This window comes from Pantherophis guttatus, chromosome 1 (genome assembly GCF_059756535.1).
Source record: "Pantherophis guttatus breed Tessera chromosome 1, ASM5975653v1, whole genome shotgun sequence".
Taxonomy (NCBI): Eukaryota; Metazoa; Chordata; class Lepidosauria; order Squamata; family Colubridae; genus Pantherophis; species Pantherophis guttatus.
Window position 1 is genome coordinate 68,372,566 of NC_142063.1, and position 118,146 is coordinate 68,490,711.

Genomic DNA, 118,146 nt, shown 5'->3' on the forward strand with positions numbered 1-118,146 from the left:
GTACTTAATCTGCCTATTCTCTGTGTAGTTTCTCCTTTGATTGTAATTCTCTTGATAGCTCTTAATTTTTGACTGCAGATCAGTTTCATTGAAACATTAATACTATTCTTGATGAAAGACTCCATAGAGCTTGCATTTCATCCGTCAATATTTTAGTACTTTTAAAAATATTTTAATCAGCACCTACTCTCTAAATTTTATGGTGAAATCCCTCTTAATATAGACTTCCCTTTGGATTTTTAAATTTTCCTTTATTTTGCACTTTGAAAAACAATAAATCATGTAAGAATTCAAGCACAATATTGACACAAAGGTGCCAGAAAATAGCTCTCAAAAACAGGCTTTTGGAATACAGATTGCAAGTAGTTCTTTGATGGTTCAGTCAAGATCTAGAGAAGCTAAGATGAATTGAGGTTTTGCATTCAGTTTGTATGATTGGGATGGGTTACAAGAGAAGCCCATACATAGAGAGAGAAGCAGGGAATTTAACTGTTCCAGAAATGTGGAAAAATGATAGCTATGCATAGTGCATAGATTTATACAAAGATTGCTGGAATAAATACATTGGTGTATCTCTTAATAAAGGGGAATAAAAGTACACTTATGCATGGGTTTATTATTGAATCTGAAAATGATTAGAGAAAGAATGCATGTTGGTGATGGGAGGATTAGGGTGACTGTTTCTTGCATTCTAGAAAAGAAAGCTATTTGTTCAGAGAGGAACTGAGTTCATTCTAGGAACATGGGAAATGAATGATGGAGGCTTTGAATGTGAGCACTTCCTAGCTGGTTTTAGATGGAATTTCCAAGTTTTCCAAGTCACAGCACAAAAAATATTCCATAAAGTGTAGTATTTCTTAAGGACTGGATATTGCAATTCTTTTCTTTTCCGTGCAGGTGAAGACAGATAAGGTTACAAAGCTATCAGAATGGAATACTTGTGTGGGAAAAACCACTGGCACAAGCACATAGACTCACAAACCGTCTTTTTTTAGAGATAGTATTCTAATTATGCATGATTAAAATGTATAGTGTTATAGCTATTATCAGTAAATTGATATATGCATTTATACATTATGAAGCAATAGGAACCAATATACCAATAGCTTGAATTTACTGCTTTGATTCTCAGTTTTTTTAGACAACATGCTGCCTCTTTAGTAAAGGGGCAAAATGTACAAAGAAGGGACGAAGCATGACGCCAAAACTGTGTATTAGAAAAAGGAATCAGTAGAATGAACCCTTTTAGTCTCTTACCAAGTTCATAGCAGCTCATGAGCCTACATGATATGAACATGGTTAATGGCAATTTGGGTTTCTTGGTTGCTGCAGTTGTACAAACAAAAAAAGGTGCAGAGTTTCAGAGCACAGAAAAGGGAATATGTAAATCCCAAATGGGGCAATAAAAATGATCTAAGCAGTTTAGGGTTTGTGGTTATTTTTAAGTAGAGATAGTAAATTTAGCCAGAGCAGTTAGTTAGTTGCAGCTAAAAAACAATGAGTAATTAAAATGAGTAAGCTGTCCATACTTTTCAGGTATTAATTTTTCTAAGACAGATGTAGCTTTTCAGTTTCCCACCACCACCACCTTTGGCAGCTGGATTAAAATGAACTGGTTTCAAACCAGCAATAACTTACATTATGAAAATTAGAGATATTTAAGTATTCGTTCAAGCTGTATTTAAATAGGATGTAGCTTTTTTGATCATCTAGAGCAGGGGTGTCACTCAAGGCCTGCGGGCTGGATGCAGCCCGTGGGGTGCTTAGATTTGGCCTGCGGGGCCGGCCTGGAAACACCAGAGGACTAGCCCGGAGTGCCTCTCCAAGCAAAAACGCCCTGTTTTTGGCCACAATGGCCTGCAGCCCTCTGCCAGAAAAAACAGCTCTGGGAGCTGCGCCCACCCGTGCCCTCACCCTCCAAGGTCAAACAACCCTAATGCGGCGCTCAATGAAATCAAGTTTGACACCCCTGATCTAGAGGATTGATAAGACTCAATTTTGAAAAATTGGTGCAGTAAAACGTGTAGATAACTAGAAATATTATAGCAGCATAGCTGTTGCAGCAAAGTCTGTGTTGGCACATACTTTTCCTATTAAGATGTGTGAAAAAGATCTCAAGTTTGAATCTTTAGATTGCACTAGTTTGCAAAAAGGCTTATCTAAGTACTAGTGTATCAAAGTTTGACCTTTTTTCTAGGTGTGAATATTTGTTAAGGCATAATTGTGCATTTTTGGTTTTGTAACTTTCCCAGTTATACACATTTCCAACCATATTTTCGCACAACCATTGGCAGTAATCAGTAATTTCATATTATTACCGGTAGACCTATTGAAGTTGTGATTGAAGTCTTGCAAACCATTTTAACAAGTGAAATAAAGTTTCTCATTTCTAAATTTTTCCTTCCAAAATTGACTTCAATAGTACATTGTTTGAAGGTGTTTCAACTATAAAGAGTAAAATTTAAGACTGGGCTACTGAATGGATATACTTTTTTTCCAAAATAAAATGTTATTCTGGTGTTTGAAAACTGGGAAGAATTGGTAGCAAAAGTTAAGTCTTGAAGATAATCTACAAAATGATTGGCAGATAGGTATGCCTTTTACTAACAGATAAAGTCATCTGGATAAGAGTATAATCTACTCCCTTATATACATTATCAATGTGAACAGTTTGTCTATGTATATACCTAATATTTTCCAGATGGCAGCTTGCTTTTATATCTATGCATATTTGGGGAAGGGAAAGAATGTGTTAAATGTATTCTTTTGACACTGTAAACAATAATTGCTCAAAAATGAGCTTTGAAACTCTGCACCTGTGTATAATTTTTTAGCAATAAAGCAGCATGAGCTGAGAATGCACTAAAATGTCTGTGTCATTTCTTTCTAGAAAGTTAAATGTACAAAATTCTCTTGTACCATTTCACTTTGCCTTCAGTATATAAGGGAATGTGTTTATGTTAAAAAATCATTGAGTTGTATATTTTAAAACTTGGTCAGATGTTTTTGTGTGTATTCTCTGCACAAGTACAGAAATGTTATTCCTAGTGTGTATATACTAACCTGAAGTAAAGACTGATGAATATCAAAAGCATGAACAGCTACAGAGTGCTGTTCATGAGAGACAAGCTTCTGGATGTTCACAAAAAGGAAATGGCCAAGAGTTTGTTACCAAAAATTGAATATCTAAAAATATGTATGTAAAGGTACTCGTTGGAATTCTTGCATGTAATCATTACAATTAATCAGAGTTCCTATATTCTTGTTCATTGGAAAGTGAAACTTGTTCAGTTTCTACTTCCAAACTAGGCAGCAAGAAGTAATTACCTCAGGGTAATTGCAGAAAAACTTAGCATTTGCTTCTACTGACTAGATTGATTGATACTGACCAGTTTGACTAAAAAAACATTTTTTAATATTTTATGGATATAAATCCTATGCATACTTGCTGAAAAAAAAACATACTACATCCACTGCTGCCTATATTTCAATCTTGAAAGTACAATAACCAGGAAATTGAGTTTTTTGGCTGTAAGCCTTCTGACAAAAGGAAAACCTAACAAACACATTACAATGCACATTAGTGATTTCATAATGGTTTCCTCATAATTAAAAAGTGTTATTTCCTCAAACGTCATTACTTTTGGTAATTTGGCAATAATTTAAAATGTTTCTGGTAAAATGTTACTCTAGTATTTAAAATGTTTCACTTTTTGACCAATTTTAATGTTACTAAATACAATTTATAGCTGAGTCCTGAGAACATATCTCTCTCAAATGTAAAAAAACAAGATAACCTCTAAAAGAATGTACAAAGTAAATGTTTATTTCTTTCAGCTAGACTATCCAGTTTCCAATATGTTCACAATGCAATCTTAGGGCAGTTTTGCACTATTTAAAGGTTTTTGTTAGAGTATATAGAAATATTTGCATGTAGGAGTTAAATGATTTGGGATAGCTATTCAGGCTCAAACACTATATGCCCTTGAGCTGTGCTAGAAAAGGAAACAATTTTGTATCACCAATTTGCCAGTCTAAAGCCATATTAATTTACATTCAGTTACAAACACAAGTTATTATAAAACAATTAGTTGAGGTACGCAACTCTAAAAAGTTAACTGTTCAGCTTTCTATTTGTGTATCCATATGGTTTTCCTTTACAGCTCTCCTTCTCGTATGTAATCCTTTGTTGATTGAATTCTTCTAGTTTCTTAATTAGCAATTCCACACGCGTATGAACTTGTACAAGACTCTCTTTTAACTACAAATAAAGAACTAAGTGTAAGTGTAAAAAGAATGTAGTACAGAATATTAAGCAAATTGACTTTTTTACAAATACTTTTAAAATGACCAATGTTATATTGTAACTTAAAAACATTCATATAAGCAGTACTGCAGAAATTGAATTCTTTCTTTTAATACCTTCAGTATTCAACTGCATAATATAATAATATGAGAATTTTAGTGTCAAAGACTAATTTGTTAAACTGAAGCATGGCTGATCAACATCTGAGGGAAATGCAATTCAGTCATCTACTTTTCTAGGGTCACTCACTGAAGTAATGTTACTAGAAAAGGCATGTTTGTCCTGCTGAAGTATTAACCATTGGGAAAGGAAGTGAGAGTTCTTCATTCTTATTTCCACCCTTAATCCATTGGAACCAGTCTTTAATTTGGGGAAGAGGTGGGAGACAATAAACTCTGCCACTATTTGGTAAAAAATTGTCATAACACTTCAACTGACAGAAGAAAAATGGGCCTTTATGTTCTTTCCAATCCTGAACTAACATCATGATTCATATTATAGTTATACAAGAATCTTTAATTTAGATAGTGGACATTGTATGGAAAAGTAAACAGTTATATATTAGAATCTGCCATGAAGTCACAATTAGCTAGATAAGCCTGGTCTGTTTCAACATGATCCATGCCATTTGCGATGCACTGTAGCACAATCTTTTCCCACCCTATTTTTTATGGGTGGGGTGGGGGTGGGGGAGTAATGCTGACATATCTACACATGGAACAATTTCTGGTCTATTATTGCTTGTGGCAAAACCCGAAGAAACTAAATAGAGGACAGAGTACCTAATATGTTTTCTACTATAATCTTTTTTCATTCCTTATAGTATAAATATAAATCATATAAATATAAAGGATAGCATAAATATAAATCAAATAAATACAAATACATTCCAATTTCTACAGATATAGATTTTAAAAAACTAAAGCCAGAAAACACTTACTTTCTCTACATGTTCCTTTAGGCTCACAACAGGACAGGTTACTTTTGAAGCTTCTACTGTAGCAGTAGTTTGTAGCAAATAACTAAACCAATGTTAAAAATATTTTAATGACTCATTAAAAAGAAAATGAACAGTTTACAGTGCTTAACTCAGGGAATTTTTTCTCCACAAAATTAGACTTCAAGAAATGTTTATATATATAAACATTTCATCTAGATTAAAAAACGCTATAAAATATGAAAGTTAAAAAGATCTATATTCAGATACCCATGTCTAGGCTATCTAATCATTGAAGTGCAGCATCGTTTATAGGAAAAAATCAAATACCAGTATACACCCTCAGCTTATGGCTGGTTTAGCAAAATATACAGTATTATTATGGCTACCACTACTCAGGTCTTCACCAATACAGCAATACTTTGTCGACATAATAGTTTTATTATACCCATATAAATGTATTAACATTATTACAATATATTCTGACAGATTTCACTTTAAATGAACGTATACTGCATTTTAAATCCTAATTATTTATATCTCACCTTGATGCTAAGGGAAACAAAAACCCTGCGTTTGAAATTGCTGCCCAGTGGTTAAGTTCTTGAGATGATTCTGGACTTACAACTACTACAGTAACTATTACTGTAATACCACTTAAGGGAAGGTTCATACCAGATTCCCAGAGGGACTTTTTTGGATAAAATGGGAATAAAAATAGAATGAATTTAGCTTCAAGAAGCAACAAAACAATACAAAACAAAAGTTTACGGTATCTTCTAATTATATATAAAATAAAAGTTAATGGTTTTCCCAATTTAAATTTAGTTTAAAAAATTAAGACATAGAAAGATGGCTATGGTTAAAAGTGCTATCCATTAATCCCTGAGCCAGAAGAGAAATACATTGGCAAAAGATTTTCTGACTGCTGAGCCATTTTCTATCACAGTAAGGAGCTGGCAACTGATGCAGTCCTGTTTTAAGAATAGTGTTTGGTAAATTCTCCAAGTTTTTACTGCCCCTTGTAGCAAGAACCCACTGCTATCAGAGAAATCAGCAGTTGCCATCCTTAAAATGTGGAGAAGGGTTAGGTGACCATAGGGAATTCTTGAAATGGCACATTCAGTTATCTGATTAACAAGCTGCAGGTACTTAGGTGCTCTGACTTTGTGACCTGTTAATGCAGACTAATTAATCCTGAATGTAAATCTAGTGCTTTTTTTGAGAGAACACTTAGCTAACAGGTTGCAGACATGAAGTAGGGACACAAGGTAAAGTAGAAACGAGTACCGTAATTGGCAACAAGTGAGCTCTATCTTTACTAGCACTATAAGGAAATGGAAAGCCTAGCAACAAGTCCAATTGTGAATGGTGGCACATGGAAATAGCCTATGAAGCCATAAAGCCAAAATGGCACTGCCCCAATTCAAAGTAATAAAAGCAGAAGTGCAATCACATGAACCTCCCTGTTAATAAAAGAAAAAAAATGATGTAAGGCAAAGGTGTCAAACTCAAGGCCCGCAGGCCAGATGTGGCCCCCGGGTTGCTTAAATCTGGCCCACGGAGCCGGCCCATTATCAAAGGACCGGCCCATTTTCAGCCTTCATGGCCTCCTGAAGCACTCTCCTGGCTGAAAATGGGCTGCATGGAGGCCCAAACGGCCCCCACATGGCCCGCTTTTGGCCTCCAGCAGCACTCTGCTGACCTGGAAATATCAAAGGACCGGCCTGTGGTGCCTCCCGCAGCCCATTTTCAGCCTCCTCGGCCTCCTGCAGCACTCTGCCAGCTGAAAATGGGCTGTGCAGAGGCCCCACAAGGCCCATTTTTGGCCTCCAGTAGCACTCTGTTGGCCAAAAACAGGCCATACATTTTCAGCCTCCATGGCCTTCAGCAGCATGGCCCGTTTTCGCCCAGCAGAGTGCTGCAGGAGGCCAAAAATGGAACGCATGGCCCATTTTTAGAGGATTGGGTTGGATTGGATTACAATTATGTGGCCTCAAGTAAGTGCCTGATCTGAACAGAAAAAAAGCAACATCCTATGTTAATACTACAGTTTAATGCCATATTTTACATACTGTAGGTGTCAGGTTCCAACCAATGCTTCAATTCAATGGTTCAAATCCCTAGTACAGGTCTCCTGCGTGAGCAGGGGGTTGGACTAGATGACCTCCAAGGTCCCTTCCAACTCTGTTACTGTTATATACTCCCCAACGAAGCAATTTCACGGGTTGTAGAAGTCACTCCCTCTGGCCACTGTGGGCCCCCATGGAGATGACCTTGACGTTGCCACTAGAATGTGCTTTGTTTTGACTGAAATGAAAGTTCCTCGATGCAGCTGCAAGGCTCAGTTTTCCCATCCCCCTACCTATGGCAACTTGAGAGCAGGTCAGGAATGCTTTACGAGTTGACAGGTCCATTTAATCTACAATCAATCTATAATTGACAGCCATTTTTATTTACTATCCTGGAAATTTACCTGTGCTGTTTTATCATGTTATTTATCTATTGTATTTTTATTATTAGTTGAATAATAAAAATACAATAGTATAAATAGCTTTTCTGCCTGGAAAAGCAATTTACTATTAAACGATGAGGTATAAATTTAGAAATAAAATGTTTAGTGGACTATGAAGAATAAGTAATAAATGTTTGCCAGTAATATCTAGTAGAAGAGAGAGGAAAATAGTTATAGTAAAGAACTGTGGAAAGAAAGAAGGGAAAAAAAGCATCTTAAGCCTGTGGTCAAATGCCCACCATTCCCACGCCCACCCCTGGCCATGCCCATGCCCACCTCTGGCCACACACTATCACCACCCCGGCCCTCCAAGGTCAAACACAACCTTGATGCGACCCTCAATGAAATCAAGTTTGACACCCCTGATGTAAGGTATCCAGTGATGGTTTAAATTACACAGTACAGGAACAGAACTTTAAGAGAATGCTACTCCTATTTCTAGACAAATGTCTATCACTACAGGCTGGTGCCTCTGTCTTTCCTGCAGCCATATGGCCAGAGCAGAACCAGAGCAGAAATATATCCATAGCTGATTAAAGTAACCCAGTTCTATTCATATTAGCAACCATATTGTCAATGAAGTATGCTAGATAAGATCTATTGTAAAATCTGAATCTGTGCAAAATATAACTTTAAAATTTGAACAGCTAAAGACAACTCTTATATAAGTCTGTTTTGGGTTGGATATGAAATGAGGACAACTTTCTAAGCACATGACATCAAAAAATTATTACCAGCTAAGGATGAACTATTGGTGAGATGAACATCGAAAAAAAAAATTGGTACAATATAACTAAATATTTTTATATAACAGCCAAAGACTGCATATACAAGATACTAACAGCCAACATACCAACATAATTCAATATGCATTTGAAGAACACTAACCATGTGATGTTGTCCTTAAAAAGGCAAAAGAGGCCTCGCAGGTAAGCCAGTGACTTTGAACTATAGAGGATAAAGCCAATGTCTAGTTGACAGGACTGACAACGCAATGTGTTGTAGGTGCTGGAAGAAAAAGAGAACATGAAATCAGTTAAACATTCCAGATTATGTTCCATAAATCTTTACAGTCTGTATATCTTTAAATCTATCTATCTATCTATCTATCTATCTATCTATCTATCTATCTATCTATCTATCTATCTATCTATGAATATATATCAATATAAATACATGAACATGATAGTATTGATATTATTTGTTATTTAGATCATGCTTATATAATTATGTTATTATACGTATTTGTGATAAAATATAGGCCTTCATTATTTAGTTGTTCAACATTTTAGTGTCCCATTCCAATAACAATATCATTAAAACATAGTGTCACCATTAGCCCTGGGTCAAGCAGGAGAGCCACTGCTCTCCACAACCTGCAGGGCACCCCTCCACTCTTTGTCACCTCTGCAGGGTGCCTGTTTTCCCCAAAATAAGACATCCCCTGATAATAAGCCCAATTGGGCTTTTGAGCACATGGCAATAAGGCCAAGCAGTTATTTCAGGGTTCAAAAAAACATAAGACAGGGTCTTATTTTCAGGGGAACACAGTATATACATATTGGGCTTTTTCTGCCAAATCCATGAGTATGGGTTGATGTCCGTGAGTACATTCCAGGCACTGACCAAGATTTCTATTGAACTGCCCATCATGTTATTGCAAAAAACCAATTTCCATGAGGACCCCAACAGAAATAGTAAACAGTTCAAGAATTATAGACATATTCTAAGCTTACATAACTTTAGAACACTAAGCCTATGTTTATAAGGAGCTGACACTTGGCAAGTGCTTCAGAAAGCAGTGATGCAGGCCACTGTCTCCTGCAGCTATATTGACCACGGAGGGCACATTTCAACACCAGAGCAAAGGGAGAATGTCCATAAATGATTAATGTAAACCAGATTATCCCCTATTTGTTTGTTTATTTATTTATTTCTTAATTTATAAAATTTATCAGTCACTCGCCCATCTTACCTCAAGATAACTTTGAGCGACTTACAATGGTAAAAAAAAACTATATAAACTAAAAACATAAATAAGTTAATATAAAATTTAGAATACCACAATCCAATTAAAAGATGGGGGCGGGGGATCTGTTGTTAATCAATCAACCACCTCCACAGTGATACTCACCCACTGGGGTCCTAAGTTAAATGGCAGAGCAAAGTTTTAAGGTTCTTTCAGTCAGGAGGGTCAGAGCCCACCTCACACCAGGGGCAAGATGTTCCACAGGGCAGGTGAAACGGAAGAAAAGGCCATTTTCCTGGATCCCTCCTGAAATAATCAGGCTGACAGGGGTCCACAGCATTTATTTATTTATTTATTAGATTTTTATACCGCCCCCTCTCCCGAAGGACTCGGGGCGGTGCACAGCCAAAGTTAAAAACATACAATATAAACAATTAAAATACGTTTAAAACAGAATTAAATCTAAGATGGCTCCCCAATTTAAAATGCCTTACCCATACCCCTATAAAAAGACGAATTTAAAATTTAAAAATTTAAAATTTCCACATTTAAAAAGGGGGAAGATTTAGGCCAGGCCAGCTTGATAAAATAGAAAAGTCTTAAGTGCGCGGCGGAAGGTGCGCAGATCCGGGATCCTACGTATCTCCGGGGGGAGCTCGTTCCAAATCGTAGGTGCCCCCACAGAGAAGGCTCTCCCCCTAGGGGCCGACAGCCGACATTGTTTGGCCGACGGCACCCGGAGGAGCCCCTCTCTATGGGAGCGTACTGGCCGGTGGGAGGCTATTGGTGGTAGCAGGCGGTCCCGTAAATAACCAGGTCCTAAGCCATGGAGCGCTTTAAAGGTGATAACCAGAACCTTGAAGCGCACTCGGAAGACCACCGGGAGCCAGTGCAGCTCGCGCAGGAGAGGTGTCACATGGGAACTCCATGTCGCTCCCATCACCACCCGCGCGGCCGCACTCTGCGCCAGTTGGAGCCTCCGAGTGCACCTCAAGGGGAGCCCCATGTAGAGAGCATTGCAGTAATCCAGACGAGAAGTAACGAGGGCATGAGTGACTGTGTGTAGGGAGTCCCGATCTAGATAGGGACGCAACTGGCGGATCAGGCGAACCTGATGAAAAATCCTCCCGGACACGGCCGTCACATGCTCTTCTAACGACAGCCGTGAATCCAGGAGGACGCCCAAGTTGCGAGCCCTATCCGTGGGGGCCAATGATTCGCCCCCAATAGTCAGCGATGGCATTAGCTGACTATATCGGGACGTCGGAAACCACAGCCACTCGGTCTTGGATGGGTTGAGCCTGAGCCTGTTCCTCCCCATCCAGATCCGTACGGCCTCCAGGCACTGGGACATCACTTCAAGGGCATCGTTGGGGTGATCCGGGGTGGAGATGTACAGCTGGGTGTCGTCAGCGTACTGATGGTACTCCACCCCAAAACCACGGATGATCTCGCCCAGTGGCTTTACATAAATGTTGAACAAAAGGGGCGAGAGGACCGATCCCTGCGGCACCCCACATATGAGGGGCCTCGGGGTCGACCTCTGCCCCCCTGTCAACACAGACTGCGACCGGTCGGAGAGAAAGGAGGAGAACCACCTTAGTACGGTGCCTCCCACCCCCAACTCTTCCAACCGGTGCAGCATGATACCATGGTCGATGGTATCAAAAGCCGCTGAGAGATCTAACAGGACCAGGACAGAGGAACAACCCCTGTCCCGAGCCCTCCAGAGATCATCAACCAACGCGACCAATGCCGTTTCCGTGCTGTATCCAGGCCTGAAACCCGACTGGAACGGATCCAGATACGACGCTTCATCCAGGTACTGGGGAAGCTGTCCCGCAACCACACTCTCAACAACCTTCGCCACAAAACGAAGGTTGGAGACTGGAATGCCTCTTCTGCTGGCACGGATGGGGCAGGTCAATCCCTTTGAGATGAGACGGTCCCTCAAGTAACCTGGACCTATGCCATGAAGGGCTTTAAAGGTGATTACCAACAGCCAATGCAGCTCATGGAGCAGTGGTGTTACCTTAAGAATGTTAGCCCCGCTGTGAATCGGTAATTAAGGTAAGTAGAACCCACCCCTGCAGTAAGTATGATAGTAAGATCTATGGCAAAATTTGTGTCTGAAGATGTAAAATATGACTTTAAAAGTGGAATAGATGAAGTCAATGTTCATATACGGCCGTTTTTGGCTGGATATGAGACAGACAATTTCATGAAGATATATCAAAAAATGGTTACCAGGTAAGGATGAACTCTAGAGGAGATGAGCATTCAAAAAAACTAAGAATATTAGCAATCACAAATGTCAATGAAATATGATACATAAGATCTATGGCAAAAACTTTATATGTAAAATCAGATAGAGCATTTGAAATTTAAGCATGTTATTTTAAATCTGATAAAGGTAGAAAATTTCTAGAGTAAAGGCAAAAATGCTTTCCTTCTCTTAGCATATTTGGGTTGGGGTTTTTTTGGTTAAAAAAATCTGCATGTGTTTTAAGGTTATGTTGTTGTCTTACAGGCATTCAAAACACTTAACTAAATCACAAGTAAACGTTGGAAAGGTTTTCAAAAAGATACCCACCAGCCAATGAGGTCTCCTTCAACACAGACCATCAAGTCGTCTTCCACAATAACATCTTTTGTGACCTCTGCAGAAAATAAGGGCAGCACTGGAATATCAGCAATACAAACCAGGGTGGATAAAAATCAATGATTTTTTTTAAAAAATCAAAAAAATCAGATTTTTTTGATTTAAATCAGATTTTTTTTTATTTTTATCAAATTTATTTTAATAAAAAACTTTTGGGATAAAAATCTATCGTAAGATAGTTTTCTATTTAAGATACATAAATAATTTAATTTATTCAGCATGAAATGGAGCTTAGTTATGTAGCATGAGGCTGTATATTCTGCAACACTGGGACTATCAAGTGAGTCAACAGTGGGTCAAAGGAGTAGCAGAGATGACAGTTGCTCTTTAAAAATTATGATTTAAATCGAGTTGATTTAAATGAAGCCTTTTTACTAGTGATTTAAATCATGATTTAAATTGTGATTTAAATCAACTCGATTTAAATCAAATCCACCCTGATACAAACTTTTTTTTTTCGTCTTAGTGGTTTCCCACAAGTGGAGAATCCACTTTTTGGGATCATTTTTGTAACAAGAATTGACCAACCTTGTCTTGATACTAGCAATAAAAGGTTCCCAAAACAATTACTTTTTAGTTTAGGCAACTATACTTTTTAATTTTGCAAAAAAAAACCCAAAACAAAATCCCATCAAACAAAACAGCCCACAATCTTTCTAGCCTCTTGGGTTGCAAGAAGAGAGACAGCTATTGGTAGATGACACACACGCATCACCTGACCTTTGGATGTCATACACTGTCCCTAGGCAACGTGCAACATGTTCATACCGGTATAATATGATATTATATCCATATGTATATGGGAATGTGTGCTAGTTATTATTTATTTGGGTATAGGGATTTCTTTTTCTTTTATTTATTGAGTTATTGAGATGTAGTCTGTGTTTCGGGGGGACTGCACCAAGGGATGCTCGTTCAAATCTCATTATACACATGTTGTGCATTGACAATAAAGGTTTGATTTGATTTGATTTATTCTGAATAAACTTTCCATTCCAAATGTATTGAAAGGCCTTTCTCTCAATAAAAAATAAAGTGAGAGTAACCACAAAGAAAAGGTACTGTGTTTCCCCGAAAATAAGACCCTGTCTTATATTTTTTTTAAACCTTGAAATAAGCAGTTAGCCTTATTGCCATGCACTCAAAAGTCTGGTTGGGCTTATTATCAGGGGATGTCTTATTTTGGGGAAAATAGGGTTGTCTAAAAAACCCAATCTGCAATTTCTATTGCGCTCTAAACAAAATAGCCTGCTCTTATTTATTACAGTAATTTATATGCTACTTGTACATCGGACACCACATGGGTGCTTGGGCCTTCCGGTGCCAAGGTTTTTCCACATCTGGTCCTAGATGAGGTAGCATTGCCTCAAGACTGACTTGGGAATCAATCTGAGGGGCTCCTCTTGTACTCTTGGCTTCTCCTAGAAGAGCAGGTGATAGCCGTGGTTAAGAGGACCTTTGCACACCTTCGGGTTGTGCATCAATTGTGCTCATTCCTGAACTGGGAGGCTCTGCTCACTGTCATTCATATTCTCATGACTTCCCTTTGAATTAGTACACTCTACACAGAGCTGCCCCTAAATAACATTTAAAAACTTCAGCTGGTACAGAATGCAGCTGCACAAGTTGTAAATAACGTCAGCTATTTGGTACTTATAACCATATTGCTTTATGAGCTGCATTAGTTGCCAGTGGGTGTCTGGGTACTATTCAAGGCGATAGAATCATACAGCTAGAAGAGACTTCTGAGGCCTTCTAGTCCAATCCCCTGCCAAGGCAGGAGTCCTTATACCATCCCAAATGGTTCTCCAATCTTTTCTTGAAACCTCCAGTAATGAGGCACCCATAGTTCCAGGAAGCAAGCCATTGATTAATCATTCTCACTGTCAGGAAATTCCTTATTTCTCGGTAGGATCTCCCTGACAAGCTTCCAGCCATTGCTTCTTGTCCTGCCCTCAGGTGCTATGAAGAATAAATTGGCCCCCTCCTCTGTGACAGCCCTTCAAGTATTCAAGTGAAGACTGCTGCAAGGTTTCCATTAAGCCTTCGCTTTGTTAGGCTAAACATATGTAGTTCTCTTAGCTGTTCATGGCACAGTTTAGCTCCAGACCCCTTATCTTTGTTGCTCTTCTCTCCACTCTTTCTAGGCCTGCGGCATCTTTTTTAGCATCATAATGACCAGAACTGGACATGGTATTCCAAATGTGGCCTCACTACAGTAGTGCAGTAGAGCAGTACTATTACTTCTCGTAATCTTGATGCTATCTCTCTGTTGATGCAGCCTAGGATTGTAATGGCTTTTATGGCAGCTGCAGTACTCTGATGACTCATACTTAAGCGGTGGTCCACCAGGACACCTAGAGCTCTCTCACAGGCACAACAGTTGAGCCAGGTATTGTCTATCCTGTGCACCTGGTTTTTCCTAAGTGAGGACCTTGCTTTTTTCACTCCTGAAATGCATTATGTTGAATAGGGCCCAATACTCAAATCTGTCAAGATCCTTCCAAATCTTGAGTCTATCTTCCAAAGTGTTAGCCACTCCCCCCAAGCTTAGTGTCATCCACAATTTGATGAGCACCCTTTCAATTCCCTCATCTAGGTCTTTTATGAAGCTATTGGGCCCAAGACAGGGGTACCCCACTGCATGTTTCTCTCCTTGTAGATGTAATTCCATTGAGGACTACATACTGAGTGTGGTTGGTCAGCCTACCGCAACTCCGTCCGCTGGTGATACTGTCTATCCCACATTGTTCTAGCTTACCAAGTAGGCTCTGGTCCATTTTATCAAATGCTTTACTGAAGTCGATACAGTATTTCCTTGGTCTACTAATTTAGTCAGTTTATCAAAGAAGGCAATAAGGTTTATTTGGTATGACCTGTTTTTAACAAACCCACGCAGATTTTTAGTAATTTCTAGGTGCTCACAAAACTGCTTGCTTATCTTTTCCAGGATTTTCCCAGGTATTGATAGCAAGCCAATTGGTCTGTAGCTTCCTGGAACCTCTTTTTTCCCTTTTTGAAAATTGAAACCACAACTCTTTCCCAATCCTTTGGTAGTTCCCCTGGGCTCCAGGAGCTCTGAAAGATTTTGTACAGTGGTTCCGAGATCTCATCTACCAGATGGTTGTCACCTTTAAAGCCCTTCATAGCTTGGGACTAGGTTACCTGAGGGACTATTTTCTCCCAGTTGTTTCTACCTATTCAATCCAGTCCATCTATACATTTATTTGGTCCAGCAGAATGAACATGCTCCAGATTCTGTCAGCCAAATGTCAGCTGGTGGGAAATAGGAGGTATAAATTTTCTCTGGTAACACTTGCCCTCTGTAACATACTTCTTCCTGAGATTAGGATGGCCTGAATTTACTGGCCTTTTGGAAGACCTTGAAACCTGGTTTGGAGCCTGGGGTCCTGAGTGTGTGGAGGGTCCTGTTTTCTTGTTATGTTGATACCTATGAATTATCATATCTTTTGGGCATTACTGTTTCTTTTTATTTTTATATTGTGTTTAACTGGTTAAGTATTTTGATTCATTGCCCACTCAGAAATGAGCAGCTATACAAACTGAATAAATAAATATATAATGGATCATGTATCAAGCTAAAATCAAAATATACGTTACAAATACTAAGTTGTATAACCAGTGCAGTTACACGTTACCCAACTAATCTCCCTGAATTATTGTAAGGATCTCCTTCAGAATAAGCATGTGTATGAAATAAAACATGCATGCCTATCTATCTAAAGAGAAAAAGATTCGTTTTAGAATCCTTTGTTAAATTTAGGGATGCCCAAAATTTAAATGTCTAAATAATTAAAGCAGGGTAGCAAGACTGTTTGTCCCTCATCCATAAAGTGTTCAAAATACAAGTATTAGTATTTAGTACTTATAATTTATGGGAGCAATATTATCACGTTAAGGACCTATTGGTTTGATCCGAAGGAGACAATCAGTCTCATTATTCTGACACAAGAAGTTATACAGTTGAAATTCCACGATTCCTGTCATTTACATTGACGGTGAAATGGTCAAGTCGTTAAACAAGCACTTTGGAATGCCTAGCATTGCTTTTAGATCAGACGCTTATTTGGCTACGAGTATGTCACATTTATTTATTTATTTATTGGTTCGATTTATATGCCACCCTTTTCCGGAGACTCCGGGCGGCTTACAATGCGTTAAGCAATAGCCTTCATGCTTAGTAGGGCTTTTGCCCCCCACCTCCAAAGCGGTGTTCTTTTTTATACAAAGTCAGCTTATTGCCCCCACAAACCGGGTCCTCATTTTACCTATCTTGAAAGGATGGAAGGCTGAGTCAATCCTGAGCTGGTGAGATTTGAACTTGCAGTAATTGCAGGCACCTGGTGTTACTTAAAGTGCTTTAGTCTGCTGCACCACCAAGGCTCATATCTATCATATCTATCACATATCCGTTCACATTACTGAATATAACTATCACAATAGTTTCTGAGAAAATCAGTTTCAAGGCTCAGTCATTAATGACGCTTATCCAAATTCTACAGGGGGAAAAGTGACGAACAAATCACTATGCTAATTAGTTAGAGGAAAACGCATCTAAAATTTAGATTCCGAATCAAGGTCGATGTTTTGCTCTTACTCACACCCGCACACATACACACACACACACCCTCCACTTTCTGGAGACAAATGGCCGCGGACCGTTTCACACTTAATAAGCACAACACGTGTATGTCTTGGGCCAGCGAGAGCCTCATAAGCATCCTTGGTGCAGACCGACTCGCATTTTCCTACTGCCTTACTAAGTTTCGGTGCCCCTCGAAACTTCGCCGATTCGCACCTCCTGGGAGTTCGACTTTAGTGTGTTCATTCTGCGTGGCAAAACACCCGATCAACTCACTGAAACAAACAAAAAGGCGGAGTTTCTCCTCCTGCGCGCACAAGTGGAGCGAGTCTCCCAATACGACCCGGCAGCGCCGGCACTGATAGACCACGCAGTCCTCCAGCCTGAGTCCCCGAGCGCCCGGGACTCGCTCCCCGCGGCTTTCCCGCTTCGTTGAGCTTTGCTGAGCTTGGCAACCGGGCCTCGTCCCGGGTTCTGCCCGTTCTACCGTGATTGTGCCGCCCACCTGGGGCTCCTCAAACAGAAGCCGCAGTTTCTTCCGTATGGACATGACAGCCTCCCGCCAAAGATTCAAACTTAGCTCCCGTCTTCCTACTGCGCTGATTGGCACCCCCCCCCCCCGTTGAGCTCGTGTCTGGGTGGTTAGCAAGGACCGGGACCCCCCCTCTCTCTCCCCGCTCATTGGAGAAGACGCCTGTTCGTCTTTCGCTTTTACCTAATCGAGTTGCGAGAATTCGAGCACTGAAGCTTTCGGGCAGGTTTCTGGGAAAACAAAACCGCCCCGTTTTCATCCTGGGATCTGATTGGCTTTTTACCAGCAAGGGCTCCGCAGAGACGTTCGCCACGATTGGGAGGTTTGAAAATAGAGGCGGGACCGAAGAGGCGCTCGTGGTTGAACCTTAGCGTCTGTGTGAAGAGGGAATTGACTGTTGGGAGTTTAAGTGCCAGTCATGGAGGCGCTCTCTTCGGGTCAATTGGAGGCGCTCAAATACAGCGAATTGCAGTGCCTGGCCAAGTCGGTGGGGTTAAAGGCTAACCTCAAGGTGAGCCCTGGGCTGGCCAGGCGGGTGGGGAAGCAAAAACACTGGGCTGAGATGCGTAGAAAGTAGCGAGCCGGGACAGCTGGTGCCCGACCAGCCCTTTTGAGCAAGGGACGTCTCGATAGGTTCCCGCCTCGAACTAAACTTGGAAATGGACGTAATGCGAGTCGTGGATCCTGCCGTTGCAGGATTGTGACTTCGGTATAGACTGCTTGGATTTTATTACGCGAGTAGTCCGTTCACCAAAGCTGAACAAGTCCGATGTAGTACAGGTAGTCCTCGACTTGCAAAAGTTCGCTTAATAACCGTTCAAAGTTACAGCGGCACTGAAAAAGGTGACTTATGACCATTTTTCACACGGACCGTTGCAGCATCCCTGTGGTCATGTGATTTACATTCGGATGCTTGACAACTGACTCACTTTTATGACGGTTGCAGTGTCCTGGAGTCATGTGATCACCTTTTGCAATCTTCTGACAAGCCAAGTCAATGGGGGGGGGGGAGGGAAACCAGATTCACTTAAAGACTGTTACTAATTTAACAGCTGCAGTGAATCGCTTAACAAATGTGGCAAGAAATGTCATAAAATGGGTCAAAACCCGCTTAACAAATTTCTAAGTTAGCTACATAAATTTTGGGCTCCATTGTGGTCGTAAGACTGCATGTATTGTATTTTTCAAACTTGGCAACAATAAGTTATGTGGACTTCAATTCCCTGAATTCCCCAACCAGCATGGAGAATATCCATGCTGCTTAACCCTTGCCAAGTTTGAAAAACATTGATTTAATGTAATCTGATTCCTTCTCTGTCATAATAAATGATGGAAATCTGGATGTGATGGTGGATGGGATTTCACTTGTCCAATTAAAATGCATAGTCATCTCCCTAGCCTAGCCGATAGGGTTTGTTTTTTCAAAGAGTTTCCCAAGGCCTGGTCCAACTGTGATCCCTACACCTTTTGTAGAAGGCCACAGATGCTGCTGGAATTAGAGATTCTGTGCCTTCAGCTGATGAGAATCAAGAGCTACAATTGGGAGAATTGTGATTGGAAGATAAGCTCAGCTAAGAAGCACCTAAAAGAGATACTGAAAGGCAGCTGAAGTGGAGGCAAATGTGTTACAGGTTTTTACACCTAGCTGCAGTAACTTGATTTATAACAACTCTTTTTGATAATTGCTCTCAAATGATTTTCTCTTAGGCAGCCAAGCTATTAAATGCATTAAAGAAGCACTTCTGTGAAGAAAATGAAAATACGGTAAGGGCACAACAATTTGACAATTTCATTAGCATTATATCTAGCAATGGTATCTTAAAATAGAGTAACTCTTGTTCCTTTGATATAATGAAATCACATTATTTAGCTGTCTGGCTATGGATCTGGTAGAAGTAATTTCATGTCTACTGGTATGTTCATCTGATTTTCTTTAGCATAAAAGTTTTGGGGGCATAAACTACTATGAACAAGCAGTTTATAGGCTGTTGCTAACTGAATAATACCTTACAGTTTGTCACTGAAATAAATAATATGAAGATGATCATAAAATGGCTTTCTTTTGTGTAGGGTATCAAAAAGACATCCCCATGTACAGCTATTGAGGAACAGAATGGCAGTCAAATTTCCATAAATCCATCCACAATCACCAAAAGGAATAGAAAACGGACAGAAGATAACGCCCAGCAAACCTCACAAGAAAATCTTAATAAAGAAAAAATGGAACTGGATTCAGAGAAAGAGGTGATACTATTTATATGAAATTGTAAAATGCATAAAAGTTCTTAGTTTTTTAGTTTGGTTGATTTATTGTGAATATCAAGAGCTGGCAGAAGAGTGTAAAATAGAAATATAATATATCTCATAGTAATTTATGAAGTTAGTAGACTTTTTTGACTTTATTACATTAGTAATTTATTCACTAAAGCCGGGCTGAACAAGTGTGATTTAGTATTGCGTGTTTCAAACTTGGCAACGTTAAGATGTATGGATTTCAGTTCCACACATTAATTGTTTAACGGAGCATAACGTTTGAAATGCCATATAATTTATTTTGCAACGTTTATTCCATTAATTGCCAGAAAGTTGAAGTTTCTATATATGCTTCTGAAACTTTTCTCTAGCCTTATTAACAGTGTCCCTTTTCTGTCAGTAGATTTATATATTTTATGGAACAGTGTACTCAATGGAATAGAAATTGTATATGAATACACATTGCCTGTGTGAGAAAATTGAAGTGAAACTCCATTATATACTTCCAATAATAATTCTGGTTATATTTGATAAGCACAAACAAAGCATTTCAATTTTAGGTTTTGTTCTAGTATATGGTTTCCTGAATATATTTGAATATATGGGTAATATTAAGTTATGATGGCAGTTGGGCCTGGGAATGCCATCACAAAGCAATGTGTTTAAAGCATGACTGCATTGCTTAGGGACACCTGTCCCGGATCATTAAATGGGAAGACCGAATTTCAGGCAACAAATGTGAAGTGTGGGTGTTGGAGGGAGCTATCACAGTCTGCATGTATGTATGTAAGATTCCATTTACCATTTTATGCTTATATAAAATTCCACTTGGATTAAATGAACCATCAACAGATCTATTTGTATTTAATTAAGCATTTATAGTGGAAGGGAGAGACAATTTGACCTATATTTTTGAACTGCAGGTTCCAATATTGCTAAATTCTGAAGGGAATCCGGATGCAGGGTTTGAAAAGATACTGAAGATAAACCAAAATGATGAATCAGAAAGCAGTGGAACATCAGGAAACTTAGAAGACTTTGTCACTCCAAGTCAGCGAAAAGAAAGAAATTCTACTAGGCAAAAAGGAGTTGAAAGTAATTTGCATTTATAAGTGGAATACTTGTTTTGCTTTGTCATTTAGGACAAGTGTGTGGCCAGCTTTTCTGATCTTTGTCACTCGCTTTTGTCATCTGTAAACCACATAGAATTTTCAGAAACTGAACATAGTTTGAAAGGAACAAAATCTGAGAGCAACAGTATTCAGTGTTGCCCTGTCTAACAATCCAGCCCTAAACAATGTGATGGAAGCTTGAATACTATAAATGGGCAGTATTTTGTGGTATGTTTTAGCTCCAACTAGATAATCCATATTTCAAGCAGGATAGCACCTACTACAAGTAGTCCTCACTTAACTGTTAGTTCAGTGATTTTGAAATTATGACTGTGGCTGAACGAATGTTTTGACCAATCCTCGAAATTATGGCCATTGCTGTACCCCCATCATCACATGATCAAAATTTGGATGCTTGGCAGCTTCTCCATTTAGTACCTCAACATGTGCTTCAAGTCCCCCCACTCGACTATTGCCAGTGCTTCCTATCCCCACTGCTTCCAGATGTCCTTTATTTTCCTCCCATGCTGACAAGGTGTGCCCAGCTAAGGCAGCTACTGACTTCCCAAGGCCAGAGATGTGTACAGTGTTTGACTAATGACTCAACTGGAACCGTTGTTGCCAAGTGGTCCTTTCACGTGACGTTTCACCTAATGACTGCTTTGTTTAGTGATAGAAATTTCAGTCCCACTTAGGGTCGTTAAACAAGGACTTCTTGTATAATAACAAACTGCTTAAAAGAAAACGTGGTTTTGTATCCTCTACCTTTTAATTTAGCAACTTGAGCGAAATAATCTAACTTAAAGCTTAAACACATGAACTGTGATGATTGATGGAAATATGCAAAACGAAGTTTGACCAACTTACAACTTAAGAAGTTTATGAATCTTTTTTATTTCATATGTTTACTGCAGGTAAAAGTTTACTGGATTCTCTTTCTGGAAAGAAAACTACTAATGCAGGAAGCAAGTCTAAATTGGGAAGAAAAGGAATAAATTCTACCACCCCAGGTATGTATGTTAATATAATCACTGTAAAACTAAGATTGCCAGGAGAAATAACAACTTCAGGTATGCAGATGATACCACTCTAATGGCTGAAAGTGAAGAGGAATTAAAGAGCCTCTTGATGCGGGTGAAGAAGAAGAGTGCAAAAGTTGGCTTGAAACTCATTAAGAAAACTAAGATCATGGCATCCGCCCCTCTCAATTCCTAGATGAGGAAGAAATGGAGGTAGTGACAGATTTTATTTTCCTGGGCTCCAAGATCACTGCAGATGGGGATGCAGCCAAGAAATTAAAAGACGCTTGCTCCTGGGGAGGAAAGCTATGGCAAATCTAGAAAGCATACTACACAGCAGAGACATCACACTGCCAACAAAAGTGTGTATAGTCAAGGCTATGGTTTTCCCAGTTGCAATGTATGGCTGTGAAAGTTGGACCATAAGGAAGGTTGAGTGCCAAAGAATTGAGGCCTTTGAACTATGGTGCTGGAGAAGACTCCTGTTAGTCCCTTGGACTGCAAGGTGAACAAACAAGTCAGTCCTAGAGGAGATCAACCCTGACTGCTCTTTAGAAGGCCAGGTCCTGAAGATGAAACTCAAATACTTTGGCCACCTAATGAGAAGGAAGGACTCACTGGAGAAGAGCCTAATGCTGGGAAAGATTGAGGGCAAAAGAAGAAGGGGACGACAGAGAACAAGGTGACTGGATGGAGTCACTGAAGCAGCAGGCGTGAGCTTAAATGGACTCCAGAGGATGGTAGAGGACACGAAGGCCTGGAGGAACGTTGTCCATGGGGTCACGATGGGTCGGACACGGCTTCGCAACTAATAACAACAAACGCACAGAATGCTTACTTGTTTATAAATCAAAAGACTGGAGAGAAATGGGAAAATGGAAACTTTTCAGCAATAGTGAGGAACACCCCCCCCCAATATTAAAACAATAGTTACTTTATTCTGTAGGCATTTTTAATCAGTGTTCTGTTTAAAAATAGATCATATGCATATAATATATAAATGCATATGATTGCACATTACCCTCTATCCTTCCTTTGGTGACAGCAAAAAAGAATAAAACAGTATGTAGATAGAGTGAGCTGAAGAAAAAGATGTTGAGACTGCAGAGAAGAGCAACAAATATGATTAAGGGACTAGAGGCTAAAGCATGAAGAATGGTTCTAATAAATATGTATGTCTAGAGAAGGACTATGGGTGATATAGCAGTCTTCCAAAGTCTAAGGGGCTATTGCAAAAAAGAGGGGATCAACCTATTCTCAACGGATCTGAGGGCAGGACAAGAAATAACAAATGAAAACTTATCAGAGAGAGATCCAACCTAGATCTAAGGAGAAATTTCTTGACAGAACAATTAATCAGTGGAATGGCTTTCCTCCAGGAGTTTGTGGGTGCTCTATCAGGAGGTTTTTAAGAAGAGACAATCATTTATCTAAAATGGTATAAGGTCTGCTTGAGCAGGGGGTTGGACTAGAAGACTTTCAAGGTCTCTCCCAACTCTTATTCTGTTATTTCATAGCGAAAAAAGGGAAAGAATACTGGGTGTGTATTAGAGGAAGAAAAGAACTGAATTTAGAGGGAAAGAAAATATATATTGAATCTTGACAATATATAGGGTATATCAAAGTTAGGGCCCACAGGCAATGTATTGTCTAAATTACATTAAACGTTCAAATTGGATGCCACTTTGTTCTAAATGCTTTCTTATTCATTTCACACATGACACTTGAATATTCCAAAGTATAGCTTTTTGTAAAAAGTTAATGAAATATGATTGGTCTATGGTAACAGCCCCCAACCTTTCAGCTGCCAAGGACCGATTCCATGGAGGGCGGGTTTGTCTGTGGACTGGGGGAGGCTGGATTTGCGTGCAGCCTAGATCCTGCACATGCGCGGATGGGGCTTTGCTTACTTCCACAGACTAGTTCCGGGCATGCTATAGACTGGTATCAGTCTGCTGACTAGGGGTATGGGACTCCACTTTTGGTATGCCTTATATATTATAGCATTATTTAAATTGGAATCAGTAAGAGAGCTGAAATAAACATTATTCCAAAATAAATGTACTCCTTTGTTTTAAAAAAACAATTTGCTGCTTTGTATGTCTTCTTTGGGTGTGTCTTAAAACATTTGCCCATGAACCTATTACTTTAAAAAAAATAGCTGACTTTTCTTATTTCAGTTTCAGGTAAATATTTAATCTTAATGTTAAGCTGCATATTACAATGAATTGGCAATAATGATAAGAAAAATCTGAATAATAAACTTTTCAATATTGTAGATTTTAAGAAACTTCATGAGGCTCAGTTCAAGAAAATGTTATCTATTGATGAATACATTGAAAGGAAAAATAAAATGATGTGTAATTTCAGCAATGCAGTTAATGAGATCAAGGTAAGTGATATTTCTCCTACCCCAATTACATGAAGATTAAATTGAATGAAATTACGGTATGTCCCTCATTCAGTCTTATTTAGAAGAACAGGTGTATGTCTTATTTAAAAAATTAGCCTATCTTCTCTTTGGAGGTAGTCTTACCAATTTGTTTTATCAGCCCCTCAAAAAATAGGGATAGTTATGTCATGGTCAAGCTTCCCATTTACTGGAAATATTGAAACCCTGGCCAATTTAATCAACTTCCATCCTTCAAAGGTTCAATGATTCTTTTAAGAGATTGCTTGATTTGTTCATAGTTCTGGAAGACCTGTTCTCCAATAATAACAATATGACAAACAATATTTTTGCCTAACTAGCAAATGCAAAGTGGTGTGTCCTGCTTACATATATAACAAACAGGGAGAAAGCCCTGAGATTGTGTTGTGTTGCATAGGACACCTTGCTGTGGAAATATAAAATTCCCCCTCACCTGTAGGTTTAGGGGAAAGCCATTATTGTGTTCAAAATTGCAACTCAAGCAGTTAGGATGAAGGATGATGAATAAGAAGGAATAGCAATTTCACTTCTCCAAACATATAAGTTGGTCCAGAAATTAAGGACTGTTCAGAATTGTGGCAAACATCGTTTAACATTTCAACTTGTGATTCCCCATATGATCAGACATTCAATGAGCTAGGTAGGATAGTAATTATGTCCTGGTTATCTTACTCAGTTTAGTGGATACTCTTCTAGCTGTCCTCTATCACTAACTAACCATTTGTGGAGATCCTGTTATGAAAATGTCTGACAGAAATAATCCTAACTATACTGAGAGCTTCTGTATTTTCTTGGCTTCAGACATGAGTAGATGGAATAAGAGAAGGATGTTTTCAATCAAGGCACGAAAGCTTAAAAATGTCTTTGGGTAAAAGATATCTATCATAACCTGTCTGATTTTCAGCAGGAAGTGAAAACGTATCCATATACACTTTTTGGTTAGAGTACTGATTTTTTTTTTCTTTATCATTTTCCCGCAAGTGAGGGATCTGCTTTTTTGTTTCTGATCTACTGAGTGTTGATTTATTGGTTGTGACAGGAAATGACTCGTTGGTTTGTTGCCCAAGCCTGATGTTGTGGGCTGAGAAAGAATAAAAGAATGACTGACCTACAGTCACCTAATTGGCTTTAATGCCGAAAGGCTAGAACATACAATCTCCTGATTTCTAGACTAAATCAAACTGGCTCTCTAGTTAGAATATTGATATGAAACAGCTTTTTAACGTTGAGGGGTCATTGGTGCTCTCTGAGTTGGTTGTTTTCTTGCAGATGTTTACCCAAAATAGGTAACATCATTAGTGCTGCTAATGACTGCAGTTTGCTCTCAGTTTATATTTTACTGGCTTGCCTATCAGTGTTGCTGGGCCTGGAGCTTTGATTGGGCTGTTAAATTATTGTTTGGCAGTTTCTTGATTGGGTATTCTTTGCTTGATTGTTCTGGTGTTAATCTATGCTCATCTGGGTGTTGATTGCTGGTGGGGATCTTTTTTGCACAGTATGTAGATACTGTTTATGTCTAGGTATCTATTGTCGGCCAATTTATCAGAGGCCATGTTCCGAGGAATTCCATAGTGTTTTTGGACTTGGCTGGGTCTAGGACAGGGGTGTCAAACTCAAGTCCTGGGGGCCGGATCTGGCCCACAGGGTGCTTATCTGGCCTGGGGGGCTGCCCTGGAAACAGTGAAGGACTGCTCCCGCGGTGCTTCTGCTAGCAAAAATGGAGTTTGGGAAGGCCGCACGTGGCCCTCCTGAGCTCCGTTTTCACTGGCAAAGGGTTGCAGGAGGCTGTCGCAGCCGAAAACGAAGCTCAGGAGCTCATTTTCTCTGGCTGAGCACTCAGGCCACCACATAGGCACCCCTGACACGAGTGACATTGAGCTGGCCACACACACCCTGGCCACGCCCACCCTTCCCCCACCCCCAAGGTCAGACACAACCCTGATGTGGCCCTCAATGAAATAGTTTGACATCTCTGATCTAAGATAATCCGTTTCTCAGTTGAAACTATGATTAAATCTGCCCACATTTTGTGAAATTAAAGTTTACATCATATTTTCTGACTGCTACTTGATGTTCTGCTAGTCTTCTGCCTGTTTGTCCTACATAATGGCTGTTGCAATCTTTACATTGTATGTGGTAGTAGATGAATCCTGTTTTTTCTTCTGGGACTCCTGGGTCTTTTGGTTTACATAGGATGTTTTGGAGGGCTGTAATTGGTTTGTGTGCTACGCACGTTCCATGTGGTCATAATAGTCTGTTGGTGGTTTCTGGATGTTTTTGTTATATGGCAGTGTTATCCTTGGGTAATGCAACATTTTCAAGAAAAGGAGCCAAGCTCAGAGATTACCAAGAACCTCATATATTAACTCTCGGCTACAAGTACTACTTAAAAAATTCACAAACCTTCCCAATGACTATATTTAGTTCAGACTGAACATCACAAGAAACCCATGGCTTAAAACAAATATATAAGTTCCTAATTTAAGTTTCCATTGTTTTTCGTGGTGAGAGAGGAGCTGGAGCAAAGAAGAAAAGCAGTACTATTTTTTAACAGATTTTGCTTCTGTTTGACAATTTGTTTATCTCCATGCCTAGCATTGGTTTTTAAAAGCATCGTGGTATTTTATTATGAGCAATTGATAAGAGGAAAAAAAATCCTAGGTCTCTAATTGCAGATCCTGACTAAGAAGAATAAGTCTCTGAAGACTTCTCAGAAAGAAAATCTAAATACCAATTCAAAGGTAAGGATAATTTTTTTGCTAAGAACTTCTTTTAAATTTCCTTTAACCAAACCATATGCTAAAATGTGGAAATCTCCCTCATCTTAGCAGGTACATTCCAGTACCAGAGGGCTTTTATTAAGTCCCCCTTCTCAAAAGAATAGACTTTCTGCCACAGGCACTCCACTAAAACTGCGACGTTCAATACGCAATTCCCCTGGCACTGCAAATAAAAGTATTCGGTCTCAAAAATCATCCTTCAGTTCAACCAGCCTTTCTACAACTAAAAATGTCAGGTGAGACTATGTGTGGCATTAAATAAAAATAGCGTACATCTGGAAATGTGTGAATTACCAAATTTAAAGTCATAGAATCTAAATATCTATTTTCATAAACAAAAATATTTAAAATTGTTTTGATTTAGTCTTTTTTTTTTGCATTTTCTCAGTGTAAAAATGATGTATACATTTGAGAGAACGATTAAATGTAGAATCTACAAAAAGTTTTAAACACAAAGTTCTGAGTTAATTCCAATGTTTTCTCTGACATGATATTCAAATGTTTTATTATTTTTATATGCTCCTGGTTATTTGGAAAAAGTATATAAAATTATGAGCCATTAAATACTATAAATCTATGTTTTTATTAGGTTCTCTGAATCTACAAAAGACAATGAAGAGAAGCGTTCCCTTATCAAGACTCCATCTAGGAAATCTTGGTTTCTGAAAAATTGCACTCCAGATAATCAGAAAAGCAGTGAATGTATAACTAGCAAAGACTTCAAAGGAGGAGCAACGAATTGTCAGACAACAGAAACTTCAACGAATTCTGGTAACTTTATAATTATAATTAATAACATGCAGTTCATTTACATGTGATTGTTATGGAGGACATTGATGCATAATCTTTACACAGTCAAGATGACGTTCCTTTTGTTTCCAGTGTGTAATTTTATACTATACTAATTGGGACCAACGGTATAAAAAGGCTGTATTCAAGTGTTATTTCCCATTTCAAACTCAAAAGTTAAATGATTAATAAGTTTGGTCTTGTGCTTATTATCAATATATTGATTTTCTCCTTATAGCTGTCACTCCTTTCAAGATTATAAATCAGACTGTGGAACCAACAAGCACCAAGAAACCAGTATTTGATCTACAAGCAAGTCTATCAAAACCACTTACATATCAGCCACACAAAGGTAGCCAGTTTTAAAAATAACTCAGTGTAAAAGAGCATGAAAACATCAGCAGTTGCAAACAAATTGAGAATTTAGTCACACACTGCCTGCAACTTGCCTTGATTTTTCCAAAGGTAATTTATACATATTAATGTATATCATTAAGGTAAAGGTAAAGGTTCCCCTCGCACATATATGCTAGTCGTTCCCAACTCTAGGGGGCGATGTTCATCTCCGTTTCAAAGCTGAAGAGCCAGCACTGTCCGAAGACGTCTCCGTGGTCATGTGGCCGGCATGACTAAACGCCAAAGGCGCACGGAATGCTGTTACCTTCCCACCAAAGGTGGTCCCTATTTTTATAGTTGCATTTTTTACGTAGTTTCGGACTGCTAGGTTGGCAGAAGCTGGGACAAGTAACGGGAGCTCACCCCATTACGTGGCACTAGGGATTCGAACCGCTGAACTGCCGACCTTTCGATCGACAAGCTCAGCGTGTTAGCCACTGAGCCACCGCGTCACCCGTCACCGTGTCACTAATGATGTATATCATTAGTCTCAAATTAATCATATATCATAATCTACATATTAATCTAATATGTAATTTGGCATATTAATGGAAACTAAATTAAAGCAAGCTATTCCTTGTTTTTTGAGTTTGTTCTTATCTCAGACAAGTATATTTTTGGCTGGTCTACTGCTAATAAAGTATTTTGTTTCTTGGCTATGTATTAACTTGCCTCACAAGCAAAATCTCACAAAAGAAACATGGAAAATATTTGCTATTTGTGTTACCTGATGCAGCAGATGAGAACCAGAAAGAGACAAGTAACACATTTTCCTTACATCAATATAGGAAAACTGAAACCATGGGGCAAGCCTGGCGAGAATCACCAGAGACTATATTCCCACAAGAAATGCTACAAAGAGCCACCTCTTCAAACCAGGCAAGTATTATATTAATTCATTATATGACTCTTCTTTTATTAGTTTTGTTTTTATATGAGGTTTCATATTCTGTAAGCCGCCTTGAGTTGCCATGTGTGAATAGGTGGCAATATAAATTCCCTAAATAAATAAAGTCAGTTCTTAGAAGTCCCTGTCAAGTGCTGTCATTATTCTGTCATCCTCTGCCTTCATTAAATTAACATTTGGATAACTTTGAAGTTTATACCTTTTTTTTAAGAGTCCTAGAAATTTGATCAAATGCAGAGCCTTTCTTAAAATTCTATATAGTATATTCCTTAAAAGAAGTTTGATGGCCCTGTGCCAAAAATTAGATCACACAGAGAAAAAGGCAAGGATTTCTGCTAAGTAGCTAGAAAACGTACTGCATGAAGTTTTGAATAGTTGAATTAAGTTTGCCTTCATTTTACTTGTGCATTAATGCTGACATTGTTTTGTCATCTTTTTCTTTAACAGAGATGAGAGACGGGAGAAACACATACAACAAAGAAAACAAAGAAAAGACCAAAAGCTTAGCACAGTGAGGCGGCTAACTGTTGCTTAAAGCTGACTTTTAAATTGTTCTGTAGATAATCTTACTATTGAAAATCTTTACTTTCTTGTAAATAATTGTTGTGTCTGCACTGAAATGCTTAAGCTATCTAGACTGAGTAATCTTATTTTAATATGAACATAGAACCTTGGCACTATTACATTCAGTTATCCAGTAGCTAATGCTATTGTGTTAGAAGGCTTAGAAATCTTTTCAAAAGGGCAGCTATCTTTTCTTCTCTCAAATCAGCTTTAGTATATGCCTTAACTATATTCTAAATTGTCTGGAAACATTTCTCAACAACTGGATCGAAGTTTATTGTATCAAACAATTCAATCTTCTGGACATATAGCAAATTTTAAATTCATTTAATGAGAATTTTTTTAAAAAAATGTCTTAATGTACTCCTAATTAAAATAATTGTGTTTATAGATAAAAGTTCATTTTAATTTTACTATTATACAGCTTTGTCCTATTTTATCAACTTTTGTCAGTCAACTTTTTTCATTGTACATATATTCTGATGACTAGATTTTTCTTTTTAGAGTAGAATTGTTAATTTAATTAGCATGTCAAAAAGAAAAGCTACCGCAACCAAGTCTATGAAAAATAAAAACCTATCTTCTATTCTATTTTCCCCAATTGGAGTATAGTATATATTGAGATTATTTAAATTTAAAATATTGGTATTTCTTATTCAAAATAGATCAATTTCTTAGCTACTAAGCCAGCTCCTAAACTGGTAAAAAGGTTTCTAAACTGATTTCAAAACATACAGTTATCCTAAACTTTTTTTCCTTATACAGTCGGGATTAAAACATGAACCTATTTGGATTTTCGATGTTTCTGTATAAACATCACCTAATATGTGATATATTTTCCATACCATTCCAAACAATAAATTAAACAAATTAGCCAGAAACATTATCCCTGTTCATTTATTTATTGAAGCAGCACCACTGTAAATTAAATGCTGCTAAGTTCTTGTACCATAATCATAAAACAATATTTTCCTAAAGTAATTTATCCACATTACTGATGTTTGTGATTTTTTAATTTATTTTTTATTTTATATCAAATTTATATACCGCCCTTCTCCCTGAGGACTCAGGGTGGCGTACAGCCAAATAAAACATAAACTACAAATATTAAAATACTATTAAAAAGATATATATAAATTTGGCCCCGTAATTAAAAAACAATGACAACCAGTTAAAAACATTTAAAAGTGTTAAGCCAGCCCGGCTTGCTGAAAAAAGAAAGTTTTAAGGGCACGGCGGAAGGCACCGAGGCCTTAGATTCTCTTTAGCTCTGGGGGCAGTTGGTTCCAGAGGGTGGGTGCCCCCACAGAGAAGGCCCTCTGTGATAATGGATTACGTAGTTTATTCAGTTGTACTTTTTCTAATCCTTTGTATTCTAGCACACATCTGGAGCAAATCATTAGGAAAGGAGCTGAAGTCACTTATACAACAGAGGTTAAGGTGAAATTTTGGAGAGTTGTATCAAGCAGTAATCTTTTAATTGGTTGCTCATACCCAGTTTCTTCAGTGGCATTATCTAAATCAAAGTTCCTGTTCATATTAAACTCTACCTTTAAAAAATATTGGACATCAACTAACTTGATGAAAAGAATTGCCTTTTGCATTTATAGGTTTTTTTCTCCAAACATTGTGGAAATCTTTTGAAAACATAGTTTTCTCACCTTTCTGCCTCTGCTACAAAAATGTCTTCAGTTATCACACAAAGGGTTGTTTTATTTAAATGTTAATTTAATGGGAACATATCATTTTGGTATTTGAACTCCAGGTGCAACCAACGTGTTGGCTGTAGTTATAACTTCAGAAATGCTATAATATTGTTGGAGGAAAAAACATAAATAACCTGTGCTATGTTGATGACACTACCCTAATAGCCAAAAATGCAAAGGATCTGCAAGGGCTAGTAATAACAGTTGAGAAAAGTGGGATTAAAGTTAAATATAAATACGACAAACTACAGGTATTCCTTGTGTAACAACCATTTATTCAGCAATTTCCCCAACAAATAGTATTTACGTCAGGTGCTTGAAGTTAATGTCAATGCAGGAGTCATGTCATAATTTGGGCACTTACAAGCCATCATTTTTCTTACGCTGCAGGAGTGCTTCAATTCCCTCCACCTGCCTAACTCGACTCCCTCCACATTTCTGCCTGTTTGGCTGCCCAGGCTTCCAAATGATCTTAAGAGTGGCATGATTGATTTGGAGAAAAGCAGGTGTGAAGGCATTAGACGCTTTCTGAAGCTTCCTACAGCATTGTGAGAACAGCATTTGCAATTTGGAGACCGTAGATGTGGCATTATCACAAAGTTTCAGAAGACCTCAGAAACCTGATACCTAAATACAACACATAATTGGAGAATGGCACAAACACCTTTGAGGAAAAGGCCCGATGCGGCAAGCAACTGCCTTAAATAAGATAAGGCTGGGCATACTTCACTAGTGAAACATTGGAAGTCAACTTGGGTATGGCAGGGCCTACAGGGATGCTGGGGCTTTGCACTGTGGTATTAAGGTGGCTGGCCACAGTGTAGGGTTTGAGGTGGCAATCTTTGGGTCCGGTGACACAAGCTGAAGCCGAGAGGCAGTAGGCCGAAACTAAGTCCGCAGGCCTTTACTTTTGCCACCACTGCCACTGAGGACTGCTACTGTGCAGGGCAGCCATAGGTAGGTGTGAATTGAAAATGAGGCAATCCCTTTCTTTACCAAACCTTGGGGCTGGGAGAGGGAACCATGTTGGGAATGGGTTGGATTAAGTCGAGTCCTTGTCCAAGCACCAGTGAGATTTATTTATTATTCCAATTTATATACCGCCCTTCTCCCGAAGGACTCGGCGGTGTACAGCCAAAAGTAAAAGCACACAAATATAAAATTTAAAAACGATTTAAAAGCATATTAAATAATTTGGCCCAGTTATTCAAATAAAACACCTTTTGTAAAATTTTAAAAAATTAAAAAAAAATTAGGCCAGCCCGGCTTGTTGGAATAAAAACGTTTTGAGGGCACGGCGAAAGGTGCACAAGTCGGGAATCCTCCATATCCTGGGGGGCAGTTCGTTCCAGAGGGGAGGTGCCCCCACAGAGAAGGCTCTCCCTCTGGGGGTCGCCAGTCGACATTGTTTGATCGACGGCACCCGGAGGAGCCCCTCTGTGGGAGTGTACTGGCCGGTGGAAGGCTATTGGTAGCAGCAGGCAGTTTTGTAAGTACCCAGGTCCTAAGCCATGGAGCGCTCTGAAGATGGTAACCAGCACCTTGAATTGCACCCGGAAGACCACCGGAAGCCAGTGCAGCTCACGCAGGAGAGGTGTTAAATGGGAGCACCATGTCGCTCCCACAATCACCCACGCGGCCGCATTCTGGACCAGTTGGAGCCTCCGGGTGCTCTTCAAGGGGAGCCCCATGTAGAGAGCATTACAGTAGTCCAGGCGGGAAGTGATGAGGGCATGAGTGACCGTGCGCAAGGAGTCCCGGTCCAGAAAGGGACGCAACTGGCGAATCAGGCGAACCTGATAGAAGGCCCCCCCTGGCCACAGCCGTCAAATTTGATTACCAAATGGGAACAGTTCAATTCCAAGTGATGCTGTTATATGAAGTCACGCTTTTAAACTTTAGACTCGAGAATGTGGATAGACAAAGAAATAATAATGATCAATGGATCCCAAAACAAATCAGCCCAGAGTTCTTACCGGAGTCACAAATGAAGAGGCTTAAATTATCCTACTTCAGACATGTCTGAAAACCTAGCTTTCTGGAAAAGGCTCTAATGCTGGAAAAAGTGAAAGATAGGAAAATGATGAACAGCAAGGTGGATGGACTTAGTGGTAATGGATACAATTTTGGAAGATCTAAAATAGGTTAGGGATAGATCATGGAGAATATCTAGTTGCTAGACATCAAACAATTTGAGGGCAATCAATTTATTATGTACAACATTTTGATATCCATAAAATAAATTCATTTCTCCTTCAGCTAAAAGGAATTCAGTCGTTTTCTTTTGGTCAATGTAAGTCAGAAAACTACATGTTAAAAGTAGGATAGCTCAGTTCTTTTACAGATGTTCTTTATTAATTGGGGGATGGGGAGCATGTGCATATTAGTTATACTTCCCATCACCATTTAAATCCAGGTGATGGCTAAAAGGCTGCATGCTAGATGGCACTATCATAGAGTCCTTATTTTACTATGTTGATTTTTGTTGTTTTTCCATAACTGCTTATGTAGCTTGTATTCACTGATAAGTCCAGTATTCAACTGTAGCTTACTACTGAATGGCATGCAATTACAGAAATATTCTAAACTGAAAGGAACAACTGTCCTCCACTTGTTCTATTTCTTGGGATTTCTTTCATAGAGTTCATAGGCAAAATTCTCTGTATGCGATTTGTCACTGAACAATCCAATGAAGTCTATATCCAGCTGGAATGGACCATCTACTTTATCAGCCAGAGTAAGTCCCAATGTGCTGATCTGTTAAAAAAAATCACTTTGTATTATTCTCACAAAAATATTGCTAAAGTCATGCGATATTTATTTATCTCATGTCTATTAAGCCTAAATTGATGTTTTTACAACAATTTATTCAGCTACGTAGTTCTTGATTAGCAATATTCAAAACTTATTTAATTCAAGAACAGAATTCCTAGAGAACTCCAAATCCTCTTCCTCCTTTACTACCCAGATTCAGCAGTCTTTCTCCCATCAAAAATCTATGCACCTTCAAGGCTAAAAGCTCTGAAATAATGAAATAGTATAGACAGATGTGACCCAGGGAATCCAAATAATTCAGCAGGGCTGTTTTTTGTAAGCAGTAAGGCACTGCTACTTATTAAATATATCCCTGGATTCAAGCTTTGTTTTTTGTTTAATTTCCAGATAACTGTTTCATGTTATACATTAATGCATTTATAAGTCCTGGTTTGATGCAAGCTCAAAGAAGTATTTAAAACCCTTTTTACCTTACCTGCTAAAAGAAACCTCAACAAACATCTGAATAAACTTGGGTCACTTTTTAAACATGTATATTGCTTTAATCATTAAAAAATCTTAAACTTTGTGGAAATGGATTTAAGACATATAACAGTTTATAACTAAATTAGAGCAGTGTCTGCAAGAAAGCCTATCCAAATCTGGACTGCAATCCGTTAAGGACTTAGTAGAGTAAATCTCACTGAATTCAATTTACTAAATAGATTATGCATTTCATATTCATTCTTTTTTTTTTTTACATTATAGAAGAACTTTTCTTTTAGTCAAACGTGAGTTCTGGTGTAAACAGAGCAAAATCCTTTATTTACGTAAGCCATGTTTTTGGAAGTTTCCTATTGCTTTCATCCTGGGAATATCAGAGAATGCCTGGCCCAAGGTAACCCAACTGGTATCTTAACCAGGACTAGAACTCAGATTTTCCACTCTTAGTCCAACACTTAAACCATTAAATCAAACTGACTAGAATGGATTATCATATGATACATACTGCTAAGCCTTGTTGCCTTTAAACAATCAATTACACTTTATTAATTGCAAAGATCTGTCATAATTGTTACAGTAGAGAATATTATGTACTGTAGTTCAGCGTGTTTGCTGAGCTTGTTTTCCCATACCGCACTGATTTTAGGCTATGCCCTAGGTTAATAATGGAATATCTTCAGGAAAACCACAAAGAGAACACCAAGAATCCAACTATCATACTTGCTTTTAATGTTCTAGTTCAAAACACAATGAAGAATTTGATTCGCTTTCTGTCCCTGTGTTACACCAAGTATGAACAGTCAGAACGAAGCCAGAGATCGTCAGAAAAATGACAATCAGGTAATATCTTTTCACTTTAGGAGTGTTTCAATATTTAGAGCCAGTTTAATTTCATACTAGGGTACTGAAGGGACTAGCTGACTGTCTGATACATATTATACTTGATATATATCATATTTAATAAATTATGAAGAACTAATGAAGTGCCAAATGACCAGAAAGATGCAAATGTCCCTCGCAAAATAGGAAAAGAGAAGATCTAGCATTTGAACTGTAGTTCTGAAAATCTGTAATTCAAACAGTCTGACACACCTGGGAATATTCCAGAAAAAGTGATAAAGAGTTTCATTTGTAAGCACTTTGGTACTTACTAAATTAGATGAAGTTGTCAAGAACCAACCTGGTCTAACTTATTTTGTTCTTTGAGAATGCTACAGACATAAGAAACCTTGGCTTCAGCAAAATATACGATAAAAATCCTCATGATGTTGATTAACAAGCTAGTTAAGTGTGAACAGTATAATTTGTGCACAGCTGACTTGAGAAGTCTACTCAAATTGTGGTTCCTCATCAAACTGGCAAGAGTATCAAATAGAGTGTCACATGGATTATTCCTGGATAATGTATTCTTCGGTGTTTTTTGTAATGAGGTGGATGAAGAGGAAATGCTTATTACATTTCCAGACAACAAGATATTGGGTGGATACACCCTCCTGAAACTATTTAGGAAATGAATAAACACACATTTCTTCCCCAAGTGGATAATCTTCCTGGAATTGATAGAGTGAGTATAATCATTCATATATATTATTTTATTTAGTTTTTAACACTGCTTTTTTATTATAGTTAGTGTAGTCCAGTTAGTCTAGTTTAATTAGCTACCTTGATTCCTACCAGAGCAAAAAGGCAGGATATAAATCAAATTCAGTGAATAAAATAATTAAGAACTTTGATCACAGATCTTAGATGTGCATTTTCAAATAGCAAGTTTAAAAACCACTTACCCTATCTGGCCAGATTTCATACTGGCCATCCTGGATTCTCCCATGGCTTGTAAAAAAGAACTTAGAAAATGGAACCTGTTATAAAGAATTTACAGATCAGCTGAAAAATGTGAGTATTTGAATATTTCTTGCAATACATTCATTTTTCTTTCATACAGTTGTGCTCATAAGTTTACATACCCTGGCAGAATTTATGATTTCCTGGCCATTTTTCAGAGAATATGAATGATAACACGAAAACCTTTCTTTCACTCATGGTTAGTGTTTGGCTGAAGCCATTTATTATCAATCAACGGTGTTTACTCTTTTTCAATCATAATGACAACAGAAACTACCCAAATGATCCCGATCAAAAGTTTACATATCCTGGTGATTGTGGCCTGATAACATGCACACAGGTTGACACAAAGGGCTGTGAATGACTATTAAAGGTAACCATCCTCACCTGTGATCTGTTTGCATGTAATTAGTGTGTGTGTATAAAAGGTCAATGAGTTTCTGGCCTCCTGACAGACCCTTGCATCCTTCATCCAGTGCTGCACTGACGTTTCTGGATTCTGAGTCATGGGGAAAGCAAAAGAATTATCAAAGGACCTGTGGGAAAAGGTGGTTGAACTGTATAAAACGAAAGAGATATAAAAAGATATCCAAGGAATTGAGAATGCCAATCAGCAGTGTTCAAACTCTAATCAAGAAGTGGAAAATGAGGGGTTCTGTTGAAACCAAACCACAGTCAGGTAGACCAACTAAACTTTCAGCCACAACTGCCAGGAAAATTGTTCAGGATGCAAAGAAAAACCCACAAATAACTTCAGGCGAAATACAGGACTCTCTGAAAATATGTGGTGTGGCTGTTGCACGATGCACAATAAGAAGGCACTGGAAGAAAGATGGGGTGCATGGTCGAGTCGCCAGAAGAAAGCCATTACTACGCAAATGCCACAAAGTATCCCGCTTATAATACATCAAACAGCACAGACACAAGCCTCAAACTTTCTGGCACAAAGTCATTTGGAGTGATGAGACCAAAATTGAGCTTTTTGGCCACAACCATAAACGCTACATTTGGAGAGAAGTCAACAAGGCCTATGATGAAAAGTACACCATTCCTATTGTGAAACACAGAGGTGAATTGCTGATGTTTTGGGTATATGTGAGCTACAAAGGCACAGGTAATTTTGTCAGAATTGATGGCACAATGAATGCAGTATGTTATCAAAAGATGCTGGAGGACAATTTGCATTCATCAGCCCGGAAGCTGCGCATGGAACGTACTTGAACATTCCAGCATGACAATGATCCTAAACACAAGGCCAAGTCGACCTGTCATTGGCTACAGCAGAATAAAGTGAAGATTCTGGAGTGGCCATCTCAGTCTCCTGACCTCAATGTCATTGAGCCACTTTAGGGAGATCTCAAACATGCAGTTCATGCAAGATAGCCCAAGAATTTACAGGACCAGGCGGCTTTTTGCCAGGAAGAATGGGCAGCTTTACCATCTGAGAAGATAAAGAGCCTCATCCACCTATACCACAAAAGACTTCAAGCTGTCATTGATGTTAAAGGGGGCAATACACCATATTAAGAACTGGGGTATGTAAACTTGTGATCAAGGTCATTTGGGTAGTTTCTGTTGTCATTATGATTGAAAAAGAGTAAACAGTTGATTGATAATAAATGGCTTCAGCCAAACACTAACCATGAGTGAAAGAAAAGTTTTCATGTTATCATTCATATTCTCTGAAAAATGGCCAAGAAATCATAAATTCTGCCAGGGTATGTATACTTATGAACACAACTGTACATTTTACATTGTTGTTGTTTTTTGACAAAACCACAATATACTATGTATCGTTATGAACACTGACATTTCTATTCAATATACATTCATTAACATTCTTTTCTAGACTGTTTTACCACACACATTTCTTAAGTAACCCATCTCTATAACATTTAACCCATTTTTAAAAGTTTTTCCTGATATAACCAATTCTCACTTTCTTACATACAACCTTTTCACTATTTTTTGTATAGTAAATTGTCTCAATTGATTATAGTTGCAGAGGCAATTGTATGCTAGTTTTTTTAATAAAGAAAAATATTTTCAATCCAAAAGTATTACAGCATCTGGAGTAATAGAACTCTATGGGTAAGTGGCAATTTGCCATTCTCAAACTTGTACAAAAAATCCAAGTTAGGGGAAAAAAATCACATAAGAAAACAATCCTTTTTTCATGTTTCAAAAATTTAAATTCAAAGATTCTTGTTTGCCTATTTTTTCAAATATCGGAAGCTATACTTTCTATAATAGTATCAAAAAAGTCATAATTGTTACCTCGATTTCCTCCCAATATGGCCCCCCTCGAGGGAATATGAAGTAGTTATAACCATCCTTCACTGAAGTAAAGTCGTATTTGTTTGGATTGATGTTTAACATCCACGGTCTACCATCACCACGGACACGCAGATATAGACTATTAAAATTTGACCAGTCATGTAACTTTGTCCGATGAAAAGCAAGCTGCCAAAATATATACATTTACTTTTAATATTCCACCAATTATTACACTTGGCAAATTTCCCTTCTCCTTTATATGTGGCTTTCTTAATATTCTACTGTTCACTGCTGAGGTGTTTTTTTGTTCTATTAATCTGCTCTATCCTTTTCACATAACTGTCATGACAAGTGGATTTTGTCATAAACATTATTTTTTCTCAAAAAATTATTATGTAATAAGCAACTGAACAGAACCACACACACACACACCACTGCACTGACACAATTTGTATCCTCACCACCCTCGTTGAGAAAACTGTTTTCAATTATTTTTGGACAAGATACCAGAAACTATCCAAATTTCCAGGCTAATAAAATTGTGATTACAGTGCCAATTTCCACACACACTTAGACCAATATGCCTTGCTTATAGGTGACACTTGAGGATAACAGAATGCAACATTAATTCAGCAGACAGAAAAATTCTGGGGACATCTGTTCCCCAAACATCTACAGCAAGTTTGACATGTTACACTGTACAACTACTTCACAACAGATGGTAACTGAGTCTAATTTTACAAGCCGTGTCAATTTGCTTATTAATCACTATTACTGAGAAAGCAAACAAATTATCTGCACACCCCCAATGCAGTTGAAGGGTAGATAAAATGGCTACGAAGTGGGCTTTTAAAAACAAGTTAAACATTTGGGGAAAAAAACCTTTTAAAAATGTATGCTGCTCAATGAACTGTTCCTTAACATTACAGATAAAGGCAAAATTTCTCTCAAGACAAACCTGAATCCTGATGACTATTTGGGCATATTTGTAAATTTTTTCTTGGCAACAATGGGGAACTGGACTGCTGTGGGAATTTTTTTAACTTTTTTTTTTTAGATAAATTTTTTTTAAACAAAAAAAAAAATCATAAAACACATCTTTTCAAAACGAAGCTTTTGCTCTGGTCACAAATTAAAACAAATCATTAACAAATCTTATTTTCAATTAACACAACTCAATATTTTAAACAAATATTTCCCGCAAATCTATCTATATAACTATGCCATTATCCCCAAAAACCCGTTACTTAAATCTTAAATCCTAACCAATTATCAATTCATTTTTCTCTTAGATGGAGATTTTAACAATATAAATCATACAATTATATTAAACAGATTAAACATTATTATTAAACCTAACTTATGCATTTTATCTTAACTATCACTCTCAATATACACCACCTCATTTTAATTATCCCACCTTTTTTATTATCTTTGATGTTAAACCAATCATTTCTATTTCTTGACTGTTAATCACAGCATAACCCTTTGTTTTGACTGTTGAATACAGCGTATTTTTATTTTTTAGCCATTACCCAGCATGCCCTTTGTTTGGCTGTTAAACACAGCACATTGATTTTGTTTTTTTGGCCATTACACGGCATCTTCAGGTTTGTTTGGCTGTTGAACACAGCATCTCTATTTTTGTTTTTTGGCCGTTACATGGCATATTAAGTTTTGTTTTGGCTGATACCCAGCATGACCATTTGTTTGGCTGTTCAATACAGCATATTATAGGTTTTTGGCTGTTAAATACAGCATGTTCATAGTTGGTTTAACAATCTCTACTTAAACCTTTCTTTGTTGTTTCCGTCCATCTATGCATTGCTTTTCATTTAATCATATTTTTCTTTATCCTTTTTCATAGCATTCATAACATTTTAACCTTGAGACATGGATCTTGCTTAAAACATATTTTTAAGTATATTTTTAAATTCCTTTTAGCATTTTCAATTAATCATATTGACCCTTATTCTTTACCTTAACATTTTACCATTAAAACATAGCATTAAACATATCTTTACATGTATTAGTTTCATTTAACATTCTTAATTTCTATAAAAACCTCCCTTTAATTTATTACAATCATCTTTACTTTATTTTATTTTTAATCACATTATCTTCATTTCCTCGTCTGCAAACATAAATTTCCTTCCATTTTCCAAGTTTTTAATTTTATTCTCCATAAGTCCAATTAAATCTCTTTTCATATTTTTATTCTGGATATAATGTATCAAATCTCTTTCTTTTAAGGCTGTGCTTAATCCTTGTTCTATTCCTGCGCCAACATTCAAATTATTATTTGTTCAACTGCAGGAGTTCCATTGTAGATTCCTTTTCTTCACCAAAGTCCAGCTGCTTGCAGTCAGGAAAGAAAAATCCTCCTCCACAGTTCAGCATTTTTTCTTTTCTTTTCTGTAGAGCTCAAAGTTCTCATAACAAAGGAAGGTTACAAAGTTCCTCTTTACGCTAGATGGTGTCTCTCTATAATCCACATTTCCCATTAGTCATGCAAGACTCCATTTTATTTATTATATAACCATCCACTTTATTTTCTTTTAGTTAAAAAAGTATCAAATCTTTCCCCCCCCCTTAGTCCAATTCAAATTTTTAAAATGTTTAGTCCTTTTACCATATCTCTAAATCAAGTCTCTTAGTTCTGTTCCAAAATTAGTTGTTTCTCGGGTCTTTATTCTTTAAAGTTACAGTTTAAAAAATTCCCAAAGCCCCTTTGTTGCTTAGCCACTGTTTTAGGCTAGGGGTCTTCTAGTTACTAATATAGCTCCAAACGTTGTTACAAGCCTGGGGTGTTGTCACTCACCCTGTTTCAAAAGGCTCCGTTTTACTTCGCTTTCCTCCAGCACTTTTCTTGCCCAGTTGTCCCAGCTTCGTGGCAGCCGCCATGGCTGCCGCCCCCCGCCGCTGACTCACAGAGGGTTCCCTCTGACCTCTGAGGAACTTGCCTGTTCCTCTCGGTCTTCCGAGGCGCCCCTCTTCTTCCCCGATCCCTGAAGGACAGGTTTGGTCCACAGACCCATCGGCAGCGGTTCAGCAGCCGGGGTTTTCGCGGGACTCATCAGAGCCCGCTATATCCCCGACTGTCTCACTGTGACGTCAACCGGAAGTCGGAATTTTTTAAACTTTTGATTTTGTCCAAGTCCTTGGGATACCTGGCAGCCTCTGTTGATTACTACTCCTCTTTAGTGTTTCAAGATCATTGAAGTCAACTACACACTGGCATCAGATAATTTACTTAAGTTCCATTAAATGCAGTTTTATTTTTGAGCAACTACTAACAAGATTGAACAGCAAATCTCATTCTATATTACAAAAAGAACAGGTTTGGCAATTTTTGAAAAAGAAATCTGTATTTTGTGGAAAATTATAACTAACATTTTTTCAAACTTTGAGATTTTAACATAATGGCTGACTGCACTTTATTTTAAACCACATCATTCAATTACACCTAATTAATTAATGTAATTGGCTAGGTTCCTACAAAATGATAAAGACAATAACTTGTTTGAATGGGTTCACAACTCAAAGCCAATTACATTACAATAAAGCAACAATGGCTTTTTAAGTGCTTGTGGAGCAAAAATAAAATCTAATTTAATGCAATTGTGATTTAGCTATTATTAGAATGTTAGCCTGATATAATATAGATCTAACAAAAATAATGTTATAACATTTATAACAGGGGAAATTTTATTTTAAATATTTCATAAAGGTATTTTACTGTCTTAGCATACACAAGGACACTTAAATAGGGAATGTGGCACATTTTTTCCAGCTAAAGCAGCTGTTGTTAAAGCAGTTCGTGTTATCAAACAAGGGAGTAATTTGAGCATATTCTGAGGTTAATGGAGCAATTTGTAATTAATTATTTGTGAGTCAAGGATCCACTTTACAAGTCTGTGTAAAACATAATACCACAATCCATATATATATGCTTATTTAATTCCAAGTTAGTGGCTAAAATCCCATTGAGTTACGCATACTTATCCTGCAGATCTTTTTCATCCTCTTTTTTCTCCTGCAATTTCTGTAATGCTCCAAATCCCATTTTGATAATTTCACAGCCCTACAGGTTATAACTACAGATTATCTCTTGACTGCTATGCTGTTGAATGCCACTCAACAGAAGTAAGCATTAATAGCGGAGCATTACAGCCCAATATATTTAAGAATGTGGCATTACTATTATTCTGCACTTTGAAAAAATAGTATTAAAATGGGAATCATATTTTTTTAGAAGAGAATTTTGAAGTTTTTGAACTGAAAGCCAGTTTTGTCTTAAAGAATAAAACATTCTTTTAAACGTGAATATGATTGTACTCACCATTTCTGGTTTTGATACCATGGCACAATATCCACTATATTTTGTCACTCCGTCATGAGGTACAGTAGTATTGAGGTTCCCAGACACAATAGCATACTGCTTATTCTTATCTAGCTTTATAGAAATTTCACTTTTCCCTCCAATCGCTGCGTCAGAACCAAGTGCCCATTTATTTATATCTTCTTCACTACGAAATTCCCATACTACTTTTGTCTGATTAAATATAAAATCTTCCATTGGTTTTTGGTCAAACCCTTTCATAAAATCAACTACCTCTTTCTTTACAAGCCCGCATTGTGTTTTGAGTTCTTCCACTACATTCTTAAAGTTATCAATTGTCTTCCGTGGTGAAATTTTCTCAATAGATGTTCCGGGTCTCTCATAGCCACTGTACCACCTTGCATGGTGACCAGTTGCAAGGGTCCTGCACAAGCTACTTTGGCAATAGTGTTTATTTATCAAAGAGAGAAAATCCAGCATTTTGAGAAATGAAGCCATAAATGAATATTGATGAGTCGCTTCCCTTATCCAAACAAGCCGGTATCTATTTCTGATTAATGCCGTTTACCTGTTATAATACAAATAAAAAACATTTTAAAAATAAAGTTTTTAGTTTCATTTACTTTCCAAAATATACCAAGATGTATATACCTTGTTAACTGTATTACTATAAGTAACACTTTCAATAACATATGAGCTACATAAACAAAGCAGATAGCATATGACATACAGCATATTCTTTAAAAAAAATATTATTTATTGTTTTATCACAAAATAGAAACAAAAACATACATTCAACACACAACTAAACGGAAAAAAAATAGTGTACAAAAAAAGGAAAAAGTGATCAAATAAATTTAATATTTAACATGTAGGATCCACTGAAGAAAAAAACCAGCAGTAAATTCTCCTCCCCATATATATGTATGTACGTACATACGTATGTATGTGTTAAGCTAAACATACACAATATTCTTAAAACTAAAAAATGTTAGCTTTTTCATTTGGGATATCTCTACTGCAAAAAGAAATGAAAGAAAATAATTAGAGCACGATTCCCTATTAGAATCTGCACACATAACCTCAGCAATGAGAACACAATCTGGAAAATACTAATTATTTAAACAAGCCTTCATCAAACTTCTGTTTGCTTGGTAAAGACTTTATTGAGTCAAGATCAGTTTTGGTGACTATATGGTCAGGGCCACCACTTGCAAGTTTGCCACTGCCTTCTTCCATACATTTGGTTTTGCAGCCTAGCCTGCAACCCTGGGATTTTCTGCTGGTCCCCCATGCAACTATTAACCAGGTCAAATTCTGCTTGGCTTTCTGAGGCATCACCTAGGACTGACTGAGTCTTGGTGTGCCTTTTAAAAACCGTTATCTCTTCTAGAATTAGGGTCTCTGATTCAAAAGAGTTTCCATGGATGCTGAGAGACAAACCCTGAGAAGTTTCTCTTCGCTCAGAAACTCTAAGCAGAGTTTCCTAAGCTTGAAATAATTTTTTCAACATTTATTCACTCTTAAGGAACATCATTAGATAGGAAAAACCAGATAGCTGTAAACCAGTAAACTCACCGAATGGGGCAATGCACTCAGTTCGCTCCGTTTCTATCCTTCTCCGTCGTCTTGGCTTTTTGCTTCCTTAAAGTAGTAGTAAGTTCACCCCTAACTTGTAACCAATAGTTTCACGTAATTCTCATTCCCAAAAGAGTGGATTATGGTCTTTCCCAGACAATGTGTGGGTACGTTCTACCAGTGCAGACTGGGGATGATGGGTACTGTAGTTCAACCGGGAATTAACCTTTGCAAATGCGATCCCCTTCGCTCACCTTGAAATCGCCGCCGTCTTTTGGCCCGAGTTCTACGCCGCCGAGTCCAACGCTGAAAGTCGTCCGGACTCCTCAAAGGAACGACAGCCTATAACGAAGGTTCCGTTTCCTTTCCCTCGCGTAAATCAGGGCTGTAGAACACGGACATTTTCTCCTCCGACTAGAAAACCCGTGTCTTTTAATGCTTTTTAAAAGGTGGCGAAAGAGTGACGTTTCGTTTACTGATTGTTTTTTTTTTTTTAGCGTGGTCGAAGATAACTGACGTAAACGGCAACAGGGGGTTTCCAAAAATCCCATCGGGCCCTCTCCTACAACGACGGGCCTGGCCAAGCGTTTATACCGACTGTAAAATGGGTCTTAAGCTTTCACTGGTTCCAAAAAAGAAAAACAACGACATGCACCCATCTAAGGCAACCACCCCACCATTGGCCTCTCTGCCCCCGGCGACGGCTCCTTTGGGACTACAAGCACGTCTTGCCCCCCAACTGACGGGGGAACGCCCCTTAACTCCGCCTCCCCCCCCCCCCACCGACTCAGGGCCTAACGGCCAGTAGCGCTTTCTACGCCGGCCACGCCTACATCCGACGCGTCGCATGGCGCATGCTCGGTGCCCTTTGTGTCCCGGGTTGGCTGGCGGGCGGGCGGGCGAGCGGCTGGCTGGCTTTGGCAAAGGCCTGCCGCTCGAAGTGCCGCACACCGTCCGCTGGGCCCGCTGTGAGGAGGGGACGGGAGCGGCGGCGCCAGCTCCGCCATGGTGAAGAAGCGGAAAGGCCGGGTCCTCATTGACTCAGACACCGAGGACAGCGGCAGCGAGGAGAACCTGGACCAGGTGAGAGTAGTGGCCGCCGAACTGGGCCCCGGGGCTCCATCCTCGCTTTTGCCTGGATCGCTTTGGATGGGTGCCGTAGTGGTACCTACGCATCCAAACGGCTTTCGCCTCTCTCCCTCTCTCTCTGCCCGGGCTAGCGCGGAAGGGGAGTCGTGCGGGTGGCTTTACGTATATACATACATACATCAGGGTCGAGGAGAGAGAGGATTCTGGCAACAAATATGTGGCTGAGGAGATGGGAGTGAATGTTTAGGGCTTTTGAATCGCGGGGGTGTCGAGGCAGGGAAGACGAATAAGAGGTTGGAGTTAGTCGAAAAGGATCCAGTCTGGCAGGTGGCAGGATGCAGAGTATGTGGTGGCTTGGAGAGAGAGCCGTGAGGGTGAGATCTGTTTGAGCTATCCCCTAATAGCTGTGGGGATGATGGGAGATGGGAACTGTTGTAACCACTTTCTCTGTGCTGCCCTTCTTTCTCCTCCTAAGCTCTATGTCGTTTATTTTAGGTTTTATAGGTTTGGACCCATCTCTTGGTTTGCAACCTTTGCTTGAACTTACCCAGTTTCCCAATGTCTCTGCAACATTTATAGAGTTCAGGGACTATATTTCTGTTTGTAGCAAAGAAGGTTCCCCTCAGGTACCCGTGTTTCCCCGAAAATAAGACCCTGTCTTATTATTTTTTTGAACCCTGAAATAAGCGCTTGGCCTTATTGCCGTGCACTCAAAAGCCGATCGGGCTTATTATCAGGGGAATAATTTATTTTGGGGGAACAGGGTAGATTATTTTACGGTGCAAAGACTGTTGCCCTCTGTTATTTTGTTATGTAGATTATTTTACAATGCAAAGAAGGTTCCCCTCATGTAGATTATTTTACAATGCACTCCTTGCTGAATTTTTATATACTGAGATTAATTTTGTCTCTAAGCTTGCCTTTTTCAATAAGGCACCAGCGTGGGTAACATATTCTGTCATTCCTCTCTGTTAATATGCGTATTCTTCTGGGTTGATCTTTGTGTATGAAAAGCATATAATCATAGAACAGTGAGCAACTATTGTAGAAACTAGGCCAAAATCAGTAAATGATAATATACATTTTGGTTAGGAGTATCAGTTTTTGTCCATGTCTCCACTTGTATCTAACCATAGTACAAACGTGCCCACAAGGTTTTTTTTGTTCTGAGTTCCCATGACATTACTGTCACTTCAGCTCCAGATTATGAGAGAGACTGGCTTAAGTCATCCTTGGCTGTACCAGTGCTACCAAATTATTTCCCTTTTTATTTTGACACCATCCAAGGACTGCCTCAAGGTTCATAAAATCTAGGGAGCAATTCAGATGACTGGGAAAAGAGGCACAGTGGGTTTGGCAATAGAGATAACATATTTTATCCCAATAAAGTTTCCTCCTAATATCAGGGATAGGTGGAAATCATGATAATCAGCAAAGAAATTATGTTTTGTATTACTCTTGGGTTGAAAAGCAGGATTTGATTGCCACTCCTGAAGTGTATAAGTTATGGAGAGTAATATCTATTCAACAAAGAAACCAGATCTGATTGTGAAAAGTGCCTGATATCTTCTCTGTCTCCTCCTAAAACAGTTTTCCTGAGTCTAGGGCCTTCTAAATTTAACAAACTCTTATCACTACTAGTTGGCATCGGTATGGCTGTATAGACTGCAGATGATAGCAGTGCAATCTTAACATACCTGATGTATGCTAAATTGGAAAAAGCAGCAGTAGAGAAAGTTACTGATGAACTTTTCTAAATCTCGACTCCTTAGCTTTCTATCAAGAAAAGGAACTTTATAGTGGAGAAGCTGAGCATACAAAAACAGTTTCTTGCAGAGCATATTCAATAAGGAATAGGGAATAGGATAAAAAACATAAAGATTTCAAATCTCTTTTTTTCTTGGAGGTGTATTAATCATATGTTCCTGAGGTGTTATGTCTACCTTTCTTTAACTCAAATTACAAGTTTCCATTATTATTTCATTTCATCTTCAAAGTTAGAATTGTTTCTTATACTTAGTGTCACATATTTTATGGCATGCTACAAAATATTCTCAATATTAATATTCTTCATAACTTACAACACTTCTTTCAGGGAATAAGTTGAATTTGCTTCAACAGGAAGATGCCTGTTGTATGTGTTTTTCATGGATGTCAACTATTTGGAATGGGAGATGTACTGTTGGAATGATATAGCATGAGGCCAGCTAATGGTTATCTAGAAGCTTGTATCTCTGTTTAATTTATTGTAATTATGAACAATTCCTATGTTTTGTTTTTTATGTGCTCATTTGGATAGCCAATGTAGCCACCAACTTATAAGGAATCTCTTGTTCCAGCTGTTTCATCTTTTTGTTGAAGATCTATTGCTATGTTATTGGATAACATAAGGAATTTAAAATTGGTGAAAAAACCTAGACTCTTTATCGGACATAGTTTCAGATATTAACTACTGAAAAAGGCTTTGTAAAAAAGCTGTTCACAAGTAACTGCAATACCAAAATGGCCAACTCTTTCTCAAGGTTTCATGATAGTGTCTATAACAGGGGTCTTCAAACTTGGCAGCTTTAAGATTTGTGGACTTCAACTCCCAGAATTCCTCAGCCATCTATGCCGGCTGGAGAATTTTGGGAGTTGAAGTCCACAAGTCTTAAAGCTGCCAAGTTTGAAGATCTCTGGTCTATAATGTCTTGTCACTCTGGAAATTCCATAAATTTTTATATGCATTTCGCTTAATGAAAACTCTAAGATCAAGCATATCAAGTTGTTGGCAATATTCTAGAATAGATGGAGTATATTTCTCAGATTTAAAGAATTTCAGCATTTTCCAATCCTGATGGCTTCTGGTCCATTTAGATCTCACAATATTCAATCCTCCATCCACATATTTTGAACCCATAGCAGTTTCACTCTTGGGTTGATAGCTCCTAGATTTTTTTAAATAGTGAGGTATAGAAACTTACCCTCTTTCCCATTATTCTTTCCCTAGCAAAAGAAAAGAGAAAAAATGAGATCAAATATATGAAGTTCTATAGCAGACTTGGATCAGTGTATGAAGTCCAATATCTCCTAGTAATTAACACTTATTATGTAAACCAAATGATACATTATGGTCAATCCAAGTGCCTCAAGATGGTTCACAGTTTCATCTCTAAGATCAACTTTATTCTATAGAATTTGGATTATTATGGTCTCATTCTACCAGCCTATGCTGCAAGGGCTCTTAGGATATTTCAGCCATACTATGAGGCGTTCAGATAATCTGATAGTACAGGAGTGTCAAATTCGCATTGTCACATCGTCATGTGACATATTGCAACTTTTCCGTTAAAATGGGGGTGCGGATGGCCAGTGCATGAGGCATCCTGCCCACGGGCTGTGAGTTTAACACCCTGTGATAGTATATGGCTTATCAAAACAATGCCAGGGAAAGATAGTATCTAAAACAACTATTAGTAGATGGTTTCAGATCATATGTTGCTTTCATCTAAGCTGTCTTCCAGATATCGAAGACCATTTTGTATGTAGGACCACTACTTTCAGTTATTACAAATATCCCCCTACCACAAGATACATTAAAGTGTTTGTATCTGGCATTATTGCTTTACTATATAAATTTACTGCCTGCTCCAACTCCTTTTCAACAAGAATAGAGAATATTTGTACTTCTGGTGAATACTAGGTGGGCTCATGCGCTTTAGATCTGTATGAAGCAACTCTTTAAGGAATGCATTTCCACAGATTTCCACAATTGAAATTAAGTTTTCCTCTTGTCATCATATTTTGTTCTTACTTTTTCTTCTGATTATATTTATTTGTAAGTGCTTTTCTAATGGCTAATGCTGTGCTATCTTCAATTTGAGTGCAAGCATCATTTTGGGAAATACTATTACATTTTTGTAATGCTTAATCCAAACTTTTATGGAAGAGAAATAAAGACAAAGTTAATGTGTTGTACAAGATAACAGTTCATAGCTTACAATGCTGCTAATTCTTATTCAATCCAAACTACAACATGAGTTACTTTTACTTTGGAAGTTATAATTCTCTGAAAAACAATAGATTTCCAAACGTATACTGTATTCACACATCAACAAAACTAACACCTTTCTCTTTAAATATATATACTTGAAACCAATTTTACTGAATTCAATGGAAGTAATTCTATTCATAAAATGACTAGCTTACATCAAGTGCTATGTGTTGGCACTTCTTTTTACTCTTCATTTATTGAGATATCCTTCAGATAGTCTATAGTGAATCTTCCAGTTCTTTGAACTAAACTTGTGAACCAGCAAAGAGAGGGAAGGAAAGACCTATTCTGTCATAGAATAATACTACTGGTACAATTCAATTTTCTCTGATCAGTTTCGATCTATGTGCATCATTTAGGTATTATGCTAGGTTATATAGGAAATTGTACAAGTAGGAATGATTGTTTATTCTTGATGAGTTATTTTGAATTTGCCTTAATATTAGGTTTTACAGTTTAAGAATACAAATAAAAAATCTTAAGTATTCTGTCAATCATGCAAATTATAAAAATTAATTGGTAAATTTTGTTTAATAAAATAATTTTTTTCATTACAATTAAAGTGGTCTAAGCACCCTGTTATTAACACAGCTGCCTGCAATTACTGCTGGTTCGAATCTCACCAGGCTCAAGGTTGACTCAGCCTTCCATCCTTTCTAAGGTAGGTGAAATGAGGACCCAGTTTGTGGGGGCAATAAGCTGACTTTGTATAAATATACAAAAGTATGAAGGCTATTGCTTAACGCATTGTAAGCCGCCCTGAGTCTCCGGAGAAGGGCGGCATATAAATCAAATTAAAAAAAAAAAAAAGTAAAAACTAATGCAAACTTAAAAGAACAAAGCAATAAAAAACACAAAGTGCAGAAAAAAAAGAAAAGGGATGACAAGAAAAAGAAATATTTAAATAAATGACTTCCCTCTTCATCCCAACAAATATAAAACAATGTTAGTAACTTATCACCTTTTCTTAATATACAACAGATGATCTCTTCTTTCCATATCTCATCTCTTATTTGTAAACAAATATTTAAAGCCTCATCATTTGGTCCTGGTAGCAAAAGTCCATTAACTGGTAGCAAAAGTCCATTAACTGTTATTAGAGAAAGTGTATCTATTTTAACCCTGATGAAATAAACTTTATATTCTTCCTTTTACCTTTAACAGTCTTGATCTTTAACTCTTTCAAATAATGACTTAGAACTTGATTTATTTTCATTTTTTTCTTTGTCCTTTTCACAAAATCTTTCTTTTGTAAATCCAATATATAAATGTTGTCCGAGTTACACTTTTGGTTTGTTGTTTGTAATGTATATCCCTTTTAATTATATAAGGCATCGTCCAGTTTGTCATTTTTAAATCCATGTTCAAATCAAATAAAAAAAAAATCAATGTCAGTCTTGTTTGGTAAAACCTGTTCCTCTTTCAAACTATTTATTTATAATGTCCCAACACTGAGACTTCTGAGACCATTGTTACACATGTTCTTCAATACAGGTAGTCCCGGACTTACAGCAGCTCACTTAGTGACCATTCATTGTTACAACATCACAGAAAAAAGTTACTTATGACCATTTTCACACTTATAACGGTTGGAGCAACCCCATGATCATCTGATCAAAATTTGGTTGTTTGGCAAGTGATTCATATTTATGATGGTTGCAGTATCCCTGAGTATCCACCACCACCCTGAGCCAAAGGCAGTCATCTCTTTTAAAATCATGTCTTATATATAATAAAAAGACTACTACTTTTTAAGCTTCATCTGGTCCCAGTATATTTCTAACTTCCAAGCTGAAAAATGTCTTTACCCTGGAAGAACAGTTAGAGAAAGGAAAAAAATGTTTAATACTCTTTTCTCCTACTGTCAGAGAAACTCCACTAAATAATTTGTATTTATCAATTATGTGTGGCTTAATAGTTTTGTGATGGATGTTTAAATATCATACATTATTTCTGTAAAGCAGAATCTATATACAGGCCATTTCACTTCAAAAATTTTTATTTCCTTTCAACATACTTATTGCATCTGTGGTTGATTGTTTAACAGAATTTTAAAGTTGAGTGATTTTTCCCCATGTTTGTGTTTCAGTAACAAAAGCTTTAGTAAGAATTGTACCATAAATGTATTCAAAGAATGCAGGTTCTAAATCATCTCAAATTAATGTAGTTCAGTTTATTGTGAAATGTTTATAAATTCAGACCTTCTAAAAGACTTTAAATTATGAGCAAGATGTTTTAAAATGAAAAGCAATCTCAAGTATCCCAAAGCTCCAAACCGTATTTTCCAGCACCACACTTTAAGATTGTTATCAGGTTCTAGTAAAATGTTATCTTTGATTTTCGCCAAACATGCCTTTTGGTACTATGGCCAAATTGCTCTGTCTTTGCCTTTGCCTCTGGAGCCACATGTGGCTCTTTCATCCCTCTGCTGTGGCTCTCTGTCACTCAAAATATGTGTCACCACCGCCAATGCGTGACACCCACCAGCACGTGATTTGTTGAGCTTTTTGACCCATCTTTTTTTTTCGGAGTTCAAAATGTTTTTGTTGCATGCAGAAATAAAAAATTGTCTTCTCTGTAGCAGTTCATTGATTTCATAAATGCAGCCCATTATAGTTTTTTATACATTTTATACATACATGTATATGTATACATATACATAAAGGTAAAAGACAATATATGCAGTGTTATCTTCATTTTAGATGTCAAAAGGGTTTTGTGGCTCCCGGTGTTTTCTGTGGGAAACGGATCCAAATTGCTCTTTGAGTGTTTAAGGTTGCCGACCCCTGGCCTAAGTGTTCATAAGCAACTTTACTCATGCACTGATATTTGTTCTGGATAGCATAGGTTTCCTACTAGCAGAATTTATCCTGCAGATTGAATCTTACAGCTTTTTTTAATGGTAGTCTCATGCACTTTGGCACTATGGTTGAGTGTGTGTGTGGTATCTCCGAGTCATAAAATGAAATTCTGGGATTCTTACAGACTTCTTTAAGCTATTTGCATTCTGATCACAGGCTGAACTTGCTAAGATGTCCTTCCTCCCATATTCTCTCTAATGATGTTGCAATCATTTGCACGTGATCTGGGACACCTGATTCTAAGTTTAGTTATTTGACGTAGTGATAAACATAGGGATGGACTTATTTTTTTTCAAATGTGAAATTTGCCTTTATGTTTATTTAAATTATGAAATGGGCTTCATGTTAATGAAGATATAACATTTGTTATATCATTCCCTTTATCAGTATTACTGAAGTGAAGATTAAATATCTATATGTTAAAAGTGTGTTAAAAAGTTAAGAATTTCAGTGATGTGTACTTACTTTTTCCTATAACTTTCTGCATATGCCTCCCTCTCCTATCCAGAAGCTTAGTGACTTTTCCAAAGTATTTTAAAGAATTGCAGGGTAAAAAAAAGGGAATTCCCATTCATTGTGTTATCTTGGAATTTGCTCTTTGTTTTGTCAAATATTTGAATTAATCTTTAGTTATTATGATACCAATACCAAATAAAGGTAAAGGTTCCCCTCCCACGTATGTGCTAGTCATTCCTGATTCTAGGGGGCAGTGCTCATCTCCATTTCAAAGCCGAAGAGCCAGCACTGTCTGAAGACGTCTCCGTGGTTATGTGGCCGGCATGATTAAACACCAAAGGCGCACGAAACGCTGTTACCTTCCCACCAAAGGTGGTCCCTATTTTTCTATTTGCATTTTTTACGTGCTTTCAAACTACTAGGTTGGCAGAAGCTCTTCAACTTTGGAGAGAGTTCATGCTTAAGGAACTCTGCATTTGTTTTCTTCCAGGAGCTCCTGTCATTGGCCAAGCGGAAACGTGGTGATTCTGAAGAAAAGGAAGCACCTGCTAGCAAGCCTACAGCATCTTCAGACTCTGAGACTTCAGATAGTGATATTGAGGTTAGTCTGTGTTTAACTGTAAATTGAATAAAACAAAGTAATATGAATTAGTTCAGTTCTGCTGCTGAGATTATTCACATTAAATATGAAACACATTTGTGAAGGCTAAATACACTTGATACTGCATGACTTTGTGATAGTGTATATCATGAGCTGGGAAGTAGCTAATATTCCCTTGATTCCTATGGGAAAATTATCTCAAAATGGTTGCTCTTAAAACAAAGAAATCTTAAAGGGAAACTCCAACATGCAAAGATTGATTATCTAATTTATCAGGAAGTTCAATCCTATCATCTCCAATGTAAATATAATTTTCATCTCAATTTATTTATTGAAGGAAAATGATTAAGAGAAGTGTGCAATGTTGTTGGCAAACTGCAACTAATAAGCTGGCTTGTCACTATGTAGTTACCTGTAGCTAAAGTTTTGAATGACATGCTAAATTGGTAATAGTTTGAGGTTCAAGTGGAGTTTCCCAATTACAGGGAGGCAATTGCTTTTGCTCTTATAGTAAACGGTAGTAAACAGTGGTTTAGTGTTGTATCTAAATGAAGCTGTTTTCCAGTTTATAAAATACATGTTCAGTTCTTCATTTGCTTTTCTAAAAAAATAAAACAATTCTGCTTTTTATTTGTATATAGTTATAATACAATATTGTTTTTATTTTATAGCTGTGATTTTTTTTAACTCATCAAATTAAATTTTGTTCGTAGCTGTTTTATTACATATTTACATTAAAATCCAAACTTCTATACATTTAGCTTCATGAAATCTTTAAAGATACTTCAGCCTTGTCTCATAACTCCCATCTTTCCTTTTATGCTACAGTGGACAGTAGGGGGTACTAAAACCAAAAAGAAAGGAAAAGCTGCAAAAGTAGAGAAGAAGGGAGCCATGAAGAAACAGATGAATAAAGCAGCTTCATCAGGCAGCTCTGATAAAGATACCTCTCCAGAGAGTTCTGCACCAGAAGAAGGTAAGCATATTAGTGATGGGAAGAATTCATACATGGGCTGAATTTACATAGCATATTTACCCATCAGTAACTCAGTCCAATTTTCATGGTTTGTACAGTCTACTGAGCTATAACTCTACAGGTTGGGTTCAAATAAGTTTGGTTAAAGTGTGGTAAATTAGTTTGGGATTCAGGGTATCATAAGTCATGTTCTTTTGAGATTAGACTATAGATTATTTTTCTCTAGTTCAGTGGTCTTCAAATTTCAGTTGTCCAAGGAATCCTTCTCAGTATGAAAAATCAGTGAAAATCCATTAAAAATTGTTTCAGGTAATACATATTATTTGAACAAAATGTTAAAATTAATGTTACAATTATACATTTCATACAGTGTAAATAGAAATGTCATGTTGTACCCCTGGATGATTCCCACAGAATCCTTGGGTTCCTAGAGAACATAGTTTGAACACTATAGCTCTAGATAATTTATTAACCATAGGCCAGGTTGATACACCAAAAGTTAATAGAAGTCCATTTCAGGCTCTTATTAGGTTTGGCTATAAAGAAGACAGAGGAAAAGTGCTTTATGTCTTTATTCAAAAGATAATTAGTTTTATTTTCAAAGTCAATTCTAAATATTTCCTATTCATATAGGAAGCTCTTGCTTAATAACCACAATTGGGACTGACAGCTCTATTTTTAAGCAGTGTGGTCATTAAATCAAATGTGATGCAGTAGGGGTTATAGCCTCATTTCTGTCAAGGCTGTTAAATGAATGTTAAATGAATTATCCACAGTCATTAAATGAAACCTGCAATTTTATTGCCAGTTTCTTCACTGACTGCTTGTTGGCTATGACAATTACAAATGGCTATGGCATGATCATGAGATGCAACAGTTGTAAATGCCTGCCAAGTGTGAAGTGTCCAAATGATGAACACGTGAGCATGGGGATGCTACAATGGTTGTAAATGTGAGGGCTGGTTATAAAACAATGTTGTAACTTCAAATGGTTGTTAAACAGGAGAATAGTTAAGCGATGTTTACCTATATTTTTTATATCTTGGACCTCTTCCTGTTAGCTATATTCCTATATAGCTACATGCAAATAGGAATTTCTATATTGTATTTCATACCTGTAATGTCTTTCAAAGTAAAATTTTTATTTTTATATTACTTAAGTAAACCCAATATTAAGATACACGCACACACGCGCACACACACACGCCACTGTTAAGTTTAAGATAAGCACATTTGTAATAAGTACAGAAAGGGAATTTATTAGCTAAAGAGCTAATAAAAGAAAATAAAATATAGGTAAATTCAGTTTATACCAATCCTATTCATCAAATATCTTCATATTTTGTGTCCTGTCTATTCTGCCTATACCACATTGCTCAGTTTGTATATGTGCAGTACAATGCAGTCAGCCATGTGCAGATCTGTACACTGGGGAAACAAAAAAACCACTTCATAAAGGCATGGCACAACATAGAAGAACAAACCCATCAGGACTAGATTCAGCAGTCCACCTGCATTTAAAACACAAAGCTCACTCTTTTGAAGACAGCAAAGTCCACATTTTGGACAGAGAGGACCTCTGGTTTGAAAGAGGGGTCAAAGGCCATCTATGTCAAAATTGAATAGCCCTCCCTCAACAGAGAGGAGGGATAGGACATCATCTATCTCCAATCTACAACACAGTTCTTTCAACAGTTCTAAGAAGGATCCACACCCATTTGCACCACTCAGGTGATCCTGATGACACAGATAAAACCTCCAGGTGACCTTAACGACTTGCTAAAAGAATGCAAATGACCAGCTGTTTGCAAGGAATATAAATCCTTCCATACCCTATGGTTCAGTCAGAGCTGAAAAAGCTTCTTGGATGAGAAGCAAAATGTCTTCAAAGAAAAACAACCAAGTCCAGTTGCCTCTTGAAAAAGCACCTTTGGGACAAACCATGACCTAGATGACTGAGAATCTCCATAGGCATCCAGTTAATCAAGTAATCACAGTTCAGCAACGACTAAAAAGGATGCATTAAGTTTATTCTCAGTTTCAAGGTTTGTCAGCGATACATGCTGACTTCCTCACAAGCATGTGAGGCATTCTATTATTATTATTCTATGTATTGTTTTCTAAAATAGCTTAAATGGTAGGCATTTGCCTGAAAAGCTTACAATCCAAATGTAATTGCCTTCCAGTACATGATTCTCTCTGGGGTTTTTTTTCAGGAGAAGTATCTGACTCTGAAACCAATGGCTCTTGCAGTAGCTCAGACTCTGAAACTTCATCTGAAGATGAGTTTACTGATGGCTACGGGGAGGATTTTATGGGTGATGAAGAAGATAGAGCTCGCCTAGAACAGATGACAGAAAAAGAAAGAGAACAGGAATTGTTTAATCGGATAGAGAAGAGAGAAGTTTTGAAGAAAAGGTGAGTTTTTGTGCAGCCATTTCATATTACTGTATTTATGCAACATTCTTTTCATTTTGGACTTTTTAAGGTAAATGTTTTCTTTCCTTTTGCTTTTTATCGTTTTCCAGGTTTCTGAAAAAAATGTCAGCAAATTGGTTTCTGGTTAGTGTTTGTTTTTTTTCTGTGAAAAACAAGCAAAGGAATGCAGATGCATAAATAATTATCATTAAAGTATAAGACGTTATCTTGTTCGTTTCACTTTTATTGATCCATGTTTAAGCCTCCCCCCACAAAGGCAACACTTACTTGATCATGACAGAAATAATGGGGTACAATTAAAGGTTTGCATAAAATGAGAAATGTGGTTTTGCTCCATGCATGGACTAAAATGTTATTGCTCTGATATTTGGTCACACCATTCTAGGAGAGTCATGTTCCATCCAAAGTGGATGAGGTTTTAGCCGAAGCAAATATGGATGAGTATAAAGGAGGGAAAGGCTGGTGTATGTAGTCTCTTTCCTCCTACTCCTGTTAATGGTTGGTGTGTTCTAGCTCACCTAATAATTTTCCTAGTATCCATCTTCCTTTTGCTTTCCCTTAATCACCAATCGTAATTGAATTCACAGGTCTGATCAACCTGTGTGACCTACCTGGTCTTCCCCCCATCACTACCTCGCACTCCTCTGAATTCTGTGCTGTTGTGTGTCCCCTTTCTCTCTGCTGCTGGGTGCTGCCACCCTTTCCTCTACTATCTCCCAGCTTGGAGCACCTTTGTTGAAACATATATTTTCCAGGGCTTTGCACAAACAAAAGCACTTCTCAATCCTGTCTGATCTGTTCCTGGCCATCTTCATACTCTTTATATAGTGGTATTCATTTTGCACAACACTAGTAACAATTGCGACGTTAGTAAATGTTATAGAAATAATAATGCATCTCAGTGCAGCCAAAATTACAGAATATCTGCACATAAACGTAACTTCAACTGTCTCTCGAAAAAAAACCTGGCTAAACCTCCAAATGTAAAAGCATTTACAAATCTACATTCCTTTGTTGTAAGAACTACATGTTGTGCATGCAACAACTCACAGCAAATTACTAGGATCCAACTGCCATTATCAGCAGGAAACCAAAAATCCAGTGTATTCCAAACAGCTAATGGGCTGGCCGGGTTTCTTGCCATTAAACTCGCTAGTAAGGAAGAGTGGGCAGATTCTCCACAGCTCTGCGTCTGACTTTTTCAACATACATATGACACCCACCTGTTCAAAAGAGCTTTAAAAATGTGGCTGTTTCCCCAGGCCTTGAGCTAAAGTGGGTGGCAGGTCCTGTATGTTTCTCTTTTAAACATTGCTTTTCTTTTGGGAGTTTTTTGTTTCAAATACTTTTACTGTACACTGCCCAGAATTGCTATAGAGTTATAAATAAATTTCTTAAATAAATAAAATATATGAACATTATTTATGACAAAAGTTATTTTCCTTCTTAAAAAAAGCACTAATATTCTACATATTAGTTTCTACTTTGGAATTAAGCAATTAAGTACTTAATAAAGGGCTGGCTTAAGATGAAATTTTTAACTGTTTTTAAATGTTTTAAACGTTTTTAATTGGCAAATGAGTTTTAATTGGGCCAAATTTATATATCTTTTAATTGTTTTTAATATTTGTTCTGCATGTTTTTTAATCTGGCTGTACACCGCCCTGAGTCCTCAGGGAGAAGGGCGGTATAGAAATCCAATATAAAATAAAATAAAATAAAAATAAAATAAAAATAGTGCCAGTAATTTGCATAGTTTAGATTTGAAAAAAATCGCATTTACTGCAACTGTTATTTATTTACTGATTAAATTTGTATGGAACCCATCTTGCAGTCGTGTAACACTTGTTGTTACAAAAGATTTAATCATTTTATGCCTTTAAAAAAATAAAAAATATCTTACATTAAATTTGAATTCAGTTTACCAGTTTGCTCCTTCCTGAATTAATTGGAGACTCCTATGTATTTTTTCCTTTGATTGAACCCAGATTTGAAATAAAGAAAAAATTAAAGACGGCAAAAAAGAAAGAAAAGAAAGAAAAAAAGAAAAGGAAAAAGCAGGAAGAAGAACAGGAAAAGAAAAAGCTCACACAGATCCAGGAATCCCAGGTAAGTAACATACAAATAACACTTTATTTTAAAAAATTGACACTACTTTAAGCATATTTGTAAGATTGCTTAAATTACCATTCATCTAACTACATCTAACTACACTGGATAAATATTTAGTCCCTAATGCTGTAATCAAGTACTTTAATATCATAAAATACTCTGACCTGATCTTTTTATATAGTATCTCTTATTTGTACAGCAGTCTCTGATAAAACTAATTGTGATAATATAACTGCTTTGCCTGTTGCAGCAAAAGCAAATGTTTCATAATGAATTATATCCAGTGTTACATGAACGAAAGCTGGTGTAAAATTATTTGTCAGCCTATGTTGAAAAATAATACAGTATTAAAATCCACTCAATTATGAGAAGTAGTGGCAGTAATGGATGGCCGAGGAACTGCAGCAGCCCTGCCTGGACCTATCCAAGCTTCGGGAATGGCAAGCTGGCTGCAGACAGCAGCATCTTGGCATCAGGAGCCCTGAATAGTGTAAAGTGGCATGGCAGGCTATGCCATGTTGCCTGGTGGGGCTGTGGTTTAGGTGTTTTTGCTGACGCTGTCTGGTGGTATTTGGCCTGCCTCTGAATATGCAGCGGGCCACAGCCTGTTTGCCATCCTCCATTTTAGGTTTAGGTTTATTAAATTTGTATACCGCCCTTCTCCCGAAGGACTCAGGGCAGTGAACAGCCAAAATTAAAATATATACAGTATAAAAATTAAAATAAATTAAAACAGAATTAGATTAGTTTGGCTTCCCCAAATTTTAAAACCCCTTACCCATAAAATAACCCATTAAAATTTTAAGCCAGCCCGGCTTGCTGAAATAAGAAGGTCTTCAACGCTCAGCGGAAAGTACAGAGGTCTGGGATCAGTCGTATTCCTGGGGGTAGCTCATTCCAGAGGGCGAGTGCCCCCACAGAGAAGGCTCTCCCCCTGGGAGTCATCAGTCGACATTGCTTGACTGACGGCACCCTGAGGAGACCCTCTCTGTGGGAGCGGATTGGCTGGTGGGAGGTTATCGGTGGCAGAAGGTGGTCTCGTAAATACCCGGGTCCTAAGCCATGGAGCGCTTTAAAGATGAGAACCATCTTTTGTGGTCTACTCTGGGAAAAAGATGGCAGTTGGCCTGTTTTCTGCATTGCAGTGGCTATGGCTACAGTCCTAGGTGTAGGAGTCCTGTTTGAATGGAGGACTGGGATCAGGTGAATGCTGGTGAGGGGTGGGTGGGTGAGTGAGTGGATGATGGTGCTGCAGAAGAGCTGATGTGCATCCTGTGATTGCCACCTGATCCAGCAATCATCTTAGTAGCTGCTTCTTCCTTATTCGTAGGATACAGGACTTGAATGGACTATTTTGCTTAGATTGTGGTAGATTGCGCCCTAAAAGGAATACATGAACTGGCAAGGATATTGTAGGTTTTGGAAGATTTGGTTCAAGTGGGGCGAACAAAACGAAATATGCTAACAATTGGAAAATCTACATAACTTGGTGACCAATATATTCCAGATAATCAAAGCATATTAGAATGTTTACACAAAGATTGGGTTGAAAAATCAACAAAGAAACGTTTATTTAACAATATAATGTTTGAAGAGGGTAGATAAAATCTTAAGTCATTTAAGGAGTTATATCAATAAGACTGTTCATCTGTGCTTAATTTCAGAATGTGTGATTAGTTTGTCATAAAGGATTAATTTTCCCCTGCTTGAGATAATGCCAATGTTAGTTGTCTTAATCCTTTTTCTTTTTACTTTCTTTTTTTTAAAAAAACCATTAACAGTAATTGCCTCTTTTATTTTTAACATGCCCTTCCCCTTTTCTAAATTCTCTTAGTTTTATGGTTACATTTGACTGGAACAGTTGCTGAAAACCTGGTTTTCCTTTTGATTATTTATATTCTTTTTTAAAACTCTTTGCATCAAAATTATTGAATTGAACATTTTTAACTATCTGTATATTATGCAATTATTTTTTAAAAACAAGTTTATTTGCTTATTTGGTGAATTAGTCTGACACTAATTCATGCAAATTCATGGTGGATTTCAAAAACAATTATATAACTTTTTGCATAGCTGATTAGGTTTATTTTTTTTTAATTATATAGTGCAATTTATGGTAATATTTTGCTGCTTCGTTTATAATAATGATATAACCACTAAGGATTTTTTTAAGAAATGTTATTTTATTTTTTAACAAAAATTATATGTCACTTTGAACTCCTGGAGGAAAAGCAGGATACTTATTAATTAATACTAATTAATAAAATTAAAATAAACTCCCTTTCCACCAACAGCAAAAATATATTTTATTTCCTGTTCTTCAAATAACCTGCATTTTAAACTGCAATAAAATAGCTAATACTGTACAGAGAAATAAAATCAAAAGATCAATTAAACAGCATGAATTATGAACTTGAATGAAACAAATTGACAGAAGTATGGAAAAATAATAAAGATTTTTGCTTAAAAATGCCAAAATAAAAAGAGTAAACCTCAGGCAAAATACTACTGCAAAGATTCATCTCTTGGTAAAATCTAACCAAATATCTTTTAAGATAGTTGGAATTATATGTTTCTATAGGTAATGTCACATAATAAAGAGAGACGGTCAAAACGGGATGAAAAATTGGATAAGAAATCCCAAGCTATGGAAGAACTAAAAGCAGAAAGGGAGAAAAGGAAGAACAGAACAGGTAAGTTCAACCATATATTGTTTAGTTAAAGAAAAAAAAGATAGGATGAACATAAACCATACACTATAGATTCCACTGAGCTCCCTATTAACTCTTTATATACCATTTATAAGATGGAAAGACATCCTTGACTGTTTTGAATATTCCTAGTTGTGAAGGAAGGCACAACATAATCTGGTCCATCATCCTTTTTCTCGTGGTGGCTCACCAGATGCTTCTGAGATATCCATCAGCAAGTCCTTCTCCAGCAGTGGTATTCAAAGGCATGGTAGCATCCTGGACATAGTGCAATGACCAACATGACTGCCTGTTATTGGTATTTTGATCTCCCATTAATTTGTCAAATCCCTTTCCAGATTTCTAAATTAGCTATCACTAATTTTTTAATATTCATAAATATCTTGTAGATTTCTCATGTCAGTAATATTTACAGTTGAATTAAATTGTTTTTCAGTGAACATAATTATCTTACAGTGAAACTCATTTTCCTTGTATTTTTTTAAAAAGCCAAGAGCTGTTTTGGACCTGTCTTGTTATTTCAAATAGTTCCAAAACTATTGCATAGAAATATATTTGGTCAAATAGAGCTAGGGGAGAATGTTTCCCCAATCCAGATCCTGACTGTCATCCCCCAAGCAACAAATGCCATTTCTGTCCCAACCCTAGGCCTGAACTTAGAATGGAAGAAGTCCATATAAACATCTTCCTTAGGGGATTCTAAGGATTCAACCATTATTTTGGGAACGTGGCAGTAATCATCCAAGATACCTGGGTCCAAGGAAAGCCTCTTCATAAGATGCTGTCCCACTGGCATCTGGTATGACTTCCTTTCCTGGAAAGATGTTGACAGTTCCCCAAAGTGCAGCTAATCAAGCCTTTCACAGTTACCCAGAGGAGCCAAAAAAGAGACACAGATCCAAGCCATAAATGATAGAGCTAATATCAGAGATTCCATACCCACTTCATTGAAGTCCATACATTAAGATGAATCTTAGATCACATTGTAAAGCATTACTCGATCACTCTAGATTCAAATTTAAGCAACTCTTGAAAAAATGTGCAAATGAGTCACATCAGCTTAATTTTTCCCAAACAGATGGCATGCAATTTTAAATTGTGCCATTTTATAACAACCCGCTGATATAACAATGGCAACAAATTGATTCTTAAACTTTGTTCTCTCCATGTAGGCTTAAACATGAGCTCAGTCAAGTTTACTTATTATGTTCCTCTTTGGATGCTCCAAGCATTGCTTGTGTTGCCTCATCTCTCAGAGTTCCCAGAAAGCTAATCTGGGATTGGCAGACAGAAAAAGATTACTAGGCGGTGACTATATCAAGTACTCTTCTTGTTTCCAGACTCCATAGCTTATTTTGGCACTCGATGAAATGTCAGCTTAGTGAAAAATCCACATCAGATCCAAAAGGGCCTGGGGCAGACCGTTTTAATTGGACCTCTCAGTTTCTAGATGTTCTGGGTGGTGACAGTTCTAGGGAGTAATCTGGCCACAGCAGACAACTCAGAATAATATTTTCCATCTTAATATTATGTTTACTTGCTTTGAAACAACAAAGATATCTAACACGTGCCTACTTTATGCTACAAGGTACAGGAGCTCAATAAAATGTCCTGGAGAACAGCAGGACAGATGGTACATCAACAGGATCCTCCATTTGTATTTGTAGCCCAACTTCATTTACAAGCACTTACATCGTCTCATTAAATTTACTGTCAGTGCTGGATATTCATGTGGCAGAATTCATAAAAGTGCTCCATTAAAGACCTGAGAATATGAGCAGATTGCATTGGACCAGACTTAAGCCAGATTCAGCTTTATACATCCAGATGTGCTTTTTTTCCATTGTAGCTGAATTACTTGCAAAGAAGCAACCGTTAAAGACAAGTGAAGTATACTCAGATGATGAAGAAGAGGAAGAAGATGATAAATCTAGTGAGAAAACTGATCATTCATCCAGATCTTCATCTTCTGATGAAGAAGAAGAGTAAGTATTCAATATCTGCTTTGATATATAGCAGATACAACTGAATGTTTAATATTCCTTTAGATCTGGAAATTTACATTACTACTTTAATGATTTCTGTCTTCATAGTTTGGTTAATGGTTGTTTAAACAAAACTGATATGTAAATATAATAAATAATAGAATGTATGGCTCCCTTATCTAGTTAAATAATAAAGCTGATAGTGCTCACAGCATTCTAGAGATTGCTCACTGAGCCCCTAATTTAAAAATCAATATATTTAATTAAAATGCCTGCACTTTTATGAATTTAGTCATTTTTATTTTCTAGTATGTGAATGCGGTAATTTCAGACTATTTTAAGATGTGAATTATTTCCTTACAGTTGCTTTTGCTTTCCCATCAAACCAGGAAAGAAGAAATTCCTCCTAAATCACAACCAGTGTCTCTACCTGAAGAATTGAATCGGGTTCGATTATCCCGACACAAATTGGAGCGATGGTGTCACATGCCTTTCTTTGCCAAAACAGTCACTGGTTGCTTTGTGCGCATTGGAATAGGAAACCACAACAGCAAACCAGTTTACAGAGTAAGCCTACCCTTGAGTATTTTCCCTTATTCTTGTTGGTCATAAGAAAAGCAAATTTTGTTCATGGTGCTTTTTCAAAATACAGCGAAGTGAAAGCTGGTAATTAATGGTACAGCCACTCCTTGTATAACAGCTACCTTGTTTAGTTGCTGCTTGAAAATACAATGTAATAATGTATTTCTTTTTAAAAAAATAATTTTCTAACCAATGTGCACACTCGTGGCCAGATTTCCTTACCTGACAACAACACATGCCAGAATGAGAGTAACACTGACATTGCTGCATGAGAGAACTTATGGGGCAGCATGAACCAATAATATTTGCAGTGTCTGTTTCTCTCTTAATCATTTGTTTGCTTTGTGACCATTTCATTTCCAATTTAGGGAAAGAGAAGAGTTGTGAATCTTCCTTTATTTATCCTACTAGTATATTTGGGATGCATGGAGGGAGGGAGGGAGGGAAAGAGGGAGGGAGGGAGATAGATAGATAGATAGATAGATAGATAGATAGATGGATGGATGGATGGATGGATGGATGGATGGATGGATGGATGGATGGATGGATGGATGGATGGATGGATGGATAGATAGATAGATAGATAGATAGATAGATAGATAGATAGATAGATAGATACATAGATAGATAGATAGATAGATAGATAATTTTGTTGAATAATTAAAATATTTTTGAGCAGTCAAACTCAATTAAAAAAAATCAGGATAGGTCCAGACTAAATACTCAAAAATGGAAGGTAAGGAAAGAAACCTTTACAGCTTCCTCCCCTAGAAATAATTTATATCAAATCTGATCCAGAGAGAACACAAGTTCTCCAAATTAGCTTTTTAAAAGAAGTAAGGAATTAAAACAAGAATGGAGGAATGAACAAAAAAGACTATCGGCATAGTAATTCTGCCAGATATTGGTCTTCCACGATGGAAGGAGTCACTCCATTTGCAAACCATCTTCAAGTATTTAACATGGAATGTTGTGTTATTTCAGATGAAGGGTATACACATTTGTTGAGCTTTACTTAACTTTTTTTAATTTTAATTTTTTTTCTGTCCCATTCATGAAGAAATTGTAAGTTCTTATCAGATAATAAATTAAATGAAGTTCTTATGTAATCCTGTCTCAAGTGTATGATAAACTAAGAATATTACTGCAAATTAGCTAATATACTTTACATTTTACTTCAGCTCCTTTTATTATCATTTCTCACTAGATTTGCTTTGATATTTCTGCTTTGCTGAGAAAATGTATGTGTGTGTGTGTGTGTGTGTGTGTGTGTGTGTGTGTGTGTGTGTGTGTATATATATATATATATATATATATATATATATATATATATATATATTTAAAGTCATCTTTTTCGTTTTGTTGCCATTTGTTTAGGTGGCAGAAATAACTGGTGTTGTAGAGACAGCAAAAGTATATCAGCTTGGAGCTACCAGGACAAACAAAGGGTTGCAGTTAAGGTGAGATATTTGAAAGTCTTATCATCCTGAGGGTGAGGTTTCCTTGTATAAAAAGTGTGTAATTATCCTGAATCGAGAAAATTGATACATTTCATCTTAGGATAAGTTTCTAGGGTAAGGAAAAATCCAACAAATATTGGAGTGAAGAATGTCTGCCCTGTTGGGACCAATAGTTTACTTTCAGTAGTAATAGTGCATTCAGAACATATTTTCTTGTAATAAAGTAGAACTGAACTGACTTAATACTAATAAAAAATTAATCAATCCAAGAGTGCTTTGATTACTCTTCCCTCCTCCAAAATTTGGGTGATAAATAAAGCTACAATTTAATATTTTTTTCTTTTCAAAGACATGGTAATGACCAACGTGTGTTCCGCTTAGAATTTGTCTCCAATCAGGAATTCACAGAGAGTGAGTTCATGAAGTGGAAGGAAGCCGTAAGTTTCTACTTTTTCGAATGCTTTATCAATAATTTAGGGCTGCGCAGTGAATAAAATTCAATGAGATTTTTTTTTCTTTTGTTGCAATTAGATGTTTTCTGCTGGGATGCAGTTACCCACCCTTGACGAAATAAACAAGAAAGAAGTGTCCATCAAAGAAGCCCTCAACTATAAATTCAATGACCAGGACATTGAGGAGGTAAATGAAGAAAATGTACTTTTGAGCTGGAACCATTCATTTGGTCCATAATGTAAAGGTAGGTGAGGTTATAAAAGAGACGTTCTCGAGTGCCATATTTTGGTTCTATAAAAATAACGTGATTTTGAAAGCCATATTTATATGTTATGAAAGATACAGTCGGTACTTTTGATTAGATCATACTGAGCTGTTTTTTTTCATGATATTACTTTTCCTTTCAGATTTGAGCATCACAATAAAAAAAGATTCTGTATTTAGAGAGCCTTTTTGATGTATTGATTAAGACATGAGGCTAGAAACTGGGAGATTATGAATTCTATTTCTATCTTAGGCACAAAGCCAGCGGGATGACCTTGGGCCAGTCACACATTCTCAGCCTTAGGAAGCAAACCACTTTTGAAAAAAACCCAGAAAACTTCAGGGATTTCTCCAGGCAGTCACCAGGGTCAAGGCATCTGACTCAAAGGCACACACACAAAATAGACAAGAAATTTAAAGTAGTAAGAGAAATTTGTGCGATCACCTCTGGAAAAATAATCTCTGGACAAGTTAATTTCCAATTTTAAAATAGCTTTATTAAAGATATTCTACAGTCAGGATTATCAAATTCTGTCAAATCCCAAATTGCTTTCAATGATCTTGTTTTGATATTTAGTTTGTTCCAGCTCATTTATGATTTTTTTGAAGAAATAAATTTGTAAAATGTTCGTGTAGATTTCCCAAAGTATACATTTTTACTTTTTTGTAGCTATGAGACGCTTCACACAAAAGTGCATATGTTAGCATATATATTATGCTAATTAGTATAACCATTGAGGAATAAATTTTTCCATTATTCCTAAGGCGAGTTTACTCTTAATAGTTTTTTGTCTATCAGTAGACTTGTAGCCACTATGCAACATAATGGATTATGTTCTAAAATCTTTTTATTACCGTGTTTCCCCAAGAATAAGATCGGGTCTTATTTTCTTTTGGGCCCCAAAATAAATTCGGAGGGTGTCTTATTTTTTTCCCCATGTACAGGAGGCCCAATTATTCTGCTTGCTCGCGGCAGGGTAGAAGACTGTGTGGTGCGCCAATGCCACTGCCATGAGGTGGGGTGGGTAGAGCTGTTCCACGCACCCTGCACCAGCTTACCCCAGGGGCCCCGTAGCCAAGCCACCCATGCCCCGACACCTGCCTTGCGTCGTGGCTGCAGCACCAGCACATCACTCGGCCTCCTGCTCTGTTGCAGCTGCAAGCAAGCAGAAGAAGTGGGCCAGCGGCCACATGGACTCCTGCTGGGCATGGCTGCCAGTGCTGCCGCCAGGAGGCAGGTGTCAGGGTGTGGATGGCCTGGCAGTGGGGGCCCCAAGGTAAGCTGGTGCAGGGCGCTTGGGATGGCTCTGCCTCCCGCCTCACCTTGTGGACACAGCATTGCAAGCAATCAGACGGAATGGATTGTCGGTTGACTGCGCAGGTTCTTAAGTACAGCTTATTTTGGTGGGTAGGGTTTATATTAGGTGCACATGTAAAAAATCATACTAGGGCTTATTTTCGGTACATGTCTTATTTTTGGGGAAATGGTATTATTGTACTACATAAATATAGATAAGATATACAGGGTTAAGGCCATACAATTAGCAGTATAATATGTCTTGTAAAGAGTTTAATAAAATAAAAACTGCCACAAGGATTATTTGCAGAGATAGTTGGCCAACCATCAAGAAACTTGTGTTAAATATAATACTGAGTTTCTCATTTTCCATTTTTAGATAGTAAAGGAGAAGGAGAGATTCCGAAAAGCACCACCAAACTATGCCATGAAGAAAACTCAGTTACTAAAAGAAAAGGTAAATAGTAATGCTTAAAGTGCTAGATTTTCAGTAAATTCTTGGGCTTCTTGACAGAAAATTGCTTTGTACCTAAAACAGTGCTGTGCATGGAGCAGCTGTTTTCAGCTGGTTCATACATAAACCAAAATGCATATTTTGGCTGTTTTGCTCCGGGTTCAGAATGAAACTGGATTGTTTTGTTCCTGTGTCAGACCAAATAGAATTGTTCCAAGAAGACATGTTTGGGGTAGGAGTAAAAAACAAAACTGAGAGTTTCCTTGGCAACAACAGATGTCTAGGATGCAAACAGTGAAGGCGGGGGATGCAAAGAAAGATGGAAAAGAGGGCATAATTCTTTCCTTGGGAAAGCCAGTTGATTAATGACTGTGTGATTCACTTAACTATCCCTGTGATTCATTTAATGACAGCAGTAAAAATGGTCATGAAATTGGGTTTAGTCACATGATGACTTCCTTAACAATCACGTTGCTTAGGGGTCGAAATTCTGGTCCCAATTGTGTCGTAACTTGAGGACTATGTGTAAATCTTCATATGTTTTCATCACTGCCAATAGGTGGCATATTACAACTTACATTGTGAGAGAATAGCTAAAATCATTACCTATTAAGAGATAAAACATGCAAAAATGTTTCAGTTAGATTCTTATGGGTCTGATTTAGGTTGATTCCTAGGTATAACCTATTCAAGGAATGTGTTTATTGAAACATTTCTTAAATCAAGATCTACGTGACAACATAATAAAACCTGTTTATAACGTTTTATCATTTCTCACCATTACTGCTGGTACAATGGAGAGAGTGCAATACTAATAAATAATTCCTTGTTAAAGGCCATGGCAGAAGACATGGGAGATCAGGACAGAGCAAAACAGATTCAAGACCAGCTTAATGAGTTAGAGGAAAGAGCAGAAGCCTTAGATCGTCAGAGAACAAAAAACATTTCAGCCATCAGGTTGGTATCTAACAGAACCTGGAAAGAAAAGTACATCAGTAGATCCCCTTCTTAATTTAGGGTAGGGTTGATGGTGATGTTATTTCAGAGAAATCATGCTAATGATTTTTAATAAGAAATTTGTTACGTTTTTAGAAATGTTGCTTGCTTACAATTATTGAAAGCAGAAATACATCTTAGGATATGACTTCTAGAAGAAGATTTTTTATGACAGCAGATTGAGAAAGTTAATCATTAGAATATCTTTCTTTTCTCAGTTATATCAACCAGAGAAATAGAGAATGGAATATTGTGGAATCTGAAAAAGCTTTAGTGGTAAGTAATGTTCATGGAGCAAAGGAAAAACAAAATGATTTTTTATTGAAAAAGTGGCTTTCTGAATTTAACAAATACATTTGGGGAAACTACTGCTTTGTTCAGTTGTATATGATTTTCTAAACTGCCATACTAATATTTTTGAGTTCTAAGCCATGAGCTGATTAAAAAGTACTCACTTTTGATGGCAGAAAATAATAACACTATTTGTGTTGGAAAAAATGGCAGTCTGCAAAAGAAAAAAATTACCTGGTCCATTTATAAAGTTGGATCGCAAAATAAGCTTTTGTGGATAATGAACCCAGCATGCTGGTTGGGGAATTTTGGGAAGTCTACACAGTTTAGAATTACTGAGGTTGAGAAACATTGTTTTAAAGGAGAAAAAGACCCTGAAATTAGAGTGTTGCTAATTCTGAATGTCACACTTAGTAAACGATGGGGGATTACTTTGAAGTCCCAGTAGTGGTTCAATCTAAAGTGATCTTCCACAGAATCTCAACTAGGAGATTGAATTAGCAGTGGTAATGCTACAAATAAATATTGGGATGGGCAAAAAAGTGAGTTTCTACGGAATTTGAGCAAGCATTTGAAAAAGTGCCTTGTCTTCAAGATGCAGGAGTAGGAGGCAGAGGTACTTTTTATGCTTGATAACCATATATAGGCATAAAAATCTATTTACAAACTAGCTGTGTGAAGCATAAGAAATGTTCTCAGTCCCATCTGTTATGGCACTGCATATTTCACAAAATTTGCAGAACAAAAGTAGGGCTACTTTCCACTCAGAATTCTTTGAATCTACGGTATTGTTGTCTTCATTTCAGTCATTTAAGAATCAGAAATACAGGACGTTAGTGTTAACTATCTAATAACCTGCAGAGATGATTTTTTTTTTCATTACCAGGAACTGTAGCTCACCTTTGATAAAAGGTCCAAAAGCTTCTTGAGTGGTTCTTTTTCCTACATTGACTTATCAGAGGCACCTTATGAAGCTAAGAACCCAACCTAAGCAAGAGCTTAATTGGAATGAAGCAGGCTGCCTGATTCTAAAGCTAGTGCTATCTCTATATGTTATTGAGGCAATGTCGAGAAAGGGAAGCTTAACATAAAAAATGTGTCTTTGTACTTTATATTTTTGAAGGCTGAAAGCCACAGTATGAAAAACCAGCAAATGGATCCTTTTACTAGACGGCAATGTAAACCTACAATAGTCTCAAATGTAAGTAAAATGCAAAGTTGAGTGCAGTGAAGAATATAATTAGGTATTTATATCTGAGATGCTGGATATCAGTCGCCATTCAAATACCACACATAACAGTAAGCATAAACTAATATGGATTAAAATTAATGTAATGCTTTAGTCTATAATCAGATGCAAAAAAGTGTAAATTTTTTAGCAGAATTAATTTAATTCCATCTAATAGCAATAGCACTTAGGCGTATATACCGCATCATAGTGCTTTACAGCTCTCTCCAAATGGTTTACAGAGTCAGTATATTGCCCCTAACAATCTGGGTCCTCACTTCAGAAGGATGGAAGGCTGTGTCAACTTGACCTGGTCAGGATCGAAGTCCTGAAAGTGGGAATTCAGATTTAGCCTCCAATTCTGGATTCTAATGACTGTGCCACTACGACACAGTATATAGAATTAGTTATATATTGCTTACCCATCAGATTCCAAGTGGCTTAAATTATAAAAGCAGAAGAAAACAATATCAAAATCAGTGTCCCATTCACTACTGTCACTGTGTGAAGAAGAGCACTGTTTTACCATCTTTCTAAGTGACAGTAAAGTGGTAGGGATTTTATTAATATGCAAATGCCTGTTTTAAGATTAGGGCAATCTTTTGAAAATTACTGAACATTAATTGTATTTGAAAAGACAGTACATTCTGTTTTAATTATATATAGTTATTGAATACACCAAATGAGGATAACATTTTAAAGGGAAATAGTAGTCCAACCAATAATAAATCTTCTTTTCCACAGTCTAGGGATCCTGCTGTACAGGCTGCTATCATTGCTCGACTAAATGCAAAATATGGATCTGTTGTGTTACCTGATGCTCCAAAGGACCTGACCAAGGCAAGTCCTCCAAGTGTTCATTATGTCCTGTCCTGTAGTTTTAAACAGTCTTAATTCTGTAGAATTCTAATCATATAAGGCAGAGGTGGGAAACTATGGCCCTTTTATGACTTGTGGACTTCAACTCCCAGAATTCCTGAGCCATGATATAAAGTAACAGCAGTTTTGATCTTAGCCCACAAGTCTTTTAATATTATTTTAACAATATTAAAAACTTATTTCTCTTTCAGAGCCAGGGTAAAGACAAAGATATGAATTCAAAATCAGCCAGTGATCTCTCAGAGGATCTTTTCAAAGTGCACGATTTTGATGTGAAAATTGACCTTCAGGTTCCTAGTTCAGGTAGGTGCTGCTGCTTTTGAAGGGATGAAAAACAAACTGAAAGAAAAAGGGGAACTTTTGCTGATAGCTCTCACAAAATTGTAGTATTTGAGCAAAAACCTAATGTTGTGGGTAAGCAACCACCATCTGCTAATCTGATTAGGAGTTTTATGTATTTTACTTATTTATTTACCAAACTTACATGCTGCCTATTTCACACTAAATTAATAATTATAATAAAGAAGGACTGAAAGATGAGAATTCTGGGAATTGTAATCCAACATATCAAGGGGTATTACGATAGGAAAGTCTGCTCTCTAAAGCAGCAGCCCCCAAGCGTACTTTTGGGTACCAGGAACCAGTTCCGTGGAGAGATTTTTTTTCTGTGGACTGGTAGGGACGCAATTTTTTCTGTGGACCGGTGGGGGCGTGATTTAGTGTACTGCCTGCATCCCGCAGATGGAGCTTTGTTTGTTTGTGTGGACCAGGTTTCTGACATGCTACGGGCTGGTGCCGGTCCATGGACCGGGGGTTGTGGACCCTACTCTAAAGAGAATTATTTTGGCTTGGCTGCCTGTTACTCAGCAGCTTTCTGTCTTCCATCAGCTGAGTTATTTGTTTGTGTGCACTTTGTCTTCCCACAGAGTCCAAAACACTGGCCATCACCTCCAAGGCTCCCCCTGCAAAAGATGGTGCCCCTCGGCGATCACTGAACCTAGAGGACTACAAGAAAAGGCGGGGGCTGATCTGAGCATTCCCACTCTCTGCTGCTTCTGATCCTGCATGCTACATGATCTCCTCTACACCCCTTTATTTTCTTCCCTTCTACTTCAGTTGACCCTTTTGGGTTGGAGCAGCAGCTAAAGAGCTAGGAAGAGACTCTTTAAAATTGCCAGCCATTTGTAATATAAATCACTGACTTTTTGCTGTATAGACTTCCCTTATTGCTCTTTCCTCCTGCGATACACAAATATGGATCCATGCTATTTTTAGGGAGGGGAAGGAGTTTTTTTTTTCCTTTTGGAAGTACAGCTGTTTGGAATTGGCTGTCTGTATTCAGTGTTAACTTGGAATCTGGATTTCTGCAGGAATCTGTTGGTGGCCGAGCAGTGTTAGCACTTTGCTTTTCCACCATCCCAGGCAAGGAGAATTTATCCGCGAGTGGCACAAGACCTCTTGTGAAGGTCACCTGCACTTTTCCCTCTTCTTCTTTCCCTTTGCTCCTAGCTTTGGAGAGGGACATATTTGCAAACAGGTTTCGGGTGAAAGTGTACATTTTTGTGGGGGTGGGGTGGGCTGTGTGAACTTTTTTCCAGATGTTTTTTTATCATTTTTAACCTGCAGTAAATTTGTATTTGTCACAGTTCTTTAAAGATGTCTGGAATTTCTACCAGCTACATTTGAGCATCTGACAGCAGGGGCAGTTTAGTAAATGTGATTTTTTAAAAAACAAACAAACAAAAAGGGCCTGGCTAACAATAGCTGTGCAAGTTCACACTTCTCTGTTTTCTTTTTATAAAAATGCCTCCCGTCTCTCCCTCCCATATCTGGCTTTATAATACAGTAATATATATATACTGTTGAATAACCTGTTATAGGAAGGTAGGGCACTATGTCTTCTCTGGCTGCTACTTGGATCTTCTCTTCCATTTCCCCTCCCCAAAACAGAAATATGTGTGGTCATCCCCTTTGCTACTCAGCCTCATCTTTTCTAGGCTAGACTAGATATGTTTTCATTTGCATACTTTTTGGGGAAAATGCTGAATGGGAAGAATATGGTAGAATTGGGAGATTATTTTAAATTGCAGTTATTTGACCTATATAACATTAGTAGGTACAACACGTGTGGTTGTGAACCTTAACAAAGGATTGTACATGTGGTGTGCTCGAATAGGAAACACGACTGCTTGATAATCACTCAGGGGTAAAGATCAACGTGTAAATAAATGACATTTTATCAAAAATTTCAGAATGAACTACCATGGGTTATACTGAATTTAGTACATGAATAATGACAGGTTTCACTAGTGCCAGTTTGGGAAACCTAAACAAAGGATATTTTCCTGACCCAAGAATCAGAAGGAGACTGTACATGAAGCATTTTTAAGCCCAGAATATCTATGGTTACATCTAAACAGAGATTTGAATCTTGTGGCTGTGATCTGTGAGTATCCTTCTTGATGTTTAATCTGTTTTTTTTTCTTTAATTGTTTATTTAATGCAAGGGGAACACGTAACTGTGTAAAACCTATGAAATGAAAGGGGAGGGGAAACTCCTCCGTAGATTGTTCTTATCACATTGTGTGAAATGTGTGGCTTTATTTACTAGATAGTCCACAGCTTTATGGACTGTTGTGTAAATATGTAATCATTCTGGTTTGCTTTGTTTTTCTTTTTTTTAAAGCTACATTTCTCAAGCTCTTGTGGACTGTTATTTTTTTAAATGGATTTCTGGAATATGCCGGTGTATAACTGGGAGTCATCATGATATACTGTGTAAATAAGCAATATTATCACTTGATTTTTTTCCCCCCCTGCCAATATCATTTGTAGTAGCCAATCTCCCAATACCAATATTTCTGATGTAGGAAAATAGATTTGCAATACTTTTACAGGTTTTTGATTGCCCAAGAATTTCTATAAAGCTGTGACATGAGAGAAAGAAAAGAGCAAGCAAAGATTTAGCGTCTTAATGTTTCTACCTAATTATATCATGGCAGTCCGTGACAGACTTTTGTAGCCAGAGGTAGACTATATGACATTGGCCTTATAATCAAAGTGCAGAAAAAAATTTTTCTCTTTAAGTTGTAAATAAAGCATTGGTTTCCTCCCCTCCAGTTGGGTTAGAGCAATGTTTCTCAACCTCAGCAACATTAAGATGTCTGGACCAAATTCCGGAATTGAATGCTGGCTGAAGAATTCTAGGAATTGAAGTCCTCACATCCTAATGTTCCTGAGGTTGTGAAATACTGAGTTAGATAAACTACTCAAAAGAAGTGGGGAATTTAAAGACACGAATGAGATAGCTGTCCCAATGTATCCCCTATGTACTAAACTCAGAAATGAGATTCTGTTTTTCACAGAGGTAATAGTTGAGTCCTTGTACACCATCGTTTTCAGTGAGAATAATACATCGAAGGAGTATTTTTTCTCAGATAGCTATGGAACTAATTGTGTATGAAGGTGTAATGTTTTCTCCTCTTAAGTGCATGTGACAGTGAGTGATGACACCACAGTCTCATTTGGAGGGATGGGTTTATTTGCTTTAATTCATTGATGTCTCGGCAGCATTCGTTACAATGTATAGACTTCTATAAATAAACTCTGGTTGGTTTTAATAAAGATGCTCATGTTCAATCCTTTGGATATCAGTCACCAAAAATACACAATTCATATTTTTGAGCAACAGCAGTCAAAAGTTCAAATCTAGTTTTCCCCAGTCTTTCAAAGTGATTCTTCAGTTAACTTATTAGACATTATGTTTCTATGCTTTATGACTGTGGCAATTCTGGGTAGATCAAAATTAGCTTGAAGATACTAGGAATTCCTTGACATTTTGAAATTCAACAGTCACATAAAAGCAGGAGAACAAATATACTTTCTGAGTTTGAATTTGAAAGATGTTCTTAAGCTTTGAGAACATGCTGTGTAGCAGTCCTCTAAAAATAGGCAGAAGTGAGTAGATCAAAATAAATAGTTATCTTAATTGAAATGTATTAATTATATATGTATAATATGATTACCTTCCATGTAATTAACAGTGTTTTGCTTCTATTATATTAAAACAAACATTTCATTCCATTTTAGATATTCTTCAAGTCATATATACCTCTAGTTACACACCTCTGCAGTAGAATGCAAAATCAGGTGCATGCAAAATGTTAAGCAGTTTCAGCTATAAAGTATAATTATTTTTAAAGTGGTAAATAACGCCATAAAACAGAAAAGCTACTTGGTTAACACGGCATGTTTAGCCATAAACTGCTACTATTTTTAAAAGCCCAAAATAAAGATAGAAATATATAATTAAAGAATAACAGGCAACATCAGCTGCTATATACCATGAGAATTATAATACTGGTGAAAATAGTGTGGTGGTATACAGAATAAATTTCAAGAGAGGAGGAAAAAGTAGTGTCTATAATTACCTTATTCTAGAATAAGTACCACAAAAATAATTCTTTAAATGTTATATCACAATAGATTTGGATATCATAAATATACATAATAATGGCCAACACTGAATGGTGTTTAGCCATTACTTAACAATCCTACACTACAACAATTTATTATAAAAAAATATAAGGAGCTGAACTACAACATATAACAGCTTCCCCAAAATAATTTCAATTCGTGGTTTGACTGCAATAATCATGGTCCCCAAAACTTAGCTCATATTTAGGCTATGGTACTGAAAATAATTAGGTATTTGATTATACCATGCAACATTGAAATTATGTTCCTAAATTTATTCTCAAAGTGGTAGCAAGCCAAATGAGACAATAGGGTGATTCAGTAAATCTGATTGCGACATGAAAGGAATACGGTAGTGGTAAGAATGAGTCTTGAAAACATGTCATAAAAATTAAGCAAACTGCAGATCAGATTTTGATGTAAAAAACCATAAGTATATACAATATAAGGAAGCAAATCAAGGAATGTTTGGATTCAAGGATAATTGCAGGATTAAATGGGAATTATATTAACACTTTTACCTAGAGTAGCCATGTATTTCTATATTATAAACTAATATATCGGGGGAGGGCGGCAGGAAGGGACAGCTTATTCCAATTTATTCCTAATCTTAAATATAATTTGGCAAAACCAAAGCTATAGCCTTTCACTAACTAGCACGGAAAAAGCAAAGTTCTTGTCTGTTGTTTTAGAAATGGCACATCATCTGAGATATACTGTCATGTGAAAAAGAAAGTACACCCTCTTTGAGTTCTATGGTTTTACATATCGGGACATAATAATCATCTGGTCCTCAGCAGTTCTTAAAAATAGGTAAATACAACTTCAGATGAACAAGACAGGACATATTACACCATGTCATTTTTTTTTAATACAAAAAGAAAACCAAAATGGAAGAGCCATGTGTGAAAAGCTAAGAACACTTTATGATTCAATAGCTTGTAGAACCACCTGTAGCAGTAATAACTTGAAGTAAATGTTTTTTGTATGACTTTTATCAGTCTCTCACATCATTGTGGAGGAATTTTGGCCCGCTCTTCTTTACAATATTGCTTCAGTTCATTGAGATTTTTTTTTTAAAAAAATTCCTGCTAAATTGTTTATTAAACAACAAGGGATTTGCTTTTATTTTTTCTTGATTTGGCTTATCAAATATTAACACCTTTAAATATTTTTGGAGGATCAAAGCAATTCGATCCATGATCTATGTGTAACTATGCCATTCAAGCATACAAAATACCATACTCTTACGTAAGGGATGAACGGACATTTTTGCCAAAGAAAAAAGAGCTTTCTTACCCATAGCAACCAAATTTTTGCTCAATTCTCTTCTACGCTACTGTAAGTTGCAATGCTAAAACTTTTTAAGGTCATTGGAATTCATTGTAAAAAATAAGTCTTTTTATTCACTTTCCAAGTATTTCTTGGAATGCCAGTTTTCATGAAATAATATTTTGACATTAAAAACAAAAAGCAAAGGAATGGATGAATATCAGTCAAAAACCATCTGATATCAGTTGTCCTGTCCAATACCTCATTATAATACAAAAATGTGTTCTTTGTTAAAATAAGCCTTCTTCATTAAAAAAAAGTAAGGAAGGGGGACGGGAGAGAAACTCCAGAGAAGAAGCTCCACAATCAAGGCCCTTCCTTATGAATTCTCATATGTCTTAAAGAGAATTTTGTAAAGGCATCTGAACTGGACCGCGACGCCTTGCGCACAGTCACTCACGCCCTTGTCACCTCCCGACTGGACTACTGCTATGCTCTCTACATGGGGCTCCCCTTGAAAAGCACCCGGAGGCTCCAACTGGTCCAGAATGCGGCCGCGCGGGTGGTTATGGGCACAACTCGTGCCCACGTGACACCCCTCCTGCGCGAGCTGCACTGGCTCCCAGTGGTCTTCCGGGTGCGATTCAAGGTGTTGGTTACCACCTTTAAAGCGCTCCATGGCATTGGACCTGGATACCTTCGAGACCGTCTTCTGCCACCAGTAGTCTCCCACCGGCCAGTTCGCTCCCACAGAGAGGGTCTCCTCAGGGTGCCATCGGCCAAATTATGTCGGCTGGTGACACCCAGGGGGAGGGCTTTCTCTGTGAGAGCCCCTGCCCTTTGGAATGATCTGCCCCCAGAAATTCGTAAAATCTCTGATCTCCGTGTATTTCGCTGTGCCCTCAAAACCATGTTGTTCTGCCAGGCTGGGCTATCAATGTAAAGATTTTAATTGGTTTTAAATGGGATTTTAAATTTGGGGTTTTATAAATTGGGCCTATTATTTAATAATTTTAATTATTTTTAAACTCTGTCTGTGTTTGTGTTTTTAATTAGGCTGTACACCGCCCTGAGTCCTTCGGGAGAAGGGCGGTATAGAAATAAGATAAGATAAGATAAGATAAGATAAGATAAGATAAGATAAGATAAGATAAGGTAAATAAATAAACTGGGAACAGCAGAAACCAAGTCACTTTAAATTGTCTCTATGGAATTAAAAACTGTCTCTTAAAACCTGGATTGCAGCATTTTAAATAAAACCTCTTCCTCTTTTTAGTCCAAGCTGTCCATTTTCAAAAGGCCATATGTTAAGTCTTCTGCAAATCTGGGGAGAAAGGGCCAGGAGTGGAAGGCTCATCCATTCCCAACAGTATGGATTTGTGGGCATTTGCACAGCTCTCTTGAGGTCCTGCTGCAGCATTTCAGTCGATTTGAGGTCTGGACTTACTGGGTCATTGCAACACCTTGATTCTTTTCTTTTTCAACTATTCTGTTGTAGATTTGCCATTGTGCTTGGGATTACTGTCCTGTTAAATGAACTAATGTCGGTCAAGCTTTAATTGTCGGACAGTTGGCCTCACATTTGACTTTAGAATACTTTGGCATACAGAGGAAGTATACAGAGGAGTTCTTGGTTGACTCAGTGGCTGCAAGGTGCCCAGGACAAGGTGACTGCAAAACAAGCCCAAATCAGCCCTCCACCATCCTTGACAGTTGGTATGAGACATTTGGGTTAATGTGCTGTGTTTGATTATCATCGAAAGTGGCACTGTGTATTATGCCCAGACATCTCCACTTTGGCCTCATCTGTCCAAAGGACAGTGTTCCAGAAGTCTTGTGATTTGTTCAGATGCAACTTTGTAAACCTAAGCTGTGCTGCCAGGTTCTTTTTAGAGAGAGGAGGCTTTCTCCTGGCCACCCTTCCAAACAAACCACACTTGCTCAGTCTTTTGCACTGTTGTGAACTTCAACATTTAACATGCTAACTGAGGCCTGTAGAGTCTGAGATATAACTCTTGGATTTTTGCAACTCTTGGATTTTTACAACTACTTTTTTTTTGTGCTAATATTTAGTTTATTCAAGGAAAGTTAAAGTAACAGAACACCAAAATATTAAAAAAGAGAAAAAATCATAAATTACATTAAAAAGAATAAAAGTGTCTTAAAATAGACTAACACGCATAACATTCTCCCTAATTGAATGCTGATTAATACGACAATATTAATTTCCCACCCCTTGCAACAGAGGTCAAAAGAATTTTAAATTATTCAATTACTGAATCTGTTTACAAATTGTTAGCCTGTCATCTACATACTATATTAGTAACAAAATAACAGGAAAAACAATAATATATAACAGTTTAAGAAGAATAAAAGTCAATAATAATATGGAAAAAAGAAAATTGAAATTCCAAAATCCTACTTAGCCTCTTCATATCTTTGGAAGCGGTAAGGATGTACTTAGGTCTACACCTAAGTATCTATGTCACTACTTCTGGTTGCTTTGCAAGGGTAACAACTCCCCACCCACCATGTAGAGGGAATTATCATAATCCATAAGGGAAATGACCAGGACATGAGTGACCAAATGAAGGGCTTTGAAATCCAGAAATGGGCATGGCCGATGCACAATCCAAAGTTGTGCAAAGACCTTTGTAATTGTAACTGCCACTTCCTGCAGGCGAATCCCCAGATTGTTCACCAGTTCTGTTTGAGGCAATGCAACCTCCATCCAGAACTAAAGATGGTAAATTTACACATCCTGGTTGTCCAAAATCCAAAGGCACTCAGTCTTATGAAGGTTGATCCAAAGCCTGTAGGTTTGTGTTGGCAAACATTAAGAATTGGTGGTATAGTGTATCATGTTCTGGAAAGATCTTTTACTGCTACTGTCAGATATTGCCTGCGTATGATGCACCAGAGACTAGAAGGGGTTAAGTCTTTACAGACATCACATGTGACTATATCAGCCAATGAACTCTCTTATTGGACTCTTAGCTAGAAACCACTTGGATATCTTCCCCTTTTTTCCCTCTCTCTCATCTATTTCTCAGCGAGACAACACGTGAACTTCTCTCTCCTTTCAACATCTGAGTCATACAGTTAGGGTAAAAATGCAACAGGACACCCTGTTCATTATTGTATGCATGTATATATTTGTAAATAATAAAACAACCTTTTGAACCTGAAGCTGTATTGACCAAATAACTTCCTCATAGAACCAAATGAGCATGACCATCAATATATATCTGACAGCTACCATACAAGTAAACATTAAAAACCGGTATTGTAGTGTACTGTGCTTCCTGGAAAAGATTTTTCAATCAGAGTAGAACAGATAAATGGCTGCCCAGTCTCTTCTTAAAAGTCTCCAGTGATGAAGCACCCACAACTTCTGAAGGCAAGCTGTTCTGCTGGTTAATTGTTCTCACTTACAAAATTTCTCATTAGAAAATTTCTCCTTAATTCCAGGCGGCTTCTCTCCTTGATTAGTTTCCATCCATTGTTTCTGATCTTGCCTTCTGGTGCTTTGGAGAATAAATTGACCCCCTCTTCTTTGTGGCAGCCCCTCAAATACTGGAATACAGCTATCATGTCACCAGTAGTCCTTTTTTTCTCTAGACTAGACAACCCAATTCTTGTAACCATTCTTCATATATTTTAGTCTCTTTATTTTAGATCCTAATTTTTATAGTTTTAGTTCTTTATTGCCAGTAGGGTAATAGTATGTTGAAAGTTTACCAAAGCAGTTGTTCAGATCACGTTATCATCGCCAGTGTATTCTAATTCAAATATAGTTGTAATTAATGCATTACTTAAAGCTGAGGGAAACTCCCCATGGCTTTGGCTTCCCCCTTGTATTTTAATGAGAATCCAGGAAAATGCTCAAATCACAATAACTTTTTCAGGAAGAGAATGATATGATCAACTACTGGAAATAATCTTACTGGCATATCCAGCTGTTCCTTGATGAAGAGCAGCAGCTTTGCCTTTGCAGGTTTTAACCTGAGTTTATTACACCTCATCCAGACCATCATAATCTCTAGATCAGGGGTATCAAACTCAAGGCCCAGAGGCCGAATCCAGCCCGGGGGGTGCTTAGATCTGGCCCACAGGACCGTCCTGGAATCAGCTGGCAGAGGGTTGCAGGAAGCCGTTGCACCCGAAAATGGAGCTCAGGAGCCTGTTTTCACTGGTAGAGTGCTCAGGCCACCATAGGTGCCCCCAACATGAGTGACGTCGAGCTGGCCATGCCCCTCTGGCCACGCCAGAGGGGCATGTATAGCATACATTTGTTATGCAAATGTATAACATACATTTTTTTAAAATGTATTAAATTCATAAAGGAATACTTCCAATAGTAATAGCAATATAATGTAACTTCTAAAAAAGGGCAAGAAAGTTAGGTTTGGGAGATTAAATACCATATTTTTCAGAGTATAAAACACACCTTTTTCCCCTCTAAAAGGGAGTGAAAATTTAGGTGTGTCTTATACACCAAATGTAGCCCTGCCCACCCACTGGCCCCCACCCTTTGGCCTCTGCCTCCTTGCAATTTACCTCCTTGTAGCAAACAGCAAGAAGAAACAGCCCATTTCAGCTTCAGCACAGCCTAATTAGCACAAGTTGATTGTCTGTTGGATCAGCCTCCCGACTCTCAGCTGTTTTGCACGGGCCTCTGCTGCTTACTTCAAGGAGGTAAATTGCTGGGAGCAGATTTTTTTTTCTTGTGCTAATCAAGCTATGCTGAAAACAAAAATGAATGTAAAGCAGGCTATTTGCTGTTTGATGCAACGAGGCAAAATTGCTGGGAGGCAGAAGCAGATTTATTTTTCTTGTTTTCCTCACCAAAAAAAGTAGGTGCGTCTTATAGTCTGGAGCATTTTATACTCTGAAAAAATACGGTAATAACCAGAACAACTCTTTAAACAAAGTCTATATTGTTCTTCCTTGTTCCTTAGTTGAAAAGATTCTAATTCAAATGTTGCCAATCACCCCACACTAAAAACCTTTTGTTTAAATAGTAGAGCTCTCCTTCCAGTATTGTTTCATTTCTTTTACCCAATCTTTAGTCTCCTATGACCACAAATGCTTAGTGCTTAATATATTGATAGTTTCTGAATATTAGGGTTATAGCCAAGAAGAACACACATCTCTTTAATGTTCAACAGTCAATTCAAGGTTATATGAACGGTGCTATTGATTGCATTCCAAACTATGAGAATATTGCAATAGTCCAAACAATATGAGCCAAATCCTAAATTGCATCTCCAGTAGCAAGCATGATGATGATGCCAACTAACTTTTAATAAAACATATCTGAAGTGCCCATATACATGCAAAATGTTTTAGTGTATTAACCTTGTTTTTAGATGACAGGAAGCATATTTTGCCTTATTTAAAGCCAGGCACCACAATTATATGAGAACAAGAACTCAAGCTCCTTATTCCAGAGGTTATATAAAAGAATTAATTTTTTTTTGTACATGTCCTTCAGTTTTCTACCAAAAAAATAAAAAAAATAAAACACTTGCTTTAATCATAGTTCTTAAGTCATTTTCATTCATGACCTGTGGAACTTCAGAAGCAAAGCCAGCATCTGGACCAAATAGAATGAATAACAAAAGCTTGCATTGAACAAACTGCCAAAGGTATTCTGGGGTAAATCAAGTAAGTTTGCTTTTAATTTCTTTGAGAAAATAATTAATAAAAAGTAATAATAATATTGTGAAATTATCCTATAATGTAAGATTTTTCAAGGTAAAAACTACTGCTGCACCCTAACATATTTTATACATATATTGTGCTGATGTGCACATATTGAAATAACTTCCTGCACAGACAGGAATCTAATATATGTCAATAGTAAGGCTGAAAGTGTAAGAAGCTCAATAGCAATAGCACTTAGACTTATATACTGTTTTACAATACTTCACAGTCCTCTCTAAGCGGTTTACAGAGTCGGCATAGTGCTCCCAACAATCTGGGTCTACCAACAATCTGGGTTTACCAACCTCGGAAGGATGGAAGGCTGAGTCAACCTTGAGCCTGGTGAGATTTGATCTGCCAAATTGCAGGCAGCTGGCAGTCAGCAGAAATAGCCTGCAATACTAACAACTGCACTACCGTGACTCAAATCTGTCTTTACCAATAGGTAATTCTAAAGGCTTGTAGAACTGAAATCCAATTTTTAAAAAATATAAATCAATCTGTGACTTCAGTTCACTGGAATTGCATGCATCTTATACCAATACTCAAAAGAATTCTAGATAATTTGTCTAAATTTTCTACCATTTGCATCAAAACAAAAAAGGCACATATCTATCAATTTCCTAGCAATTCTTTTATCGAAAGAGACAGATATAATATAAAACCTTAGTCCATGTATGTGTCATCAATTCTGATTCACTCGTAATCAGACTAATGCAAAATGTATTTATTAATGAGGTGAAATTTAGCATAACCATTTCTGATTTATTAACAAAACTAGAATTGTAAGCTGCCAAGAGTCACTGTAGAAACTGAATAAACAAATAAAATGAAAAAACACATATTTATTTATAGTTTTTATGCTCTGTCTCCTTACTTTATTTCCACTAATGTCAAAATTTCTAATTTTAGAAGCAGGAGGCTCTAAAGTCAAATTAGAAAGGGAAATTAAAAAGGGAAAGAAAACAAGGGCATCTCTTCTATGTACTGTGACATATATGTATTTTCGGAGAAGGTACAACAATCAGCTGTGATTTAGGGAAAATGAGGAACCCATAACAATTTAAGGTATAAAAATTTGATAAAACCCAAATAAATGAAAACCTGTTGCAAAAAAAAGTGACACCTCCCCCCATAACTCAATGCCTATCAAAGGGTTTCTTAGTATCCAAAGTAATTATAATCGCCAGTCCTATCTAATTTACAGTGAGATTTAAAATTTGATACTGTAAGGAAGGTTGGTGGCTCTGTAAAAATCCACACATTGATTCCACACATTCATGAAGAATATAATTGATACCTGTGGCCATTGAAAATAAAGTTATAAATTAAAATGAGCAATCCCAAAGTGCAAAAAATTAGTCCCAATCTCACAGTGTTTGCATTCTGTAGAAATCTTTACACAAACTCAGAGCAGTCCGTAGCAGATTTGAAAGGAAAGTATGTGTCTCAATAAAATACAAAGGTATTAAAGGTCAGTAGAAGTCTTGGTGACTCCCACTGATGTCCTTTGGAAGCACTCCAGCCTTCTCCTACTCCAGTCCTGGTTTTGCAGCTAGCAGGGAGAACACAGACAAATTCTGCAGAGTCGGGGAAGAAGAGTTGAGCTTACACGGAGAGTAGCCATAGGAAAAAACAACAGAGATAGGCTGAAGCCAAATGCTAGGAACAGAAGCAAGGTGCATGTGCAGAAGCATGGCGCGAGCGTGAGCGAAGCAAGCACGCGAGCTTGATCCCGTTGAGAACCGGTAGTAAAAGTAAGTAGAACCCACCCCTGACCCAAATACACCATCTAAGCTATCAAACATGACATTGAGAAGCTGGCACTAATCTTGAAGATGCTTCCACCTTGCACTTTTTCTTTTGTTTGTAACTGAAATTTCAGTTAGAGTTAAGCACCTGCTGAAAACTGAAAACACAAGGAGTGGTGCATCAGCATATTACTTGAAAAGGAGTCATGGATGTCATGGAGGCCTTGATCCCTGGAGTTTTCACATGGTATGGAGGTTGAAATCCCACCCCATCTTCAGCATTTGTCTATTAGTTTCTTCTGTGTATGGAAGTTAACACATCTAAGGGTATTTGCATGTGCGTGTCAGGCACCTATTTTTCTGCTTTCTGCTGATGGTGCATCTCTATATATTTGGGAGATGTCAAATGAGGAATGGAGGACAGGGTATCCCAGTGCACAATGAGGTTAAAACATGTGGGGAAAGTATTGTTAGGAGCAGTCAAGCAAAAAAAGGCAAGGTTTTTAAGATATTTTAAGAAATGAATGTATATATATTATCACATTTACAAACCACCCATCTCCTCACAAACTGAGTTTACTTAGCACTTGGATGAAAACCATGCTCAAAGCATTAAAGGTATTTAGAAATGCATTCAGCATTCGGCCTGCCTACACCGCCACCCCCTTTGCACCATTACCTCATTCCAGCCGGTGAGGGCTCTGCTGCAAAGTTGCAAGTTGCATGAACCTCCCTCTATGGCAGAGATTTACAGCTCCACTATGAGCTGCCTGGCCAGTTCCATATTCCAGAGCTCTAGTCACAGGACTGGCCATTGCTCATCCTGGAGCAGCTCCTCCACCCGGGTGTGCCACGGACCACCAAAATTTTCAGGTGGACCGACTTCCAGCGGTGATGTCTTTGTGAAGGGGGAGAGGGAACAAAACGTCATCCCTGAAATCCCAAATATTCTTTGATAGGAGCTTTTTATGGGCAGTTCTGATCCCAGAGAGATTGGAAAACAAAAGGAGAAGGTCTGAAGACCCCAGGCAAACAGCAGTTGACCAAGGGGATAAAGACAAACCTCTTAAATCCAGCAGAGAAAGAGTTGGCCTTCAGGGCAGACCAAGAGCAATGGCGGCCGCATAGTGGGGAAGCGGAAAGTGAAGAAACAGCTTCGGATGGTGGCCAAGAAGAACCCGGAAGGAGGAGAGGCGAAATTTTGTTGATCGGCAGCACGAGAGGAGAAAGATCAGAGAAGAAGGAAAGACGGCGACTAAAAGGAAATAGAGTGCAGAACGAAGAGACGAATTGGAGAAGAGATTAGTGCGAAAGAAGGAAGACTCCACAAAGTGGATTTAAATAGAACAAGAGGATAACAGGAACAGAGATAAGAACTTAGATAAAAAGTAGCTTAAGAAACACCAGGTATATATCTTGTATATATGTATAAACACTGCACATCCGATGTAAATAGAAATGATATTTAATGTATTTTCACAAACTTAATAAAATATTGTAAAAAAAAAAAAAGAACTTAGATAAAAAAAAGCGGAGAGGGTACGAGAAGAAAGGAAGAGAGGGAAAACAGCAAAGAAAGTCTATTGGAAAATATCCTAAGGGACTTATAATACTGGAAAATACATATAATGATTAATGACTGACAATACAAGTATAACTGGAACTATAATATTGGAAATATAAATACAAAGATACACAAAGAAGAAGGAAGAAGGAAGAGAAAATAATAGAATAATAGAAGGACTAATAGAAGTTAGCAAACCCCAGGAAACTTTGCAGCTGTTTCCTGGTGTGAGGGGCCTGCCAGTCAAGTAGGGCTCGCACTTTCCCGGGATCCATCTCTACGCCTTCATTCGACACTCAGTAGCCAGGTAGTCCAGAGAAGTTTTGTGAAACTCACATTTGGACAGCTTCGCATAAAGTTTTGCAACTAACAGTTTCTTTATTACTTGTCAGACTAGTTTCACATGTTCTTCTAATGTCTCACTGAATATGAGGATGTCGTCCAAGTAGACTAGAACCCCCTTGTATAAATGTTCATGCAGCACTTCGTTAATCAATTGCATGAATACAGCAGGGGCTCCTTGGAGACCAAAGGGCATGACTTGAATTGGAAGCTACCTAATGAAAGCAGTCTTCCACTCATCCTCTTCCTTTATGCACACCCTGTAGTAGGCTTCTCTCAAGTCAAGTTTAGTAAACACTTTGCCTTTTGAAAGGTAGTTCAGTACGTCTTTCATGAGGGGAAGGGGGTAGGGGGTAACACATTTATCCCACGCAGGGGTGAAATCTAAAATTTCACCAGTTCTGTGGGCGTGGCTTGGTGATGGTGGGGTAATGTGATGGTGGGCGTGGTCAACTTTTTTTAAAATAACTTTTAAAAGCATTTTTTCTACAACCTCTTCGGCCAAAGAGGTTGCAGAAAAAAATGCTTTTAGAAGCCTCTGACGATAAGGCAAATCAGCTGGGCTCACCAGAGGCTTTTAAAGGCATTTTTTTTCCTCTACAACCTCTTTGGCTGAAGAGGTTGCAGAAAAAAATGCTTTTAGAAGCCTCTGACGATCAGGCAACTCAGCTGGGATCGCCAGAGGCTTTTAAAGGCATCTATTTTTCTACAACCTCTTCGGCCGAAGAGGTTGTAGAAAAAAATGCTTTTAAAAGCCTCTGATGATCCCAGCTGAGCCGCGCGATCATCAGAGGCTTTTTTTTTTACTTTTAAAAGCATTTTTTCGGCCAAAGAGGTTGTAGAAAAAATGCTTTTAAAAGTAAAAAAAACAGCCTCTGATGATTGTGTGGCTCATCTGGGCATGGGGGGGGGGCAGGGATTTTTGCTACCAGTTCTCTGAACCACCATCCACCATTGCTACCGGATTGGGCGATCCGGTCTGAACCAGGAGCATTTCATCCCTGATTCCATGAAAATCGACACAGAGCCTCATCCCCCCATCTTTCTTTTCCTTAAGCAGCATCGGGGCGGCTACTCTGGATTTTGCAAGTTGGATGAACCCTCGAGTTAGGTTAGTATCGATGTACTTCCTCAGCTCAGCCATCTCTTTTGGGGTCATTGAGTACATCTTTGGTTTCGGGAGTTTGGCCCTAGGCTCGATCTCAATCGCACAGTCAGTGTGGCAATGAGGGGAAAGGATGTTGCATTCCTTCTCACTGAATGCTTCAGCCAGGTCCCTGTATTCTTGGGGACCTGGGGAGTCCCAGGTAGGACTCCGATGACCGTCGTGGTCGCTTCTCGGTGGGGCCCCTGAGGGCTCGTCTCAGTGGGTTTGGCTTCAGGAAGGATGGGCGGCAAAGGCCCCACCTCTATCATGACTTTTTGGTAGCCGTCCTCCCATTTGATTCTAGGGACCCATTTGTCTAGCCAGGCAAGTCCTAGGATGATTGATTCTGCCATTTTTGGGGCTACTATGAATTGAATGAGTTCTGTGTGGATCCCTAGTTCCAATCTGACAAGCTCAGTGACCCATGTAGCAGGGGTGCCACCTATTAAGGTCCAGTCTACTTGCTGAAAGCGTATGGGGTGGATTAAGAGGTGTGTCTTTATGCATAGCTGCTCAACAATAGGGGAGCTAATTAAGCAACGGGTGCAGCCGATGTCTATTATTGCTGCTACCTCTCCATGCACCCCTGTCTCAGCATTGTCAGCTTGACTTTGACCACAAAGGGGTGGATGGTCCCACTTACCATCAGGTTGAATTGCTACTGCTACTGCTGGCTGGCCCATGCGGCAAGTCTTTGGTCAAGGTCTCTTCGTTCTCTCCAGGGGGAGGGGAAGTCTCGACTGCCTGCTGGGCAATTCTGCTGGCATCTGGGGCTTTTGTGGGTCCTTTCTGCCTTGGGCTGACGTGGCGGGCTGCGGGTATGGAACTGGCACAGGTGCCAGACACTCCACAGCTTGATGACCCACTTGTCTGCGACGGTAGCACTTGATTACTCCTGTAGATTGAGCAGGAGGGGTTTCAGTGGGGTTTGTCAGAGGATGTCTAGCCAAAGTTCTCCCTGGGGGCCTCTCAGCTGAGGGGTGATTTATCAATACTGAAATTCCTATTATCAAAAGTGGAAGCAGTTAAGACTTCCTTTAAAGTGGATGATATTGATATTAATTATATTTTCTTCTCTTTTCCTTACCTCGTGCTTTAGTTACTTTGGTTTATTATTCATTACGTCTTTTCTCGTCTTTGAGGTATGCAAGTGTGTGTGCGCATACTCACAAAAATGCACAGAACTTGCAGGAAGCATACGATGGCTGTGGATGCCGGCATCTCGGGTTTCAGAGACCCCATCACTTTTGATGGGTGGGGAAAAAGTTGCCCCTGTTGATAGGGCTCACAACTTGGGCGTCCTCCTGGATGCTCGGCTGTCCCTAGAAGACCACCTGACGGCTGTGACCAGGGGGGCCTTCGCACAGGTTCACCTGGTGCGCCAGTTGCACCCTTTCCTGGACCGAGATGACATTCGCACTGTCACTCATGCCCTGGTTACTTCCCGCTTGGATTACTGCAATTCCCTCTACATGGGCCTGTCCCTGAGATGCACCCGGAGACTCCAGCTGATCCAGAATGTAGCCGCACAGGTTGTTACGGGAGTCCCTCGTTACTCCCATATAACACCTCTCCTGCGTGAGCTGCATTGGTTACCAGTGTTTCTCCAGGTCCGCTTCAAGGTGCTGGTTCTCACCTATAAGGCCCTACATGACTTAGGTCCGGGATATTTGCAGGACCTTCTCCTGCCTGCCTCTCACCATCCTGTTCGCTCACATAGGGCTGCTCTCCTCAGGGTTCCGACGGCGAGCCAATGTCGCCTGGCGGCGCCCAGGGGTAGGGCGTTCTCTGTGGGTGCTCCCACCCTCCGGAATGAGTTGTCTACTGAGCTCTGGACAGCTCCTGATCTCTGCTCCTTCCATCGGGACCTGAAGAGTTGGCTGTTCAAGCAAATAGGCTGACTCTGATTCTGGGTTTTATTATTTATTATTTATTAGTTAATTTGGTTTAAAATGGGATTTTGTTGTACATGTTTTTAACTTGTGTTCACCGCCCTGAGTCCTTCTGGAGAAGGGCGGCATATAAATACATGAAATAAATAAACAAATACATTGCTGATTGAATACGGTTGCCGATGAACATGTATCTTCGGCCTAATTTGCAGAAGGTTTAATTGTTGTAACTCCTCCTTTTTATGCATTGTACATTTGTACACACCCAAATACTTCAGTTTTAATAGATGTAGTGAGAGAGGGAGAAATTCTCCCAACATATGTAATATCAGAAGGAGACTTTGAACTAGGATTCTGTGAAAGGAGAAGAAGAAGGAGAAGGAGAAGGTTGGTAATTGTGAAGCTGCCGTCCAAATAAGGTAGTTTTATTATTATCATGGGCTTGCCTCAAGGTAAAATTTGATTGTTCCTTGGGATTTGATCACAATTTTTAAAAAAATGTTAATGATCCAGATAGGTCAAAGGATGGTTTGTGGGTGTTAATTAGTGGAAGATTGGTGCAGATTGTTTTGGAAGACAATATCTCTCAGGCCCTTGTGGAACATGACGTGCTATTTCCCTATCTGAGGAAGAAGATTAATAAAGTTGTCTTTAGGAGAGAGAATTAGGGGCTTGGAAGGAACACTCCAAGGTGCAGTGGTTACATTCTAGTGATCCCTTATGAGGCAATGAGTTTGCTGTTTTGTTTTGGGTTGTTGTTGTTTTTTTGCTTATCTTCTTGTATGAATTCAGCCACTTTTTATTTTATTGTACTTACCGGTATTTGTTTTTGGTTAGGTTTGTATCTTCCCTTTCTTTTAGGAGCTCAAGGTGGCCTACATAGAATCTCCTACTTCAATTTTTTCCCAATGTAATCTTATATGAGAAATTTTGGGGAAGCTGGGAGTAACAGAAGCCATAGGAGTAACAATAGACAAAAGCAATTTAGTCCATGTTTTATCTCTATACCCTTATTCATATTTCCTTTCTAACCAATCGTAAAATTTATCCCATGTCCTGAAATACATCGACTCCTCTTTATCTTTTATCCTCAATGTTAATCAGAAAAATAGAAACCCAGATGATGCCTAGGTAAAAGGAGAAGGTGGGGGGGTAAAAGGGAAAAAGTGAGATTAGTATAAAAATATACACAAATGATGAAACAGACATAAATACTAATCAAATAAGAAATTGAAATGAGAATAGAGATAGATAGAAAATTGGGGCTGCTTGAATACCATTTTAGATTGAACAGAAAAGGAAAACAACAAGAGAGAGGGGAAGGAGTAGAGAGAGAGAGGAAGGGAGAAGAGAGGAGAGGGAGAGAAAGAAGAAAGGGAAAAGGAGAGGAAGAAAAGGGAGGGGAAAGAGGAGTAGGAGAGAAGGTTAGAAGGAGGGAAAAAGAGAGGAGTGGGGGAAGGGACAGGGAAGTAGAAAAAAGGAGAGGAAGAACGAAGAAAGTAGGAGGAAGTAGAGGAAGGGAGAGAAGGGGAGGAGAAGAAGAAAGGTTGTGGCAAAACAAAGATGGGTAAATGGTAAAAGAGCAGCCTCGAACAAGTAAAAATTAAAAATGAAAGTTAAAAGATAAGATGAATGAAAAATGGTGGCTAAATGACTGTACATGTAAATATGTTTATGAGAAATTAAAAAGAAAAAGCAATTAAGCCATATCTATGAAATAAACTGCCAAGAAGTAACTTATCTCATAAAGAGAACTTCAGTCTAGAGTGCAGGAAACCTGGGAGTAAGATATTAAAGATTATCTCTTTGGATTAAAACACTTTATTGATGTCTGCTTCAGAGGTGGGTTTCAGCAGGTTCTGACCAGTTCTGGAGAACTGGTAGCAGAAATTTTGAGTAGTTCGGAGAACCAGTAAATACCACCTCTGGCTGGCCCTGCCCCCATCTATTCTCTGCCTCCCGAGTCCCAGCTGATCGGGAGGAAATGGGGATTTTGCAGTAACCTTCCCCTGGAGTGGGGAGGGAATGGAGATTTTACAGTCCCCTTCCCCTGCCACGCCCACCAAGCCAAGCCAAGCCAAGCCACACCCACCAAGCCATGCCCACAGAACCGGTAGTAAAAATATGTGAATCCCTCCACTGGTCTGCTTCCTTGGTTTTGCTCTCTTATGAGAGCTTGACATCAGCTAGAGAACTCTGATAGAAAGTTCCAGCTCTCATTCATAAGCTCATTAGTAAGTCATTCATGAATTCATTAATGCAGAATCTCTTTAAACATTCTCCATCTTTTCCTTCCAAGCTGTTTGTAATGTGGACTGTTCTACCTTTATGGTAAGCAATAACCAAACTCCTATCCCATTGTTTGGTTGCTTATGTTTCTCCTGTTATTTTGCTAGGCTTCTTACTACAGACTCTGAAATCCTGTGAGATGGGTTACACTGGTGGAGAATGGCTGACCCAAAGTCACTCAGTGACATTCAGGGGCTGATGGCAGTTGGAGCCTGGGTGTTTCCTATCTGAGTTCAATATCTTAACCTTTGTACCACATTGACTCATTGTGTAAATATAGCCAATTTTGCTTTACTCAATTAATTATTATTAAATATATGTCTTTGCACAATGTGTAAGTTCTGCTCTATTCACCTTGGCAGAATCCAAACTTGGAGCAGTGCAATGGAATATTGTCTCCTTTTCCATCATGCTACCTTTCTTACTAAGATAGGGAAAAGTAGTTTAAGTTATCAATTGCCATCTCTTGCTTCTGTTGCACTTACACTTGTACATATATTTTCATGTGCCGACCATATGGAAAAGTTGGATCTGCAGAATAATAGCAGCTGTAACTCTTACATTTTATGTATACTCAAAGATACCCATTTCAGTAATGTAGAAATAGTAGAAATACTCAATTTAGTCCACCTGCCATCATTTCTTCTTGTGTGACCAGCCCATTTCCATTTCAAATCTTTTACTCTTTTGATAGCATTGCATATTTTCATTTGTTCTCTAATCCATGTGCAGGTCTTTCTATCTTGTCTCATGATGCCGAGCATGTATCTTTTCATGGCTCTTTGCGACACTCATAGCTTTTGTATCGATTGTGAGCTTAGCGTCCATCTTCTCCTGGCATTGCATGGTTATTCTACAGGAAACGTATATAACAAGTCAATTAGTTGATAGGTATTTTAATCAGCAGTTTTTGGCACAAGGATCTAATGAATCGGGGGAATAGCTAGTATTCTCAAAGATGACATTAATCTCAAGGTTCAAAAGATTCTAAAAAATAGGGGATGCAGATGCACATTTATAGAATAGAAATTTGATCATAAAACATAAAAGCAAATCTCTAGCAGCTATATATGCTCCTAATCAGTATCAGATTAGTTATTTACAAATGTTTATGAATAGTAAAGGTAAAGTAAAGGTTCCCCTCGCACATATGTGCTAGTCATTCCCGATTCTAGGGGGCAGTACTCATCTCCGTTTCAAAGCCGAAGAACCAGCGCTGTCCAAAGACATCTCCATGGTCATGTGGCCAGCATGACTCAACACCAAAGGCACACGGAATGCTGTTACCTTCCCACCAAAGGTGGTCCCTATTTTTCTACTTGCATTTTTTAACGTGCTTTCAAACTGCTAGGTTGGCAGAAGTTGGGACAAGTAACGGGAGCTCACCCCGTTACGCAGCACTAGGGATTCGAACTGCTGAACTGCTGACCTTTCGATCGACAAGCTCAACATCTTAGCCACTGAGCCACCTCGTCCCTACCTACTTATGAATAGTAGAAATTATCAAAGGACTTTGTAATGGAGTCATTATCAGTTAGTCTTGTGCAGGGGTGAAATGCTCCCAGTTTGGATCGGATCGCTTGATCCGGTAGCAATGGCGGTGGGTGGTTCAGAAAACCAGTAGCAAAAATCCCTGCCCCCCCCCCATGCCCAGCTGAGCCGCACTATCATCAGAGGGTTTTTTTTTTTACTTTTAAAAGCATTTTTTCTACACCCTCTTCCAACGAAAAAATGCTTTTAAAAGTAAAAAAAAAAGCCTCTGATGATTGCAGGGCTCAGCTGGGATTGTCAGAGGCTTTTCAAAGCATTTTTTTCTGCAACCTCTTGACTGAAGAGGTGATAAAAAAAATGCTTTGAAAAGTCTCTGATGATCCCAGCTGAGTTGCCTGATCGGCAGAGAGGTATTTTTTTTTTATAGTTTTTTTATTGGAGTTTAAACAAAGATATAAAGACAATACAAAAAAAAATACAAAGACATTACAAAGACAAACAGATTCCCACCACCAACCTACCCACACCATATTTTACATATATGTTTTGGTCATCATCAGAATATATGTTGTTTTGTATGTTAATATATAAGTGATACATTGTCAATTTAGGTGTTTTAAATTAGAAATAATCTTGCATCTCCTCTTTGTTCATTTCGAATTTTAGATTTTCTACCCTATTTTCTTTCATCTATATTTGTACTGATTTTCTTTTCCAGCCATTGATACCACTGGTGCCATACAAGATAGAATTCACTTTCTTCCTTATCCTGGAGTTCCAGTGTCAATCTATCCATTTCGGCACACTCTGTTATCTTTGAGATTAATTTGTCTTTGGTTGGGAGTTGGTCTGATTTCCAATTCTGCGCGAACAGTAGCCGTGTTGCTGTCAGAATGTGTATGATGAGGTATTTTGTCTCTTTGTTGTGTTGTGTTGTTATCATTCCAAATAAAAAGAATTCTGGAGTGTTTTCTACTTGTTGATTTATTATTTCTTCAATAGTTTCCTTTATGTCCTTCCAATATTGTTGGGCCTTTATACATTTCCACCAGGCATGGTAGTATGTCCCCTTTTTTGTTTTACACTTCCAACAGTGTGGGGAGGCGTTCGGGTATATTTTGGCTAATCTGGCTGGTGTTAAGTGCCATCTGTAAAACATTTTTATGAGGTTTTCTTTGTAGGGTATGGCTCTTGTCATTTTGATGTTCTGTTTCCACAATTTCTCCCAGTTTGCCAGTTGAATGTTGTGCCCTATGTCTCTGGCCCACCTTATCATATTTTCTTTTACTGTTTCTTCCAGTAATTTATATCTAAGAAGATAGTTATATATTTTGGTTATCATCTTTTGTTCTGGGCCTTGTAAAATCTTGTCCAATTCGTTCAAATTTTTCGAAATTCCATTTTGCTTTTTGTCTGCTATGTGTCTTGAGTGTATTTGAGTATAGGGCCACCAATCGATATTTATGCCAGAGTTTAGAAGTTGCTGTCTTGAGATGAGTTTGCCTTCATGATTCAATAAGTCTTGGTACCGCATCATCTTTCCTATTTCGAGAGTATTCGGGTATATCAATGCTTCCATCGGGGACCACCATTTTGGTGTTTTAGTATAGTGAGTTCTCTTAATATCCTGCCAGATCTTGAATAGTGAAGCTCGAATTGTATGATGTTGGAAGTACATGTGTCTTTTGTCCGATCCGTCCCATAGGAAAGCGTGCCATCCTCTTATTAAGTCAAAGCCTTCTAAATATAGGGTTCTTTTGTTGTCCAGTTTCATCCATTCTTTAATCCAGGTCAGTCCTGATGCCTTGTAGTAGAGTTCCCAATCCGGTATTGCTAGGCCTCCTTTGTCTCGTGAATCCTGTAGAGCTTTGATTTTAATTCTGGCCTTCTTTCCCTGCCATATGTAATTCATTGTTGTTTTGTTGAGATTCTTAAAGAAATCTCTTCCGGGGTGTATCGGTATCACTTGATATAAGTATAATAATCTGGGTAATATGTTCATTTTTATTGAGGCAATTCTGCCCATCAATGAGAGTTGTAATCTACTCCAAATTTCCAAGTCTTTTTTAATTTGTTTTAACAATTGGGTATAATTATCTTCTTTAATTGTAGTTGCTTTCGCTGTCAACCAAATACCTAGGTATTTTATTTTCTTTACTATTTGAAGTCCTAATTCTTCTTCTAATTTCAACTTCTGTGTTTGGGTCATATTTTTCGTCAATACTTTCGTCTTCTGCTTATTTATTTTGAGGCCCGCAACTTCCCCGTATTCCTCTATCATTGTCATCAACCTGGTTCCAGATCGTATTGGGTTTTCCAATATGAAAATCACATCGTCTGCAAAGGCAAGTAGTTTATATTCCTCTCCCCGGATCTTAAGGCCTTCTATGTCTTCCTCCTTCCTGATTTCCGTTAATAAAACTTCCAGTGTGATTATAAATAATAGAGATGACATGGGGCAACCTTGTCGTACTCCTTTCTGAATGTCAAAAGTTTGTGTCATGTCACCATTTATTGAAATTTTGGCTGTTTGACAGGAGTAGATTTTTCTTATCAATTTAAGGAATTTCTCTCCGCAATTCATCGATTCCAGTTGTATTGTAAGAAAGGACCAATTTAGGTTGTCAAAGGCCTTCTGGGCGTCGAGAGATATTAAAGCTATTTCCTTGTCTATCTTCTTATCGTAATATTCCAGGATATCTATAATCGTTCTCAAATTATTTTTGATCTGCCTTCTGGGTATAAAGCCGTTTTGGTCTGTGTGTATGTATTTATGAATTATTGTTTTAAGTCTCTGCGCTAATATTGACATAAATAGTTTGTAGTCCACATTGAGTAATGAAATGGGTCTGTAATTTCTAACTTGGGTCGGATCTAAGTCTTCTTTGTGTATTAACGTAATAATGGTTTCTGTCCATGATTTTGGAATTTCAGCTGTCAATAATGCTGCGTTGAAGACTTGTAGCAATATTTCATCTATTTCTTGTTGGGAATGTTTATAAAATTCAGTAGGAATTCCATCTGGTCCTGGGGTTTTATTGTTCTTTTGTTTTTTGCGAGCTTCGGTCAGTTCGATCATTGTTATGGGGCAGTTCAGGATCTCTCTATGTTCTTCTTCGAATTGTGTAATATTTACTTTACTAAGGTATTTTCGAATTTGGTCTTCCGGGACACCTTCCTGTCAATAGAGGTTTTGAAAGAATGTTTTGACTATGTTTTTCTTATCTAGGTGTGTGTGGAGTAAAGTTCCTGATTCGTCCTGGAGTTGGTGTATAATTCTTTTGTCTGTTTGTTTTTTTAATTTATGAGCTAACCAGCGTCCAGTTTTTTTTTTTGAGAAAGTTTTCAAATACAAGTTTTTCCCCCTTTCCCCCCCTCCCTAACCCCCCCCTCACCACCCACCCCTCCCTGTGACTTCTTCTTCACAACAATAACCTAATTCATAACTAATTTCATAATATTTTACCATTCCCTTACTCCCTCTTCTAAATACTGACCCTTAGCATAATATTATTATAACTCCCATTTTAGCAATAATCTGCCCTTTTTCTCCTCCGCCAAACCTATATCTATATATTATTACAACAACATTTCCTACTTTAACATTTAATCTTTTATATATATTAATATAACATTTCAAAGCAGCCTTATCCCTACATCCAAATTTAACATTTATTCAATTCTATCCATTTCCTCCACTCCCCTAAATATATCACTTAAAAATCCCTTTGCTTAAACTAATCAGTCAATAAACTAACCTATTTCCACCTAGTTTCCTACAAAGTTACCATGCACTACAATTCTAAATATAATCCACTGCCCACTCTACTAATATATATATATGTCTATGTATACATTCCATTATATAAAAAGAAAAAAGACAATGACTTTAAATTTATAATCCATATAATATCTTCTGTAATGTCTTTCCACTAGATGGTTAAATCCTTCGTCCATAATAGGGTAACATAGCATCCTGGTGCAACAGTTTGTTCAAAATCTTCAATCATCTTCTGCCCCCATCAGTAATGAATATCCTCATATATATATAAAAGTAAAAACAACCACCCGAGTGACATTATAATTATATTCCATATAGTTGTAATTGTGGCTTTCATCAGGATTATTAATTCCCATCATCCTAGTGGGTAACAACCAGATCTTCTGCATGCCCCAGCGTGACTTTCTTGCCTTGTAACTCGAAATAGTTATAATATATTTATCGGTAAAAGAAATCCAAAGTAGATGATTCAAATCCAACAATGTAAGGCTCTTTTCACATCCCAAAATCACGGCATTGCAGAGGTCTGCCACTGTCCTCAAGATGATATTAATCAATAGTTCGCCTCCACTATCTTTTCACATATTCATTCTTTTTTTTTAAAGTCCCTGGCTTCACTGTTGCTTGATTTAGAAACTACTATTTCTATGAAATCTGTTTCTTTTTTTTCTTTTTCTTTTGTGGGTTTAATTTCCATCCTGGTTTCCTTCCTACAAGTTGTGTATCAACTGTTCGATTTTCATTCTGTTTTATAAGTTGATCTTGTTGGTTTTGTTTTGATATCTCATATTTCTTTTCTATCACTTGTATGTCAACTGGTTGGTTTACGTACTTGTCTGTAACTTGATGATTCATCACATTGGAGTCGGATGACACTGCTCTCATATTTATAGACAATCCAGCTGGGGTATCCAAGGAATCCAAAGACAATTTATCTACCACAGGCTTTGTAATTTGATATTTTCCCTTTGTTTCCAACTCCTTTTGCTTGTCCTGTATTATGCCTAAAGATGTTAAATTCATTTTCAAAATTTTTTGATAAAATTCTCTCGCTTTTTCAACAGTATTCAGTTGGTATCTTTCTCCTTGATATCTCAATATTAAACCGATTGGAACATCCCACCTAAATAGGATATTTCTTTTTTTTAACTCAGTCACTAGAAAACCAAATTTCTTCCTCTCCGTTAACATCTTAGGCGGGAGCTCTTTAAAAATCCAAATCTTTCTTCCATAAAGTTGCAAAGTAGAGTTAAAGGAATTCTTCACAATATTATTCCTAATTTCTTTATCCGTAAAATAAATCACCACATCTCTAGGCAATTGCCTTTGCTTTGCAAACCAGGAGTTTATTCTATAAATTCTGTCAATCCTGCAAAACACTTCATCAGGTTGAACCTTTAAAATCCCAGCCAGAATCTCAGAAGATATTTTCCTTAAATCATCTCTGTTATTTTCCTGCAGACCTCTCAGTCTAATTGCATATTCTGTAAAATTATGTTGGATCATTAAAACTTCTCTTTCAATCCTCTGTTGTACATTTTCTTCATTACCAGTCTTTTGATCAGCCTCCATTTTAGGTTTGTCTTCTAAACTATTATCCTGAATGTTTGTCAAATCCTTTTTAATTTTTTGGATCTTATCATCCAAATTATCCTCAGTTTCTTTCATTTTAGACTCTAATAATTTAGTATTTGCATCCAACTGAATCATAAAGTCTGCTAAACCATTAGCCGTTCTTAAAATCTTTCGATCCAAAAAGTCAAACTTAGATTTCACCAATTCACCAATTTCTTTAATTTCCTGCTTAAATTTTTCAAGTTGCTGATTCACAATCTCATCCCTTCTTACAATCTCCTCTAGGAAAAATTCTATTATATTAAAATCAGGTTTCTGAGACTGGAGAGTTAGAACTTGTTCATGTAATTTGTTAATGGGGGAATCCCCCCCCCACTGCCTGTTTGTCTAACTTTATAAGTCTCAGTGCCATTTTTCCACCCAGACAAGATTTACTGGAAAAGAGAAAAAAAAAACTTTTTTTCCCAACCAAGATCAATATCAGATCTCCAGGAGAAGAAGAAAAAAACAAACAAACAAAAAAAAGAACACGAGAGTGAGGTTTTGCCTTCAATTGCAACCAGAAGTATTCATTCTGCTACTTTGTAATAGAAAACGGAAGGACTTTCCCTTTCAGCCTCTCTTCAAGCCGCGGCAGTCGCCATTTTAAAAATCTTTTTTCCTTTCCCTTCTTAAATAGCTTCAGTAACTTTTATAAAATAAGTAAAATACTTGCGCTTCAGGATCAGAGGTCCAGCTCACGTCTTCTTTAATTAATTTATCAAATTAGCAGGCTTGCTTTTGCCACCTAGCTCTGCATGTAGCAGAGATCTCCCAAAGCCCGGAGCATCGGCTGGGGATATGGGGAGTCTCTTCCGCTCCGTCCCAAAAGTAAATAAAAAACTTTTGGGATTAGGCAGAGAGCTCTACCCACCCCAGCCGGCTCTATCTCCGTTTCCTCATGGAAATGGAGTTTTTTCGAGCCGCCATTCCGCTGTAAAGGCGGCTCTTACAGGCAGTGGGTTTGACGATCCCGAAGGAGCGTCTGGCGGCGACAAACAGCAAACCGGAAGTCCTCCAGTTTTGTTTGCATGTTCAAAGTTGGTCTGTTTTGCCATTTTTATTTTTTGTGCCAAATCAACTTTTGTAGTCAAATTCAGTTTGTGTTTAGCCAAATTAAGTTTTTGCTGTGCTATCTTGTCATTAGGGTTCTGTTGTAATTTAGTTTCCTCTATCATAATTTCTTCTAAGAAGTCATTCCTGATTTTTTGTTTCTCTTTTTTCCTTTTTGCCACGTATGCAATGGTTAGGCCCCTAATATATGCTTTCGTCGTGTCCCATAAATTTTGTAACGACGTTTGGTCCTTTGTTTTAATTTGGAAAAATATCTTGATCTTCTTTTCTATCATTTGTAGATACTCTTTTTCCTTTATAATACTTGTGTCCATTTTCCATCTTTTTTGTTTCTGGGAGCCTTTCCAAATTATTTTAATGGGGTTGTGGTCGGCCCATATATTAGGCATAATTTCTACATCGTGTGTTTCTTTACTTAGTTGGGGTGTCATCCAAGCCATATCCAGTCTTGACCACGATTGGTGTGGGCCTGAAAAGTATGTGTACTGTTTGGTTTTAGTATTTAATTCTTGCCAGGTGTCATGTAGACTCATTTCTTGTACCAAATCCTTGAACGTTTGTGGCAGTGTCTTCCTTTTGATTTTATTCTTCCTGTTACTATAGTAGTCTTCTCGTGTGTTGACAATTGCATTAAAATCTCCGATGATGCAGATATTTTCATAATCCAGCTCTTTTAATTTATCGTGTAATTTTCTATAGAAATCTATTTGGTTTCCATTTGGAGCGTAAATGGCTACTAACAGTATTATTTTTGTTTCCAGTTTTACTTCTATTATTAAAACTCGACCCTCTTTGTCCACATATATTGGCTTTGTTCTTATATGGTCTCTAACATATATTACCACTCCCCTTTTTTTACAGTCGCCTAAGGATGTGTACATTACTCCTAATTTTTTATTTTCGAGTAATTTTTTCTGTTGTTTTTTTATGTGTACCTCTTGTAACGTGATTATATCTGCTCCTAATTTTTGCAGTTTAGTGAATGTCTGATGTCTTTTGCTTGGTGAGTTTAGACCATTTATATTTATAGAAATGAGTTTTAGTTCTTTTTCCATTCCTGCTGTTGTTTATTTGTCTGTTATTTTAAGCTTTGTTGTGTTTCTTGTGACTCTTTGTGTAATCCCCATCATTTCCTCCTTCCCCAACTTTCCCTTCTTCCGTTCCTTGTCCTCCTTATTTATTGGTTGCTCTTCTTGGTCACTGGGGTTTGAATCTTCTCTGCCTCCTCTGCTCTCCTGTTCTCCTTCATATCCTAAGTGTTGATCTGCGAAGTCCTGGGCTTTTTCTATGGTGTCAATTCGAAATTTTCTTCCTTCCCAAAAAATGAGTACTCCTTCTGGTATAAGCCATCTAAATTTTATCTTGAGTTTATTTAACTGTTGGTTAAGAAGTTATACTCTCTTCTCCTATCCCTGGCCCTTCTCGGTACTTGTTTTAGTGTTAGAACTTCCCTCCCTTTGTACATAACTGTCTCCTCTCTCATCTTTCGGTATATTTCTTCTTTCATTGTTTTTTTCGTAAATCTGATGTGTACTTCTTTAGGGAGTTTGTTTCTTCTTGCGTAGTTGGTGAAGACCCTGTAAATTTCATCGATACCACCTCTTATTTCATCTTTATCTTTATGTGTTGCCTCTGCCAAGATTCCAACCATGATTTCACCCAAGTCTTCATCTCTTTGTTCATCTATATTTTGGAATCTTAAGTAGAAAGATGCCTTTTCCATTTCAAGAAATGTCAATGCATCTTCTGTATCTCGACTCCTTATCACTTGTTGATTCTCCATCTGTTCCAACCTGGTAGCTGTGGCTTCCGCCTTTTCCTCAACTTTATGGATTCTCTGTTCGTTTTCGGTTATATTTTGTTGAATTTTCTCTATTTTCTCATCTATATTTCTAATCTCATCTTTAATTTCCCCTACATCCAATCGCATTTGTTCATGGTTCCTTTTGGTTTCATCATGATTGAGGGTCATCTTATCTTCCATCCTTTTCATTCCCTCCTGGATCATTGCAAGGGCAGCTTGGATGTTTTGAATACCTATGTTGGTCTTTTCTTTATCTGTTGTTTCCCCTGTCTTCTGCTGGACCGGGGAAGCCACCAATAGTGTTTGGGTTGGGGGTATTTTCTTGGTTGATTTAATAGTAGTTGGTATGTTTGAGGTTGCCATATCTATTATGCTTATTATTTTTGCCCACAATTTCATAAAATTCTCACGTATAATATTTATAACCTAGATGCAGGATTATTTTTACAAGGTTTTTTCAGAATATTTCTGATTAATAATACGATATTGGGAAAACAGCAAAAAGGAAAGCGGGGGGGGGGGGGGAAGCAAGAGAAGGGGGAAGCAACGGGGAAAATGTAGGCTTCTAACAATTCATTAATTACCTTATTCTTCAATTACTTACAGAATAAAATGTATTTTATTATAATAGTTCTAAAGTAGAATCAATATCAGTTTATTTACTATAGTTCTATCTAATTAGTTAAATTAATTTACTGTATATGAATGAATTGATTAAATATAATTAAAGATAATATGCTATAATTGTTTAATTAACTTCGAATAGACAAATTAGACAAACTACTTAAGAGAAAAACTGATAAGTTATTAAAGGTTATTTTCCGGTTCTAGTATCCTATGATATATAGTAGAATAAACTTAAATCGAACCAAGCGTACATATATTGTCCATTAACTATAGTTTTTCTTGGTGTTATGTAAACTTATCTTTCTTTCAACCAAATATGGTTCCAAAGGTCTAGATCACCCTGTTCACTTGATTATTCCACCATCCAATTTAATCTATAGTCCTCTGTGTTCCTATTATTCGAATCCACATCCAGTCCCAAAGGTGTAATGTTATATCCTCTATTTAAGTCCTTATCGTCTGGTTCATCAGCTATTAGTCAATAATTAAATTGTTCAATCCAAACAGTTCAGTCTCTGGTAGTCAGATAGTCAAAGTCCCTCACACTTTGTATCAGTTTTGTATCCTATTCTTCGCAAGAAGTATCATTAAAAGATAGCTTGTATGAATCCACTCCAATCAAATTTACCGGAGTTTGTCCCAACTCTCCGCACTCTCCCACAAGCTTTTCCTGGCAGAGAGGTATTTTTTAAAAAGCCTCTCTGATAATCCCAGCTGAGTTGCCTGATCATCAGAGGCTTTTCAAAGCATTAGAAAAAATGCTTTGAAAAGTTTTTTTTAAAAAAACGTTGCCCACACCCACCCAGTCACATTACCCCCACCACCACCAAGCCACGCCCACAGAACTGGTAGTAACAAATTTTACATTTCACCCCTGGTCTTGTGTCACTCTCCTGATTTTTCCAATCATTATCTGTTCTTTTTTCTCCATTTATATGCAGCCATCATTCTCATTTATTTGTGAACTCAGTGTGTCTTTCTTTTGCGCTATTCAGTTTTATTTCTATTTCCTGGGCAGTCAATATAGATAGTTGCTGGCACAGTAACTTAATTTGATGTAAAATTTTAGAGTCTGTTGGTGCCTTCTGTAACTCAGTTTCTTTCTTTTTAAGTTCATTGAATATCCTTTGCATATGTTATTGAGATTCTTTTTCCAAATGCTTATATTGAAGGAAATAGCCTTTCATCACAACTTTACTCACTTCCCAAACAGTCTTTAAGTCCATACCTTTATCCAAATTATTATTAAAATATTTTAGTTTCTTTTTACAGTCCTTTAGAACCTTCTTTTTCTGTAAAATAGTTTCATTCAAACTCCAACTATAATGTAAAATCTCTTTTTTAAGTATCAAAATTGGATTATGATCGGAAAAGATTTTAGGTAAAATGTCCACTTTTGACACTGTTTGCTAAACTTTCAGAAATCCGTATCATATCTATTCTTGAAAATGATTTATGTCATTCTGAATAAAAGGTATATCCTCTAGCCAGTCCATTTTTCTGTCTCCAAGAGTCAAGCAACGCAAAAATGTCCATCAATTCAAAGAAGACTCGGTAATTTGCTTTGGGAAGGTTTTATCCCTTTAACTGACGTTCCATCAAAAGCTCGAGAAATTACTTCATTCCAATTAAGGAAGTTGTTTTTACTATATGGGGTTAATGTTTACTATTCTTATACAAGTAAAAAGTTGAGATTATACTTCTACTACATAATTTACTATGCTGAAAAAAGTTGGAAATCACTGCCTTTTTTTTCTTTCCATTTCCCTCATTTTTTCCCTTCCCCTTTTCCCTTTACCTCTTTTCCCCATTGTCTTTATTTTCATTTGTATTTTATATTTAAAAATTTTAATAGAAATTATTACATAAATAAAATTTATGAATAGTAAAAATAATAAATAATACAGACAGGGCCGGATTTAGATTGAAAGAGGCCCTAGGCTATTCCACTTATGAGGCCCTTTCACCAGTGGTGGGATTCAATTTTTTAACAACAGGTTCTGTGGGCGTGGCTTAGTTGGGGGTGTGGCTTGGCAATCATGTGACTGGGTGGGCGTGGCTAGCTGGTCACGTGACTGTGTAGGCGTGGGTAGCTCGTCATGTGACCGGGTGGGCGTGGCTATGTGCATAGACTTTTTTCAGAGGGCTGAAAAAAGTCATTTCTGACTGGGCCTCGCACTTTTGACCGGTCCTCACACTTATGACCATCCTCACATTTATGCCCGTGCAGCTTTCTTAACAACCATGTCACTCATTTCACAACTGCTTCTCTTCACCATGGTGACAAGATAGGGCAAAAATGTAAAATGTGAGGACAGTCGTAAGTTCGAGGACTGGTCAAAAGTGCGAGGACCAGTCAGAAATAACTTTTTCAGCTCTCTGAGTAGTCCATATGCACAAAAGGACTACCCAGAGGGCTGAAAAAAGTCATTTCTGACTGGGCCTCGCACTTTTGACCGGTCCTCACACTTATGACCATCCTCACATTTATGCCCGTGCAGCTTTCTTAACAACCATGTCACTCATTTCACAACTGCTTTTCTTCACCATGGTGACAAGATAGGGCAAAAACGTAAAATGTGAGGACAGTCGTAAGTTCGAGGACTGGTCAAAAGTACAAGGACCAGTCAGAAATAACTTTTTCAGCCCTCTGAGTAGTCCATATGCATAAAAAGATACAGCAATAGAGAGGGATGAAGGAAGGGAAGGGAAATTAGAGTAGGAGAGAGAGGGAGGAAGAGAGGAGGAGAAGGAGAAAGGAAGAGGAAGTAGGGAGGAGAAGAAGAGGGGGAGGAAGAGAAAGTAAGAAGGAAAGAAAAGAGAGGTGGTAGGTTTGAGGAGAAAGATTGCTATACAATAAAAAAGATGAAGGGGAAGAAAGCCAAACCCAAACAAATATAAAGATATTAAAATAAAGAATGAATTGTTAAACTTTAAAGAATAAAAGAGAACAAATATGAATAAATAACAATAATTAGAAACACACATACAAACATACAATGTATTTTCTTTGAACAGAGTATTTGGCCGGTTCACAAATTTAAACAGTGTTTAGTCATTTCAATTAAATTTACAATTTCTATATTTCCTTTTTGCCATATTTATTCCTCATCTATTTTTGTAAAAAACCAATATTACCCTCATCCTCATCTCTAATCTTAATCAAATTCAATTTTTCCCTTCTATTCTATATTATACCCCTTCCCATTGTCATCTATTTTTATATCCATCCTCACATTGGTTAATTATGTAATATTAGTTGTTTAATATAAATTCAACATTTTAATATAAATCAATTAGTTATATAACTACCTTTTTTGTATATTAATCAATATGAACATGAATATTCCAATTATTTCCATGCAATCCAATTTCTTACAAATCCATTAATTATATTTACCAATAATAATAAACCAAATAATTTCCCCCATATATTCCTCCAAACCACAACTTAACCATTTCTGCTTTCAGAAATATACAATTAATAGTATCTCAATTATTACAATTCCCTAGTTAAATACAGCTTTTTTTTCTTTTGTGTTTTAAAATCCTGAACTCTTCTCTTTTTCCCTAAATTTCCCATTGTTTGCACGTACCTTTTTTGGTGAGGAAAAAGAAAAGAATTCTGCCTGCCTAATTTTCCAACCTTGCAGCAACAGCAAAGCAGTTTCACTTTCGTTTCTCAGTATAGCTAGGGGGAAAAAAATCAGCACTCTTTGGAAGGAAGCAAAATAGCGGAGACAAATCAGCTGAGAGCCGGGAGGCCAATTAGCCTAAGCTGAAGCTCCGGGGGCCAATAAAATTACAAAAAAAAACCACCGAACCCTTTGTTAAATTGCTGGCTCCCCCGCCCCTCGCCCACCACTATTTATTGGCAATAAATAGTGGTGCGGAGGGGTGGGGGAGCCAGCAATTTAACAAAGGGTTTGGCCGAGCCACCTAGAACCCCCAGAATCCCACACTGTGTAGGCCCCTCTGGATCTTGAGGCCCTAGGCTGAAGCCTAGTTAGCCTATAGGAAAATCCGGCCCTGAATACAGATAATTTTATAATAGGAGGAAACTTAAATATTGATCCAAACTGAAACTATATTCAAACCAAATGATTTTATAAATCAATACTTTTTCTAATCCAAATCATTTTTCTAGAAGAAAAAAGATTGAAACTGTTTCCATCATGATAATATAATGTCCTGTTCTTCAAACTCTTGCTTCAATTTTAATTTCCCTTCAGTGTCTAAAATGTCTTTATATGTCACAATTTTTTAAAGCTTCACCAGATTTGGGTATGTAAAGGCTTTCATCGTTGAGAGCCATTCTGTAATTTTCAAGTATACTTTAGGCTTTATCTTTTCCCATATCGATATTAGTGAATTTCTTATATAGTGATTTTGAAAATATCTATGAATTTTATTTTTCTCATACCATAAGGAGGCGTCCCATCCTAACTGTAAATCATATGCTTCTAAATATGACAGTCTCTTGTGTCTGAGAGTTATCCATTCTTTTGAATTTATTTTCAATTTTTATAGGTACAGTGAAACAGGAAAAGCAGTTTTGGTAGGTTATTCATTTTTATCCTGGCAATCCTTCCTAACATCGATAAATGTAGATTTTTATATTTTACTGGGTCTCCCTTTATTTCTTTATCAGCAATATATATATTATATATATATGCAAGTTTTGGTGTATTCAGGTCTTTTCCCATGTAAGATTGAGAATATCTTGGCGATGTTTCAACGAAGTCCCACTCGTCTAATGGGCACACATCAAGGACCTCACCCACACAGGATGTTACGAAACAGCTGACTAATCTGCAAACATCAGCTCCATCAACTAATCAAGATGTAACAACACAGGCAACCAACCCACTCACAGCAACAAAGCCAGCACCCCACACCTCCCCACCAGTATTTATAGAGAGACAGCAGCTCCAATCATGCTTTCCTCGCGCAGGCACGAAGCCAAAAGCACCAGCCTGAAGATGACGAGTGGGACCTTGTGAAACGTCGCCAAGATACTCTCAATCTTACATGGGAAAAGACCCGAATACACCGAAACTTGCATACCTCTACTCATGAAAATCTACGAAAACACACACACACACACACACGCATATGGTTTTTATAAAGGACAAACAGCATTTGATAAGACATTGTTGAACTCTGATGAAAAATTAATTAAGAAGTTATATAGCTTTTTGCTAAGTTTAAAAATGGAGGATGAACAAATAAAAGACACAATGGTACAATGGGAAAAAAACTTTGGATACAATATAAAATTAGAGAAATGGCAAAATTTATGGGAAGGGAACTATAGATTAACAATAGCAACTTCTTATAAAGAAAATTTATATTAAAATGTTTTATAGATGGCAAATAATAATAATAATAATAATAATAATAATAATAATAATAATAATAATAATAATAATAATATTTATATACCGCCCTTCTCCCAAAGGACTCGGGGCGGTGTACAGCCAGAATTAAAACATAAATATACAGATATCATGGTTAAAATTAATTAAAATCATTAAATAGTTTTGGCCGAATTTTAAAACCCAAAATTAAAACCCAATTTAAAATCATTCAGTTAGACAGCCCCGCCTGTTGGAACAGTAGGGTCTTGAGGGCACAGCAGAAGACCTGGAGGTCAGAGATGTTATGAATGTCCGGGGGCAATTCATTCCAAAGGGCAGGAGCTCCGACAGAAAAGGTTCTCCTCCTGGGTGTCGCCAGCCGACATAACTTGGCCGACGGTACCCTGAGGAGTCCCTCTCTGTGGGAGCGAACTGGTCGGTGGGAGGCTGTTGGTGGCAGAAGGTGGTCCCGTAGATACCCTGGTCCTATGCCATGGAGCGCTTTAAAGGTGGTAACCAACACCTTGAATTGCACTCGGAAGACCACTGGGAGCCAGTGCAGCTCGCGCAGGAGAGGTGTTACATGGGCGTAACGAGGTGCGCCCATAACCACCCACGCAGCCGCATTCTGGACCATTTACCACCTGCTAGGTTAGCTAAAATGTTTAAAAATATGTCTAGCAAATGTTGGAAATGTAATCAAAAGATGGGCACATTTTATTATAATGGACTTGTGCTAAAACAAAAATTTTGGGCAAAAATACATAGATGGCTAGACAAGATAATAGAGAAACATGTAGATTTTAAACCTGAACTGTTTTTGTTAGGGATGATTTCAGAAAAATTTGATAAGAGAAGTACGTATTTAATATTACATGTTTTAACAGCAGCGAGGATTATCTTTGCACAATATTAGAAAGATGAAGAAATGCTTCAAGATGAAGAGATAATTAAGAAGATATTAGACTGCAGAAATGGACAGACTTACACCGAAAATCAAACAGAAAGAAGACCCAGAATATTATCAAACTTGGAATTTATTTTACCAATGGTTGGAAAAAAAAGGTGGAGAGTAAGAATGGCATTTGTATTGTTAAGCAAATTACCGGTAAATGCTCAGACAATACAATGTTTATTAAGCACTAAGGAATGTAATTAATAGAAAATTAATAAAATTTATTTTAAAAATGTTTTCATCAAACTGATGCTTCAAGTTGGAAGAGTAAGTACAGTACATAGCTTAAATGATACTTCTCCTTTAATAACATATGTAGATTAGGATAATCATTACGGTTTGGCTAAAATGAATTTTTTGACAAAGTACAATCTTTGTCCCAAAGATGCTTTTTTCAAATGGCAACTTTTTTTTATTGATCTTGAAGATGTTTCAAGAGGGGTCCTTGGTGTTCTCTGAGCTTGCTTGTTTTCTTGCAGATTTCATTAAACCAAACTAGGTCACATCATCTGGGTAAGATGTTTCAAGAAAAATGTTCAGCCGTGGGGAGTTAATCTTGTGTTTTTATAGTCACCTGAATCAGAGTGGAAACAATTGTGGAATCTTCATAGAAACCACACTGTAAACAGGAGGCACCACTTATGTTAAGTTGTGAATATTATGTTAACATTAACCCCCAGGTGGCTTCAACAACCATAGGGTGTTGATGACTGGCTGATTACCAAGAGTATAAATGTTTTCCTTTCCCACCAGTTAGAATTGAAGACGTTTGTTGGATGAGAAGTGAAATGTCTTTAAGAAAAAAAATCAAGAAAGTCCAATTGCAGTTTGAAAAAAGCCCCTTTGGGACAACCATGACTGGATGACTGAGAATCTCCAGAGACATCTACAATCTTTATAGACTAAAAGATCAGCTCATCAGCTCCTGGTGGGTGTCTTTCCTTGGCAAGGAGCCTCACCTAAATCCTATTGTCTTCTGATACTGCAAGCATTCCTAAGGGCTGCTAGTGGTAATCTTCTACAGAAAGTACTCTTTGACACATTTGGAAGTGTTGTTTTCTCTGCTGATACGAAGGCTCATTTATGTGGTTTCTTGGTTTGCAAATTTCCTGGCTTGCTCTGGAAGAACCTAATGGACCCTCAAAAAAATAATAATCTGGAAATAGGTCAAATCCATACTAAAATAATATAAACTCATATCTACCCGTTCTAAGCATGCAGAACTACATGAATTTAGAAACTGATTTATTTCTCCCAAATGAAACATGAACACAAAAGATACCATTTTTAGAAATAAAGAAATTTCCGGAACTGGGAAGAGCATGCAGACCTGAGAGGAACTGAGGGAAAAGTTTAAATGGTCATAATTCCAATTTGAATGAATGAAGAGCTTAGGTGAAATTCAGAAGATCCTCCTCCATTGGTCTTCAAGCTACCTGAAGCCTTTCAAGGATCTCTCCATAAAAAAGAAAAGAGGCCAGGTCTTCTTTGCTACCTCCCTGAAATTTTATGAAATATCAGATATTGCCTGAGCAAACAAAGCCTGCTGAAACTTGAAAGCTGACTGATTAACTCAATGAGTTGTTTCAAGGACAGAAGATTCGTGGAATGCCATGTGCAATTCTTTGTCTCCCTGATGGATTTCCCCTGTAAAAAAAAAAAAAAAAAGACCAGAAAAAGCAAGAAAACATCAATAGGGCATAAATGGCAAACTGCATTGCCTGGACTCCCTGTAAGATTCCATACAGGAAGCTAAATCATGACATACCTTATGCGTTGTCCAGCGGCAATATAGGGGATAGATGGAATCAAGGGAGTATTTGTGTATTAAAATCCATATTCCCTCTATCACTTTTTAAGAGGTTTATCATGCAAAATAAATAGGCTGCCTGTCATTTTTGCCCCATATTAGAACTTTTAGCTATAGGAAGTGTGATAGTTGTACATATACGACGGATGTGACTACACACTACAGGTTTCTGATTTTCATGCTGGAAGGAGGAGAGGACCTGATTTAGCAGATGGTTCATGTGCTGAATCAAAGTGTCAGGAAGGATCCTCCACTCATGGAACTAACTAGTGGTTGATGGCAGTGGTGGGTTTCAAATTTTTTTACTACCGGTTCTGTGGGTGTGGCTTGGTGGGCGTGGCATGGCTTGTTGGGTGTGGCTTGGTGGGCATGGCATGGGAAGGTTACTGCAAAATCCCCATTTCCTCCCGATCAGCTGGGACTCAGGAGGCAGAGAATAGATGGGAGCGGGGCCAGTCAGAATTTTTACTACCGGTTCTCTGAACTACTCAAAATTTCCGCTACCGGTTCTCCAGAACTGGTCAGAACCTGCTGAAACCCACCTTTGGTTGATGGAGATCACTTTGCTTATACTATTGAGATGTGATGCTCTGATCCAGATTTATTTTTCTTGTTTCTCCTAGCTCTGAACAGAATCCAGAGCAGAGTCATACCACCTGTGCCTGCAGAAAAGCTTTAGGGCGGCCCCAGAGTGCCTCAGAGATTGCTACAAAGTTGTAGGATGTATAATATGGCTGAAGGGGAAAATTATTAAACAGGTTGAAACAACACAACTGTAATGAATTTTACTATTTAATTTAGCTTAAGTCAAATGTAGTTTTTGTCTTCATTGTGCTGCTTTCTTTTGTTCTGTATCCCACTTATTTTTTTGAGTGCTGCCTGAGATATTGCACTGAGAGGTCAAGGGTAGAAGGCCAAAGGTTGCACTCCCTAATGTGCTTTATCATATCAAATATTGTTTATGTGTATATAGCAATAGCACTTAGACTTATATACCACTTCATAGTGCTTTACAGCCCTCTCTAAGCAGTTTACAGAGTCAGCCCCCAACAATCTGGGTCCTCATTTACCAACCTCGGAAGGATGGAAGGCTGAGTCAACCTTGAGCCGCTGAGACTCGAACTGCCAAACTGCTGGCAGCCGGCAATCAGCAGAAGTAGCCTGCCATACTGCATTCTAACCACTGCACCACCACGGCTCTTAATATACATATAAAGTATGTACGTAAAATAATGAAAACCTCCTTCGACAAATTGCAAAGTTCATCTTGTGTGATGTGTGATTTTTGAAGCCCTTTTAACAACATGCCTGTTATATTTCTGATTGTTTAGAATCTAACCTAAAAAGGTTACAGCATTTGGCCTGTTAGGAAACCGTAATGACTCACCTGCTGAAAAAGTTACTCATTTTTCTCCTGCTTTGTACACTGCTTGGATTCTTTTTTTCTACTCAACGGCATGCAGAAACGACAGGTAAGACAATGGATCATCAATTAACTGAATTCCAGCATATATGTGTGTGTGGGGGGTGGGGTGGGGGGGTCAATTTTCCAGTAAAGCAGTTATAAAAAAGTAGGTAAATATGACAGGGGCGTGGAACTGTGCAAACATTGTACTCAGAGGCAGCATAAGGAAATAAGACTAAGAATAAAAGAGAAGGATGGGAAGCAAATGTGTTGAAATCAATGTCAAAATGCATTGTAGTTCTGGACAAACATGGGTTGATAGATGATAAGACCACAGGGTGTACTATGGATTCTGCTGCTCTTCATGTGGTTTTGAATTGCAAATTAGGCGAAAACTAAATAAGCATTTACTCTATAGATATCATTATTGGTTTACAGACCTCACAAACTGAAGTGTTAGCCTAAATTTGCAATGACCAATAGGCTTGCCATCCTGTCAATTCTAAACATGAAATCTGTTCTCACTGAAACATACATATGCCCTTAAACTTTCACAGTTTTTTAAAAAAATAAATATTAAAGAATAAAATAAATGACAAAGGGAAAAAAAATGATAAAAGGCACTGTGGAAGGAAAATAAAACCCCAGTAAATAAAGAGAAGTTACAATTATCATAACATTTAAAAATCATTATTTCAATGATTACTTAAACCTATAAAATTAATCATGTCATTTTGAGAAATAATTTCAAGGCAAAAAATTGAAAAGAAAACCCTTAAAAACAGTAAGCAAAAACAATATTACATTCTAGATTCCCTCCCAATATACCCAGTTAGTGATTTCATTGAATTATTATAAATATTGCCATAGCTTCTGGTTACTATCTTGACATCAACTATTTTCCCCTTAAAAACCGTATTCTAAGTATTTGAGTCAGCTTTGTTATATGACTTGGAATATGTAAGCTAGCCATTCTTGCTTACATTTAGTCAAACTTCTATTCTGGATGCCTCCTGCATTCAGAGTTACCATATGGTACCTCTATGCAACTTATAGTTACATCTAAGTTAAAACAAAAAAAAAGTTAAAATCAAACCTTAAAACCAAAGACACATGGGGAAGGTGGGGGGACGGAGGTTTCCTACCCAGATGCATAATTTTACATTTCTTTCTGTCAATTTCCATCTTGTTCACTGGAACTCACTGCTCTGAGCTGTCTAAAGCTTTTTGAAATTTATCTCATTGATCCAAAGTGTTAACTGCCCCTTCCCCAGCTTTATACCATCTGCAAAAACCCTTAAATTATCATTTTAGGTCTCTCATTCAATAATTAATAATTTGGACCGGATCGCCCGATCCGGTAGCAATGGCGGCAGGTGGTTCGGAGAACCGGTAGCAAACATCCCTGCCCCACCCCATGCCCAGCTGAACCGCATGATCATCAGAGGCTTTTTAAAAAAAATTTTAAAAGCATTTTTTCTACAACCTCTTTGGCCGAAAAAATGCTTTTAAAAGTTTAAAAAAAAAAAAGCCTCTGATGATTGTGCAGCTCAGCTGGGATCGTCAGAGGCTTTTAAAAGCTTTTTTTCTGCAACCTTTTAAGGTTGTAGAAAAAATGCTTTAATTTTTTTTTAAAGTTGGCCACGCCCACCCAGTCACATTACCGCCCCCAAGCCACGCCCACAGAACCGGTAGTAACAAGTTTTACATTTCACCACTGCAACAAACGCAGCTCATGATTTCCCTCCCCCAAAGGGCAAAACCTTAAGAGATGGACTCATGTACGGATGTGTGCATTCAGTTATTCATTCACAAGTATTTACTTTGAAGCATTCATGTTGGGTTTCCAGCTGGCTGGCTAATTGATCCACACCCAGGCCCTTGCTTACAAAAATAAACACTAAGAATGCCTGTTGTGTAGGAGTAGAGGAGATAGCAAGCAGATGAGAAGCGGAGAAACAATGTTTGGAGATTGACAGCTATTACAGGCAGATGGGTTATCAATCATTTGCCAGCCCAGAAGCTACAGTAAGTGGCTGTAGGGATTTTTGCCTGGAGTATGGATTCGGAGTTCAGCTGGAGTACTCAAAAACAACAATGCTTAAGAGCTGAGTTTGGAGCTTGGCCTGGAGCTTGGCAGCAACCAGAAAAGAGGCAACCACGTTAAGGCAGCACCTCATAGCAACTACCACAAGAACTTTTAGAAGGAGTCAAAGGTTACTGAGTTAAAGGGCTGTGCATTAAAGATGTATTTGTTAGGTGTTTTTTGTGCCAGCCATGGCAGTTTCTTCAAAGGCCACCAGATGGGAACAAAGAGGCACCTTTGATCCCACTGATGGGTCAAGGGGCTCCGGCCCCTGCAACCCCATTGGGGAGAGTTAATGGCCCTCCGGCCCCCTCACACATTGGTAAGGGAGGAGCCAGGGCCCCCTATAAGAACCCCTCCACAGGGGCTGCTCTTTCTGCTCTTGTTGCACCTTCCTACAGGAATGATCCATGGGCTCAATCCAGACATGGATGCCTCCATGCCAGGGAACTCATTTTACTCTACTTTACTTCTAAATAAAGACTTAATTTGATTGCATCCTTGCGTGCTGCCTTTTCTTGGAAGTGCCCTCAACGAACCATTGATCTTTGTGAGATCCCTCACAGTATTTATATGACAACATCACCTTGTAAAGCCAAGATGGGTAGAGATAACCCATAGTAACATCCTGTGGTTGAAGATAAACATCCTGTGTGCTGCAATAAAGCATTGTGTATAGATCTGCTACACTGAGGTGTGTTCAGTCCCAGAAAAGCAAAGAACCCTCACAAAATGGAATGCTTGGAAACATCCCCATGATTTCATTTCTGTCTCAGAGGAAAAAGTAATTAATTAATCCAGAGGTGGGCAACTATGGCCCTTTTATGACTTGTGGACTTCAATTCCCAGAATTCCTGAGCTAACATGGCTGACTCAGGAATTCTGGGAGTTGAAGTACACAAGTCATAAAAGGGTCATAGTTGCCCACCCCTGAATTAATCCTATAGCAATTACTTCCCACAACACTGTTCACCAGATGCAATTAAAATATTGCTGAACTAAAATTCACCAAATTCCCATCCAAATGTGGCATACAGGACTGCAGATCTGATTTTTTAAAAAAGCTGTTATTTTTTTTTTAAATGTCTCAACAAAGTTTGAATTTTTCTTCTAGTTCATAAAGAAGATTGGTTGAAAATACAAAATGATCGTAAAACCAGATTGGATTCCATCTGCCTGAGCAAGAATTTAACAAATTTAAAAAGAAAGCTGAATGTACAGGTGTCTAGACAACTCTTTGTGGATGAGAACTACAAATTTATCTATTGTGAAGTGCCAAAAGTAGGCTGTTCTAATTGGAAGAAAATTGTTTTGCTACTCATGCTCAACCTGAGCAGGGATACCTTTGAAGTAAGCCAGAAGGAGATTCATAAAACAAACCTTCTAAAGCGGTTGAGTTCTTATCCACCTAAACAACAAGAAGAACTTTTGAATTCCTTTACAAAAGTGATGTTTACCAGACATCCTCTAGAAAGATTGGTCTCTGCTTACAGAGACAAATTATTGGGTAATGAACCTTACTATAGTGGCACTGTGGCAAATCAGATTAAAGCCTTGTTTAGGAAGGGCAAAAACTTTACAGGTGCTGTGACTTTTCAAGAGTTTGTAAACTATATTGTGACAAGCAATAAGGAGTATTTGGATGTACATTGGAAACCAATGTCCCTGTTGTGTGATCCCTGCAATATTCAGTATGACATTCTGGGAAAGTATGAGACGCTGGAGGATGATGTCAATCATACTCTCAACAGAATCAGAGCTCCAGAGATTATCCGTTACCCAGACAGTAAGTTTTATCCACAAAGGACAAACAAGAACCTCACTACCCAATATCTAAGAAAAATGGACTGGAACCAAATACAGAAACTCATGGAACTGTATCAGATAGATTTCTCTTTATTTAATTACACTTTTACTGCTGAAATGAAAATGTCATTTTCAGGCTAAGTCATACCTCTATTTTCTGGATACCTACCTTTGGGAGTAAGGCAAAAATTTGCTAGGGGGAAAAGCATTTTCTTTGGAGATATATATTTTAGAGAAAAAAACATTTCTTCAGGTGGCTATCTTTTTCTAAGTTGCCTCCTTAAAGAGGAGGCACTTGGTGCCTTCACTGACTTCATTTAGATGTCAAACATTTTATTCCATTATTCTGTAAATTTGATTTTATTGATAACTTGCCTTATTTTAGCACAGCTAAACCATACTTTGCTATTTATTTATGCATCACGCTATGCTTTACCACAAATCGAAATGTCTGGATCTATCCATTGCATTAGGTAGCAAGCAAGCAAATCACACTTTAAACAGCTGCGTGAACCTTGACACTGAGCATTTGAAATTTGTTTCCAGTTTATGTCTTGCGTATTGAATATGACTAGCATGCAAGAACATTTCGCTTATATGCTTTCATAGCATTCACCAGATTCTGTCTCTGTATGTAGTTGATATTTTGTTTTCACGTGTCTATCATGGGTATATGAATTTTGTGCATCTGAAAAATAAATTCACCTTGAAATGCATCTTGGCATGTGGAGTGGGCATTGTAGAAATTTGCATTTAGGGTATGATGGTATTAATAGGATATTAATAGGGTATTAATATCCTATTAAATATATTTCTCTTTGCTCTTCTCCCTTTTCATCCATCACATGTCCCTCTGAACTTCCACACGAGAGTCTCCAACTTTCAGGGACAATTTTGGAGGACAGAGCTGAAGCTGCAAGGAGAAGGGAATTTATTCTAGTAGCAGTCTATATAATATTAAATCTCTAATTGTCATTACCATTAACCTGGTTAAACATTAAATCATAGGGCAACAATTTTAGAACCAAAGTACTTCAAATGGGCTCACATACAGAATGTATCCAAAATCCAGGGACCCATGACTCTTATGGAAATTAAATTTGGGAAAGTCTGGGCTGCTTCAATGCTACTGGCTACTGTTGCACTGCTGGGCTATTGTTGCAGTCACATGATGCTCATTCTGAATGTTTCATGACAGTTTCCCAGCCACTTTTGCAGTCCTTTGTTCCCTACCCTACCCGGCAACAAGGAATTGATTCAGCATGTAACTTTTAAAGAAGCAACAATTTTAAAGTGCATGGATATTTTTATTACTTTATGATCCCCTTCTTTGGTATACAAACATGCTTATGTATCTGTATCCCATCTTTGTTCAGAATTTAAGGCACATTCATCCTTCTATATTCCTTTACAACAACCCTATGAGGTAGGATGAACTGAAAAATCACCAAGTGAGCTGCTGTGGCTGCAGATGGAGCAGAAACTGTATCTCTCTGGTATCAACCAAATACATCGGCCACTATGCCTTAGTCCTTGTCTATCCTGTTTCACTTTTCAACTACTCTACTCTGAAGCTGAGAGTAGACCAGCCCCTCATTCAACCACAGAAATCGGAATAGAACAGTTCTACTCTACCAGGGGTGAACCAGTAGTAAAAAAATGCTTTAAAAAGTAAAAAAAAGGTTCTGATGATCACAGCTGTGCCACGCGATTGTTGGAACCTTTTTTTTTTTTTACTTTTTAAAAGCATTTTTTACTACCAGTTCGGGCGAATCGGTAGTAAAAAAATGCTTTAAAAAGTAAAAAAAAAAAAAGTTGGCCATGCCCACCCAGTCACATGACTCCCACCAAGCCATGCCCACAGAACCGGTGGCAAAAAAATTTGCATTTCACCACTGTACCCTAGTCCTCAGGAGTCACATGTTTCTTTTTAAAACTGTATCTGA

General features: G+C 37.8%; 5 protein-coding genes and 1 long non-coding RNA gene across 9 annotated transcripts; 4 read left to right on the forward strand and 2 right to left on the reverse strand.

Moving 5' to 3' along the window:
• Positions 1-3,399: 3,399 nt before the first annotated feature.
• On the reverse strand, positions 3,400-17,602 carry OIP5 (Opa interacting protein 5). Its single transcript, XM_034417816.3, has 5 exons — positions 17,209-17,602; positions 12,321-12,387; positions 8,647-8,766; positions 5,247-5,328; positions 3,400-4,261 (listed from the first exon to the last, which is right to left on the reverse strand). Exons 1-5 carry the CDS (start codon positions 17,540-17,542, stop codon positions 4,115-4,117), a joined length of 750 nt encoding a protein of 249 aa, XP_034273707.1. The 5' UTR covers positions 17,543-17,602; the 3' UTR covers positions 3,400-4,114.
• On the forward strand, positions 17,534-30,366 carry NUSAP1 (nucleolar and spindle associated protein 1). Its single transcript, XM_034417814.3, has 12 exons — positions 17,534-18,035; positions 19,232-19,288; positions 19,595-19,768; positions 20,701-20,872; positions 21,804-21,899; positions 24,188-24,300; positions 27,015-27,080; positions 27,168-27,355; positions 27,709-27,890; positions 28,147-28,260; positions 29,093-29,183; positions 29,659-30,366. Exons 1-12 carry the CDS (start codon positions 17,943-17,945, stop codon positions 29,744-29,746), a joined length of 1,434 nt encoding a protein of 477 aa, XP_034273705.2. The 5' UTR covers positions 17,534-17,942; the 3' UTR covers positions 29,747-30,366.
• Positions 30,367-31,735: 1,369 nt separating this feature from the next.
• Positions 31,736-45,630, reverse strand: NDUFAF1 (NADH:ubiquinone oxidoreductase complex assembly factor 1). Of its 4 annotated transcripts, none has more exons than XM_034417811.3 (5): positions 44,779-45,630; positions 43,201-43,768; positions 38,859-39,044; positions 36,524-36,598; positions 31,736-34,238 (listed from the first exon to the last, which is right to left on the reverse strand). In XM_034417811.3, exons 2-5 carry the CDS (start codon positions 43,696-43,698, stop codon positions 34,098-34,100), a joined length of 900 nt encoding a protein of 299 aa, XP_034273702.1. In that variant the 5' UTR covers positions 43,699-43,768; positions 44,779-45,630; the 3' UTR covers positions 31,736-34,097. The 4 variants fall into 4 exon arrangements, with proteins under 4 accessions (XP_034273702.1, XP_034273703.1, XP_087732044.1 ...); XM_034417812.3 differs by having other exon boundaries at positions 33,818-34,238; positions 45,033-45,615; XM_087875918.1 differs by lacking the exon at positions 38,859-39,044 and having other exon boundaries at positions 33,818-34,238; positions 44,779-45,604.
• Positions 38,050-39,601, forward strand: LOC117665662 (uncharacterized). The gene is made up of 2 exons (XR_004591426.3): positions 38,050-38,116; positions 39,454-39,601. It is a non-coding gene; the product is annotated as an uncharacterized LOC117665662 (long non-coding RNA).
• RTF1 (RTF1 homolog, Paf1/RNA polymerase II complex component) lies at positions 45,604-75,569 on the forward strand. The gene is made up of 18 exons (XM_034417810.2): positions 45,604-45,861; positions 53,708-53,818; positions 54,647-54,794; positions 57,011-57,212; positions 59,222-59,342; positions 61,927-62,038; positions 63,906-64,041; positions 64,431-64,608; positions 66,001-66,083; positions 66,433-66,520; positions 66,615-66,722; positions 68,477-68,554; positions 69,387-69,508; positions 69,766-69,823; positions 70,962-71,039; positions 71,811-71,906; positions 72,137-72,248; positions 72,872-75,569. Exons 1-18 carry the CDS (start codon positions 45,784-45,786, stop codon positions 72,976-72,978), a joined length of 2,016 nt encoding a protein of 671 aa, XP_034273701.1. The 5' UTR covers positions 45,604-45,783; the 3' UTR covers positions 72,979-75,569.
• A 9,406-nt stretch (positions 75,570-84,975) lies between these two features.
• On the forward strand, positions 84,976-116,916 carry LOC117665659 (carbohydrate sulfotransferase 9-like). Its single transcript, XM_034417808.2, has 3 exons — positions 84,976-85,159; positions 112,235-112,375; positions 115,509-116,916. Exons 2-3 carry the CDS (start codon positions 112,282-112,284, stop codon positions 116,339-116,341), a joined length of 927 nt encoding a protein of 308 aa, XP_034273699.1. The 5' UTR covers positions 84,976-85,159; positions 112,235-112,281; the 3' UTR covers positions 116,342-116,916.
• The last annotated feature ends 1,230 nt before the right edge of the window (positions 116,917-118,146 follow it).

What these genes read in the sequence shown, in the direction of transcription:
- NUSAP1 (XM_034417814.3), top strand. Translation starts at nt 17,943, where the DNA reads ATGGAGGCGCTCTCTTCGGGTCAATTGGAGGCGCTCAAATACAGCGAA. An exon ending in AATAAATTCTACCACCCCAG is followed by an intron (nt 21,900 to 24,187) that starts GTATGTATGTTA and finishes TCAATATTGTAG; the next exon opens with ATTTTAAGAAACTTCATGAG. An exon ending in ATGCAGTTAATGAGATCAAG is followed by an intron (nt 24,301 to 27,014) that starts GTAAGTGATATT and finishes CTCTAATTGCAG; the next exon opens with ATCCTGACTAAGAAGAATAA.
- NDUFAF1 (XM_034417811.3), bottom strand. Translation starts at nt 43,698, where the DNA reads ATGGCTTCATTTCTCAAAATGCTGGATTTTCTCTCTTTGATAAATAAA. An exon ending in TGGTATCAAAACCAGAAATG is followed by an intron (nt 39,045 to 43,200) that starts GTGAGTACAATC and finishes ATATTTTGGCAG; the next exon opens with CTTGCTTTTCATCGGACAAA. An exon ending in CATATTGGGAGGAAATCGAG is followed by an intron (nt 36,599 to 38,858) that starts GTAACAATTATG and finishes TCTTTATAACAG; the next exon opens with GTTCCATTTTCTAAGTTCTT.
- OIP5 (XM_034417816.3), bottom strand. Translation starts at nt 17,542, where the DNA reads ATGTCCATACGGAAGAAACTGCGGCTTCTGTTTGAGGAGCCCCAGGTG. An exon ending in TAAAGTCGAACTCCCAGGAG is followed by an intron (nt 12,388 to 17,208) that starts GTGCGAATCGGC and finishes TATTTTCTGCAG; the next exon opens with AGGTCACAAAAGATGTTATT. An exon ending in TAAAGGAACATGTAGAGAAA is followed by an intron (nt 4,262 to 5,246) that starts GTAAGTGTTTTC and finishes CTTTATTTGTAG; the next exon opens with TTAAAAGAGAGTCTTGTACA.
- RTF1 (XM_034417810.2), top strand. Translation starts at nt 45,784, where the DNA reads ATGGTGAAGAAGCGGAAAGGCCGGGTCCTCATTGACTCAGACACCGAG. An exon ending in GCGAGGAGAACCTGGACCAG is followed by an intron (nt 45,862 to 53,707) that starts GTGAGAGTAGTG and finishes GTTTTCTTCCAG; the next exon opens with GAGCTCCTGTCATTGGCCAA. An exon ending in GAGTTCTGCACCAGAAGAAG is followed by an intron (nt 54,795 to 57,010) that starts GTAAGCATATTA and finishes GTTTTTTTTCAG; the next exon opens with GAGAAGTATCTGACTCTGAA.
- LOC117665659 (XM_034417808.2), top strand. Translation starts at nt 112,282, where the DNA reads ATGACTCACCTGCTGAAAAAGTTACTCATTTTTCTCCTGCTTTGTACA. An exon ending in ACGGCATGCAGAAACGACAG is followed by an intron (nt 112,376 to 115,508) that starts GTAAGACAATGG and finishes TTTTTCTTCTAG; the next exon opens with TTCATAAAGAAGATTGGTTG.